Genomic DNA, 141,523 nt, shown 5'->3' with positions numbered 1-141,523 from the left:
TCTGTCAAACTCACCTGCAGCTTCACTATGAATCTCCTGTGTTTATGAAGCACAAACTAATCCAAGCTTCCAGACACATTCAGGAGAACATTTGCCTCAGTCATGGAAAACTTCTGGAGATTTACTGCCAGGATGATCGTCAATGCATTTGTTGTTTGTGTACTGACAATCATAAAGGACACAGTGTGGTGTCTGTGGATTCAAAATGGACTAGTAAAAAGGTACTATCAACAATAATAAAAAATATTTTATTATTATTATTATTACATTGCTTGGATTTATAGGCTGTAATTTTGATTCACCTTATTACGCCCCTGTAGCAGACTGGAAAGGTTTTGTGTCTGTTTTTGCCTATTATTTTATTATTTGTTATGTTAACAAATCCATCCTCAGGAAGAGATAAAGGAGATAAATGTGGCGTGTCAGAAGCTGATCCAGGAGCGAGAGAGAGGTCAGCGGGAACTCGGTGAAGCTGTGAAGCTTCTTAAAGTATGTTTCTTTGTGTTCTTTAGTTTTAAAATTAGTTTGACACACAAAAAGTCGATATTTTAAATTCAATTAAAGTGCACGATGACCAATCTGTTTTGAGCTCCAAAAATGTTTTTAAAAACTGCTATAAGAATTGTAACATACAATTCTCAATGTTCTTTTTGAAAAAAAAAAAAAAAAAAACAGCATTTGGTGTCAATGGGTACTTTCATTTTTAAGTGACGTGGCAAATTGTAGCAAAAATGACAGTGCTTTAACAAATACATTAATAAATAACAATTGACACAGAACATGATATAGAAGTAATGAAGACCAAGTTCCAGTGAAATATCTTCACAATCCTCTGTGATGTGTTTATGTCCTTCATAATGCTCTGAGTGTGTTTCTCTCCGCAGATGATGAGGTTATGGTACTTGACAGCATCTGAAATATACAATTGAGTTTAGAGTTACAGTGTATCTCTTCCAGTTCAATGTAAAAACAATTATGTTTATGAAGGCCAAAATTAGCAAAAAATGTACAGTATGTGATATGTCACTGTAACAATATGAAAAATAAATTCAAAATCTCTGTTACTTACTTTGTGGAGAAGAGATGAGTATCCTTAACTGAACAGAGCTACTCACACTTTAAACTAAAAAGAGATTTTTTTTTAAATGTATTGACTTTAAGAAAGAAATAATTTACCTGAGAGTGTGACCATAAAATCATAATTTTTTGACATTTAGAGATTTGAAAAACAATAAGCTGGGAAAAAGGAACCCTAAACTTTAACACAAAGAACCATTTCAGCATATAAAGGGTTCTTCAGGATGATACAGTTCTAAATAAAACTGTTACGTGTAAATAACCTTTAAAGAACCATCTTTTTTTTAGAGTACCTGCATTATTTTGAGTCATAACAATGATCTTCATGATCTGATCTTTGTGTCTCTGACAGAGTTCAGCGCTAGAGACCATGGAGGACATTGAGAAGGTCTTCACTGAGCTCATCTGCTCTCTTGAGAAGAAACGCTCTGAGATTAAAGAGCAGATCAGAGCTCAGGAGAAGACTCAGATAGATCGAGCAGAGGAACTTCACAAACATCTGGATCAAGAGCTGACAGAACTCAGAAAAAGACAAGCAGAGATTGACAAACTTCTGATCACTGAAGATCAGATCCAGTGTCTGAAGGTAATACAAGTTTTTATTATTGTCGTATCTGTGTGTTAACCTTCCACATCACAGCATATCACCATAGATGCATGCTTTTCTCTCTTATTGAATGGAAAAAAGTGTCTCATGTTTCACAAATAATGCTAGACAAAATACTTGTCTAATTTCAGAGCTGTCAGTCTGTGTGTGTTTTACCCACATTTGAAGACGTTCCCAGCTTCACTCAACACACTCATCTGTCTTTTAAAGACATTTCAATCGCAGCGTTTAAAGAGGTTTTGAAGGACGTCTGTCAACAACAAACTGCCAATATATCTCGAGATGGTCTGAAACTTTTGATATGTTATTTTGTCATTAATACTCTTTAACCAACAAATTAACTAAACACTTTTTTTGTCTCTTCAGTGTCAAATGTCCATGTTGAAAAGACCCCAAATAATTTTTTGCAGTGTAAGTTGAACTGTTTGTTTTTTTTTCAAGGCAAACACTCATTAATTGATAAGTATCAGTGGATATGATCTGTTACAGTGTGACCATTTTGGAACCAAAGTTTACTTTATTCAATAATGTTGTTCATTCCTCCTCAGATTTCTGTGAACTTCATTTGGATCTAAAGACTGCACACAAAAGCCTCAAACTGTCTGAAGAGAACAGAAAAGTTTCATATTCAGATAAAGATCAGCAATATCCTGATCACCCAGAGCGATTTGATAAGTTCCAATACATCTTGTGTCGAGAGGGTTTGTCCGGTCGCTGTTACTGGGAGGTCGAGTGCAGTGGGAACAGTTGGGCTGTAGCCGTTTGTTACAAGAGAATGAGGCGTAAAGGAAACAATAATGACTGTAGACTTGGATTCAACAAAATATCCTGGAGATTGGGCTATTGTCAGAATAATTTCAGTTTCATGCATGCTAAAGACCAAGTCTCAATCCCTGCTGTCCGCTCCTCTAGAATAGGAGTGTATCTGGATCACAGAGCAGGAACTCTGTCCTTCTACAGCATCTCTGACACAATGACTCTCCTTCACAGAGTCCAGACCACTTTCACTGAACCCTTATACCCTGCTTTTTTTGCTGTGGGTTCATCTGTCAGGATCATAGAGCAGGAAAAAGACTAAAAACAGAATTTATTTCACAAATTACCTGAACTATTCACAAATGCAAAAGGTCAGTATATGGTGTGTATACAGTAGGCCTGCAGGGTACATTTCCACCACTTTTTCCTCACTAAATTGGTTATACTCTTATTAATCATAATCTAATAATCTGAAAATCAGCATTTTTGAGGAAAATTATCTATTTTTGTCATTAGAAAACTGATCTGTACATTTACTTTACGTTGGACATTAAAGGTTTTTATGTATTATTTAATAGGGATTTGTAGACAAAGTATTGATTTAGATTTGAATGATGGCTGTTTTTATTTTGAAGTGAAATGTTATTGTGAGACCCTTGAGGTCAGAAGTCCTGATAAGAAATTGTTCAGAAAACTCCCAGTGGCATGATTTTATTTTAAAAGGGACACTGCACATTAATTAACGTGAGAACTCAAGTCCATCATGTAAATGTGCCAGATTTGGCTGTTTTTCATATGTAGTCCCCGTTGCTTTTACAATGCTTTTATGTTGCTTTTATTGTTTCTTTTTAGAATATAATGTCTGGAATCATTATTTTATAATTCCACGAATTAGATGCTCATTCAGACATCTTTATTATTTAGCATAACATATAGGCCAATTATGTTAAGTCATTTTAATTTAAATGAATAGTTTATTGCTATTTGTCATTAGAAAAATACAGGCTTATGTATAATTTAGAGAACTGTATATTGTAATTTAGATGTGTTTCTTTGACTGAAATCCTGTCATTTAATTCATTTCAGTATTAAATAATTTAACTAATTTGTCAAAATATTTATTTATCAGTTTTGTCTAGTGTCTAAAAGCAAGTCTTGTCTGGTATCCAAAACTCTGGTATATAAAGCTCTAATGCCTTCTATCAGCCTGAGAGTTTATTGAATAATCTTGCGTATGTTTTAATGCTCAGACTCAGACCAGTACAAATCCAGTAAGTGTTATTATATCAATGGAATGAAAATGATTGCTTCATAACATCGTCCTGTGATGTTTAAAACCTTGAAAAAGAGACATTCTCTTATCTCTAACAAACATCCCTTCAAACCACAGGACACAACAATATATAAAGGAAACAGTAAGTGATATAATATATTAAAAACAAAATGACATGAATAAAACAACATAGATGAACAGTTGCTTCTTACAGTAACACACACAGATTGCTATTGAGAATCCTTCAGCTGTGATGAGTTAACAGGGCTTTATTTATTTTTTTGTCTACAACTAAAACATTGTAAATGTATAAGTTTAATAATAACAGTTCAATAATGGTAACCGGTCGCTCATATGGGAAAAAAAAAAAAAACATTTTATGTATTTTATTTATCTTTCTCACACAGTTTCTTTATCTCTCTCTTCTTCGAGACAGAACACACGCCTATTTTGTTTACGTGCTGAAAACCATGAAGTATACAATTCAAGAGAAATGAAACGTATTTCTCCACTATACAAGTGATTTAACCTCTGTAATAGATCCACACCGCTGTTCTTTGAGGCAAAGCTGTAACGTTAATAACATTTGAGCTGTATTTCTGTCGAGGTAAGGACTTCATTAGATTTAAAGATTATCATGTTGTCTACTTTAAAAAGAAATCGTGTGCGATCATGTATTTGTGTGTGTATGTGTGTACAGAGCATGTCTACTCCTGTAACTTGTAACAGGCCTGGTGAAACTAAATGTTGCTTTGTACAAAATTGCTAAACTTTTATTTATTTATTTATTTATTAATGTTTTGGTAAAAACACAAAACAAAAAAGCAAAATAAAACTAAATGTAAGTGCTATTCAAACGGAATATGCAATTACATAATGTACACGTGCTACAAAAACGTTTTACACATGATTCTTTAAAAATACAAACTTATTTCAGTGGTGGTCTTGACTAAAAAGACTATTCTATTCTGGGATAAATAGGCTACAAGTTCAAAATACACATTTTACTGACAGCATGTGGCTACAACATTTGAGTGATTAAATGGGTTACGTTACAATTAAGTGTGGAAACTTTTCTCTCAATTAAATTTTGGTTAGATTATCTAATTTATTTTGTTGTTTTTATGTTTATATGTGGCAGTCCAAGTCCAAGTATATCTAACTTAGATACTTGGACTTGGACTGCCACATATAAACATAAAAACAACAACATAAAGTCCAAGAGATAGAAGCTCATTAGCAATCGCTCAGTTCCCACGTCCCGCCACGTTTGTGCTGCAGTTCGGTCTAGGCCAGTGGTTTTCAAACCCTGGGTCGCGAGACTTAAAAAAAATGGAATTACATAAAAAAAAAAAAATGTGTTTAATAAAATCAGTCTATAGGCCTATATAAAAGGAATAAATAAGCGAAATATATTTGACTTAAATAATTAACAGATTAACAAAAAGAAAGAAAAACTGCGACTGTGCTGCTGAGTTTGGTTGATTTTTGTGAGGCGCGGCGCTCCTCGAACAAGTTCACGGAAAGGAAACCAGACGACAGAAAGCACATCTTGTTTTCTTTATTTTATAATAGCCCAATGTAAATAAACATTTTGCAATTTTGAACGATTATCTGTATGACCAAAATGACGGAGTATTTTATGGTTCCTCTGCTCATTCGCATGGGCGCCTCATGCACGCAAACATATTCCAGCATTGCGAACTTGACATCGCAGCCTGTTCATTATCAACATAAAATAGTCAACCTGTCCAGGAGCCCACGGCAGCATGTCTGTTGCACATGGCACCCCAACCCGTGGCGGAGGCATCCGTTGACACAACAACATGCCTGGAAACTCATTCTAAGGGCACACCAGCCCGTAGAAAACTGAGGTTCGACCATGGGGTGAGCGTCTGAAGGCAGGCCGGAGTTACTAGGACCCGGAGCGTGCCAGACCGCCCTGCCCATCTCGGGACTCGATCGCGAAGCCAATGCTGAAGCGGTCTCATATGTAGCAATCCGAGCGGCGTCACCGCGGCTGCAGATGCCATATGCCCCAGGAGCCTCTGAAACAGTTTCAGTGGAACCGCACTCTTGCTCTCGATTTGACGGAGGCAAATCAGCAGAGACTGCGCGCGCTCGCTCGTAAGCTGCGCGCACATGGCGACCGAGTCGATATCCATACCGAGAAAAGAGATCCTCTGCACGGGGCAAAGTTTGCTCTTCTCCCAGTTGACCCGAAGGCCCAGACGGGCTAACTGCTGGAGCACTAGGTCTCTGTGTTCGCAAACCTGCGCTCGAGAGTGACTCATTATGAGCCAGTCGTCGAGGTGGTTCAGGATGCAAACCCTGTGCTGCCGGAGAGGCGCAAGGGCTGCCTCGACAATCTTCGTGAAGACGCGAGGGGACAGAGCTAGCCCGAATGGAAGGATCGCGTACGGATATATCCTCGACCCTCGAAAGCAAACCGTAGGAACGGTCTGTGTCGAGGTAGGATGGAGACATGGAAGTAGGCGTCCTTCAGGTCGATCGCTGCAAACCAATCCGCTGGACGAACGCATTCGAAAAGGCGTTTTGCTGTCAACATCCTGAACGGAAGCCTGTGAAGGTATCGGTTCAGGACGCGCAGGTCCAGGATCGGTCGTAACCCACCGGTTTTCTTGGGTACAATGAAGTAGGTTCTGTAGAAGCCGGACCTCATCTCGGCTGGAGGGACAGGCTCGATCGCACCCTTCGCCAGTAGGGTGGCAATCTCCGCACGCATGACAGGGGGCATTGGCCCCGATCATAGTGCAGCGGACTCCCCGGAAGCGGGGAGGAGCCTGCGCAAACTGAATCGTGTAGCCTGACGGTCTTCGCGACCCAGCGGGACAGTCCCGGAAGCTGAAGCCAGGCTCCCAGGAACTGCACCAGCGGGGTCATTCGGACCACAGACGTACCCAGGGTGGGGCAGCGAGGCAGCGTTACCAGCCCGGACGTGGGAGGCGTAGCATGAGCTCATCAGCTCCACCCTCGTGCATGTCCTTGAGCATCCTGGCCTGGTAGACCTGAAGGATGGCCATGGCATGCAAAGAGGCAGCAGCCTGCCCCGCAGCTCTGTACGTTTTCGCCACTAAGGTTGATGTGAAACGACATGGCTTTGGAGGGGTGCTTAGGATCACCACGCCAGGTCGAAGCGCTCTGAGGACACAGTTGCATCGCAACAGAATGTTCGACTGGGGGGACCCCAGTGTACCCGTTGGCCGTGGCCCCATCAAGAGTGGAGAAGGCGGAAGAAGTCGCCGAACGGCCGCAGGAAGACAACGGGGACTTCCAGGACCGCGCAACCTCGTCATGCTGCTCGGGGAAGAAAGGTATTGGGGGCGGGGACTGACGGGTGCCAGCGCGCGGCGCCCCCAAAAACCAATCATCCAACCGCAAGCGCTCAGGACAGGGCAGAGGGTTCCACTCTATCCCAAGACTTGCGGCTGCCCGAGACAGCATGGCTGTCAGCTCCGGGTCCGACTCGGGCAATGCTGGCGCGCCTGAAGGTGGCAGCACAGCCGAGTCATCATCCTCGGAGGACTCTAGCCCACCTTGTGATGCGGCGACCGACATTGCATCATCCTCCGGAGCGCAAAACGAGATGTGCGGGGGCGCCAGAGCCGGGCCCGCGATCTCCGCCTGAACACTCGCGGGTTGCGGTGCGCTAGAGGGGGGTGTGGCCCGAGGCATGAGCATCTCGGTTTTGTTCCACACCGTCACCCTCAGGTCACCCTGGCCACCAGCCAAAGTACCGCCTCTCGTGGAGACGGTAGATTGGGGTGTGGCAGAGGGGACTCTCACTTCTTTACGAAGATTATCGAGTCTGGACCGCAGCACCGCGATGGTCATGTTCCCGCAGAGGGAACATGACGCATCCACAAACGGTGCCTGAGCATGCTGAATGCCCAAGCATACCAGGCAGTGTTTGTGCCCATCGGAAGATGAAAGCAACCGGCCGCACCCAGAAGTACACGGGCGAGACATCCTGAAAAGGGCATGCCACGTGTAAGCTCTTTTATGAGAGGAAAGCCTCGCAGTGACGCCGAAGCGCCTAGGGAACACACACCAGCTGTCTAGCAGACCACTGCGCAGATCAGCAGGCAGGAAGTATGCGCTCGCTGGAACACGCCGTCAACACCAACGCCACTGGAAAGCTGCTCGTCTCGAAGGCTGACAAAGATTCAGTTAGCAGGCTTGAAGGAGTGAAGAGATACTCTTGGCTCCAAAGCAGAAACATAATGCGATATTGCCAGCGTACTTCCTTATATACCCACGCTGTGGGGCGGAGTTACGCATGCAAATTCCGCATGCCAATGGCATTGGCACTGCCATTGGGCGCTGTTAGACTCCTCGAAGGTAATTGGCTTCTAAGTGAAACCCCCATTCGTTAGTCACTAACATTACGTCGTAGTGACTGAACGAAAGGGAACTATATATAACGTGTGTAAAAGTTACTCATCAGACTCTGTTAAGAGGAGTGAAGACTTGGAGGTGTTCAGAAGTGTTTGGGACAAACTTTATAGCATGCTGGAGGTCTCTTTATAAGTTGCCTGTTGAAAAGCATACTGCAGACTTGCAGTGGAGATTGTTGTCCGGGGCTATAGCTACGAAAAAACACACCTGAATCCAGCAGTGGTGACAGAGTGTTTACTTTATGGTTTAGAAGAAATGGTTAGATGGTTATTTATTGATTGTTTTAGGTTGAAGGGAGTTTTTAATTTTATTTAATTAGTTTTATAAAGTTTGGAGAACATTTTTCTTATCAAAATTTTATAAGTGGACCAAAATATAATTTTCAGGAAAGGAGGAAGAAATGTTTACTGAATTTTTTGTTGGGTCTGCAAAATTGTCTATCTGGAAAACTAGGAAAAATAAAACGTTGGGGATTGGTTCAATAAATGCTGAGATCATGATACAAAAAAGGGATGACAACAGCTAGAATTAAGATAGAGTATACATATTATAAATTGGTAAACGACATTGTAATGTTTTCTGAAATTTGGTCAGTGGGGGGAGTTTTTTGTCAAATTGGAGAAAATGAAATGTTGATTTTAAATTTGTAGAATGTAATTTATGAAATGTGTTTTTTGTAAAATAATTGTATGGTTGGAGGTAGAAAGACAAATGGTCTAATAAAGAGATTGTTAAGCCTCTGTCTCTCTCTCGTTTCTCCCGTATCCACGGGAGAAACGAAACCTATTACCTTATTGCCTTACATAAGCCTCTGCTGAAGGATCCACACCCTTCTAGGTTGGTTAAAGCTGTAAAGGAAGGAATATTTGACTTGTTATTCTGTCAAAGCAGGTAAGAACGTCAAGCCTTAACTAAAGGTTTTATTGTCTCCTTGCTTACATTGAAAAAAAACCTTTTAATTATTGCTGTATATGTTTGATAATAATTATATGTTAATCTATCATGTTTATTCTTTTACACACTCAAAAAAAAAATCCGTAAAAATAGGGCACAGTGTACTTTATTAATTTAATTTAATAAAAATACATTTTGTAATGTAATACATACATTAAATTTTTTTAATGTTTTACTATTTTAAATTTTGAACTTCATTGCGTTGTGTTTTAGGATTGATGGAAATATCTGTAAGATTACTGGATAATGTCCGGGTAATGAGCTGCCAGTACTTTTCTGTTATTTTACTGATTTATTTTTTACAGAGCATGTGAAGCTTTTAGCATTATTTTTATATTAATTCACAAAACTGTAAGCACTTTGTCGACGTGCTCTTTTGTTAATGATTTACATGTGTATTTATGTCCCTTCTTTAATGATTTACTCCTGGCAGAGCAGTTTCTATTATAGGTATAGTCTGTCTGCAAAGAAATGTCTGAATCTGCAGCGAGTCAGTGTGTGGATCAGTTCAGCTGTCTCGTCTGTTTGGATCGGCTGAAGGAGCCGGTGACGATTCCCTGTGGACACAGTTACTGTATGAGCTGTATTACTGACTGCTGGGGCCAGAAGGAGCAGGGGCCGCCGTACCGCTGTCCCCAATGCAGAGAGAGCTTCAGTCAGAGACCTCTACTGAAGAAGAACACTCTGATAGCTGAGATGATGGAGACGCTGCAGAAGACGTCCCTACAAACGGCTGCTGTGGAGTGTGATGTTTGCACTACAGAGAAGAACAGAGCTGTAAAGTCCTGTCTGCAGTGCTTGGCCTCCTTCTGTCAAACTCACCTGCAGCTTCACTATGAATCTCCTGCGTTTATGAAGCACAAACTAATCCAAGCTTCCAGACACATTCAGGAGAACATTTGCCTCAGTCATGGGAAACTTCTGGAGATTTACTGCCAGGATGATCATCAATGCATTTGTTGTTTGTGTACTGATAATCATAAAGGACACAGTGTGGTGTCTGTGGATTCAGAATGCACTAGTAAAAAGGTAATATCAATAACAATAAACATGCATAAACTATTTTTTTGTGATTATTATATTGCATATATTTATTGGCTGTAATTTGGATTAACCTTGTTACACACCTTTACCATATTATATCTATTTTTGCCTATTGTTTTTTTCTTCTTCATGTTAACATCCTCAGGAAGAGTTAAAGGAGATAAATGTGGTGTGTCAGAAACTGATCCAGGAGCGAGAGAGAGGTCAACGGGAACTCAGTGAAGCTGTGAAGCTTCTTAAAGTATGTTTCTTAATGTGTTCTTTAGTTTTAAAGTTTGTTTGAAACACAAAAGTAGATATTTTGAATTTAATAAAGGTAGATGTGACCAATGGGTATTTTTGAACTCCAAAAATGTATTTAAAAAGTGTTTTAAAAGTAGTGACATCCCATTCCTGGTGTTCTTATTGAAACTTTGATCTGTTTTCGAGCTTGACAGCCACTACTTTACTGTCTACCTACATTGTTTGGAAAAGATGCAGCTTAATTTGACTGCTTGGACAATTAGAGAATTTGACAAAAAAAAAAAAAAAAAAAAAAACCTACGAGGAAGAAATTGCATTATTTTGAGTCACAACAATGATCTTCATGATCAGACCTTTGTGTCTCTGACAGAGTTCAGTGCTAGAGACCATGGCGGACATTGAGAAGGTCTTCACTGAGCTCATCTGCTCTCTTGAGAAGAAACGCTCTGAGATTAAAGAGCAGATCAGAGCTCAGGAGAAGACTGAGATAGATCGAGCAGAGGAACTTCACAAACATCTGGATCAAGAGCTGACAGAACTCAGAAAAACACAAGCAGAGATTGACAAACTTCTGATCACTGAAGATCAGATCCAGTGTCTGAAGGTAATGAAAGTTTTTTAATGACCGTGTATATAATGATATACTGTTGGCCTCTCACCATTCATTGTTCTGTGCTTTTAGTATTTCTTTTATTTAGTGGAAACAGTCACTTGTGCTGATGCCAACATTTTGAGGATCTAAACATTATTTTGGTGCTTGTTATATGTTTTGGAAAAGATCAGTTGTGCTTCACAAATTATGTTTGAACTTTGTCTCATGTCAGAGCTGTCAGTCTGTGTGTGTTTTACCCACATTTGAAGACGTTCCCAGCTTCACTCAACACACTCATCTGTCTTTTAAAGACATTTCAATCTCAACATTCAGAAAAGTTTTGGAGGACGTCTGTCAACAGCAAACAGCTAAAATATCACCAGAAGGTAAGAGTATTTTGATGTATGTTATTTTGTCATTTATATTAAACCAACAATTTAACCGTACACTTGTTTTGTATTTTTTCTTTAGTGTCAACTGTTAGTGTTGCAAACCCTCCAGAACCAAAGACTGCGATTGATTTTTTGCAGTGTAAGTTGAACTGTGGTTTCTTCAAGGCAAATCATTAATTGAGATATATATATATATATATATATATATATATATATATATATATATATATATAAGAGGATATGATCTTACAATGTGACCAGTGTACTTTGTTCAATATTTGTTTTTTGTCCATTCATCTTAGATTTCTGTGAAGTTCACCTGGATCTAAACACTGCAAATAAAAACCTCAAACTGTCAGAAGACAACAGAAAAGTTTCATATTCAGATAACGTCCAGCAATATCCTGATCACCCAGAGCGATTTGATTGTTGTATTTATATCTTGTGTCGAGAGGGTTTGTCCGGTCGCTGTTACTGGGAGGTCGAGTGCAGTGGGAACGAAGGTGCTGTAGCCGTTTGTTACAAGAGAATTACACGTAAAGGAAACAGTAATGGTAGTAGACTTGGCTTCAACAAAATATCCTGGAGATTGGGCTATTGTCAGCAGAATTTCAGTTTCATTCATGCTAAAGCACAGGTCCGTATCCCTGCTGTCTGCTCCTCTAGAATAGGAGTGTATCTGGATCACAGAGCAGGAACTCTGTCCTTCTACAGCGTCTCTGACACAATGACTCTCCTTCACAGAGTCCAGACCACTTTCACTGAACCCTTATACCCTGCTTTTGGGGTTGGTACAGGTTCATCTGTCAGGATCATAGAGCAGAGGAGAGTTCAGACGGACAATAAATAAATATAACAGAGTGTCTATTTACACCAAGTGCAAACAGCGCACCTTGTTGGCAAGCACAATTTACACTAGCTCCACCCAACAATGCCAGGTTGGGCCACACAAGATTAAAAAAGACAAGCGTGTATCAATGACTTCAGGATGGTCAGTAGAGTGTAAAACTCATGGAACTTAGTTTTTACACGATCGACCCAGATTTTAATCTGCCTTTTGCAATAAAAATTAAGAAAATGTTCTTAAAGTGCAAATGAAGTGCCCAACGAAATGTTTAATAATAATAAAAGTATTTATCAGGTAGGGTTAGGGGTAGGCGTAGGGATGTCTTTTATTGTCCCATTAAGGTGGCATCCACTTAATACACTTAAATAGCATCTAATTGCTACTTACACATATTGCAAAGAACTGCTACTTTTACATGTAAATAGAATATATCACTATTTTCATTTAGTGCTATTTACACTTGATAGCTTCTATCGCTATTTGCACTTAGAGTAAATAGCCGCTGCCTAAATATAATTGATCAAGTTTCAGATTCAGTTGCTAAACTCCTGAAATGTGTGTTTAAATGAAATTGTAATTTGTATTTTAATTAGGCCTAACAAAAGACATACAAGTCTTAAACACAAATCAATAAATATAAATATTTTGATATAGTAAATACATTTACAGTTCATTATCAGATGTTGCAATGATTTTGATTTTGATTAATCTTTATATGTTATTCTTCTGTTTGATGTATATAATTAATAATGTAATCTGTAATTATGAAAAGAAAAATAAACTAAATTTATGAGGAAAACTGCATTTGTGTTAATAACAGTGATCTTTGGATTAATTTAAAATTGAAATGTCACTGTTTTAAGAAACATTGCCTTAAGAATCTGTGATGTTTTTTTTTTACTATTATGATATTCCTTCTGCAAAAAAAAATACTTGTGTAAAAAAGGCTTATGTATAATTTAGAGAACTTTATAGTGTAACTCGGATGTATTTCTTTGACTGAGATTCTGTCATTTAATTTGTCATTATTCAGTTATTTAACTAAATTGTCAAAACATAGAATTACATGGAATATTTTATTTATTATTTTACATTAAATCATCAAGATTGATATTAGACATATTTTACATATTCTGCAGAAATCAAATGTCAGCTGTGAAAAGTTTAGCCGAGGAGCTTTTTACTCCAGTAGCTAGAGGCTCATTATCTCCAGCAGTGGACAAGATAAACCGCTGTCAAGTCTAGAACTAAACAACTTGTAAGTTTACTAATACGTTAATAATGTTCAGCAGTCGATAACATGGGGAAAATAAACATGTTATTTCTCTTTCTCCGTTTTTGTTTAATTTGTTATCCCTCTCTTATTTGGGACAGAAAACACGCCCATTTTGTTTACGCGCTGAGAACCAGGAAGTATTTTAATTCCACATCTGATCCACACCGCTGTTCTTCGTGTCAAAAGCTGGAAATCAAATCATATTTGATTTGTATGGTTGTCGACCGAGGTAAGGACTTCATAAGATCCAAAGATCACGACTTTATCATGTTGTCTGCTTTTAAAAAGAAATCGCGTGCAATGTATTTGTGTGTACAGAGCGTTTCTACTCATGTAAGTTAACAGGCCTGATGAAACTAAATGTTGCTTTCTACGTTACTTCATTGCTAAACTATTTTTTGGACATTTTGTATTGTCTAATGAAACCGTAAGTAGCCTAATTGAAATACTCGATTACACATACCTCAAAACTATATACTCTTTACGATTTTGATGATTCTTTAAAAATACAAACCTATTTCTGTGGTGATCATGAAGTCTATTCTGGGCTAAAAACAAGTTAAACTCTATTGACATTATTATTAAAACAGCATTTAAAGCCTGCAGTTGATCAGCAGAGATTTTTTTTTCCCCTCATTTAAAAAATGTAAACTTTGTTAGGCTTCTCTCAAACTATTGTTTGTTTAGTGGCGAACTCCGGTCCTGGAGGGCCACTGTCCTGCAGAGTTCAGCTCCAACCCTGATAAAACTCACCTGTCTGTAGCTTTCTAGTAACCCTTCAGACCATGATTAGCTTGTTCAGGTGTGTTTGATTAGGGTTGAAGCAAAACTATGCAGGACAGTGGCCCTCCAGGACCGGAGTTCGCCACCCCAGATACTTTGACTTAGTAAAACCTTGACATTATCCATACTTTCACTGAAGCATTTGACAAATAATGTTGCTTTTCTTGGCTAAACAGCTCTTATTACAGGACAAAGACTGAGAATCTGTTGATCTTTGAACACACTGCAAAGAAATGTCTGAATCTGCAGCGAGTCTGTGTGTGGATCAGTTCTGCTGTCCCGTCTGTTTGGATCGGCTGAAGGAGCCGGTGACGATTCCCTGTGGACACAGTTACTGTATGAGCTGTATTACTGACTGCTGGGGCCAGAAGGAGCAGGGGCCGCCGTACCGCTGTCCCCAATGCAGAGAGAGCTTCAGTCAGAGACCTCTACTGAAGAAGAACACTCTGATAGCTGAGATGATGGAGACGCTGCAGAAGACGTCCCTACAAACGGCTGCTGTGGAGTGTGATGTTTGCACTACAGAGAAGAACAGAGCTGTAAAGTCCTGTCTGCAGTGCTTGGCCTCCTTCTGTCAAACTCACCTGCAGCCTCACTATGAATCTCCTGCGTTTATGAAGCACAAACTAGTCCAAGCTTCCAGACACATTCAGGAGAACATTTGCCTCAGTCATGGGAAACTTCTGGGGATTTACTGCCAGGATGATCATCAATGCATTTGCTACTTGTGTATGATTGACAATCATATCGGTCACCGTGTGGTTTCACTGGAATCTGAAAGGACAAATCAAAAGGTAAATGCTTATATTAATGTTCACCTGTAATTTATAGTTTTATATGGTTAACCTTTTATCCCATCCACTACTTGGACAAGTATACAGATGATTAAATATTAAGTTTTATTATTCATAAACAAAAGTTTAAGTTTTTATGGAACTGGTCCCTCATTGTTGCTGCTTGCAGCTCAATTCTTCTTTCACACATTAACTTTGTATGTTAACATCCTCAGAAAGAGTTAAAGGAGATAAATGTGGCGTGTCAGAAGCTGATCCAGGAGCGAGAGAGAGGTCAGCGGGAACTCAGTGAAGCTGTGAAGTCTTTTAAAGTGAGTATCAGTATGAGGACCAGATGACTGCTCAAATCTCAAATGCAACAGAAATATGTTTTAAATAGGCAACATTTTATAATCACTTTGGATTTGAATAACATCTATGACAATGGTAACATGCTGTTGTTGCTGTCTTCATGATCAGATCTTTGTGTCTCTGGCAGAGTTCAGCGCTAGAGACCATGGAGGACATTGAGAAGGTCTTCACTGAGCTCATCTGCTCTCTTGAGAAGAAACGCTCTGAGATTAAAGAGCAGATCAGAGCTCAGGAGAAGACTGAGATAGATCGAGCAGAGGAACTTCACAAACATCTGGATCAAGAGCTGACAGAACTCAGAAAAAGACAAGCAGAGATTGAGAAACTTCTGATCACTGAAGATCAGATCCAGTGTCTGAAGGTAATGATGCAAAAATGTTGAGAACCATCTGTTAAATGAAGCACTAATGTATCATGCTTGTTTTATGTTCTGTAAAAGATCTGTTCTGGTTCAAAAATTTTAATCTGAATTCGTCTCATTTCAGAGCTGTCAGTCTGTGTGTGATTTTCCCACATTTGAAGACGTTCCCAGCTTCACTCAACACACTCATCTGTCTTTTAAAGACATTTCAATCTCAACATTCAGAGAGGTTTTGGAGGACGTCTGTCAACAGCAAACAGCCAACATATATCGAGAAGGTCTGAATTAATTATTTTCCTTAGAATATAAAATGTGTCATTCATACTATATGCCGGTAGGATTACACCTAAATATTGACTTTATAGTTGAGTTTCTTCTTGTCTTTTTTAGTGTCAAATGTTCACCTTATAAAGACTCCAGAACCAAAGACTCCAAGTACATTGTGGCAATGTAAGTTGAGCTATTTCTTCACAAAAACAAGTACATGTTAATATAAATATCATTAAAAGTGCAAGAATAGAATTTTAGAAAAATAATTATAAAATATTGTGTGTATCCATTCTTTAGATTTCTGTCAGCTGCAACTGGATCCAAACACTGCAAATAATGAACTCCAAATGTCAGAAGATTACAGGAAGGTTTCACATACATATAAAGACCTGCAATATCCTGATCACCCAGAGCGGTTTGATGGGTGTAATTACGTCTTGTGTCGAGAGGGTTTGTACAGTCGCTGTTACTGGGAGGTCGAGGGCAGTGGGAATGAATGGGCTGTTGCAGTTTGTTACAAAGGAATTGGACGTAAAGGAAGATGTGATGACTGTAGACTTGGCTTCAACGATATATCCTGGAGATTGGGCTATTGTATGCTGAATTTCGGTTTTATGCATGATAAAGCAGAGGTCCGTATTCCTGCTGTCTGCTCCTCTAGAATAGGAGTGTATCTGGATCACAGAGCAGGAACTCTGTCCTTCTACAGCGTCTCTGACACAATGACTCTCCTTCACAGAGTCCAGACCACTTTCACTGAACCCTTATACCCTGCTTTTCTAGCTGGAGAAGGTTCATCTGTCAGGATCATAAAAAAGCAGAGCAGAGGAGAGTTCAGACAGACCAGAAATAAATATAATTGATAGAGTTTCAGATTCAGTTGCTAAACTTCTGAAACATTTAGGCCTATACCGTTTATCTAAATTCAAATGTAATTTGTAGTTTGATTAACAAAAAAAACATACAATTTCTTAAACCCCATCAATGAATATACAACACCATTTAAGACGCTCTCAAATTGGATGTAGTAAATGAATATACAAAATCAGATGTTACAACGATTTTGATTGTGTGTATTCTGTAATTTTGTCTAATAATAATAATAATGCATGCTTGAATCCATGATGCAGTTTATTATTAAGCCACAAGGTGTCAGGGTTAGTTTGGAAAATGATCAGCTGTGGTCCTGTGGAATCTAGTAAACTTTACAGTGCAGTGTTGAGCAAATGTTTTACATACATTTCACATGTAACATGTTATATTACATGTATTAAATACATTTTAAATTTGTTCTGTTGTGTTGACTACCTTTCTTTACTCTCTATCTATCTACACACACATATATATATATAGAGAGAGAGAGAGAGAGATTGACTGAGTTGACTTTAGAATTTGATTTTGAATGATTTCTGCTGTTATCATAACTACAGTATCTTATGGTAAGCTGAGAAACCGTGTTTTTGATGCATTTAAAGGCACATATTTTTTTTTAAAAAATATTTTCTGTCAGTAGCCTACACAGAAATGTGTAAGATTGTTGTTCTTCAATTTTATGTATATAATTAATAATGTAATCTGTAATTATTATAAAATAAAGAGAAAATTAAATGAAAATGGTGCATTTGTGTTAATATAACAGTGATATTTTGATTTCCAATTGGAAATGTTGCTGTTTTAGGAAACATTCAATTCACATTTATTTGTATAGCGCTTTTCACAATATCGTTTCAAAGCAGCTTCACAGAAAATGCATGCATCTACATTACAATTTATAGTGATTTGTCCACGTATTTCAGAAATGTACACAGATTAGCTAACAATGTATTATTAATCAATATAAAAATAAATTAAGACAGTGGGCTAAGGGAAATAAGAATACAATTGTTAACAATGATAAGGGCATGCTTTATAGAAAATTGAGCATGCGTGCAAAGTCTGTGAAGAATCTGTGATTGTATTACTATTATGACATTCCATTCACACAGGTTTATGTATAATTTAGAGAACTGTATAGTGTAACTCAGATGTATTTCTTTGACTGATATTTTGTCATTTAATTAGTCAATCAATTATTTAACTAATTGTCAAAAGATTATGGAATATGTAATCTATTGTAAATTTACATTAAATCATCAAGACTGATATCATATTTTACATATTCTGCAAAAATCAAATGTCAGCTGTGATAAATTTAGCCCAAGAGCTTTTTACTCCAGTAGAGGCTCATTATCTCCAGTAGTGGACAAGATAAACCGCTTTCATGATCTTCAATTGCGTGTCTAAGTCTAGAATTAAACAACTGTAATAAATGTGTAAGTTTACTAAAGTTCAATAATGTTCAGCAGTCGATAACATGGAAAATAAACATGTTATTTCTCTTTTCTCTCTCTTTGAGACACAGACAACACGCCCATTTTGTTTACTCGCTGAGAACCAGGAAGTATTTAAATTCACGAGAAATGAAACTTATTTCTCCACTACACAAATAATTCAACCTGTAATAGATCCGCACCACTGTTCGTGTCAAAAGCTGGAAAGGAAATCATATTTGAGTTGTATTTCTGTCGAGGTATTCATAAGATCCAATTCCGTGACTGAATCATGTTGTCTGTTTGTTTTTTTTTTGTTTTTTTCGCGTGCAATAATGTATTTGTGTAGGCTATGTGTACAGAACGTTTCTACTGTAACAGACCTGGTGAAAGTGTTGCTTTGTATTTCATTGCTTAACGGGTATTTTGGAATTTGTTGTCTAATGAAAACCTTGAAATACTTGACATACTTAACGTTACCTCAAAACTATACTTTTTACTCTTTACGATTTCGATGATTCTTTTAAAATACAAACCTATTTCTGTGGTGATCATCATGACTAAAACGACTATTCTGGATAAATACAACTTAAACTCCAACAGCCTGCAGTGATCAGCAGGGAACAGATTTTCATCCCCTCAGTTAAAAAATGTAAACATTTTGATTAAGATTATTATTAGGCTTCTCTCAAATAAATTTTTCGTTTAGATACTTGGACTTTGTAAAATCTTGACAGTATCCATACTTTCAGTTAAGTAGCATTTGACAAATAATGTTGCTTTTCTTGGCTAAACAGCCCTTATTACAGGACAGAGACTGAGAATCTGTTGATCTTTGAACACACTGCAAAGAAATGTCTGAATCTGCAGCGAGTCAGTGTGTGGATCAGTTCAGCTGTCCCGTCTGTTTGGATCGGCTGAAGGAGCCGGTGACGATTCCCTGTGGACACAGTTACTGTATGAGCTGTATTACTGACTGCTGGGGCCAGAAGGAGCAGGGGCCGCCGTACCGCTGTCCCCAATGCAGAGAGAGCTTCAGTCAGAGACCTCTACTGAAGAAGAACACTCTGATAGCTGAGATGATGGAGACGCTGCAGAAGACGTCCCTACAAACGGCTGCTGTGGAGTGTGATGTTTGCACTACAGAGAAGAACAGAGCTGTAAAGTCCTGTCTGCAGTGCTTGGCCTCCTTCTGTCAAACTCACCTGCAGCCTCACTATGAATCTCCTGCGTTTATGAAGCACAAACTAGTGGAAGCTTCCAGACACATTCAGGAGAACATTTGCCTCAGTCATGGGAAACTTCTGGAGATTTACTGCCAGGATGATCATCAATGCATTTGTTGTTTGTGTGTGACTGACAATCATAAAAAACACAACGTGGTGACTGTGGATTCAGAATGGACTAGTAAAAAGGTAATGAATGCTTATAATTTTAGGTAGTAGTATTTTATTTTTTTTTTAATTGAAAATATTAGTCAAAGTTATTTTTTTAAAATCAATTTAAAACACTAAAATGCTAACCTACTTCCTCCTTGTATGTTACCATCCTCAGGAAGAGTTAAAGGAGATAAAGGTGGCGTGTCAGAAGCTGATCCAGGAGCGAGAGAGAGGTCAGCGGGAACTCAGTGAAGCTGTGAAGTCTTTTAAAGTGAGTATCAGAAGATGCCAGTGATGTTTACAGTGCTTCTAAAAGTGACGCATTATTACTGAATCATACAGAGAATCTTAAGCGAAAAATGACGAAAACATACTCACACACACACACACACACACAAAACATGCAAATACAAAACGTTTTACGTTTCAGGTTTCTTATTTTTTGCAACTTAACTTTTAACCCCAAATAATTGGAAAACGAATCAACTATAAACAAGCAACATTTTTATTTTACCAGTTCATTCGACTGATAGTAGGCTACATGATCACTGTTTTGATTTCAATATGAGATTTATGAGTAATTTCATTGAAATTGGTCTCATGAATACATGCTGTTGTTCCTGTCTTCATGATCAGGGCCCGTATTTATCAAGCATCTGAGAATTACTCACAAGAACACTGCAAAAAATGTACTTAAGGGTAAAAAGATTCTTGGCTCAAAGCTGTGCTTAAAAGTTAGTTTTCAAGCATCTCAGTCGTAATTTAAGTGAAGTGTAGGACTAAATCTTAAGTGTCAGTCTTGGAGATTATTAACAACACTTTTTTTTGTGCCACAAACAGGATTTTGGATGATGTCATAGGCATGATCCAATCACTGAATAGATTTCCTTATTTAAGAATATTCTCAGATAAATTCACATTGAATGGTGAAATTCCTAAAATGAGTTTACATTCAACACACATTTGATTATGGATGGAATTTTCAAGAGAATACATTATGATATACGCATTGGAAATGAAAGATAAACACGTTTTCCACCATGTCTTAATTACAAATTTTAAACCGGTGTGCTGTTAACTGACCTGCCTATATATAGCCTAGATTTTATGATATAATCTAAAAGAAAACTGAACTGGCGAGAGGAAGAAGCGCCACTGCTTGCTATATTAGTCGAACAGCAATTACATTTTTTTTTTAAATAAAAGGCAAGTTCAGCCCAACATTAACCAGCGCTGACAAAGATGATGCCTGCTCTGTCTAAACGATACCGTTTGATTAACTGCTCATCGTCAAACATTTCAAAAACATTCTTCCTCTTCTAAAAAGATTTGCGCACGTCTCTGTCTCCTCAGTGCCATCACAAGCCCCTACTGACAACTCCTAACCACTTGAGAGACCTCTCGTGCTGTCTTAAATAACTGGGAGAGTAAGAGTGATTCTTAGCTTTAAGAAATTTGATAACTTGCTTTTATACTTAAGTTTGAAAGTTGGAGTTAATTTCATGAATTCTCAGCACTTAAGACTAAAATGCCACGTTGAGAAGCTTGATAAATGCGGGCCCTGATCTTTGTGTTTCTGACAGAGTTCAGCGCTAGAGACCATGGAGGACATTGAGAAGGTCTTCACTGAGCTCATCTGCTCTCTTGAGAAGAAACGCTCTGAGATTAAAGAGCAGATCAGAGCTCAGGAGAAGACTGAGATAGATCGAGCAGAGGAACTTCACAAACATCTGGATCAAGAGCTGACAGAACTCAGAAAAAGACAAGCAGAGATTGACAAACTTCTGATCACTGATGATCAGATCCAGTGTCTGAAGGTTTGAAAGTCATTTTTATTTTTGTCACATCTGTGGGTGAACCTTTCACATGAGAACATATCACCATGCTTCTGTTGTGCTTCACAACTTATGTTTGAACTGTTATTATTCTAATTTCAGAGCTGTCAGTCTGTGTGTGATTTACCCATATTTGAAGACGTTATCAGCTTCACTCAACACGCTCATCTGTCTTTTAAAGACATTTCAATCTCAGAGTTTAAGGAGGTTTTGGAGGACGTCTGTCAACAGCAAACAGCCAGAATATCTCAAGAAGGTCTGAATCTTTTGAGACGTTATTTTGTCAGTCATGCTCTGTAGGATTAAACCTGCAATTTAACCGTATGCTTGTTTTGTTTTGTCTCTTCAGTGTCAAATGTCCATGTTATGAAGCCTCCAGAACCAAAGACCCAGAATGATTTTTTGCAGTGTAAGTTGAACTGTTGTTTCTTCAAGGGAAATCATTCATTGATAAATATCAGTGGATATGATCTGTTACAGTGTGACCATTTTGGAAACAAAATTTACATCGTTCAGAATTTGTTTTTGTCCATTCTTCCTCAGATTTCTGTGAACTTCACCTGGATCTAAACACTGCAAACAAAAAACTCAAACTGTCAGAAGAGAACAGGAAAATATCAGGTTCAGATAAAGTCCAGCAATATCCTGATCACACAGAGCAGTTTAATGTGTTTCCCTACATCTTGTGTCGAGACGGTTTGTACAGTCGCTGTTACTGGGATGTCGAGTGCAGTGGGAATGAATGGGCTGTAGCAGTTTGTTACAAAGGAATTGAACGTAAAGGAAACGGTGATGACTGTAGACTTGGCTCCAACAAAATATCCTGGAGATTGGGCTATTATCAGAATAATTTCTGTTTCATGCATGCTAATGTCAAAGTCTCAATCCCTTCTGTCCGCTCCTCTAGAATAGGAGTGTATCTGGATCACAGGGCAGGAACTCTGTCCTTCTACAGCATCTCTGAAACAATGACTCTCCTTCACAGAGTCCAGACCACTTTCACTGAACCCTTATACCCTGCTTTTTATACTGCACCAGGTTCATCTGTCAGGATCATAGAGCAGAGCAGAGTTCAGACAGGCAAGAAATAAATATAATTGATCGAGTTTCACATTCAATTGCTCCTAGAATGTGTAGACTTGTATATTTCAATTGAAATCTAATTTGTATTTTGGTTGAACAAAAGGCATAACATTTCTTAAACACCACCAATATATATACAACACCCATTTAAGACACTCTCAAGTTGGATATAAATGAATATACAGTTCATTATAGTATGTTTCAAAATCAGATTACAGTGATTTTGGATTTTGTGTAATCTTGGCATCTGTAAGTGTTTATCTTCAGTAAGGTTTCTTTACTGCAGCTCATAATAATCCATGTCTGAATCCATGATGCAGTTCATCATCGAGCCACAAGGAGTCAGGCTTAGTTTGGTAAATAATCGGCCGTGACACCTAATAAACTTTACAGTGTGTGTTGATAAAATGTTTAAAGTGTCACATGTAACATCATGTTATGTTGCAAATATTAAAGGCATAGTTCACCCAAGAATGTAAATTATCACATAATTTCACCCTCAAGGCATCCTAGGTGTAGTTAATAAAGGCCTTCTGAAGCGAAGCAATGTGTTTTTGTAAGAAAAATATCCATATTTAAATCGTTGCAGCCTAAAATAACCAGCTTCCGGCAGACAGACTTGCACCAAAAGAGTAACCCCTGACGTGATGTATGACGTAGGATGTAGGAGTAGCGTAAGCTTTGACGCCTCTCACGGTTCAAACAAATGGACAACAAACTCAAGCTCCTCTTCCTTATATTGAAATCCTCTGACATTTCTCTTTAAAAATTCTCGTTTTAGACTCGAATTCATGACCAGTGTTTTGTTTTGCTCTATCTGCTGCACTTCTGTGTTCGTCAATGTGTCATGAGCCGGGTCACAGGTTACTCTTTTAGTGCAAGTCGACTTGCATACGGTCATCTGCCAGAAGCTAGTTATTTTAGGCTACAGATTTAAATATGGATATTTTTAGCCGTGTGGATTACTTTTATGATGGATGGATGCACTTTTTTGACCTTCAAAATCTAATTTTCCATTCACTGCCATTATAAAGCTTGGATTAGCCAGGGCATTTTTAAATATAACTCTGATTGTGTTCGTCTGAAAGAATAAAGTTACAGAGGATGGCTTGAGGGTGAGTAAATTATGGGATGAATTACTATCCCTTTAAATGCAGACGCTATTTTGTGTTGTTACCTGCTAGTAGACCTTCTTTCTTTATAAAAAATGTCTTTATAATTTAAATAACCGTTGACTTCATGATGAGGACTGATTGATGATTTTTTTTACTGTTTCATAACTATCTGATGATAAGCTGAGCTGATAACCTTTTAATTATGCATATTTGTTTAAATATCCTCTTGTAGCAACACATAGCAATGTTTCTTCAAAACATTCAGCTTTATGTCTGTTTTCCTTTGGTTTAATGTATAATGAATAATGTAGGTCTAATCTGTATGTTAAAATAAAGAGAAAATAAAATAAAATAGTGAATTTGTGTTAATAGACCCTTTTCACATTTCCAGGTTTTCTCAGAAGCAGAAGTCGTCATAGTTGGGTTAACTTTTATAGCAGTGAATGCGAGTATACATTAAATATATTTCCACAATTTCCAACTCCACAATAGTGATTTCACAACTTTTCAAAAAGAGGGAAAAAATAACGGCAGTAAAGAAGAGAGAAAGATGTTAATTTTACCATCACTCCTATAGACGCTGTAATAGAAACACCCTCACAGCAGCGGCAACTTGTTTTTTGTACTTTGATGCAAAAGTAATATAAAACAAAGTAGTGGTGTTATAAATGTACATAAAAAATGTTTATGAATTGATGACTGTTAAAACGCGTCATCAGTCTGTGAAAAGGGTTTATAACAGTGATCCTTTCAAGAAGGAAATGTTGCTGTTTTAGGAAACATTGTCTTAAGAATCTGTGATTCTATTACTATTATGACATTCCTTCAGATAAAAATAGGCTTATGTATAATTTAGACTAGTGTCATATACATTTCTTTGACTGAGATTTATTTAATTTAATTATTCAATTATTTACCTATATTGTCAACATACATATTTGCATATATTTAATTTAGTTTTTACATTAAATCATCAAAAATTATGTCCGACATGCGTATAAATTTGTTATTACAAATTCTGCAGAAATCAAATGTCAGCTGTGATAGTTTAGCCCAAGAGCTTTTTACTGCAGTAGAGGCTCATTATCGCAGTAGTGGACAAGATAAAACACACTAAACGATTGTAAATGTGTAAGTTTACTAATTAAATAAAGTCCAGCAGTCGATAATTTGTGGAAAATAAACATGTTATTTCTCTTCTCTGTTTCTTTATCTTTCTCTTCTTAGAGACAGAACACACGCCCATTTTGTTGCTCGCTGAGAAGCAGGAAGTATTTGAGAAATGAAACTTATATCTCCACTACACACACAAGTGACTCAGCCTCTGTAATAAATCCACACCGCTGTTCTTCCTGTCAAAAGCTGGAAAGCAAATCATATTTGAGTTGTATTTCTGTCGAGGTAAGGACTTTATAAGATTCAATCATGACTTTATCAAGTTTTCTGCATTTAAAAATAAATCGCGTGCATTATTTGTGTGTACAGAGCGTTTCTACTCCTGTAACAGGCCTGATGAAACTAAAATCCTCAAAACTATACTTTTTACTCTTTACGATTTTGATGATTCTTTAAAAATACAAACTTATTTCTGTGGTGATCATGAATTCTATTCTGGGCAAAAAACAAGTTAAACTCTATTGACATTATTATTATTTCAACAGCATTTAAAGCCTGCAGTTGATCAGCAGAGATTTTTTTTCCTCAGTTAAAAAATTGAAACATTGTGGTTAGGCTTCTCTCAAACTATTTTTTGGTTAGATACTTGACTTTGTAAAATCTTGACAGTATCTATACTTTCAGTTAAGTAGCATTTGACAAATAATGTTGCTTTTCTTGGCTAAACAGCCCTTATTACAGGACAGAGACTGATAATCTGTTGATCTTTGAATACACTACAAAGAAATGTCTGAATCTGCAGCGAGTCAGTGTGTGGATCAGTTCAGCTGTCCCGTCTGTTTGGATCGGCTGAAGGAGCCGGTGACGATTCCCTGTGGACACAGTTACTGTATGAGCTGTATTACTGACTGCTGGGGCCAGAAGGAGCAGGGGCCGCCGTACCGCTGTCCCCAATGCAGAGAGAGCTTCAGTCAGAGACCTCTACTGAAGAAGAACACTCTGATAGCTGAGATGATGGAGACGCTGCAGAAGACGTCCCTACAAACGGCTGCTGTGGAGTGTGATGTTTGCACTACAGAGAAGAACAGAGCTGTAAAGTCCTGTCTGCAGTGCTTGGCCTCCTTCTGTCAAGCTCACCTGCAGCCTCACTATGAATCTCCTGTGTTTATGAAGCACAAACTAGTCCAAGCTTCCAGACACATTCAGGAGAACTTTTGCCTCAGTCATGGGAAACCTCTGGAGATTTACTGCCAGGATGATCGTCAATGCATTTGTTACTTGTGTATGATTGACAATCATAACGGTCACCGTGTGGTTTCACTGGAATCTGAATGGACAAATCAAAAGGTAAATGCTTATATTAATGTTCGCCTGTAATTTATAGTTTTATATTGTTTACTTTTTTTTTTATCCCATCCTCGACTCAGACAAGTAGATATTACATTTTATTTTGCATAAGCAAAAAAAAAAATTGTGCAATTGGTCCCTGATTGTTGCTGCTTGCAGCTCAATCTTACTTTTAGATATTAACTGTTAGAATTAACTGTATCTGTAGCCTCAATATTCTCAGTCATCAGTCGAGTACATGCCAATAATCCAACCCCTGTGATGTGTGGCAGCTGCAGCGCAAGATATTTCAGGAGAATGCTCAAGGAAACAAACACAGTGCAGTACTATAACATTCTCAAATGTATTAAGGAAGAAAGGTCATGTATATAGGTATAAGTAAAACAATATTCTTAAGGATGTCTTGAGCATCCAATCATGCTATTTAAAATCAAACCGTACCATATATGGTATTTCAATATAAAATCAAGTAAGACATGAATGTGTGTATTTTCAACGTCTGGGTGTGTGCGATTATGTCCAAGGACAACTAAAGCCCCGTTTCCACCGAAATTACCCACAGTTTGTCCCAGGAACTCTTTTTCCCTCAGACCTTCCAGAGCCCACTGGATTTCATCCTCCGCAAAAAAATTGAATAAAGCCTGACCCTCGTTGTCAGTCCATCGGTCGTATTTTTTAAACTCCATTGTTGATTTGAATAGCAAACAACTCTTACTGCGCGCACCGCAACAGACTTTTAGGTTGAAATAAAATACTGCGTGAGCTCAACCAGCGCACAAGTCCCACCCCCGAAAGTTCCTGAACTTTGAAAAAGTACTACCTCACGAGCAGGGCCGTTTTGAGCGAGAAATCTTTACCCGGAACTTTATTTAGACCCCGGTTCCTGTGGTCGAAACACACAGAGCACCACCCAAAGTCCCTAGTTCCTGGGGAAAGTTCCTGCGGTGGAAAAGCGGCTAATGTTTTGTCTAAGTGTGCGCACGCACCATGGCAGAAAAGTCAGTATTATACAAGGAAAGTTAAAAGTTGAAGCCCCAAAAAAAAAGAAAATATTAACATTAACTTTGTATGTTACCATCCTCAGGAAGAGTTAAAGGAGATAAAGGTGGTGTGTCAGAAGCTGATCCAGGAGCGAGAGAGAGGTCAGCGGAAACTCGGTGAAGCTGTGAAGCTTCTTAAAGTGAGTATAAGTATGAAGACCAGATGACTGCTCAAATCACGAATACAACAGATATTTGTTTTAATGTTTTAAATAGCCAAAATGTAATCTTGCTAATTTCATTAGACGGAAAACATAATCACTTTGGATTGGAACAACATCTATGACAATGGAAATGGTCACGTATTATTTAAGCTGTTGTTGCTGTGTGTGATCAGATCTTTGTGTCTCTGGCAGAGTTCAGCGCTAGAGTCCATGGAGGACATTGAGAAGGTCTTCACTGAGCTCATCTGCTCTCTTGAGAAGAAACACTCTGAGATTAAAGAGCAGATCAGAGCTCAGGAGAAGACTGAGATAGATCGAGCAGAGGAACTTCACAAACATCTGGATCAAGAGCTGACAGAACTCAGAAAAACACAAGCAGAGATTGACAAACTTCTGATTACTGAAGATCATCTTCATTGTCTGAAGGTAATGATGCAAAGTTGTTTAGAAGCTAAAGAAATTAACTATGGGGCCATGATTGTTTATTTGGAAAAGATCTCACAAACTATGTCTTGAATTATTTGTCTAATTTCAGAGCTGTCAGTCGGTGCGTGTTTTACCCACATTTGAAGATGTTCACAGCTTCACTCAACACACTCATCTGTCTTTTAAAGACATTTCAATCGCAGCATTTAAGGAGGGTTTGGAGGACGCCTGTCAACAGCAAACAGCCAGAATATCAAGAGAAGGTCTGAGGGATTTTCCTTGGAATATAAAATGTGTCATTCATTCTAGGGATGGGCAAGAGTACTCGATTACATTAAAGGGGTCATATGATGCGATTTTATTGTTTTCCTTTCTCTTTAGTGTGTTATGTAACTGTTTGAGCATGTGTAAGATCTGCAGAGTTACAAAGCTCAAATCGTCAAACCCAAAGAGATATTCTTTGTAACAGTTAAGGCTCGGCCACACCTTCTTAAAACACTCAAAACGTTCAAACGCACCCCCTCATCTCTACGTCAGTTTCATAACACCGCCCAAATGTATACGCAAAGAAAGAAGGCGTAACTTTTATTCTTGCCAGCGCTGCCAAAAACGCTGTGTTTTTCATTGCAAAAGCCAAACTACTTTGTTTGGCCTTCCAAAGGAGGGGACAATTAGAAAACAGTGGCTAAACTTTAGTTACAACACGGTCCAGAACAGTACAACCCAAATATTCGACTGTGTCGGAGGACTGTTTCTAGCACCTGGGAGGGTAAAGGCCGTTTCTACGTCTTTGTCATTTGCAAATTTACCAATCTGATACTTTCTGGTCCAGTCACGCTGGCAACATTGATCGATCAGCTTCTTCATCTGTCAATATTGCTTTGCTTTGGGAGCAGACGTTCCAAATATGGTATGGGCCATGCCATTTCCATCACAGGGTTAAGGTATTCGGGCCAATCACAATTAGGGCTGTGCAATTAATCGAATTTCGATTTCGATTTCGCCTCCCAACGATCACCAAAATAGTACAATCGAGAAAAAACGATTATTTTGCCTTGCGTTCTGAATGAAACGCGCACGCGCACATCCCCTCCCGAACCCACAAATCTCTCTCAGGTCGTGAGTCTCGTGTGCATATCATCCGCTGGAATTTAAAAACTCGGCGCGAGTAAAGATGGCAGAAGGAGGGCAGTTACAGCAGCGTTTGGTGAGCAAAAAAGGCAAAACCAACTCCGTTGTCTGGGAACAGTTTGGCTTCGAGGAATCAGACGACGAGCAGAAACATGCTAAGATTTGCTACATGGTAGTGGCTGCAACGCAAGGGAACACCACGAATTTGTTTAACCACTTGAAAATTAAACAGAGTGACCTATGACAATCTAATAAAGAAACAAAAACTGACGAGAGCAGGGGAGCCGTGTAAACGTCCTTTTTTTCCTTCATATTTTTCAAATAATTCTCTCTTTGTAAACTTTGTTCAATGCATGCGAGATTGCGAGTGCTGCCATATTTTCGAATATGACCAGTCGTTTTCACCGTCATCACGCGGGTTTAGTGCTTTAGGGTTTAGGTTTAGAATGAGAAGCCGCGTGCGCTGTGAGAAAATGTGTCTCTGTGCGTTCATCCGAGAGCGCGCACACGTCTCTCAGCGCGCAAATATTGAGTTCTCTTTCAAGTCTTGCTCTTAAACGGACAAACTCACACAAAACGTATGTCAACATGTCCATCTTGATGAGTATCTTAGCAGACATAGTCTGTATATGCCTTAAGTGAACTTTATACAGTCGATAAAGAAGACGCGAGGTCTTAAAGGGGCAGTAGCCTTTACTGCTGTCTGTTTAATGTCAAACAACAAAAGACAAGGACATCACTCACCGCTCTTGATTGAATAGCTTTTGTAAGTTTAATAGGATTAATCTTTAATTTATGCACTCAAATATGCAATGTTATTTTACATTTGATACATTTCTGTACCTGAAAACTAATGTTAGACGTACATGAAAAGCATAGCCAAACCATATTGTTGATCTTATTTATTTGTGGTTATCATTTTTACGTGAATACTTTTATACTTTGATTCGAATATATGTTATATTATTTATTTTAATAGTTCAAAAAGTACAACAAATGTTACAATTTCAATTGAATTGTTGAAAGGTGTATTTTTAATAAATACAACACATTCCCAAAGTCATGTGAAATAATCGTGTTACATAATCGTGATTTCAATATTGACCAAAATAATCGTGATTATGATTTTTTCCATAATCGAGCAGCCCTAATCACAATGCTCTGGATCGCTGTCCAATTAGAGCACACCGCCAAATGCGGGTAAAAATCAGCTGTGGCGGGTAACGCTGTCAAATCACTACCAAATTTGGTGGGTTACTTATGTTCACTCCGACTCACTCACTCTGCTGGGTAAATTTGTATAAGCCAAATCTGTGCAGATTTAGCGCAAATACTCATCATGATAAATTAAATACAGCATATTGTGCAGAATCTGCGCATATCTGGCTTGTTGAACATACATGTCACTACGCAACAAATAACGGTGCGCGTATCATTTGCATTGAAGCAATAGCGAAGATTTAAAAAAACATAAAAATGTGGCGATTCTTCACTTGCCTGGTGTAACTAACACCAATGAAAAAAAAGAAAGACCTGCCAAGCAACGAAGGAAACCAAGAAAAGAACATTAGAAGTTTTAATAGCGTACCATTGGCAAACTGGGCGCGAGTGACAGACCACAGGTTTGTTTTGTGCCACATCGTTTTTGTACCTAAAAACTTTTTAGTTGAAAATGAAGAGGAAGGGAGGAGATGGCTGGATGACAGGATTTTGTTTGAATAAGAAATGAATGAATAAAATCCAAATTTTATAATAAATAAATATATTTATAAATTGCAAACCCAGTTTTTCAGTGCTTAAGAAGAAGATTAAAATGTGCAGTAAAAATCTAGCACTCAAGTTCACATGTGCATTCGCATCCTTTTGTGCAGATGCAAGATGTAATGTAACGTTTATGTTATGTATCTAGGATATCTGATTATTAATCACATAGGATGTATATCATAGAACAAACTTCAGTTTACTGGAGATCATATTCTTCAGCTTTACCTCAAGCAGGTGTATTTCTTTTTCGATAACATTGATGCATTATAATCTTAGCAGTGTTGTTTTTTTCTAGTCATACGTTCATGTTCTCATGTCATATTTTTGTCAACATTAATTTTCGTAACAGTCTTAAAATATTTTCATTTTCATGATGGACACTCCCCCTCCCCGCACATGTCCCGCCCCCAGAGTACTCATTTTTTTGTCAATGATCGAAATGAGGAGTTGACAAAAATGCCTATCCCTAGTTCATACTATGTAGGATTACACCTAAATAGTGACTTTACAATTGTGTTTCTTATTTTCAGTGTCAAATGTTCATGTTGCACAGACTCCTCAACCAAAGACTCCAAATACATTTTGGCGATGTAAGTTGAGCTGTTTTTCACAAACACAAATACTGTACATATTAACTGCTAATATTAGTCACAGTGAAATATTAAGGTTATAATAATAATAAGGTTTGAAACTCCATGTTTGTGTCCATTTCTGCTACTCAGATTTCTGTCAGCTGCAACTGGATCCAAACACTGCAAACAAAAAGCTCATCTTGTCAGAAGAGAACAGAAAAGCAACACATTCAGATGAAGTCCAGCAATATCCTGATCACCCAGAGCGATTTGATTGGTTTATTTATATAATGTGTCGAGAGGGTTTGTCCGGTCGCTGTTACTGGGAGGTCGAGTGCAGTGGGAACGACTGGTCTGTAGCCGTTTGTTACAAAGGAATTGGACGTAAAGGAAAAAGTGAAGACTGTAGACTTGGTGGCAACAAAAAATCCTGGAGATTTTCACTCGATGAGCAGGATGTCTATTTCACACATGATGATAAGCGAGTCTCAATCCCTGCTGTCTGCTCCTCTAGAATAGGAGTGTATCTGGATCACAGAGCAGGAACTCTGTCCTTCTACAGCATCTCTGACACAATGACTCTCCTTCACAGAGTCCAGACCACTTTCACTGAACCCTTATACCCTGCTTTTTATTCTGGTAACGGTTCGTCTGTCAGGATCATAGAAGAGCAGAATTTAAAAATGTAAGTTTTCTTAAAATAATATATTAAAATCTACATGACTGTATTTGTTAAAGTAACACTTTACTTAAAGCCTGTATGTATAATACATTATAAAGGTATTCATAATGTATGCTATAATGCATTATATCTTTTCATAAATAATTGTAACCAAACTTGATATAGATTATAGTATTGTGCATTATTAATCAATAGATAAGTATTATAATGTATTATTATTGTGGTTACAATTATTCATGAGATCATACAATGCATTATAAGGTGCATTACAAGGCATAATTACCGCATTAAAAATGCTTTTATAATGCATTATACATAAAGGCTTTAAGTAAAGTGTTACAAAAAAACAAGGTCAATTTACACATCAAACATTAATTTAAATTCAATAGTAATTCTATATACTTAAAACATATAAAACAGTTTACTTGGAGTGTATTTTCTAGTTTAGTTGATTAATGTCACGTACTCTCAGATGGGATGTCAGTAAATAAATCTGCAGTTCATTAACAGATTTTTCATAATCAGATATTACAGTGAACCTTTATGCATTTCATCATCTTGACATCTGAAAGTGCTCATCTTCATGAAGGTTTATATTAATGCAGTTGATCAACATCAACTACTTTGGACATTATCTGTTAAGGTTATGGACATTTTCTTTAACCCTAAACAAAATGCAGTGTGTAATTCAAAATATAATAAAACACCTGTGAAAATCAATACTGAAAACTCCTTCAGTACATTGGGCCGTTCTTCAAAATTTGGATGACTGAGTTGACTTCAGGATGTTGATTTTGCTTGATTTTTATTGTTACATAACTATAGACGGGGTTGACAAAAGGCTGAGAAACAGCAGTGAAACCTTTTCAAAGAGGGAGTTTTTAAAATAGACCTTCTGTCAGTTTGTTTCAGATTCATCTTTATATTTCTGCTTTCTTCAATTTAGTATGCAACTAATGTTGTAATTTTTTATCAAATAAAGAGAAAAACAAACTAAACAATGTATTTTGAGTCAAGAACATTCTAGTGATCTTTTGATAAACATGGCTGTTTTAGGAAATATTTGGTCTCCAGAATTCATGATCTTTGTAAGATTGTATATCATTTATTGCGTTTCTCCACAGTAGCTGAATGAAAACCTGCTCTTCTTATTATCAAGAAGCATCACATGAACTAAATGATTTCTGAATGGTTTGATGCAAATGACATTGTACAACAAGCATGACCTCATCAGTGATTTATTATTTTATACACAAATTGCTGGAAGTGTGTTAGAAACACACTTTTTTGTATGTTATTACAAACCATTCATGAAACGGAGGGGGTTTGTTGATGTAGCTGATTCAGTGACAATAAAACGTCAATGAATGAAACTTTTCACCCTCTTGTGTGTGCTACTCGTGTCAGCACTGGTGATGTTGCAGCAGCATTGAGCGCTCTGATTGGTCTGAATCATCCAGGACTTCAAAATAACCACCTCTGAATTCAGGAAATTAATTTGCTGATCTAACAAAGGTATATAGGCTATTGTCCTAGTCATCCTCAGGTAGGGCTAGAAGCTGGTTGAGATGAGCCACGACTCGAATGTAAGTCCTTACCCTTGACGTCTACGCTGGCGGTTCGGATTCGGCCATCTGAGCCTGGGAACACCTGGGTGACTCTGACTACTGGCCAGAGGGCACAAGGAAGTTGGGGATTGATGATCTCTAGTGTCTTATTGTCTGTCTTCCACTTCTGGCGGGCTTGGAGACTAGGTAAGAAGTACTTCAGGAAATGTCTCCAGAAGTTGGTTGTGGTGCCAGCGTCGACAACTCTTGGTAGATTACCTGAGGTAAGGAGGCAGACGAACAGGAAGCAGTACAGGATGATCAGGTCAAGGTGGATGCTGTAATTAACTGTTTAGGAAACTTTAAAAAAAAAAAAACATTATGAACTGAAAAATATTCACAACGCTGTTATAAAATAATTTGACAGAGTATTAACACTTAATGACATTTTAATGACCAATTCAACTTGTACCACTGTAGTTTAGGTCAAATTCAAATACAACAAATTCAAAAAAAAAAAAAGATTTATGACAGGTTATGTTGTCTTGGTAATGTCAAGTTGTGATGACAAAGACACTAACAGGTTATGATGTATTGGTTTATGTCAAGTTGTCATAACAAAGACATCTCAAATAATGTCATCTTTGCATTAAAAATGACATAATTGAGCGAATGATACTTAATGACAGTTGTCATAAACATGCATAAAAACTCCTTCATATTCATGACGTGTGTCATGTCATGATTATGAAGGTGTCATGTCAGTCTTATGCACACCCCTTCAAGTAAAGTGTTACCAAAAGGTTTTAATTATTATTACTGTATGTGTTTGATCATAATTATATGCTAATCTGTTAATGTTAAAAAATAAAAAATAGGGCACAATGTACTGTATTAATTCGACCGAATGTTTTTACATTACATTTTTTTTTATGTTTTACTTGTATTTTGAATTTTGAACTTAATTGCGTTGTGTTTTAGGATTGATGGAAATATCTGTAAAATTACTGGATAATGTCCGGTTAATGAGCTGCCAGTACTTTTGTTATTTTACTGATTTATTTTTTACAGTGCATGTGAAGCTTTTAGCATTATTTTTATATTAATAGACAAAACTGTAAGCACTTTGTAGATTTGTAGATGTGCTCTTTTGTTAATGATTTACATGTGTATTTATGTCCCTTCTTTAATGATTTACTTCTGGCAGAGCAGTTTCTATTTAAGGTATAGACTGTCTGCAAAGAAATGTCTGAATCTGCAGCGAGTCTGTGTGTGGATCAGTTCAGCTGTCCCGTCTGTTTGGATCTGCTGAAGGAGCCGGTGACGATTCCCTGTGGACACAGTTACTGTATGAGCTGTATTACTGACTGCTGGGGCCAGAAGGAGCAGGGGCCGCCGTACCGCTGTCCCCAATGCAGAGAGAGCTTCAGTCAGAGACCTCTACTGAAGAAGAACACTCTGATAGCTGAGATGATGGAGACGCTGCAGAAGACGTCCCTACAAACGGCTGCTGTGGAGTGTGATGTTTGCACTACAGAGAAGAACAGAGCTGTAAAGTCCTGTCTGCAGTGCTTGGCCTCCTTCTGTCAAGCTCACCTGCAGCTTCACTATGAATCTCCTGCGTTTATGAAGCACAAACTAGTGGAAGCTTCCAGACACTTTCAGGAGAACTTTTGCCTCAGTCATGGGAAACTTCTGGAGATTTACTGCCAGGATGATCATCAGTGTATTTGTTGTTTGTGTGTGACAGACAATCATAAAAAACATAACGTGGTGCCTGTGGATTCAGAATGGACTAGTAAAAAGGTAACCAATACTTATAATTTCTTGAGCTAAATAATATTAGTCAAAGTTATTTAAATGACCAATTTAAAATACTGAAATACTAACCTACTTCCTTCTTGTATGGTAACATCCTCAGGAAGAGTTAAAGGAGATAAATGTGGTGTGTCAGAAGCTGATCCAGGAGCGAGAGAGAGGTCAGCGGGAACTCAGTGAAGCTGTAAAGTCTTTTAAAGTGAGTATGAGTACAGTAGAATCAGTATGAATCAGTATGCGAACCAGATGACTGCTCAAATCAGGAATACAACAGACATATGTTTTAATGTTTTAAATAGGCAACATTTTAATCTTGCCAATTTCATTAGACTGGAAGCATAATCACTTTGGATTTGAATAACATCTATGACAATGAAAATGGTCACATGCTGTTGTTGCTGTCTTCATGATCAGATCTTTGTGTCTCTGGCAGAGTTCAGCGCTAGAGACCATGGAGGACCTTGAGAAGGTCTTCACTGAGCTCATCTGCTCTCTTGAGAAGAAACGCTCTGAGATTAAAGAGCAGATCAGAGCTCAGGAGAAGACTGAGATAGATCGAGCAGAGGAACTTCACAAACATCTGGATCAAGAGCTGACAGAACTCAGAAAAAGACAAGCAGAGATTGACAAACTTCTGATCACTGAAGATCAGATCCAGTGTCTGAAGGTAATGATGCAAAAATGTTTAGAACTGTCTGTTAAATGAAACATTGTAGCATTTTTGTTATATGTTTAGGAGAGATCTGTTGTGTGTATGTAACATTTTCGGATTAAAATATAAAAAAAACACTAGAATAATGTTAAATATTTTGACTTGTGTACATTATCCTCAAATGTTTTAAACAAAAATCTATTTAAATCAATTTAACCCATCTAATGGCCTGTTTCGTTACTCCGCCTGTAAATGATGTCATATCCACCTTACCTTCGTTCTTACTTCTGTAGAAACCATGGAAAAACCAAAGACACTTTAATATATTATGTTTTGTGAGACAGGTGAGCAAATATTTGGATGCCTTAATTGAATGAAAACTAATTGTTGCATTATAGCTCAGCACAGTTAGTCTTATTGTTTGAAGATCTTGTGTTCTTGATTTGCCGCAAGTTACATGTTTGTACCATTAGAGACAACACTATTTTGTCAAGTGACTAACATGGCATAATCAGAAAGAGCTGTATTTGTAGCAACAGTTATGCAGCATTTTCTCCACCATACAATATATTTAAAAATGAACTATGCCATTTAGCAACACAAGTCATCCAGCTTTTATTAATAATCGATCTAACTTACTGGTGTTACAAACTAGGTGTAGATAAAACTCGCAAATGAGAACTTGGAACAGGAACTTTAATAGATCTGCATCTACTCCGTCCTCGTGCCGTAAAGCGAACAGAGGAGGGAGGGTGGGGGCTCTGGAGGAGGGCGTGGAAACAAACAGAAAACACAAAGTCCAAAGGAAAGAACAGTCCATGGGGGCGTGGAAGGAGGGAGGAGCCAGTGGGGGGCCTGGAGCAGGAGAAGCCAGGTGATATGCCAGAGGCCAGCCAGGACGAGGCCCCAGGGCAGAGTCGGAGGTGGGAGGAGCCGTGGAGTGGCTATGGAGGAAACCATCCTGGGGACGACCGTTGACGAAGCAGCCCCTGATGGACACACTGGAGGAGCTGCTGGGTCAATGAGCCCGCGCAAGTCCAGAGACCGAGGAGGAGCCGCAGCGACGAGCGTCTGAGGTGGAGCCGGATGACCGCAGGACAGAGGCTGAGCTGGTGGGACTGAGGACGAAGCCGGAGCAAAGGGGATGGCGGAGCCAGACGAAGCCGAAGGTGCAGGCAGGTCGACAACTGACCAAGGCAGAACCAGAGAGACGAGGGAGCCCAGAGAAGCCGTATGGCCGGAGGTTTCCGGTGGAGCTGAGGGAGGGTGGAGCCAGGGCGTAGCCGAAGTGTCGACGGGCCGTGGTGGAGTGCAGGGTTTAGAGACTGGCGGCGACAACAGGGGATCCTCTGTGCTGGCTGGAGCTGATGTACTGAGGACACGGGGCGAGTCCACACAGCATGTGGGCAGAGCAGAGGGGCTGAAGGACAGCAGCGGAGGCAGGGCTGAAGAACTGGCTGACTGAGGAGGTGGGTGAGGGAGGCTGGGCGGGAATTCTTGACAAGACGGAGACTCTGGAGAAGTTTGGGACCCTGGAGAGACAGGGGGCGCTGGAGATACAGGGGGACTGGGTATAACCTCTCTGAAAATGTCCATTAAATTAACCTAAAAAAAATGTCCTTCAGTTCCACAAGATGTCTACCAGAGGACCTCCTTTCATCCACCTCGGCTGGGTGGTGGGTGGGACTCCTTTCCCAGCCCTCAAGCTCCACCAGTACTCCCTCCATGACGCATGATGTTGCCGGCTCACGCACCTGGTCAGACCCTCACTGTGCTCCGGGCTCCGGGGGCGATGACTCCTCTCAAACTCTGCCTGGGTTCGGGCTCATCGATCGCTGCAGGCCGGTCTCAACGGTCTGCAGCGGGCATAGGCAACTCCCTCATGCCGGTCGTGATCGGTGATGGATGGCTGGTCTCTGGCGGTGGTGGAGTTGGACTGGTAAAGCTGTCCTCCTCAGTGGGGCCGATGGTAACGGGCGAGTTGTTGGATACCAGTACCCACTCCACGAATATGGCAAAATCCTCCTTGGGACCGCCCGCTGGAAGGCATGCCTTTGACCGCTCACTCAGGCCAGCATTGAAAAACACACAGAGTGAGCGGTCAGGGAAGTGTGTCTGCCAGGCAAGGTCCAGGAAGTCCCGTGAATGGGTTTCCAGCAGACGGTCTCCCTGATCCAGGCATAGCAGCTTCACAGCGGGAAGGGCCATGGGAAACGGGGAAAAACTCAAAAAAAGGGGAAAACGCCAAAAAAAAAAAGTTTTGGTCCGCCAATCTGTTACAAACTAGGTGTATAGTGTTTAATGTTCTATTATTTTTTAATTTAAAAGGGTTTCTACCATTGTGCTGAAAAGTAGAGCCTGTAGTTAGGTTGATGATATTGCTGAATACAATTAAGACAATATTACTATATTTAAATAATAATGGCTGTGCCCGCTTCAGCGCAGTGTGCTTGTGCTATTGTTAAGGCTACACTATGTAACTTTTCCGTCTGCTTGAGGTCCCCTATTCAAAACAAAAGCGTAGTTTGATGATGCCAAGTTTGAGCGCAGAATCTTGGGTCATGTAGTCTTCACCTCACAGCCGGTGGGAAAGAATCAGGATTGGACTCGGGCAGAAATCATGTTCATGGATGTGATTATTAACGTTACTGTAGTATGGAGCAGAGCAGGACTGAGTGGAGCTGAGCAAGGCTGCTGGACCGATTGTTAATAAGACGAACGCAACACACGCCTCGCGAGCAGACTTTTATTATGGCATAGTCGCATGCGCCATTTCCGCTTTTCCGGTCATGAGTATGAGGTAACGCAGCTCTGTTTATAATTTTAGATACATTTGAGTGTGTTGAAAATGATGTTATGACGTTACTCCGCGGCTGATATGACACTTGTTAACACAGCAGTGAGAGTAAAGCGTTTCTGCAAAATTAAACCGGAAACCGAGGGTAATGCAGATATGACGTTATTGACAGGCGACTCCCTCACACGTCCCGGATCCTTGGTTAAAATAGCAATTTCTCACGATTTACAAATAGTTGGAAACATTTGGGATATTGTAAGTACTCAACTGAACAAAATATATATAACATTGGCCTAGTGCCCACATGAAAAAAATACTATAGTATATTATAGTAAAATTACTCTAGTAAATACTATAGTGTTTTTGAACCGTACTATAGTAAATATACTTCAGTTAATTAACAAAGTGTTGTAAAATACAATAATATACTAAAATATACTACAATTTACTGTAGTATCTTTACTATAGTATGGTTCAAAAACACTATAGTATTTACTAGAGTAATTTTACTATAATATACTATAGTATACTATAGTATATTTTCATGTGGGTGGTTGTTAGATATTTTACTGAAAATGTTTTACATAGTGTACCTTTAACTAGATATAAATGAAAATATGAAACATATAATGTAACTAATTATAAATTATATGAAATATTACATTATATATTTCTATATATGTATGTGTATGTGCTGCACTGGTAAATATATATTCAATATATTTATACACATGCAGTACCATATCTTATCACATGTACATCTATATGTTATGATGTGTATTACTGAATATAAAAATTACATACATTATATGATGTATAAGTAAATATATTGTCACATATTTTTCAATATATGAAAAGCGTCAATTCCTTATGTTATTCCTTATATTATTCAATATATTGTAATATAATTTGTCTCATTTCAGAGCTGTCAGTCTGTGTGTGTTTTACCCACATTTGAAGACGTTCCCATCACTCAACACACTCATCTGTCTTTTAAAGACATTTCAATCTCAGAGTTTAAGGAGGTTTTGGAGGACGTCTGTCAACAGCAAACAGTCAAAATATCTCGAGAAGGTCTGAATGCTTCTTTTCTTGAAATATAAAATGTGCCATTCATACTATATATAACTACACCTAAATATTGACTTTACAATTATTTATTTTCTCGTGTTTTTAGTGTCAAATGTTCATGTTGCACAGACTCCAGAACCAAAGACTCCAAATACATTGTGGCAATGTAAGTTGAGCTATTTTTCCACAAACACAAATACTGTACATATTATTTGGTTAATATCAGTTAAAAGTGCCCAGTAAACATAAAGGATATAATAATACATTTCATAATTCTGTGTTTGTGTGTATCATTCCTAAGATTTCTGTCAATTGCAACTGGATCCAAACACTGCACATGAAGAACTCAAACTGTCAGAAGAGAACAGAAAAATATCATATTCAGATAAAGATCAGCAATATCCTGATCATCCAGAGCGATTTGATGAGTTTCATTACATCTTGTGTCGAGAGGGTTTGTACAGTCGCTGTTACTGGGAGGTCGAGTGCAGTGGGAACATTTGGGGTGTAGCCGTTTGTTACAAAGGAATTGGACGTAAAGGAAAGAGTGATGACTGTAGACTTGGCTACAACAAAAAATCCTGGAGATTGTCCCGCTATCAGCAGTATATCCATTTCACACATGCTAAAGCCCAAGTCTTAATCCCTGCTGTCCGCTCCTCTAGAATAGGAGTGTATCTGGATCACAGAGCAGGAACTCTGTCCTTCTACAGCGTCTCTGACACAATGACTCTCCTTCACAGAGTCCAGACCACTTTCACCGAACCCTTATACCCTGCTTTTCTAGCTGGAAAAGGTTCATCTGTCAGGATCATAGAGCAGAGTTTAAAAATATAATTTATCAGAAAACAGTACATTAAAAACTACCTGACTGTATTTGACAGTTACATTTTCACATCAAACATTCATTTAAATTTAATAGTTCTGAATAAAACATGTACTGTAAATGTAAATTGTTTAATTATTGTAAAACCAAAAAAAGTGTATTTTCTAGTTTGGTTGATTAAAGTCATGTTCTTTCAATTTTACTGTTTCATAACTACAGTATCTGATGCAGAGAAACAGCCATGAAACCTTTATAAAGAGGCAGTTTTAACATAGACCTTCTGTCAGTAGTAGAAATGTTTGTTTCAGATTAATCTTTATATTTCTGCTTTCTTCAGTTTAGTATGTAACTAATGTTGTAATTTTGATCAAATAAATAGAAAATAAAATGAAATGAAATTATGCATTTGTGGTGGTGATCTTTTGATGAAAATGTGGCTGTTTTAGGAAATATTTGGTCTACAGAATTCATGATCTGTATAAGATTGTCTGTGATTGTGTTTCTTCACAGCAGCTGAATGAAAACCTGCTCTTCTTATCAAGAAGCATCACATGTTAAAACAAGAAATGATTTCTGAAAGCTTTGATCCCAATAACGTACAACACACATGAAATCATTAGTGATTTAGTTATTTTACACACAGATTGCTGGAAGTGTGTTAGAAGCAGTTAAAAAAAAGAAACATTTTCTTAATTTGATTACAAACCATTGAAGTCTGATTATTGCAGACTGATCTCATGAAATAGCGTATGACACGCCAATTCGCTATGCCATTTTGGCGTGCTATCAAGACGCATAATCGCTTTTTAGCGTGTTTCACGAGTTCACACTTACATCAAATTAAATAGAGTAAAGATTATTTGTATTTGGCGTGCTGTCCGGGGGAGGGCTCCGGGCTCTGAATTTTTTGCCCGAACCCAGAGTATCCCCCCCCGTGATGGAAATAGTCTAGGACTAGATTGCATGTATTTTATGATTGTGCTGATGTCTTATTGGAGTTTAATTAAGAAAGTGAGGAGAAGGGGTGGTGGGGGGAAGCTAAGAAACTGTCAACGACAGGAAGGTAAATCGGCTGTCTATATACACCTCCTATCGTTGATTAACTGATTAGTTTTAATGTGCTCCTCCCGTGTTCAATTAGGTTTAATTATCTGAGGGTACTCCACTTGTGTTTAGTTAGGTTTAATTATCTGAACATGCTTCTCCCGAAATTTGTTTACAAAACATCAATTCACGAGTTCACACTTACATCAAATTAAATAGAGTAAAGATTATGCGTATTTGGCGTGCTGTCCGGGGGAGGGCTCCGGGCTCGGAATTTTTTGCCCGAACCCAGAGTATCCCCCAAAATGCAAGAACAGAAGACAGCCACCAGAAAACCCCCCAAATACGCAGATAATTGGTGGGCTGGCGGTTTGATAAGCCTGGTTACTTGACCAGGAAGGCCCGTGTTGCCTCTGATGGGAGCAGCTCACGGCATCGGGCGGACGAGCCCTACTGGCTGATGGCTGGAAGCAGCCTTAGTTTAGAACAACCGGTCGGGAAGGCTCTTGCGACATCCAATGGGAGGCCAATGCTCACTGTATCAGATGGAAAAACCCTACCGGCCAATAAATGAGAAGCAGCATGGTTTGGAACTACCTGGCCGGGAGGACCCGTGTTGCCTCTGACGGGCGCTCATAGCGCCTGGCGGAACGGGCCCTACTGGCTGATAAGTGTGGAGCAGTCCGAATTTGGGGTAACCGATCGGGAAGGTTTTTACGACATCCAATGGGAGGCCAAGGCTCACTGCATCGGACTGGGAAAAACCCTACCGGTCGAAAGAAAGGGGAGCACATAATTTAACCCGCCCAACCAGAGGGCCCCCTACTGGCTGGTGAACGGGGGGCGCGTTGTTTGGAACGGCCGATCAGGAAGGCTCAGGCCGCATCTGACGGGAGATCAATACTCGTGGCGTCGGACGGGTGAGCCCTACTGACCGATAGACAGGGCGGCGCAATTAAAAAGTAATGACTGACCGAGGGGGCCCACCCAGCCTCCACCAGGAGCAGTTTCTGGTGTCAGGTGAGTGGGTCCTATCGGCCGACGGTACGGTGAAGGAGAAGTGGAACACCCGGCCAGGAAGCTCTCGCCGACATCTGATGGGAGATCAATACTCGCTGTATCAGATGGGTAAGCTTCGCTGGCGGACGGGTGGAAGGTAAAGCATGGATGTTCGCCCAGGAGAGCTCTTGCAGCATCCGAAAGGAGATCAATACTCGCGGTATCGGGTAAGCCTCACTGGACGGAGAAAAGAGAAGGGATAGGCATAGACCTGGGGCACTCTTTGTGTCCGAAGGGAGATCAAGACTCGCGGTATCGGACGAGCAAGCCTCGCTGGATGGAAAAAGAAAAAGATTGATAGCAACCTGGAGGGCCCTCGCGGCATCCAATGGGAGAACAATTCTCAAGGCATCGGAAAGGGAACCCTCGCTGGTCAGAGGAAGAAAGAGATGGATGCTGGGCTAGAGCGCTTTCACGGCATCCGACGGGAAATCAGCTCAAGGTGTTGGATGAGTGAGCCTCGCCAGACGAAAAAAGAGGAAAAAGAATAGGCGCTGTCCAGGAGAGCTCTTGAAGCATCCGACAGGAGATCAAGACTCGCTGTATTGAATGGGTGAGCCTCGCTAGATAGAAAAAAGAGAAAAAATAGGACAGGGTTTTTTAATAAGGGTTATTAATTAATAAGGGTTTGGTGAGCTTTCCTGATGTGGTATCGGTCGGTCCTAATGTAGCTTTGAAAAGCGTGAGAAGACCATCTTCCGAGAGCTTGGATCTGCTGCTGGGAGAGTCCTTTTTGCGCTGCTGTTGTTGCTGCCCCTATGCGGAAGGAGTGGCTTGAAAAGTTTTGCGCTGAGGTGCCTGATTGCTAGAGAACAGATTTGAGCTGTTTTTGGAACCAGAAGCGTGTGATGGGTTTGTTAGAGGCGTCTACGAAAAGGGGTTCAGAAAGAGATTTCGCCTGATATCTCCTCATTTGGAGGTATGCACGAACAGTTTGGAATGGTTGGATTGGGGAGGAGATGTTGAAAATGTAGATCAAATGGCCTTTTTTAGCTTGGTCTGTCTTGCTTTGTTTGATTAAGTATGATATGGTTTCATCATCGAGTACTGATAGGTCTGAGATAGTGGGGTGGACATTATGGTTGAATTTGGAGGTGATCGCGATTTCTGAGCATCTAAGGAAGCCAAAAAAGGCTAAGATAAACATGGTATCGAGTGTACGGGCTGTATGAAGGGGCTGGTAGCCTGTACGAAGGGTATGAATGCATTTTGTGAGTAGCTCTAGTGTTATGGGTTGTCTGCTGTCCGGGCGGGTAGGCTGTGATCGCTGAATTCCTTTGATCAAGAGGGAGGTTTGTGAGTTATTTATCTCCGGAGACGGAGTGCCATAAATTAATTTGTGGAAGAATTGGATACCGCTCAGGTATCCTTTGATGGATCCAACTTGGAAGCTCTTGATGTTGTTGAGATAGGAGATAAAAGACGTAATTGAGAGGAGGGAAAAATCAGGGAACTGCAAGCTATACAAGAAATGGAAAGATTTAAAACATCTCCAAGCTGTCACGTAGGATTGGATTGTTCTGGGAGAAACTGCTTTGAGGATACTGTTGAGCGATGCGTCAAAGAGTGGTTTTAGCGGGTGGTTTATGGAAATATCAGTTCTGAATAATGAGGTACTGGAGTTGGGAAATGGTCCGCCTCTGGAGCCAATGTCCTGAATTTCTGAAACAGAAAACGAGACAGAGAGTCAGCAATTAGGTTTTCGGACCCTGGGACATGTTTTGCAGTAATAATAAATTGATCGCAAGCTGAGATCCAGATTAGATGTCTTAGAAGGGGCATTAGAGTAGGTGAATGAGAGCGGCCTTTATTAATGCACTGGACTGTTGCCTCGTTGTCGCAATGCACTAATATGCTACTAGCCGTCCATTCTTTCCCCCACAGGAAAGCCGCGACTACGAGAGGGTAAAGCTCGAAAAGCGCTGAGGACTGTAGCATGTCCTGAAGCTGCAGTGGCCATGGAGACGCAAACCAGCGTCCTTGATAAAATCCCCCAAAGCCGATTGAAGGAGCTGCGTCTGTGAAAAGTTGGATGTCAACAGGGGAAGAAACGAGATTGTTATAGAAAAAAGACAAGCCGTTCCACTGGTTTAGGAATGTTATCCATAGCCTAAGTTCGTCGCGGCATGCCGTGGTTATTAGAATTAGGTCCTCCAGCGCGTGAACCGAAGATGCAAGTGAGAGAAGATGCGAGATGAAAGGGCGGCCTTGCGGAATGATGCGCATTGCGAAGTTTAGGTGACCTAGCAGTGATAGGAGTTCGCGTTTGGAACGGTGGGAGTTTTCTAAAAAGGTTGATGCGACGAGAATTATCCTATCAATTTTTTCCTTTGGTAGTGAAGCTTGGAATTTTACGGAATCCAAATTAATACCAAGGAACTCGATGGATGTGGCAGGACCCATAGTTTTTTCCTGGGCAATGGGTATTCCGAGTTCGGAAAAACTTTTTTGATGGTGAGAATGTGCGCGTCTGGGATGGAGTCAGGTGGCGAGATAATGAGAAAATCGTCTAGCAGGTGGATGAGGTGAGGGATGGCATAATTGTTCGACAGGATCCAACAAACCGCTTCTGATAGCATGTCAAAAATCTTGGGGCTGCTTTTGCATCCGAACGTTAGGCGTACGGCAAAATAGAATTTCTCGTGCCAACGAACCCCAAATAAGTGCCATGAATCTGGATGGATTGGCATCACTTTGAAAGCAGAAGTGATGTCGATTTTTGCGAGCCAAGCACCCCGTCCTGCGGTTTTAATCATTTCGATTGCATGCTCTATATCATGGTATTTGAGAGAAAATTCGTCGAGATAGATCAAGCTGTTTATGCTAGGAAACGGGGAATTGTGCGGTGCTGAGAGATCAATAATGAGGCGTTTTTTTACCTGAAAATTTTCTCGTGGCCACGCCGATGGGGCTAATGCGAAAAATTTCAAAGGGAGGGTCGTCAATAGGGCCGATCATGAATCCTGACTCGACTTCTTTTTTAATCAGGTTATCTACTACTTCGGCTTCAGCGAGAGCAGATTGGAGATTGTTACAAATCGTGTTCTGGGAAAGCGGGCTTTCGATGCCAGGTATAAAGCCGTGTTCGAGCCCGGTTAGCAAATAATTTGTGAAATCAGCGTCCGGGTGGTGTTCTAATTCGACGGAAAGACGAGAAATGTTCACAGGAGTCGATAAGTAATTTTTTGGGTTTTTATTGATAGATTTTTTCACTGGGCATACATAGCAAGCGTGCGCTCCACCACAGAAATTGCAGATGTGCAGGAATCTGCAACGTTGTCTGTAGCATTTCCCTGTGTTAAAACTGTTGCACGGGTGGTTGTCTGCAAAACGAGGGGGATTTCGTCTGAAATCTTGGGTCGCTGAGGTGGTGGCAGGTCGTGGCACATAACTGGTCGATTTAACTTGTGTTGTATCTGGGCCGGGGGTGTAGGGGTTAATCTGGGGGCATGACGTCTAGGAATGTGCCACTGACCTGCAAACTGCACATGAGATGTTCCTGCTGCCTAGGAACACCCTGCTGTGGAGATCCGAATCGAGAGCGCCCCAGTAAGCGCACTGATTCCACTGGGCGAGTCGTACGGCACACTTTGCTGAAAAGAGTTTGTGATAAAAATGACTTCCTCCAAAGGACAACGCGAGCTCCGCTATGATAGCGAGATAATCATTCAGCTCGCGGCGCCTGTGGGGGAAAACGGAACAAATTATGTCCGTGAAACGGGAAAAAGCGATCGAAAATTCGGGAAAAGAAAGTAAGCGGGAAGAATGTGGGTCGGGGTTTTTTAGAGTGACTGAAAAATCCCCGCAGTCTAACTGACGGTTTGTGTCTGATACAGGGAACATAGAGAGGAGAGATGACAATTCAACATCTACACCTGCCAGGATCTGAGCCCGGATGTTTTGAGCCACTGGAGGTGGCTCCGAGGCGACGGCGTTAGCAGGGACAGGCATCGGTGTTGCTGTGAGGAGAGAAAATGAAGATTTAGTCTGCAGAAGGGGGTTGGAAGACAGAGGAGGCTGGGCTGCTTCTGGAGCTTGGAGGGAAAAGTTGTTGGGAGCATGAGGAAAAGTAGGATACATTTGAGGAATATGTGCTTGTGCTGTCGGTAGGGACGGCATTGAGTTTGCTGGAGCTGCAGGCCACTGGAAAGAAGAAGAAAAGTTAGCGAAAGGTGGCTTGGACTGATGGTAACCTTGTGCTTGGGCTGCTAGCAAGCTCGCGCTAGCCTCTGCGAAGGGAGCTGGAGGCCACTGCAAATGAAAAGGGTTAGTAACTGTGGGAGGAACGGAAGGAGAGGCTGGAGGCAGGTTGGTAGGCCCAGCTGCAAACGCCGCTGCGGCGGGAGAAGCCGCGGTGCGAGGTTGGCCCTCGGTTGAAAGCAGGTGGGGCCTTGGCGCGGTGAAATCAGGGGCGCGTCCCAGGCTTGCTGAAGGCCTGTTGTTGCCCGTTGCTCGAATCGAGCTGGATCTTGTGTGGAGAGGAGAAGGTGTCGATCGAGGCGACTCCTGAGCCCTGCGTGCTCTAGTCTGCCTGCTGGCTGTTTTGGGAGTGGATTTTGGAAAGCGGTTGTCTGGCTGCAAGCTGACATAAAGTTTGTACAGTTCTGCTTTGGTTAATTTCCGTGAGAACTGTACTTCGGAGTTTGCCAGCGCTTGCCTCAGACCTACCACCGTCCACTTCCCGATGGCTGGTATCGTCGGGACGGCCGAGCTGTAAGAGGACGCCGGGGATGGAGTTGGCCGTCTCGCCGGTGGAGGCGAGGGTTGGCCTCGGCGTCTTGGTGAGCGTGAGGCTGAACGAGCAGGCTGGCGGCCGCGCTGAGAAGCCTGGGGCTCGGGTGCGATGTCCAGCGGCGGAGGAGTTGGCTTAGGGCCGGCAGATTGCGGCAGAGGGTCCCGAGGAGTGCTGATTTCATCGTCGGAGGAGGAGGATGATTGGCTTTGCGACATGGTAGCAGACGGTCAGACCAAAAGCTAAGAAACTGTCAACGACAGGAAGGTAAATCGGCTGTCTATATACACCTCCTATCGTTGATTAACTGATTAGTTTTAATGTGCTCCTCCCGTGTTCAATTAGGTTTAATTATCTGAGGGTGCTCCACTTGTGTTTAGTTAGGTTTAATTATCTGAACGTGCTTTTCCCGAAATTTGTTTATAAAACATCAATTATCAACGCCGTTTCATTCTATCCCCCTACACTGCTCCTACCCCTAAACCTACCCATCACACACACAAACACACATACACACACACACTGCCCCTGCCCCTAAACCTACCCATCACAAGAAACATTCTGCACTTTTACATTTTCAAAAAAGCATAATTTAGTATGTTTATAATCCATTAACATTCACGCGGAATCACACGGCGTTGACATACACGCGGAATCACGCGGCATACACATACACTCGGAGATGATGTTCGTTTCGGCGTACACATACACGCGGAATCACACGGCGTAGACATACACGAGGATAGCTCAAAATGCGTACAGACGCCATTTGGCTTTAGAAAGTGGCGTGTACGTTTACGCAAAGTCATGATGTCATGTTGGATTATTGGTGTCGAGAGATAGGCCTACGCTCTGATTTTAAGCAAAGTGCAGAGAGTAGAGCAACTAAACTGCAAAGTCACGGCTTCACATAAACAATCTGTCCAAGCTAGTCCAAGCTTCCAGACACATTCAGGAGAACATTTGCCTCAGTCATGGGAAACTTCTGGAGATTTACTGCCAGGATGATCATCAATGAATTTGTTACTTGTGTTTGATTGACAATGATTGACCGTGTGGTTTCACTGGAATCTGAAAGGACAAATCAAAAGGTAAATGCTTATATTAATGTTCACCTGTAATTTATAGTTTTATATGGTTACCTTTTATCCCATCCACTACTTGGAGTAGTATACAGATGATTAAATATTCAATTTTATTTTTCATAAACAAAAGTGTATATTTTCATAAACAAAAGTGTAAAAGGGAACTGGTCCCTCATTGTTGCTGCTTGCAGCTCAATTCTTCTTTCACACATTAACTTTGTATGTTAACATCCTCAGAAAGAGTTAAAGGAGATAAATGTGGCGTGTCAGAAGCTGATCCAGGAGCGAGAGAGAGGTCAGCGGGAACTCAGTGAAGCTGTGAAGTCTTTTAAAGTGAGTATCATTATGAGAACCAGATGACTGCTCAAATCACGAATACAACAGATATATGTTTTAATGTTTTAAATAGGCAACATTTTATAATAACTTTGGATTTGAATAACATCTATGACAATGAAAATGGTCACATGCTGTTTTTCCTGTCTTCAGGCCCGTCGCAAAGGGGGTGCGAGGCCCTGTGCGAACGTGATGTGCGAGGCCCGGGGGTATAGCCTATTAACTGGGGTCTATTGTTGCTATAGTGACAAACAATTAGTTGTTTATGTGGGTATTTAAGAAGAAAAAAATTTTATATTCAGTTTAACAGCATTAGCTAAGTAACTGAACTGCGCATTGCGCACATTTTGACACTTAAATTATGTTCTACATTATGAATGGGTCAAACGAGTTTGCAAAACGGCCTGAATCCACTTGAATGAGTTTGGACTGCTCTCTTACTGATTCATCTGAAGCCATCTCAGTCAATAAAATAACCAGACAGTATTGAGAGGACCAGCACTGTTTTTCAGTTGTTTTCCTCAGTGAACATGAGCTAAATGGATGTCTTAGAATTTCGTTGCTTTTTGCAGTTTTCAGATTAAAAAACATTTAAAAGAGATAGCTTTACTCGTTCTGCGGTGCCATTGCTCTCACTGATGCTCTGAAAGGTGTGTAATAGTTAGGCTATATTTGCTTATTTAACTTTAATAGTGTTAAATAAAAAACCTTTTGTGCGTACCGTCAGATGAAATGCAGGCGTCCTGCTTTCTCCGTCCATGCAATAAATGCACATCCTTGAATGAGCGTGCATTTCTAGCGTATTTACTTGAACTTCTTATAATATCTATGGTTTGACCCATTTCAGATGCGGCCAAAATCAGAAAATGAATGGACTGAATAAAGCTCAACAAGCCTGACGTGGGATGCCGCGCTGACTGACATGCGCATATGAATCACTGTCACACGCAGTCTCACGCATAGAGAAATAGGCTATTGCAAGTTACTGCATAATACATTTTTAACAAGCAGAATAATAAAGCATCACGATACACATTTTTAGCTATGTCTTTTAACTATTCACTATTTTGAAGGACAAAAACATGAACTTTAACTATTGTCTTTACATCGTCAAGTCAGCTGTCACTTTACTTTTCCGCGAGACCCTGGTGAGGCTCGAGGCCCTGTGCGGTCGCACACTTGGCACAGCCCTTGCGATGGTACTGCCTGTCTTCATGATCTGATCTTTGTGTCTCTGGCAGAGTTCAGCATTAGAGACCATGGAGGACATTGAGAAGGTCTTCACTGAGCTCATCTGCTCTCTTGAGAAGAAACGCTCTGAGATTAAAGAGCAGATCAGAGCTCAGGAGAAGACTGAGATAGATCGAGCAGAGGAACTTCACAAACATCTGGATCAAGAGCTGACAGAACTCAGAAAAAGACAAGCAGAGATTGACAAACTTCTGATCACTGATGATCAGATCCAGAATCCTTGAATATTTTGATGTATGTTATTTTGTCATTCATACTCTTAAACCAACAATTTAACCGACACTTGTTTTGTATTTTCTCTTCAGTGTCAAACGTTAATGTTACAAAGCCTCCAGAACCAAAGACTGATTTTTTACAGTGTAAGTTGAACTGTGGTTACTTCAAGGCAAATCATTCATTGATAAGTATCAGTGGACGATCTGTTACAATGTGACCATTTTGGAACCAAAGTTTACTCAATTACCAAGTTTGTTCAATATTTGTTTTTTGTCCATTCCTCCTCACCTGGATCTAAACACTGCTCATAAAAACCTCAAACTGTCAGAAGACAACAGAAAAGTATCATATTCAGATAAAGTTGATGAATATCCTGATCATCTTGTGTCGAGACGGTTTGTCCGGTCGCTGTTACTGGGAGGTCGAGTGCAGTGGGAGTGACTGTGCTGTTGCAGTTTGTTACAAGAGAATTAGACGTAAAGGAAACCGCAATGACTGTAGACTTGGCTACAACAAAATATCCTGGAGATTGGGCTGTTATCTGCAGAATTTCTCTGAACCCTTATACCCTGCTTTTGGGGTTGGAGAAGGTTCATCTGTCAGGATCATAGAGCAGAGGAGAGTTCAGACAAGCAAGAAATAAATATAATTGATCATTGATATAATATAAGTTTTAAGTTGCTAAATTGCTGAAATGTGTATGGATTTAAATAAAAAATGTAATTTGTAGTTTTGACGAATGAAAGGCATAACATTTATTAAACACCATCAATGAATATACAACACCCATTTAAGACACTGACAAGTTGGATATAGTAAATAAATATACAGTGTATTGTGTAATCTTGCCATCTGTAAGTGTTCATCTTCAGTAAGGTTTCTTTACTGCAGCTCATAGTAATCCATGTCTGAATCCATGATGCAGTCGTTGATCAAATGTTTTATGTGTCTCATGTAACATGTTATATTACATTTATTAAATGCAGCCTCTATTTTGTTCTGTTGTGTTGCTACCTGCTATAGATCTTTCTTTGCAAACAGTTTCTTCAGTTGACTTCAGGATGATTTTTAGCCTGTTTCATTATTACAGTATCTGATGGTAAGAAACAGCGTTTTTGAAAACACTTTAAAGATGCACATTTTAAAAAATATCCTCTTCTCCTGTCAGAAGCAATGTCTCTTTAAAAGACTCATCTTTATATTTGTTTTTCTAAGGTTAAATGCATATTAGTAATGTAATGTGTTAATATGATAATGATAAAATTAAATGAAATTGTGCATTAGTGTTAATAACCTACACAGTGATCTTTTGATTAATTTCAAAATGGAAATTTTGCTGTTTTAGGAAACTTTGTCTTAATCTGTGATTCTGTTACTATTATGAGATTCCTTCAGCTAAAATTACAGGCTAAAAAAATAAAAAGTTTAGTAAGTTGAATGTTCAGCAGTCGATCATATGGGGAAAATAAACATTTTATTTATTTTTCATTTTCTCTCTCTTCTTAGAGACAGAAAACACGCCCATTTTGTTTACGTGCTAAGAACCAGGAAGTATTTAAATTCAAGAGAAATGAAACTTATTTCTCCACTACACACTCTAGTGATCCAGCCTCTGTAATAAATCCACACCGCTGTTCTTCGTGTCAAAAGCTGGAAAGCAAATCATATTTGAGTTGTATTTCTGTCGAGGTAAGGACTTTATAAGATCTACAGTTCATGACTTTATTATGTTTTCTGCTTTTAAAAAGAAAATCGCGTCTAATTATGTATTTGTGTTTCTACTTCTGTAAACTTGTAACAGGCCTGGTGAAACTAAATGTTGCTTTGTACTTCATTGCTAAACAAATTTTTTTTATTTTTATTGTCTAATGAAAAAAAGTACTATTGAATTAAAATACTTGATTACATTCCTCAAAACTATACTTTCTACTCTTTACGATTTCGATGATTCTTTAAAAATGCAAACCTATTTCTGTGGTGATCATGAAGTCTATTCTGGACTAAAAACAAGTTAAACTCTATTGACATTATTATTACAACAGCATTTAAAGCCTGCAGTTTATCAGCATATATTTTGTTCCCCTCAGTTAAAACATTTAAACATTGTTAGGCTTCTCTCAAACTATTTTTTGGTTAGATACTCTGACTTAGTAAAATCTTGACATTATCCATACTTTCACTGAAGCATTTGACAAATAATGTTGCTTTTCTTGGCTAAACAGCCCTTATTACAGGACAGAGACTGAGAATCTGTTGATCTTTGAACACACTGCAAAGAAATGTGTGAATCTGCAGCGAGTCAGTGTGTGGATCAGTTCAGCTGTCCCGTCTGTTTGGATCGGCTGAAGGAGCCGGTGACGATTCCCTGTGGACACAGTTACTGTATGAGCTGTATTACTGACTGCTGGGGCCAGAAGGAGCAGGGGCCGCCGTACCGCTGTCCCCAATGCAGAGAGAGCTTCAGTCAGAGACCTCTACTGAAGAAGAACACTCTGATAGCTGAGATGATGGAGACGCTGCAGAAGACGTCCCTACAAACGGCTGCTGTGGAGTGTGATGTTTGCACTACAGAGAAGAACAGAGCTGTAAAGTCCTGTCTGCAGTGCTTGGCCTCCTTCTGTCAAACTCACCTGCAGCTTCACTATGAATCTCCTGCGTTTATGAAGCACAAACTAGTCCAAGCTTCCAGACACATTCAGGAGAACATTTGCCTCAGTCATGGAAAACTTCTGGAGATTTACTGCCTGGATGATCGTCAATGCATTTGTTGTTTGTGTACTGACAATCATAAAGGACACAGTGTGGTGTCTGTGGATTCAGAATGGACTAGTAAAAAGGTAATATCAACAATAATAAAAATCATGCATAAACTATTTTATTGTGATTTATTATATTGCATATATTTATTGGCTGTAATTTGGATTAACCTTTACCATATTATGTCTATTTTTGCCTATTGTTTTTTTCTTCTTCATGGTAACATCCTCAGAAAGAGTTAAAGGAGATAAATGTGGTGTGTCAGAAGCTGATCCAGGAGCGAGAGAGAGGTCAGCGGGAACTCAGTGAAGCTGTGAAGCTTCTTAAAGTATGTTTCTTAATGTGTTTGTTAGTTTTAAAATTTGTTTGACACACAAAAGTTGATATTTTGAATTTAATAAAGGTAGATGTGACCAATGGGTATTTTTGAGCTCCAAAATAGATTAAAAAAGTGCTATAAAAGTAGTGACATAGATTTCATGGTGTTCTTATTGAAATTTATTGAGCCACTACTTTACTGTCTACCTACATTGTTTGGAACAGATACAGCTTAATTTGACTGCTTGGACAATAAGAGAATTTGACAAAAAAAGAAAAAAAAAGAACTTACATTATTTTGAGTCACAACAATGATCTTCATGATCAGATCTTTGTGTCTCTGACAGAGTTCAGCGCTAGAGACCATGGAGGACATTGAGAAGGTCTTCACTGAGCTCATCTGCTCTCTTGAGAAGAAACGCTCTGAGATTAAAGAGCAGATCAGAGCTCAGGAAAAGACTGAGATAGATCGAGCAGAGGAACTTCACAAACATCTGGATCAAGAGCTGACAGAACTCAGAAAAAGACAAGCAGAGATTGACAAACTTCTGATCACTGAAGATCAGATCCAGTGTCTGAAGGTAATGATGTTAAAATGTTGAAAACCGTCTGTTAAATGAAACACTATTGTGTCATGCTTGTTTTGTGTTCTGGAAAAGATCTGTTCTGGTTCAAAAATGTAATCTGAATTATTATTTGTCTCATTTCAGAGCTGTCAGTCTGTGTATGATTTTCCCACATTTGAAGACGTTCCCATCACTCAACACACTCATCTGTCTTTTAAAGACATTTCAATCTCAGAGTTTAAGGAGGTTTTGGAGGACGTCTGTCAACAGCAAACAGCCAGAATATCTCGAGAGGGTCTGAATGATTTCTTTATTGGAATATAAAATGCGTCATTCATACTATATAGGATTACATATTGACTTTACAATTGTGTTTCTTCTCATGTTTTCAGTGTCAAATGTTCATGTGGCACAGACTCCAGAACCAAAGACTCCAAGTACAGTTTGGCAATGTAAGTTGTTGTTTTTTTTCTTCTTTCTTACAAACACAAGTACATGTTTATCATTTAAAATGCAAAATAAGAATTTTAGAAAAATAATAAAATATTCTATGTGTGTTTGTTTGTGTGCATCCATCCTCAGATTGCTGTCAACTGCAACTGGATCCAAACACTGCACATAAAGAACTCAAACTGTCAGAAGAGAACAGAAAAATATCATATTCAGATAAAGCTCAGCAATATCCTGATCACCCAGAGCGATTTGATGCGTTTTCCAACATCTTGTGTCGAGAGGGTTTGTGCGATCGCTGTTACTGGGATGTCGAGTGCAGTGGGGACAATTGGGCTGTAGCCGTTTGTTACAAAGGAATTGGACGTAAAGGAAACAGTGAAGACTGTAGACTTGGCTACAACAAAAAATCCTGGAGATTGTCCCGCTATCAGCAGAATTTCAGTTTCATACATGATAAAGTCCAAGTCTCAATCCCTGCTGTCCGCTCCTCTAGAATAAGAGTGTATCTGGATCACAGAGCAGGAACTCTGTCTTTCTACAGCGTCTCTCACACAATGACTCCCCTTCACAGAGTCCAGACCACTTTCACTGAACCCTTATACCCTGCTTTTGGGGTTAGTGCAGGTTCATCTGTCAGGATCATAAAAGAGCAGAGTTAAAAATATAATTTATCAGAAAACAGTACAGTTTATTAAAAACTACCTGACTGCATTTGACAGTTAAATTTTCACATCAAACATTCATTTAAATGTAATAGTCCTGAATAAAACATGCATATTTAATACGTAAAAAAATATTTCCTAGTTTGGTTGAGTAAAGTCATGTAGTTTCAATTTTACTGTTTCATAACTACAGTATCTGATGCAGAGAAACAGCCGTGAAACCTTTTCAAAGAGGCAGTTTTAACATAGACCTTCTGTCAGTAGTAGAAATGTTTGTTTCAGATTCATCTTTTTATTTCTTTATATTTCTGCTTTCTTCAGTTTAGTATGTAACTAATGTTGTAATTTTGATTAAAAAAATAGAAAATAAATTGAAGTTGTAGTGCTGTAGTGAAGTTGTTGTAGTGATCTTTTGATGAAAATCTGGCTGTTTTAGAAAATATATTGTCTCCAGAATTCATGATCTGTGTAAGATGGTCTGTGATTGTGTTTCTCCACAGCTGCTGAATGAAAACCTGCTCTTAAGAAACATCACATGTTAAAACAAGAAATGATTTCTGAAAGCTTTGATGCCAATAACGTACAACAAACATGAAATCATCAATGATTTACGTTTAGTTATTTTACACACAGATTGCTGAAAGTGTGTTAGAAGCAGTTCAAACAAAGAAACACATTTCATAAAAATGTCTAATCTTCTAATATTTACACAGTTGGTAGCTCTGTCCTGCTGGAGGCTCTTTTGTCGTGACAGGACCTCACGTACCTGGCAGCCAGGTGTGCGTTAGCTGGGCTTTCTCCTAGCAGGAGTGGGAGTTTGTCCTTATTGGATTTTTGAAGGAAGTCTTTCTGGTGGGTTGTGAAAAGGGGTATAGAAAGTGTCCCTAATGTTTCTATAATTGGGGCAGAATGTCAAGAAGTGTAGCTCTGTTTCCAGCTGATTCTCTGGAAGTGAGGACGCAGTCGCTCTTCCTTCGGCAGCCAGGTCTGTCTGTGTCTGCCTGTCTCTATGCTCAGACTGTGTTCACTGAGTCTGTACATGCTCAGGACTTTCCTCAGTTTAGGGTCACTCATTTTACTCAGGTATCCTGCCAATTCATATTTTCTGTTTAGGGCCAAATAGCATTCAAATTTACTCTGTTTGTCTGTTGCGTCTGTCCAATGTTTGAGGTATTTTTCTTTTTGTGTTTCAATTATTTGGTTTGGTCTGGCTGTGTTTTTATTGTCAGTTTGTGACATCAGCTCTAAGAACAATCGGCCGAGGGCGTTGTTCTCTGGCTTCAGCTCTTGGTAGGTCAGGGCTTTGTGATGGAGGGTCTGTTCATCGCTATTTTTTAAGTGGGCATGGAATTTAATGGCTCTTTTTTTTAATGGTTATCACAAGGGGGTATTGTCCTAATTCTGCTCTACAGGCATTATTTGGGGTTTTGCGCTGAACTCGCAGCAAGATTTTGCACAGCTCTGTCTGCAGAGTCTCCATTGGGTGTTTGTCCCATGTAGAGCCCTTCACTCCCGTACAGCGCGATGGGCTCTATTACTGTTTTCATTCTTTTTAGCCAGATTCTGATTTAGATGTAAATTTCTCTTAATTGCATAAAAAGCTCTCCGTGCCTTTTCTCTCAAGTCGTTAACAGCTTTTTTTTATTATTTCTTCTCTTCACGAGAGGGTTTGTGCGGTCGCTGTTACTAGGAGGTCAAGTGCAGTGGGAACAATTGGGCTGTAACAGTTTGTTATAAAGGAATTGGAAGGAAACATTGATAACTGTAAACTTGGCTTCAACGAAATATCCTGGAGATTGGGCTATTGTATGCTGAATTTCGGTTTTATGCATGATAAAGCAGAGGTCCGTATTCCTGCTGTCTGCTCCTCTAGAATAGGAGTGTATCTGGATCACAGAGCAGGAACTCTGTCCTTCTACAGCGTCTCTGACACAATGACTCTCCTTCACAGAGTCCAGACCACTTTCACTGAACCCTTATACCCTGCTTTTCTAACTGGAGAAGGTTCATCTGTCAGGATCATAAAGCAGAGGAGAGTTCAGACATAATAAACATAAATAAACAGGCCTAGGTATAATTGGTAGCGTTTCAGAATAAATAGCTAAACTTCTGAAACATAAAGGCCTATTTGTTTAAATTTAAATCTAATTTGTAGTTTAATTAACAAATACATAAATTTCTTAAACGCCATCGTAGAATATAAAACACCCATTTAAGATGCTCTCAAATTGGATATAGGAAATAAATAAAGCCTGCATTTCATCATCAGATGCAGTTCATCATCAAGCCACAAAGTGTCAGGGTTCGTTTGGAAAATAATCTGTCGTGGAACCTAGTAAACTGTTTACAGATGTTGATGAGATGTTTTACGCGTCACGTAGGCTATCATTACACCATGCAATAAATGCAGCCTGTATGTATTATTAGCTACATTCCTTCGGATAAAAATACAGACTTATAATTTAGAGAACTGTAACTAACTGAGTTTTTGTCATTTAATTTGTCTATCATTATTCAATTATTTAACTAAATTGTCAAAACATAGCCTACATTTATATGGAATATTTATTATATGGAATTTTATATTAAATCATCAAAAATTATATCAGACATATTTTACATAATCTGCAGGAATCAAATGTCAGCTGTGAAGTTTAGCCCAAGAGCTTTTTACTCCAGTTGAGGCTCATTATCCCAGTGGACAAGTCTGGAACTAAACAATTGTAAATGTGTAAGTTTACTAATATGTTCAATAATATGTAGCAGGCAATCATATGTGTGTAAAATAAACATGTTTCTCTTTCTCTCAGTTTTCTCGTCTCTCTTTTCTTTCGGACAGAACACACGCCCATTTTTTTACGTGCTGAGAACCAGGAAGTATTTAAATTCACGAGAAATGAAACTTATTTCTCAACTACACAAGTGATTTAACCTCTATAATAAATCCACACCGCTGTTCTTCGAGTTAAAAGCTGTAAAGCCAATCATATTTGAGTTGTATTTCTGTCAAGGTAAGGACTTCATAAGATTTAAAGATCGTGACTTTATAATGTTCGTGAAGAAATTGTGTGCGATTATGTATTTGTGTGTACGAGTACTCCTGTAACGTTAAGGCCTGGTGAAACTAAATTTAGCTTGTACTTAATTGCTAAACGAGTGTTTTCGATTTTGTTTAATGAAAACGCAAGTAAGTTGAATTGGAAAGACTCGTCTCGATTATACCTCATACTTTTTACTCTGATTTCAATGATTCTTTTAAAATACAAACCTATTTCTGTGGTGACTAAAAAGACTAGATAGAACTTAAAATCCATTGACTGCGTATTAGAACAGCAGTTGATCAGCAGAGAACAGGGCCCGTATTTATCAAGCATCTGAGAATTACTCACAAGAACACTGCTAAGAATTGACTTAAGAGTAAAACAATTATTGGCTCAAAGCTGTGCTTAAAAGTTAGTTATCGAGCATCTCAGTCGTAATTTAAGAGAAGTGTAGGACTAAATCTTAAGTGTCAGTCTTAGTAGAGTTGATTTAAGACACTGCTGTGCCACAAACGGGGTTTTGGATGATGACATAGTCATGAACCGATCACTGAATAGATTTCCTTATTTAAGAATATTCTCAGATAAATTCACATAGAATGGTGAAATTCCTAAAATGAGTTTACATTCGACACACTTTTGACAATAAATAATTTTCAAGAGAATACATTATAATATACACTTTTGAAATGAAAGATAAACACGTTTTCCACCATGTCTTAATTACATTTTTTTAACTGGTGTGCTGTTAACTGACCTGCCTATATATGGCCTAGATTTTTGGATATAATCAGCCATTATGGATTCTAAAGAAAACCGAACTGGCAGGAGGCGTCAGTTTGGTTTGAAATGTGCTGGGGACAGAAACGCATTCAGAAATGCATTTTCAGAAGTGCTGGGTACAATGATGCATTAATATTTTTCTCTCTTTCGCACAGGTCATGTTTTGAAAGACGATGTCCTGTAGCTTAGGCCTACTAATGTAAATAAATACAAATGTATACAAAAATCATCTGATGATGTCCGACTCGTTTTATGAAGAAGAAAGCCGTAAGTTTTCAAAAAGCATTAGACATATGATATGACCCACTAATCTGCTTCAGTGGGCCTACCATGTTGACAATATGACATGGCCATGACTTGGTTTAATGCACCTAAACAATGATTACCAAATTTCTCTCTCATGTTGCTCCTCATAACCACTGAAAACGGGAAAAAAAATCTAACCCAAGATCAGGCCTCGCTCTTATCCTGCTTATTACATGGCTACCCACCAAATAAATCAATAATTTGACACAAAATATTGATTTAAAAAGGAGTTTTTGATTTAAACACGGTTGTGTTTCCGCTAAAGAAAATAGTCAGTTCTGTCTCTACGGTAAAATAGGCTCTTCCGCTGCCTGTATCAGTGGCAATGCCCATATCACGAAAGTATTGTAATTTATTGATGTAGCCAGCCACGGGTAACAGGTGCCATGGACTGCTCATGTTCGCATCAGTGGCATAACTTTAACCTTGAAATTACGGACCCCGGTGCACAAATATCATAACTATCTATAATAGGCCTACTGTAATATATTGTATGTTATACAGTAATACATATATTCTAGAAATGTATTAAAGAGAAAGACGCTTTCAGCCTTACTCAAAGGCCGCGGAAACGTCTCGGTTACGTATGTAACCCTCGTTCCCTGAGGAGGGAACGGAGACGTAGGTTAGTGACTAACGAATGGGGGTTTCGCTTAGAAGCCAATCATCTTCTTCGTATTCAACAGCGCCCAATGGCAGTGCCAATGCCATGGGCATGCGGAATTTGCATGCGTAACTCCGCCCCACCTCGTGGGTATATCAGGAAGTACGCTGGCAACATCGCATTATGTTACTGCTGCAGGAGCCAAGACTGAACTCCGCGTTCCAGGCAGCACAGCTGACGTGGCAAAGGAAACGTACGTCTCCGTTCCCTCCTCAGGGAACGAGGGTTACATACGTAACCGAGACGTTCCCTTTCGTTCAGTCACTACGACGTACGTTAGTGACTAACGAATGGGGGATCCTATTCAACAACGCCACTCGGCTGTCATCCAGTGCCCTGCGTAAGTGTGAGACCCGCCACTTAAGGCCGTAGGACTCCCACTTAACACAGGATTACCAAGGTACACTGGGAAGCATATCCCAGTGAGGGAATGCCAAGATGCCTACCGTAGGGAGGACTTAGAGAATACACATATGACCCGCTGAGGGTTGCATATGGAAGATCTCTAGGGTACCAGCCGAAGGTGGATTTTTAACCCTAGGGGTGGCAGGGACTTGCCAAGGGAAAGACACCTGCTCACTGAGGAGGCTTACGGTGGGAATACTCGTGTGGGGGTCGCCGGAGGGGAACCATGCACACGGAGCACCTGGCCGGACATGAGGGTCTGGGCTCGAAAGGGCAGACTGAACTGATGTCGGCGTAAGCAGTGCTGGAGGAGCTCAGGGCTCTCGGGGAGCTCACCTGAGGAAAATATCGCACGTATCCAGTCCTTGGAGTGGAATGGCGAGCAAGCGAAGACACCTGAGCCTGGCCCATTACCGGCCACCCGTAGGGGCGAGTACATAGTCGGACACTGGCTCCACTCGGAGATTGTAGAATCTGGCGAATGTGTTGGGTGTCGCCCAGCCTGCAGCTCTGCAGATGTCTGTTAGCGAGGCGCCATGCGCTAGAGCCCAAGAGGAGGCCACACTCCGGGTGGAGTGTGCCCTCACACCAAGGGGACATGGTCGGCCTTGCTGCTGGTATGCCAAAACAATGGTGTCCACTATCCAGTGAGACAACCTCTGCTTTGAGAGAGCGCTTCCCTTCCGCTCTCCACCATAACAGAGAAAGAGCTGGTCTGAGGTCCTGAAACACTGCGTCATGTCTACGTAGGCGCGGAGAGCGCGTACTGGACAGAGCAATGCCAAGGCTGGGTCTGCCTCCTCCAAAGGCAGCGCTTGCAGGTTCACCACCTGATCTCGGAACGGAGTGGTAGGAACCTTGGGCACATATCCGGGCCGGGGTCTCAGGATCACGTGAGAGTTAGCCGGCCCGAACTCAAGGCACGCTTCGTCAACCGAAAATGCTTGCAGGTCCCCGACCCTCTAAAGCGAGGCCAATGCGGTCAGCAGAGCCGTCTTCATAGACAAGAACTTAATCTCGGCCGACCGCAAAGGCTCAAAGGGAGGCCTCTGCAGAGCACTTAAGACTACTGAGAGGTCCCAAGAGGGAACGAGAGGAGAGCGAGGAGGATTCAGTCTCCTCGCCCCCCTCAGGAACCTGATGATCAGGTCGTGCTGACTTACCTTTTTGTCTCCCAGGAGATCGTGGTAGGCAGATATTGCGGCCTTTAAGGGTGGAGGGAGACAGCCTTCGCTCCACCCCCTCCTGGAGAAACGATAGCACGGACCGATCGGGCATTTCCAGGGGTCTTCTGGCGGGAAGAGCACCATGTGACGAAGAGGTTCCACTTCAACGCGTAGAGACGTCGTGTAGACTCAGCTCTAGCGGAAGTGATGGTAGCGACCACCGCAGGTGGAAGGCTACTCAAACCTACCGTGTCCCGTCCAGAAGCCACACGTGGAGCTTCCAGAACGCTGGACGCGGGTGCCAAAAGGTGCCCCGTCTCTGAGTAAGGAGGTCCGGTCTCAGAGGAATAGGCCAGGGAGGGGCTGTCGCAAGGAGTAAGAGTTCTGGTAACCAGGTCTGGCCGTGCCAAAGCGGGGCGACCAAGACGACCTGCTCCTTGTCCTCCCTGATCTTGCACAGTACCCGTGCAAGAAGGCTCACTGGGGGAAACGCATACTTGTGTAGCCCTGACGGCCAGCTGTGCGCCAGTGCATCCGTGCCGAGGGTGCCCTCGGTCAGGGAATAATACAGGGAGCAATGGGAAGAGTCCTGGGAGGCAAACAGATCTACCTGTGCGTCGCCGAACCGTTCCCATATCAGCTGGATCGTCTGGGGGTGGAGTCTCCACTCTCCGGGGAGAGGCTGAAACCGTGAGAGCTCGTCGGCTGCACAGTTCAGGTCTCCAGGGATGTGGACAGCACGAAGGGACCTCAGGCGCTTCTGACTCCACAAAACGAGATGGCGGGCGAGTTGAGACATACGGTGGGAGCGTAGACCGCCCTGGTGGTTGATGTACGCTACTACGGCCGTGTTGTCTGTCCTGACTAGCACATGTTGACCCCTCAGCAACGCTCGGAAGCGGTGCAGGGCGAACCGTACTGCCAGTAACTCGAGGCAATTGACATGCAGAAGGCGCTGGGGTCCTGTCCAGGAGCCCGCGGCTGCTTGTCCATTGCACATGGCACCCCAGCCCATGGATGATGCATCTGTTGTCACAACAACATGCCTGGAAGCTCGTTCTAAGGACACTCCGGTCCGTAGAAAACTGAGGTTCGACCACGGGGTGAGTGTCTGTAAGCAGGCCCGAGTCACTTGTACCCGGAGCGTGCCAGACCGCCATGCCCATCTCGGGACTCGATCGCGTAGCCAGTGCTGAAGCGGTCTCATATGAAGCAATCCGAGCGGCGTTACCGCGGCTGCAGATGCCATATGCCCCAGGAGCCTCTGAAAGTGTTTCAGTGGAACCGCACTCTTGCCCTCGAGTTGTCGAAGGGAAGTCAGCAGAGACTGCGCGCACTCGCTCGAAAGCTGCGCGCACATGGCGACCGAGTCGATATCCATACCGAGAAAAGAGATCCTCTGCGCGGGGCAAAGTTTGCTCTTCTCCCAGTTGACCCGAAGGCCCAGACGGGCTAGGTGATGGAGCACCAAATCTCTGCGTCCGCAAACCTGCTCTCGAGAGTGACCCAGTATGAGCCAGTCGTCGAGGTAGTTCAGGATGCGAACCCCGTGCTGCCGAAGGGGCGCAAGGGCTGCCTCGGCAATCTTCGTAAAGACGCGAGGGGACAGAGATAGCCCGAATGGTAGAACTGCGTACTGATATGCCCGCCCCTCGAAAGCAAACCGTAGGAACGGTCTGTGTCGAGGCAAAATGGAGACATGGAAGTAGGCGTCCTTCAGGTCGATCGCTGCAAACCAATCGTGTGGACGAACGCATTCGAAAAGGCGTTTCGCTGTCAACATCTTGAACGGAAACCGGTGAAGGTAACGGTTCAAGACGCGCAGGTCCAGGATTGGCCGTAGCCCACCGGTCTTTTTGGGTACAATGAAGTACGGGCTGTAAAACCCGCAATTCATCTCGGCTGGAGGGACAGGTTCGATCGCACCCTTCGCCAGTAGGGTGGCAATCTCCGCTCGCATGACGGGGGCGTTGGCCCCGATCATGGTGGAACGGACTCCCCGGAAGCAGGGAGGAACCTGCGCGAACTGAATCGCGTAGCCGCGCCTGACGGTCCGCTCGACCCAGCGGGACAGCCCTGGAAGCTGAAGCCAGACATCCAGAAACTGCACCAGCGGGGTCATACGGTGTACAGACGTACCCCGTGTGGGCTTGCAGCGATGCAGCGTCACCGGCCCGGACATGGGAGGCTGTGGGGCGTCCCGGTGCGGGGGCACGGTTGACAGCTGCGTCCTGACAGAGGAGACCAGGGAAGGACGCACGTTCCACTGGGGTCTGCTCTGCCAGGAGGCTGGCGACAGAGTGGGATGCGAGTGGCGGGACCCGTGGGTGGCGCGCACCGTCATCACCGGACTCTGTGGGCTCAGGGATGGGAGTGTTAATTCTTTCTTTGACCAACATAGGGTGCTGCTGACCCGGGGGCCAGCAGCTGAACAAAGGATTCTCCCCCGGCCCTCCACCGGGGGAAGGAGTGGTCCTGCTACCATCTCCTCGAAAGAATTTCCCATCCCTGAGCCGTCCGTCTCAGGAGCGCCGCTTGGCCTGGCGTTTAGCGGGGCGCGGGGCGGCCTGAGGGGACTTGGACGCCTTCCTACGGCTTCCTCCGCGACCCGGCCCGGGTGAAGGCTGCTGCTTGGACCGGGTGGGAGGGGCGGGAGCCTTAGGAGGGCGTCCTCGGCGTGGAGCAGACTGAGGCGACTGTGCCGGCGGCTGGGTGGAGGCAGCAGCTGGCCGCCGGGGCAGTACATGTTTGATAGCCTCAGTCTGCTTCTGGGCGATTGAGAACTGTTGGGCGAAGTCCTCAACCGCCCCGCCGAAGAGGCCGGCCTGGGATATGGGGGCATCGAGGAACCGGGACCGCTCGGTGTCCCGCATATCGGCCAGGTTCAGCCACAGGTGACGCTCCTGGACCACATTTGTGGACATCACTTGACCCAGGGAGCGTGCGGTCACCTTCGTCGCCCGGAGAGCGAGGTCGGTGGCGGCACGCAGCTCATTTAAGAGCCCCGGATCAACTCCACCCTCGTGCATGTCCTTGAGGATCCTGGCCTGGTAGACCTGGAGGATCGCCATGGCATGCAGCGAAGCGGCAGCCTGCCCCGCGGCTCTGTGCGATTTCGACACCAAGGTTGATGTGAACCGACAGGCTTTGGAGGGGTGCTTAGGATCACCACGCCAGGTTGAAGCGCTCTGAGGACACAGTTGCATCGCAACAGAACGTTCAACTGGAGGGATCCCAGTGTACCCTTTAGCTGCCGCCCCATCGAGGACGGAGAAGGCGGAGGAAGCCACCGAACGGTCGCGGGAAGACAACGGGGACTTCCAGGACCGCGTGAGTTCCTCATGCAGCTCGGGAAAGAAAGGTATTGAGGGCAAGGACTGACGGGTGTCAGCGCGAGCCCCCAAAAACCAATCGTCGAGCCTTGAGCGTTCGGGACAGGGTGGAGGGTTCCACTCGATCCCTAAGCTCGCGGCTGCCCGAGACAACATGGCTGTCAGCTCTGGATCTGACTCGGGCAATGCTGGCACGCCCGAGGGCGGCAGCACAGCCGAGTCATCATCTCCAGAGGACTCGAGCCCACCTTGTGATGCGGTGATCGACATCGCATCCTCCTCCGGAGCGCCAAACGAGATGCGCGGGGGGGCCGGAGCCGGCCCCGCGATCTGCATCTGAACGCTCGCGGGTTGCAATGTGCAAGACGGGGGTGTGGCCCGAGGCATGAGCGTCGGGGCTTTGTTCCACACCGTAACCGTCAAGTCACCCTGACCACCAGCCGAAGTACTGGGCCTCTGGGACTAGGGTTGGGTACCGAAATCCGGTTCCAATATGGCACCGGTACTTATATAACCGGTATGTACCGGACCGAATCAGAACGCAGTTTTCGGTTCCTCATTTCGGTGCCAAAATTCAAACGTGCTTTCGCGCTTTGGCTGAGCCAGAGACAGACGCTCAGCGCTGGTCACATCACAACTCATGACAACTATTCAGTGTTTTCAACGACATCATGTTTATTTCAGGTTTCAGACATTTAAATGTTCATAAGTACTAGCAAAAAACACACACTGATGTCTATGAAAGCGGCAATGACAATCCTTTCAGGCGGTTATAATTTGACTAACGTTACGTGTTTTATTCACATCAGATAAATGCACATTATATAGTAACTCTATAGTTTACTCTATTCTTCTTCCAGTTCACTGGTCACTTACTTTCATGTATTTTGTAAGACGAGAATGAACTCAAGTGTTGTAAATCCGACAGATCCGATTCTGAGGCGCAAACTAACATGGCGCCGCCCATTGCGCTTTATAGATCAACTAACACACATTGACTCACACATTTGAACATCAGATAGTTCGTGACACAGTTAAGAAGTTTGTGAATATTTTGAATAAAAAGAAAAAACGAAATAAACCCGATACAGCTGAGCTGTCAGCGCTATTGCGGCTGCTGTGTCATGTGAGAAACATGACGCGTCGTCATGGAAACATTAAGGCGATGCGTTCTAAAATATTTAGCCAGAGAAAATTATCATATTTCAAAATAAAGCTGAAGCTCGAAGCTGGTTTGTAGCAGAGCAAGAATACAGACGACTGCTGTTATTACTGTAACTGTTTAGAGTTATATTAGGCTTGTTGTAGTTGGGTGGCTTAGGTTTTACTGTGAATTTGTAAATATGTCAATTATAATTTGTAAATAAGTAAATTGTGTTTTGTATTTATTTATATTCATACATTTAAGTATACATTAAACTTTTAATAAATGGTTCAATTTAAATAATAAATAAATAAATAAATAAATAAATAAATAAATAAATAAATAAATAAATAAATAAATAAATAAATAAATAAATAAATAAATAAATAAAAAGCCATTTAATGTCATCCACCTCGTTTGGTGGCCTTTAAAAAAAAAAAAAGTATCGGTTCAGGCACCGTTTAGGCACCGGAACCGTTTTAAAAGTATCGGTTTGGCACCGGAATCGAAAAAAACCCAAACGATACCCAACCCTATCTGGGACTCAGTAGATCGGGGTGTGGTAGAGGGGACTCTCACTTCAGTACGAAGGTCATGGAGTCTTGACCGCAACACTGCGATGGTCATGTTCCCACAGTGAGAACATGACTCATCCACGAACGCTGTCTGAGCATGCTGAAAGCCCAAACATACCAGACAGTGTTCGTGCCCATCAGAGGAGGAAAGCAACCGACCACACCCAGAAGTACACGGACGAGACATCCTGAAAAGGACGCGTCACGTGTAAGCTCTTTTATGAGAGGAAAGCCTCGCAGAGAACGCCGAAGCGCCCAGGGACCACACACCAGCTGTCTAGCGGACCACTGCGCAGATCAGCAGGCAGGCAGTATGATGATCACTGGAACGCGCCGTAACACCAACGCCTCTGGAAAGCTGCTCGTCTCGAAAAGCTGTCGAAGACTCAGATCAGGCTTGTAGGAGTGAAGAGATCCTCTTGGCTCCAAAGCAGAAACATAATGCGATGTTGCCAGCGTACTTCCTGATATACCCACGAGGTGGGGCGGAGTTACGCATGCAAATTCCGCATGCCCATGGCATTGGCACTGCCATTGGGCGCTGTTGAATACGAAGAAGATGATTGGCTTCTAAGCGAAACCCCCATTCGTTAGTCACTAACGTACGTCGTAGTGACTGAACGAAAGGGAACTCTCCAGACATATTGCCCGTCTTAGCCTATCTTACTCATGCCGACGAAAGCGCCCGCAAATTCTTTAATATTTTTCATTTTTGCACTTTGTTATTTTGGCTCTGAATTTCGTTTGTTGGAAATATGAACTGAATTTAGAAATTAAATTTGAAATGAAAAACTTTGCATTTAATAAACAAAATAAATTTTTGAAGCGTTTGGAGTGGAGTAGCCTATATCCATGCAAAACGTAGCCTATTTAGATTCATAGTTAGGCTATATGTTTAAATATTAGCCTATTATATTATTGTTTTAATTTCATATGTTGATGATGAAACGTGAGCAGCATGAGTAAGAGGCTATAAGACGCGCAATATGTCTGGAGACATGGAGTGGGGTCAGACATGATTTTTATTGAGTGTTGTTTTGCAGAAATCATTTCTTTAAAGTGAATTTCGTTTTCTATAAATTGTATTTTAATTTTGATCAAGGTTTCATAAACAAATTGCCTGTATATTTAATACATAAGAAGCAAAATAAGAACGCCGGGAATGGATTGACGTGCGTAACAAACCCACTGACCTGTTTCCGCAGCGTTTGAGTAAGGCTGAAAGCGTCTTTCTTTTTAATACATTTCTTGAATGTCTTAATTACAGTAGGCCTATAGATAGTTATGATATTTGTGGCTGCTCAATACATTACAACAATTTCATGCTATGGGCACTGCCACTGATACAGGCAGCGGAAGAACCTATTTTACGGAGCTTGCTTCTGCTTTTCAAAAAAGTGTGACAAAGGCATGGGCTAAATAAATTATCTAATGTGGATACAGACATATATACATACATCACTATACAACACATGCCCTTATTAGGAGAAAATATAGGCTATGTCTTTTAACGAGAAAAATATTTCGTTTTAACGAGTAAAATATGTCGTTTTAACGACATACGATCTCGTTATTACTAGAAAATTATGTAGTATTTACGACATAAGATCTCGTTATTACGACATAATTGAGTGGAGAAAAAAAATATGTATGCGTCAGTGTAAAATTGAACTGGTTTTCAAAAAAAAAGTGGTGGGTGCAAAATGACTCATGACGAAATCTGGTGGGTACGCAAAGGCAAGTTCAGCCCAACATTAACCAAGGCTGACAAAGATGATGCCTGCTCTGTCCAAACGATACAGTTTGATTAACTGCTGCTCATTGTCAAACATTTCAAAAACATTGTTCCTCTTCTAAAAAGATTTGCGCACGTCTCTGTCCTAACCACATGAGAGACCTCTCGTGCTGTCTTCACCCAAAAATGAAAATTTTGTCATTAACCCTCAGAGCCCGACGGCATCGCCCACGACGTCACACGGCACCTCCGATAAATATCTATATTATTTAATGAAACTTTTATCGATTTTCTTACCGTTTTTTCCAGCAGAAAGCTAACGAGCTAGCCATCACGGGGGTGTCTTTGGTGTCTTTGTAGCCTTTACAGAAGGTTTTCTATCCAGCCTGGAACATGTGCATCTTTTTTGAGTTGTTCAGCAATAAATCAAAACGCTTACATCCAAGATATATCCACTTGATGTCCATAATTTATAAATTTTCCGTCATTTTTGCCGCTAGCGCGATGCTAGCTGCCATTTTGGATGAGGGTTTGACCAATGACAGGCTGATCCGTCATCCACGTTGGTGTGCGTCATTACGCATGAACCACAGCTCTATTATTGTTGATAGAGAGACGCACGGCTAGTGTTGAGGAGAGAGAGAGAGAGAGAGACGCGCTGCAGTTTTTAGTAGTTTTGTGGAGAAAGTTTGAGGAAAAAGTTTGAGGAGAAAGTTTGAGGAGAAGTTCCTGATAGGAACTGTTTTGAGGCTTGGCACCAGTAAATATCCAAAATCCAAAGAGGCCAAAAGCGCCTGGACTTTTTTTGGAAAAATTTAAATAGTTTTGGTTCTGTATAAGTTATCATGTTTATTCCTGAGTTCCAGGACTCCAAAGACTTGAACAAACTGTTTTCCCGAGGAAATATGCTTAGCTTTTATTTATTTGTGTGTGTTTTCAATAAATATTTGAGTGATTCAATTTCCGTTTTATGTTTTCATTTGTCTTTATGGTCCCATAACTTATTTTACATTCAGGTGACATCAATGCAACACAAATATACTGACAGTGCAACTTGTCTTGAAAAAAAAGAGGTGTGTCAATTGTCTGTGCACAACAGGGTTAATGTTTTACAAGCTTTTTTAGTAAATAACACCAGGCGGAAAATTAATTGTAAAAATACCCTTATGTCTTAAAGGGTTAATTACTTATCCTCATGTCGTTCGACACCCGTAAGACCTCCGTTCATCTTCGGAACACAAATGAAGATATTTTAGTTGAAATCCGATCGCTCAGAAAGGCCTCCATTGGCACAATGCACTTTACACTCTCAAGACCCATAAAAGGTACTAAAGACGTCGTTACAAAGTCCATCTCACTACAGTGGTTCTACAATAACTTTATAAAGTGACGAGAATAGTTTTTGTGCGCAAAAAAACCCTAAATAACGACTTATATCATGATGACCGATTTCAAAACAAGGCATCATGAAGCTTCGAAGCGTTATGAATCAGTGAGTCGATTCAGCGGTTTGAATCGCCAAAGTCACGTATTTCAGCAGTTTGACACGGGATCCGAATCATGAATCGACTCGCTGATTCATAACGCTTTGAAGCTTCATGATGCATTATTTTGAAATCAGTCATCACTATATAAGTCGTTATTCAGGTTTTTTTTGCGCACAAAAACTATTCTCGTCGCTTTATAAAGTTATTGTAGAACCACTGTAGTGAGATGGACTTTGTAACGACGTCTTTAGTACCTTTTATGGGTCTCGAGAGTGAACCGTGCCATTGTGCCAATGGAGGCCTTTCTGAGCGATCGGATTTCAACTAAAATATCTTCCTTTGTGTTCCAAAGATGACCGGAGGTCTTACGGGTGTCGAACGACATGAGGGTAAGTAATTAATCACAGAATTTTCATTTTTGGGTGAACTAACCCTTTAAGACTAAAATGGCACTTTGAGAAGCTTGATAAATACGGACCCTGATCTTTAACCCCTCAGTTAAAAAAATTAAACAATGTGATTATAAGATTGTGATTATAGGCTTCTTTCAAATAAATGTTTTGTTTTGAGCTTTGTAAAATCTTGACAATATCTATGCTTTCACTGAAGCATTTGACAAATAATGTTGCTTTTCTTGGCTAAACAGCCCTTATTACAGGACAGAGACTGAGAATCTGTTGATCTTTGAACACACTGCAAAGAAATGTCTGAATCTGCAGCGAGTCAGTGTGTGGATCAGTTCAGCTGTCCCGTCTGTTTGGATCGGCTGAAGGAGCCGGTGACGATTCCCTGTGGACACAGTTACTGTATGAGCTGTATTACTGACTGCTGGGGCCAGAAGGAGCAGGGGCCGCCGTACCGCTGTCCCCAATGCAGAGAGAGCTTCAGTCAGAGACCTCTACTGAAGAAGAACACTCTGATAGCTGAGATGATGGAGACGCTGCAGAAGACGTCCCTACAAACGGCTGCTGTGGAGTGTGATGTTTGCACTACAGAGAAGAACAGAGCTGTAAAGTCCTGTCTGCAGTGCTTGGCCTCCTTCTGTCAAACTCACCTGCAGCCTCACTATGAATCTCCTGCGTTTATGAAGCACAAACTAGTCCAAGCTTCCAGACACATTCAGGAGAACATTTGCCTCAGTCATGGGAAACTTCTGGAGATTTACTGCCAGGATGATCATCAATGCATTTGTTACTTGTGTATGATTGATGGTCATAAAAACCACAACATGGTGACTGTGGATTCAGAATGGACTAGTAAAAAGGTAATCAGTGCTTGTATAATTTCTGGAAGTTGTCATTTTTTCTTCAGTGGCAGTGTCGGCGCTAAAATGCATGTTAAGAAAAAAAAAATTATGCATTTTTAAAAACATGCCACAACATCCTGCCATTTTTTCATTTTCAAATTAAATAAAATACGATACATTCAGGATATTGAAGTTTTTGGATACACTTTTTGATACACAAAAAACACCACCTTTGAACTGTTAAGCTCCCACTTAAGACCCTCAAGAACAAAAATCATGGACCCACCACTGTTGAGTTGATAATATTAGTCAAAAAAATGTATTTAGTTAAAATGTTTTTATTAGTAACTTAAATTACGAAGTAGAAAATACAAGGCTATCTACCATACTTCCTTCTTACTTCATTATGACTGAAAACATTTGTATTTGATATTTAACGAGATGAGATTGGCAATGTGTATTTTTCTACTTTTATTATATAATGATTTTGTATGTTACCATCCTCAGGAAGAGTTAAAGGAGATAAAGGTGGCGTGTCAGAAGCTGATCCAGGAGCGAGAGAGAGGTCAGCGGGAACTCAGTGAAGCTGTGAAGTCTTTTAAAGTGAGTATCAGAAGATGCCAGTGATGTTTACAGCAGGGCCGTAACCACCATAGACATTGAGGGGAACAAGTCTCCCCCCATAATTAGAAATGCAGGGTTCCCACTCGTCCTGGAAAACCTTGAAAACCTGGAAAATTGATGACAAATTTTCCAGTCCTGGAAAATTAGAGGAAATGTAAAATGTCCTGGAAAATCTTGTTGTTGTCTGGGAAAATTCTTTAAAAAAAAAGTGATTTCTTTAGCCGAGTATAAAGAGTTTATCGCTGGCCCAAACAATTAGCACTAGTTGCAGAAAGCACATGTTCAGGAATGCTGAGTTTGATACGGACGAGTAGTATTTTGAATGATGATGTTTAGTCTTGCTAATGCTATAACTGCTCAAATGTATGCAGTGAATGTTAACTCGTAAGCACGAGTTTGTGTGTTGTAAAGTCAGAATTGCAAGATATAGTCAGAATTGCGTGATATAAACTCGCAATTTTGACTTTTTTGCACAGTTGCGAGTTTATATCTTGTAATTCTGACTTCTTTTCTCAGAATTGTGAGATCTAAACTGAGTTATAAAGTCCAATTCTGAGGAAAAAAAGAATTGCGACAATTTTCGCATTTATATCACAAATATGTAAACTCATAATTGCGAGAGAGTCAGAATAGCGAGATAAAGTCACAATTACCCTTTCTTTCTATTCTGTGGTGTAAACAAGCTTCCATAGTCATAATGTATGATTAAGAGCTCATATTGAAAAATGCTGGATTGTTAAGTAATGGCAATAAACTGTACGCTTTTAAAGACTTAGAAAGCAATATTTGGCATGATTCTTGTCTTTTATTCCCGCCGTAGTAAAATTGAAAATGTCCTGGAAAAGTACTGGAAAATGGTTGCTTGAAAAGAGTGGGAACCCTGGAAATGGCCAAATTGTCCCCCCCAATATTTGAAATGCTTGCACTGCTCTGCTGCACTTCATTATACTGCGTTCTGCATGTTGTTGTTAGGATGACAAAAAGGTTTAAAAGTTATATTTTAGTCTGGTTTGCCTCAGTGGTCTAACAGCGCTCGTCAGAGTCAAAATGACTGAGATGGCCAATAAAATCAAAGGGGTTTATGTTCTCTTTTGGCTCGTGCAGAGTCTTCACACACAGATGAGCGCGTCAATCTATTGCTTAATGCCGTTGCGGAGAGAGACTCTATTCTTTCCGGTTAAATCACAAAACTAAATGCACACAAACGTGTCCCTGCTCTTAATATACAATCATTGATGAACATCTTTGATTTTAATGAAGAAGAACAAAAAACTGTATGAAAGTGGATTAGAGCCCGGAACCTTTGACACACTGTTTACAAAAGTTCTACCACCAGACCACTTGGGAATTTGAATGTAACCAGCAGATCTATGCATTTATTCACTCAGAATCTCGGGAATAATAATATATGTGACGCAAACTAAGGCAAATATTGTTTGCAAATGGTCCCAAAAGGATTATTTCCCAACTAGAATTAGACCTAGAATTTCGTTCACTGTTCCGTTTCTTTATGCTTTATAAAAATGAATAAAAAGTTGGTCCCCCACAATGTTCAAGACTAAAAGACTTCAAGGTTACGGCCTTGGTTTACAGTGCTTCTAACAGTGATGGATTATTACTGAATCATACAGAGAATCTGAAACGACATCTGGAGCGGAAAAACAAAGACGGAAAAGATGCTTGTATGTAGTTTTTCTGCATGCAAAAGTTGCTGTTTTTTTCCCAGGATTTCATTGAAATTGTTCACATAAACACAGTATTTAGGCTGGTGATCCTGTCCAACAGAGTTCAGCGCTAGAGACCATGGAGGACCTTGAGAAGGTCTTCACTGAGCTCATCTGCTCTCTTGAGAAGAAACGCTCTGAGATTAAAGAGCAGATCAGAGCTCAGGAGAAGACTGAGATAGATCGAGCAGAGGAACTTCACAAACATCTGGATCAAGAGCTGACAGAACTCAGAAAAAGACAAGCAGAGATTGACAAACTTCTGATTACTGAAGATCAGATCCAGTGTCTGAAGGTAATATAAGTTATTATTTTTTATCAAATCTGTGTGTGAACCTTCCACATTACACATCCCAAAATGTCACCATGGATACTTGCTCTTATTGAGTGGAAAAAGTGTTCCATGCTTCACAAATGAAGTCTGAATTATTATATTTGTCTCATTTCAGAGCTGCCAGTCTGTGTGTGTTTTACCCACATTTGAAGACGTTCCCATCACTCAACACACTCATCTGTATTTTAAAGACATTTCAATCTCAACATTCAGAGAGGTTTTGGAGGACGTCTGTAAACAGCAAACAGCTAAAATATCACAAGAAGGTCTTAAAGTTACTATTTTGTCATTCATACTAGATTAAATTCAAAAAAAGAAAAAAACAGTAAATTGTTTCTTTTCCGATCAATCATATCAAGCATCAATAATGATTGATTGTTTCGTTTTGGTTCCTCAGTGTCAAATGTCTATGTTGCAGAGCCTCCAGAACCTAAAACAGCAAATGAATTTTTGAAATGTAAGTAAACGTATTTTTTTCTGAATCAATAACATTGATAAATTGATAAATACAGACCGTCCCAGAAGAGAGGGAGGACTCCCTATTAATACCCATGGTTTTGAAATACTCAATAAGCACACATTATTCAATATATATTTGTTTCTATCCATCCTCCTCAGATTTCTGTCAACTGCAACTGGATCCAAACACTGCAAATAAAAAACTCAAACTGTTAGAAGACAACAGAAAAGCATTACATTCAGATGAAGTCCAGCAATATCCTGATCACCCAGAACGATTTGAGTTTCCCTACATCTTGTGTCGAGAGGGTTTGTCCGGTCGCTGTTACTGGGAGGTCGAGTGCAGTGGGGACAATTGGGCTGTAGCAGTTTGTTACAAAGGAACTGGACGTAAAGGAAACATTGATGACTGTAGACTTGGCTCCAACAAAAAATCCTGGAGATTCGGCTACTACCAACAGAGTATATTTTTCATGCATGACAACAAGCGAGTCTCAATCCCTGCTGTCTGCTCCTCTAGAATAGGAGTGTATCTGGATCACAGAGCAGGAACTCTGTCCTTCTACAGCGTCTCTGACACAATGACTCTCCTTCACAGAGTCCAGACCACTTTCACTGAACCCTTATACCCTGCTTTTCGAATTGATACTGGTTCATCCGTCAGGATCATAAAGAAGGGGATTAAAAGCTAAATTGACAAATGTGACCCTGGACCACAAAACCAGTCATAAGTCGCACGGGTATATTTGTGGCAATGGCAACAATACATTGTATGGGTCAAAAACATTTTTTATAAAAAAACTTTTATGCCACAAATCATTAGGATATTAAGTAAATATAATGTTCCATTAAGATATTTAGTCAATTTCATACTGTAAATGTATAAAAAAAATTATTAGTAGTAATATTATGCATTGCTCAAGTGATGAAAAAATATATAGCCTGATTCTCTAATATGTTGCTGGCCGGATCTGTATTTGTAGCAGTTAATAATTTAGGCTAATTAAAGAAGAATCCGGATTATCAGTCAACCAAAAGTTTGGAAGCATATATATTGGAGCTTGCCTGGATGTCCTTTTGTTGCAGTTTTCTGTTGACTATATACTTTACATGTAAGAATTGCATAAAAATGGACATGCAAATGTGAATTTTCTGTTTACATGTAACGCATTGCTACGAAAATAAAAGTACCGTGTTACATGCGATTTTTTTTCTGTGAGTATTCTTTTTCTGTGTACTGCAGTATTGAATTTTTCCTAGTAACCTTTTACCTACTGTTGAAATCTGCATATAAAAAACTCAGTGTGATACACAATAACTTTCACCTAGAAGATCATTTTTGTATTATATAGTAATTAGTCAAGTCTATCAATAGTAAAACAAAATTACAATTTATAGATAACTAACATTTCCATGGTTGACTGTCATGGGGAAAAAAACCATCTAAATATTATGACAAGTGTGGCTCACACAATGACAAAAACTTTTCATTTTGGTGGCACTGAAAATTACTATTATGTTTTGAAGCATGAATGAAATGATTCTGACAGTAAAAATAAAAACACTCAGGAGACAGACAGTTGTGCTTACATGTTATATTATTAAATTAATTTTGAAACTAAAAAGAAAGCTAACATAGACATTTAAGCATTTAGCAGACGTTTTTTTCCAAAGTGACTTATAGAGGAACATGAGAAATTCATCACAGAGCCAAAAATTCTAGTGTACAATGTTGTGTTTCTTAACACGATAGATTAGAAAGAGATCCTCTTCTTTTTATAGAGATCCACTCTTTACACAATATGAATGAATATTCAAAAGTGATGAATTAGGCGTTTGTCTTCTTCTGCAGAGGTGGTGTTTCACCACACTCTGACGATCACAGCCTGACACATTCTTAAATCGATCGTTTTCTGGGCCTGGTGTCAATAAAAGCTTTTCTTTGACAAACAAGGAAGTTTTCAGCTCCGAAACTTACAGGATATTCGTATATGATGATGAACTTTTATATATCAAAGGCTGAATGAAAAGTTGATTTCTCAATTCATGACCCCTTTAAGATTACTTTATTTCTCCTTATGGAAATTTGTCTTGGACATACAGGCTGCTGTATAAAAATATGAAAAATTATAGTGCATGAGCAAACACAGAAACAAGTGCAGACATAAGTGCATTCAGTACTTACAATTCCGCCCCTCATTCCACCCCCACCTTATGTACTGAATTAAGAAGATTCACTGATAAAGGAATGAAAGAGTTTTTATATCTATTCAGGTATCTTTTCCTGTATTTAATTGGAACCCTATAGTGTCTATCCGATGGGAGCAGTTCGTACTCTGAGTGCGGGACATGGGAGGGGTCCACTATAATTTTTCTAGCCTGTCTACCATGGTCTTCTCAAAAAGAATTTGGAGGGAGGGAAACTCCATATTATATTAACTAAATAGAAGCTTATCAAGATTAATAACTATAATAATTCCTCTAGAAATGTACTATAGGTCATTTACAGTACAAATAATGTACATTTCCACCACAATCTGGAAGACAATCTTATTACAGGTTTACATCTGGAAGACTTATTTTTTAGAGTGTTTGCTCATCTGCAATACGTCTATTGGATGTTTCCTGTCAGATGTCAAATAGACGTTTAAACAATGTCTTTAAGATGTTTATGATTTAGAATGTATGTAAAACGGACATCTTAAAGACATCTATCAGATGTTTGTAAACAGCAGATGCTTTCCAGATTAAGTGATCTTTAACAGACATCTTGCAGACGTACGTGTGCTATCTGGGTAGGTTCACAGAGGCACGCTCCAAAACAGTAAAGCAGCATCAGAAAAAGTATTATGATCGCTCGACTCGTCCACTGTCACAGCTCCACACTGGACAAGTTGTTCGCATACAAGAGCACGGCCTTTGGAAACCAGCTATTGTTGTTCACCCTGCCGATACACGAAGATCTTACCATGTTTGCTCTTCAGATGATCAGGTGTACCACAGAAAACGTTGCCATCTTCTCATCACAAAAGTGGAGCAGGAAAATAACTTTGTTTCCGCAAACATAGAGGAAGAGCAAAGCAGCAATGCCTCATCAATGCTTCTTCAGGTAAATGCTGAAGTACCAGCAGAACATTCAAAGAAAGAGAGATCCAGCCCATACAATACCATACCAGATCGGGTCGGGCAGTACGACCAAGAGCAATTCTTGATTTGTAATTCATCTGGGGTGTAGGTGGATCGCTGCCCCTATGAGAGAAACAGAATCTAAGATCTGGTATGGGCTGTCTGAGAATAATGGACACATGATAAGTACACTCTAAAAAAAAAAAAGGTTCTATATGGCACCAAAAATAGTTCTTGGCTCGTAATCATAGGGGAACCTTTTTTAGTGCTATATAGCACCATTTTTGGTACTTCAGTGGTTCTTCAGCGGTTCTTCAGAGGTTCTTCACCGGTTCTTCAGAGGTTCTTCACCGGTTCTTTGACTAAGGTGCTATATAGCACCTCTGAAGAACCGCTGAAGAACCACTGAAGCACCAAAATTGGTGCTATATAGCACTAAAAAAGGTTCCCCTATGATTACGAGCCTTTTTTTTAGAGTGTATTTTGCATATTGTGCTACATTAAGTGTCAGAGGTGAAGTTCTGTAAAATGCAGTCGCCTCTGTGTTTATGCTAGAATAATGCTTCAGTTTGAATATATACAGTATATTGCCTTGACTTAATTGGTTTTAAAAAAATATATTATTCTGTAAAAGAAAGGGGATGTAATATTCACGTAAACACTGAATATTTGTGACACTGATTTGCGGCGAGACAGCAGGTTGCTGTGGGTTATTGGGTTGATGCCAGTTGTATGTAACAAGTGCCTGCACATTGTCTAGTAAAGCTACAAGTTTTGTTCGGTACTCGCTGTACGTCTCCTTATTTAAGACTTCACGCCCTGTGCAACATATATTACAAGTATTTTAACTGTTCAAGAGGGAAATGGCCTATGGGAAGAAACTGTTCCTGTGCCTAGATGTTCTAGTGGCCAGTGATCGGAGTCGCCGTCCTGCTGGTAACAGTTCAAACAGTAGGTGTCCAGGGTGAGTGGAGTCTGTGATGATTTTCCCTGCTCTCTTCCTCACTCTGGAAGAGTCCTGGAGGCAGGGGCGCCGCTTGCAATTTTGGGCCCTATGAAAGAATATGATGTTGGGCCCCCTACCGCACCAACGTAGCTATCCAAAATCTTTGTCTGCAATTTAATAATACCGACCAATTAAGCTCCGCGCGCTCAACCCAGAATGTCCCAATTGGCTGATGAAACATTGATTAAAATGAAGATAAAATGTATGCAAAACAAAATTTACTTTAAAGAAAGGCTTTCTACAAAACTTAATGAAGTGGTGACAATCATGTCTGACCCACTCCATGTCTTCTGGCATTGCGCATCTTATGATGTGTCCTTTTTCACTCATGCTGTTCACTTTTCATAATGACAAAATAGATAGACATAAAAAAAACATTATAATATTTAAACATAAATATTAAACTAAATACCATTTCTTAATTGCTAAAAGAAGTATAGTAGCCTCCAGTACAGAGAATTTTCATGTCGGAGTGAATTTGAGCAAATGTCGTTTTACCCGTGAGCTTGAGTGGTTAGTGTGTGGAGCGTTTTGTTGCATTTTGCCGAAAATGCAGAAATAAGCCATAATTTAGTTATATTTGAAACTCTTTGGCAGATTATACATTTATAATTTCTATTACATTACTACTAGTACTGTTACTGCTAATAAAACCAATCTCTGGGGGCCCCTAACGTGCGTGGGCCCTTAGAATGGTCCTAACTTTCCCCCCCTTAGCGGCGCCCCTGCCTGGAGGGTTGGCAGGGGAGGCACCAATAATCCTTTCTGCAGTCCGGATTGTGCGTTGTAGTCTCTTGATGTCAGATTTGGTAGCTGAACCAAACCAGACAGTGATGGAAGTACATAAGACAGACTCAATGACAGCCGAGTAGAACTGAATCAGCAGCTCCTGTGGGAGGTTGAACTTCCTCAGCTGATGAAGGAAGTACAGTCTCTGCTGGGCCTTTTTCACAATGGAGTCAATTTGATTGTCCCACTTCAGGTCCTGAGATGTGGTAGTGCCCAGGAACCTGAATGACTCCACTGCTTCCACAGTGCTGTTCGTGATGGTGAGTGGGGGGAGAGCTGGGCTGTTCCTCCTGAAGTCCACTATCATCTTCACCATATACACCTAGGATGGCTTGAGGGTGAGTATGGGCTAATTTTTGGGTGAACTCCCTTTAAAAACCATGATTCCATTACTGTTAGGCTATGACATTCCTTTAGCTAAAAATACACAAAAAAAAAAAAAAAAAAAAAAAAATATATATATATATATATATATATATATATATATATATATATATATATATATATATATATATATATATATATATATTTTTTTTTTTTTTTTTTTTAAATAATCAAAAACGTTATCAGACATATTTGCATATTCTGCAGAAATCAAATAGCAACTGTGATAAGTCGTGGGCCATATATAAGCCCCTTTCATGATTTTAAATGTTTCGTTTAGAGGTGAATTCAGGGTGATTGGGACACTTTTTGCCATTGAGATGACTTGGAAAAAAAGTGTCCCAATCAACCTGAATTCACCCCTTTTTAGTCTAAACTAAAAAAATAAACCTTTAATTTCTCTTTCATTATCTCTCCATTCTTTGGGACACGCCCATTTGTTTACTTGCTGAACCAGGAAGTATTTAACATTCTAGTGATATTTTGATGAAAATGTGGCTATTTAAGAAAATATAGTTTGTCTCAAGAATCTGTGATGTATGAGAGATTGTGTGATTGTTGTGTTTCTCCACAGCAGCTGAATGAAAACCTGCTCTTCTTATCAAGAAGCATCACATGTTAAAACAGGAAATTATTTCTAAAAGCTTTGATGGCAATTACATTGTACAACAAACATGAACTCATCAATTATTTAATTATTTTACACACAGATTGCTGGAAGTGTGTTAGAAGCAGTTCAAACAAAGAAACACATTTTTATGCTATAAAGAACATATTATGTTAATATTACTAACCATTGAACTAGTCTGATTATTGGTGTCAAGAGCTATCATTTTACGCAAAGTACAGAGAGTAGAGCAACAAAACTGCAAAGTCACGGCTTCACGTAAACAACAATCTCTCTCTCTCTCTCTCTCTCTCTCTCTCTCTCTCTCTCTCTCTCTCTCTCACACACACACACACACACTGAAAACCAGGAAGTTTGTGGAGTTTCAGGAGAAACGAAACCTATTTCCCTGCTACACGAGCCTCTGCTGAAGGATCTACACTCTTCTAGTTTGGTTAAAGTTACTTGTTATTCGGTCTAAGCAGGTAAGAACATCAATCTTTCACTAAAGGTTTTATTGTCTTTTGGAATGCTTTGAAAAAAGAACATTTAATTATTACTGTATGTGTTTGATCATAATTATATGTTAATCTGGATGTAATTGTATGTTTTATTTTGGTTAAAAATTAAGCTATTTTTATTTTCATAAACAAAACTAAGCATTTTATACATGCTCTTTTATTAGCTCAACATGTGGATTTATGTACTTTCTTTAATGATTTACTTCTGGCAGAGCAGTTTCTATTTGAGGTACAGAGACTATCCGCAAAGAAATGTCTGAATCTGCAGCGAGTCAGTGTGTGGATCAGTTCAGCTGTCCCGTCTGTTTGGATCGGCTGAAGGAGCCGGTGACGATTCCCTGTGGACACAGTTACTGTATGAGCTGTATTACTGACTGCTGGGGCCAGAAGGAGCAGGGGCCGCCGTACCGCTGTCCCCAATGCAGAGAGAGCTTCAGTCAGAGACCTCTACTGAAGAAGAACACTCTGATAGCTGAGATGATGGAGACGCTGCAGAAGACGTCCCTACAAACGGCTGCTGTGGAGTGTGATGTTTGCACTACAGAGAAGAACAGAGCTGTAAAGTCCTGTCTGCAGTGCTTGGCCTCCTTCTGTCAAACTCACCTGCAGCTTCACTATGAATCTCCTGCGTTTATGAAGCACAAACTAGTGGAAGCTTCCAGACACATTCAGGAGAACTTTTGCCTCAGTCATGGGAAACTTCTGGAGATTTACTGTCAGGATGATCATCAATGCATGTGTTGCTTTTGTATTGATAATCATAAAGGACACAGTGTGGTGACTGTGGATTCAGAATGGACTAGTAAAAAGGTAATCAATGCTTATAATTTCAAGTAGTTGTCTTTTTTCTTGAGTTGATAATATTAGTCAAAGTTATTTTTTTAAATCAATTTAAAATACTAACCTACTTCCTCCTTGAATGTTAACATCCTCAGGAAGAGTTAAAGGAGATAAATGTGGTGTGTCAGAAGCTGATCCAGGAGCGAGAGAGAGGTCAGCGGGAACTCAGTGAAGCTGTGAAGTCTTTTAAAGTGAGTATCAGAAGATGCCAGTGATGTTTACAGTGCTTCTAACAGTCACGCATTATTACTGAATCACACAGAGAATCTTAAGTGACATTTGCAGGGGAAAAACAAGGCTGAAAGCATACTTGTTTTCCGTTTCAGGTTTGTTATTTTTGCAACTTTTTGCAAAGTTTTTTTCCAGAATTGTCCCTTTTGGTTCCTTGTAGTTGTATATTGTATGTTTGCAAATAATTGAAAAACGAATCCGCTATAAACAAGCAACATTTTTATTTTACTAGTTAATTTGACTGATGGTAGTCTACATGATCGCTGTTTCGATTTCAATATTATATTTATGATAATGGAGTTATTTCATTGAAATTGGTCACATAAACAGTATTTAGGCTGTTGTTCCTGTCTGCATGATCTGATCTTTGTGTGTCTGACAGAGTTCAGCGCTAGAGACCATGGAGGACATTGAGAAGGTCTTCACTGAGCTCATCTGCTCTCTTGAGAAGAAACGCTCTGAGATTAAAGAGCAGATCAGAGCTCAGGAGAAGACTGAGATAGATCGAGCAGAGGAACTTCACAAACATCTGGATCAAGAGCTGACAGAACTCAGAAAAACACAAGCAGAGGTTGACAAACTTCTGATTACTGAAGATCAGATCCAGTGTCTGAAGGTAATGAAAGTTTTTTAATGATCGTGTGTATAATGATATACTGTTGGCTGATCACCATTTATTGATCTGTGCTTTTAATATTTCTTTTATTTTGTGGAAACAGTCACTTGTGCTGATGCCAAAATTTTAAGAATCTAAACATTATTGTAGTGCTTGTTATGTTTTGGTAATATTCAGTTGTGCTTCACAAATTATGTTTGAACTTTTTGTCTAATTTCAGAGCTGTCAGTCTGTGTGTGTTTTACCCACATTTGAAGACGTTCCCAGCTTCACTCAACACACTCATCTGTCTTTTAAAGACATTTCAGTCTCAGAGTTTAAGGAGGTTTTGGAGGACGTCTGTCAACAGCAAACAGCCAGAATATCTCGAGAAGGTCTGAATATATTGATGTTATTTTGTCATGCATACTCTTAAACCAACAATTTAATCGTATTCTTGTTTTGTATTTTCTCTTCAGTGTCAAATGTTAATGCTGTAAAGCCTCCAGAACCAAAGACTCAGAATGATTTTTTGCAGTGTAAGTTGAACTGTGGTTTCTTCAAGGCAAATTAATTGATAAGTATCAGTGGATATGATCTTACAATGTGACCATTTTGGAACCAATGTTTACTCAATTATCAAAGTTTGTTCAATATTTGTTTTTTCCCCCACTCAGATTTCTGTGAAATTCACCTGGAACTAAACACTGCACACAAAAACCTCAAACTGTCTGAGGACAACAGAAAAGTTTCATGTTCAGATAAAATCCAGCAATATCCTGATCACCCAGAGCGATTTAATGTGTTTCCCTACATCTTGTGTCAAGAGGGTTTGTTTGATCGCTGTTACTGGGAGGTTGAGTGCAGTGGGGACAATTGGGCTGTAGCAGTTTGTTACAAAGGAATTGGACGTACAGGAAACATTGATAACTGTAAATATGGCTTCAACAAAATATCCTGGAGATTGGGCTATTGTCAGCAGAATTTCCATTTCACACATGATAAAGCCCAAGTCTCAATCCCTGCTGTCCGCTCCTCTAGAATAGGAGTGTATCTGGATCACAGAGCAGGAACTCTGTCCTTCTACAGCGTCTCTGACACAATGACTCTCCTTCACAGAGTCCAGACCACTTTCACTGAACCCTTATACCCTGCTTTTTTTACTGCACCAGGTTCATCAGTCAGGATCATAGAGCAGAGCAGAGGAGAGTTCAGACAGACCAGAAATAAATACTGATAGAGTTTCAGATTCAGTTGCTAAACTTCTGAAACATTTAGGCCTATAATGATGACGTTGATTTTACCTGAATCTCAGTGCGAGTCCGAATCAATGATGAAACATTGGAAGAACTAATTATTCAACCCAAACCTTGAGCAGGACGTTTCTCAGTGATGCTACTCAGTTTGAGGTACATTTATGAGATGTTTCAACTGTAATTCCTCACTATCAGCATTAGCAAGTAGGCTTCAACAAACCTGTGTGTGTGTGTCTAATGTATTGTGGTTGTAAGGCCCGCTCAATTGTCCCAATGAAGGCTAACAATCCGCGGGTGAAGGTATATTGCGTGTTCGGTCTTTTCAACTGGGCAAAGGGATTTAATTTCAATTCATCTTTTATCTGACTCCATTTATCATAATCTTGAATTCAGGTTAGAATGCCAATTGGTTGTTTGGTAATTTATATTTAATAGTGTAAAAGGAACCTCCAGAATTACTACATAAATGTAATCCAAATATTCCCGATCAATGTATAAAATGCAACCTAGAGATAGGAACCTTATACCATTGCTTATGGAAGTGTCCCAAAGTTCCAAATTTTGGGGAAAAGGTTTTAGACTTTTTATCACTGGTTTTGAAACAAAATGTTCCTATATGTCCTAAACTTTGTATACTAAATATTTTCCCTGTAACTTGCACTTTATCCAGTTCGGGAAAGAAAATGTGGATTTTCTGTTTATTACAAGCAAAACTCACAGTAGCACGCCACTGGAAAAATATAGAAAGCCTTAGTTTTAAACAATGGTTACAGGAATTTTCTAACTGTTTGGCTTTGGAAAAACGTACATATATTGTTAAGGGAAAACCTGAAAAGTTTTTCAAAGTATGGAATTCTTTTACGGAATTTTTGAAGGAGACCAATCCTAATAGTCTGTTCCCTGTGTAACATGGCTTAACATGCTTCAGGTGTAATGATAGTAATGTACCATTGTATTTAATTTTTTTTTTGTGTGTGTTTGTTTGTTTTTTTGTTATTATTATTATAATAATTTGTTTTTATTTTTTATTTTGTGTGTGTTTGTCTCTGTTGGTAATGTTTCAAAATCAATAAAGACAGTGTTAAAAAAAATATATCCCTAAACTCTTAAAACCTTTACTATTTTTTGGTTTACTTCTTTGGGGATGTGATCTTTGTACCAGTCGCACTGAGACATTTCAAACGATATCAGACATGTATAATACTGTATAGTGAGAATTCACATTAAACCATATAGATTTTGGGTGAATTTTAGGTGATCTCAGCATAAGGGGGAGTAGGAGTTTGGGGGAGAGGGGGTCAACAGAGAAAGATGTAGATTAGATGATACTGAGGTGAGATTTGCGTCTCGAATGGTGTGTAAGAGACAATTGTTACAAGAGTAATTGTTCCTGGCATTTGCTAGTTTTCTCCAGTCTTACACGGTTCACATGTGGGAACTGTATCAATAACAGTGCATACGTTAGCCCAGCTGATGTAAACATTAACGGATGCAAAGCAAATCTTGCTCCATCCTTTATCTTTACTCAAAGTAGTAAGAATGAGAGACAGTCTGCATTAATAGACAGTTTTAGGTAAAAGTGAATTAGCCTGTTAGCCGGAGACCTACACAATATGAAGCAATAAACACATTGTAGAGCACAGCATCTTCACGACATGATGCTATCCAGTATCCGTAACAGTGTTTGAGGTTTCCCTGGTGTCTGTGCAGCATGCATGTGCAATAAGTGGACGCATGAATTAAAATTAATTTAATTGACTGAGAGTTGACTCTTACTTTTGAGAGACAATAACTTTATATAAGGTGAACTTTCAAATTTAAAAATTTGCAGGATGTTTTCATTCACTTAGAACTATGTTACACACTATATGAAAGGTCATTTTCAAAAATCCATAATAGGGGCTCTTTAAGACGCTCTCATGTTGATTATCAGTTCATTATCAGATGTTACAAAATCAGTTGTTGAAAATCAAGGATTTAGATTTTTGTGTATTCTGTTGTTTTGTACGGTGGCCGAGAGAGCTCAATGCACTGCAACAGAGAAAATGCATACAAATAGAAAAAACACCAGCAAATAAAGAAAACATGTTGTTAAATAAAATATGTCACGCACAATATTGGATATCACACAAGCAATGTGCAAACTTTGCACTAGTTATGCTGGTGAAGAAGTCTGAAATCCCAGTCAGTAATTCATTGCAGAAAGTGAAACTAAAAACTGAGCGATGAGAGCTGAATATGTTCTGATAACGGTATATAACTTTAATTTATTTTCTTAATCCTTGTGGCCCACACAATAGTGGGAGAAAAAAAATAGAAAAGAGAGTCTATGTTGTGGTTAGTTGTTTTTTAACCTTTGAAAACGATATACCCAAATGAAAATGTCTGCAGCTCTTAAACCTTATGGTCTATATTCATAAACCTGGTCTTATTTTAAACTAGACACTCGAAATGTTGCTACCCAAGAGTCATAATAACTCAAAGTAATATGGGAACAGAGTAATATACATGTATACATAAGTGACTCATGTTTTTTTTTTGTTTTTTTTTCACTTAGGGAAAAAAATATTATAATTTAATGTTAAGAGCTTGAAAATAACTTAAATATAAAAATGAATGTCTAATCATGTCATGATTCAAATATGAGGATGATTCTCTCAGTAATGTAGCTTCTGTGAGCTTTTATGTCAAGAAAAGTCTAGGCGTCCTTTCAAAAAGGCCATTTATTTCAGAACATTTGCTATTGTAAAGAGTAGTTTTTCATTAAAATAAATCTGCAATAAACTGCTAATTATAATGGATAAACAGTTACTGAAAAACTAAAGCAACTATTTACAGAGATAACAAAGTGTAAAAAACTAATTTAGCTGATAAGAACTGTCGGCGCGCTCCACTGCAGTTGCGCCATAGAGAGCGCGCCGACAGCGCACAAACAGTATTCACCAAAGCCTACTTACGTAAACTGCGCAAGATAATGCCTTTTGATTGGTTACTAAGTCCATCAATCAAACCTTTGTTGGAAAGGCATTGGCTGGGCACCGAGTGCCTTTATCCAACGAAAACCATGGGCGCAATGATTGACAGCTCACCAAGCCTGTAAGGCACTTCCTCTATATGATGCATCACAGGAGAGACTCTGGCCGTTTCTTAATATGCGTACTTGTCTGTACTTGTGTTCTCGTGGACTTGTGAAACGTCATCAGTCGCAGCCCAAGTACTGTTCCGATTCAAAGTTCACATCTAGCCATAGACAAGTACAGTTCAAATGCCCGGATGTGTCCTTGATCCGCCCCTTTTATCGAGGATGCATCGAGAAGAGACTTCAGACAGACCGGTATCCCAGAATGCATCTTGCACCAACACCCCCGCATGATAAGCTGAACTTGGTCTTGCGTGAGCCTCTACTACTAAGAACGTTACCGAGAGCAGAGCGACATTATCATATAATAATACTGTTTGCATGTGCTTTATAACAGCCTCAACGGGAACGGCATTGTTTTGTCACATGCAACACATCCAGAATACACATAATTTCTGCTTAAAATAAGCCTAAAATACAAAACAAGACCAATTTAGGATAGTAAGACTATTACTGATACTATTTTATTAATATTAATTTGAAATATTACCAAATAAAGCGCAAAAAAACTTAACTAAGTCCCCCGCATCTTCCCGGTCCGCCTCATCAATCTCCCCCCGCCGATCTTGAAGTGCGTCAGAAATACAACGCGCGATCAGTTTATCGTTAGGGGAATTTGTTGTGTTGCGTCGCCTCTCGCCGCATCCAACGCAGACAGGATTGCTTTCATTTTTTAGGGTGCTTGGCCGCTCGCTCCAGGCGTTGACACGGTGTAAGTTGCCTGATTATTTATGACGGATGGCCGAATTGTAGTGTCAAAAAAGACAGAAGCCCTCTGAAGCAGGGAAGATAAGGGATAGGCTACACTGCTCTTCTTACTTAGTATTTGTGTTTTGTTTATCTAAAAATTCTTAAATCAAGGTGCATTTACTAGATAAGTAAAATGACAGAAGATATTTTTCTTGTTTAGGCTACTTGAAAATAAAATCAAAATGAAGTGAGTTTTTGCTTAAAACAAGCAAAATAATCTGCCAATGGAGTGAGAAAAATAATCTTGTTCCTGATTGAAATCTTGTTTCTGTCCCAAACAGAAATAAGATTATTTTTCTCACCCCATTGGCAGATAATTTTGCTTGTTTTAAGCAAAAACTCACTTCATTTTGATTTTATTTTCAAGTAAACAAGAAAAATGGCTTATGACATTTTACTTATCTAAAATGCACCTTGATTTAAGAATTTTTAGATATTTGGACTGGAAACAAGAAAAAGATTCTTGTTTAAATAAGAAGAGCATTTTTTGCAGTGTAAAGACAGAAGTAAAGTGATGTAGGCAAATTAATGAACAGTTTATTTAATTGCATAGTAGTAAAATGCTAATGTTTGCTAATTAATTCCAGTTATTTTTACCTTAAACTTTATGCAATCAGCTGTTCTGGGTTCTCCAGAGGCCACAGCCAGTGTGATTTTGTAAAAAATAAATAATATAAAAATATTAAACGCATGTAATATCACTTTTTTAATAGCCTAATGTTTTAACTCTGCAGTTGTGCAGTTTTAAGGGAGTTTTAAGGGGGTGTATATCAATTTTAAAATGTATTTGCCCAAATTAGTAATGATACTTATATATAGGTTTATTTAAAATAGCAACATTTTATGTAAAATTCACATTAAATATCTAAATTTCTGTTTAATTCCTGGTGAAAACATGAATACTCATAGTTTAGTGGAATATTGCTGCCATCTACTGGAAAACAAACACTTTTGCTAGTTCTCAATGAATAGTTTGTGCATGAATACTAGATGCACTCTTGCTCTTTGTGTTTAGGCTGTAATGTGGCATAGGTGCAATTTTTGTAGAGTTTTACTATCATCAGCCTTTTTAAAATAAAAAATAATAATAATAATATCATGAACATAATGACGGGGTAGAATGGACTGGACATCATATAAAACAACAAAAATAAAAATAAAACATAAATGCATTACAAAAATAAAACAGTACGAGTGTTTCCAAAGACTGATAACGTGTAGGCTAGTGCTAAACCTTGACACAAGGGGCACCAAGTAAAATCTTGCCTAGGGCACCAAATTGGTCAGGGCCGGCCCTGAGTAAGAGTTATTTTTAAGCACAAGCCTAATAAAACATTTGAAGTAAAAAAAAAAATTGTATGTATTACTTATATAGTAGTATAAACTTGTGAAAATTTAAATATTAAATACAATTATAAAATGTTAAAATATATGTTAAATAGTTTTATTTATCATATTTATGTTTTATTGTTGTAATGTGTTTTTGTTAAGTCATGTTATTGTTTTGAACTGCTTGTTATTTACAATGGCAACTATTAACTGTTTAATTTTTTTTTTCTCGGGTGCGTTGAATTGTATTAAATCCACATAAAAATCCTAATAATCAAACTAAATCATAATAATTATTAATGTTAATATTTTAATAATATAGAGAGCCCACAACAACAACAAATAAACAAACAAAAATATTTAAAAATCCCGTTTTTTAATTAAAAGATAATAACAAATGAGATTTGAGTGATATTTTGACCACTCAAATAGGAAATGTCCCCGTTTTCCATTTCAGAAATCTGGTCACCTTACCTAAACCACATATTAATGTTTAATATAGGCCTTTTTTTATCTAAACGAAAAGAGGCAGGGTTGTGTTTTATACTTCGTTTTGTTATAAATATATTAAAACATGCTCGTTACAATTAACCCCGCGCTCCCCTATCATCAGATGCAGTTCATCATCAAGCCACAAAGTGTCAGGGTTCGTTTGGAAAATAATCTAGTACATTTCTGATTCATAACGCTTCGAAGCTTCATGATGCATTGTTTTGAAATCGTCATCACTATATAAGTCGTTATTCAGGTTTTTTTTGCGCACAAAAACTTTTCTCGTCGCTCTATAAAGTTATTGTAGAACCACTGTAGAACCACTTACTTTGTAACGACGTCTTTAGTACCTTTTAAGGGTCTTGAGAGTGAACCGTGCCATTGTGCCAATGGAGGCCTTTCAGAGCCATCAGATTTCAACTAAAATATCTTCATTTGTGTTCCGAAGACGAACGGAGGTCTTACGGGTGTCGAACGACATGAGGGTAAGTAATTAATGACAGAATTTTCATTTTTGGGTGAACTAACCCTTTAAGACTAAAATGGCACTTTGAGAAGCTTGATAAATACGGACCCTGATCTTTAACCCCTCAGTTAAAAAGATTAAACAATGTGATTATAAGATTGTGATTATAGGCTTCTTTCAAATAAATGTTTTGTTTTGAGCTTTGTAAAATCTTGACAGTATCTATGCTTTCACTGAAGCATTTGACAAATAATGTTGCTTTTCTTGGCTAAACAGCCCTTATTACAGGACAGAGAATGAGAATCTGTTGATCTTTGAACACACTGCAAAGAAATGTCTGAATCTGCAGCGAGTCAGTGTGTGGATCAGTTCAGCTGTCCCGTCTGTTTGGATCGGCTGAAGGAGCCGGTGACGATTCCCTGTGGACACAGTTACTGTATGAGCTGTATTACTGACTGCTGGGGCCAGAAGGAGCAGGGGCCGCCGTACCGCTGTCCCCAATGCAGAGAGAGCTTCAGTCAGAGACCTCTACTGAAGAAGAACACTCTGATAGCTGAGATGATGGAGACGCTGCAGAAGACGTCCCTACAAACGGCTGCTGTGGAGTGTGATGTTTGCACTACAGAGAAGAACAGAGCTGTAAAGTCCTGTCTGCAGTGCTTGGCCTCCTTCTGTCAAACTCACCTGCAGCTTCACTATGAATCTCCTGCGTTTATGAAGCACAAACTAGTGGAAGCTTCCAGACACATTCAGGAGAACATTTGCCTCAGTCATGGGAAACTTCTGGAGATTTACTGTCAGGATGATCATCAATGCATTTGTTGTTTGTGTGTGACTGACAATCATAAAAAACACAACGTGGTGACTGTGGATTCAGAATGGACTAGTAAAAAGGTAATGAATGCTTATAATTTTAGTTAGTTGTATTTTTTCTTGACTTGATAATATTAGTCAAAGTTATTTTATTTATTTAAATTACAATTTAAAACACTGAAATACTAACCTACTTCCTCCTTGTATGTTACCATCCTCAGGAAGAGTTAAAGGAGATAAAGGTGGCGTGTCAGAAGCTGATCCAGGAGCGAGAGAGAGGTCAGCGGGAACTCAGTGAAGCTGTGAAGTCTTTTAAAGTGAGTATCAGAAGATGCCAGTGATGTTTGCAGTGCTTTTTTACAGTGATGCATTATTACTGAATCCAATGGAGAATCTGTGAATCTGCCCCCCCCCCCCCCCCATCCGCTATAAACACGCTGTTGCATAGATACAAAGCATAAGACGAAGGGATAAATCCAAAGACACCTTTATTTAAACAAGCAGCATTTTTATTTTACCAGTTCATTTGACGTATAGTAGGCTATGTATGATCACTGTTTTGATTTCAAGACAAGATTTATGACAATGGAGTTATTTATTTAAAATTATTCTCAGCGCTATAGAGTTCAGCGCTAGAGACCATGGAGGACATTGAGAAGGTCTTCACTGAGCTCATCTGCTCTCTTGAGAAGAAACGCTCTGAGATTAAAGAGCAGATCAGAGCTCAGGAGAAGACTGAGATAGATCGAGCAGAGGAACTTCACAAACATCTGGATCAAGAGCTGACAGAACTCAGAAAAAGACAAGCAGAGATTGAGAAACTTCTGATCACTGAAGATCAGATCCAGTGTCTGAAGGTAATGATGCAAACATGTTGAGAATCTAAAAATGTTTTAACTATTTTGCCATGTTTTTTTTTTTTTTTCCCTTTGGAAAAATCTCCAAAACTACGTCTGCATTATTATTATAATTTCAGAGCTGTCAGTCTGTGTGTGTTTTACCCACATTTGAAGACGTTATCAGCTTCACTCAACACACTCATCTGTCTTTTAAAGACATTTCAATCTCAGAGTTTAAGGAGGTTTTGGAGGACGTCTGTCAACAGCAAACAGCCAGAATATCCAGAGAAGGTCTGAATATTTTAATATGTTGCATTATTTTGTCATTCATACTCTGTAGGATTAAACAAACAAATGAATCATATGTTTGTTTTTTATTTTCTCTTCAGTGTCAAATGTTAATGCTGTAAAGCCTCCAGAACCAAAGACCCAGAATGATTTTTTGCAGTGTAAGTTGAACAGTGGTTTTATCAAGTCAAATCATCTACAGCATTGCCATATGGCAACAATTAATTTCTAGTAATTTCCTTGTTATTCAGAAAAAATACTATAAATTGCACTGTGGGAATTCAAAGGGCAGGCCTTAATGTAGCCAATGATGTGCTGTATTCAAGTCAAATAACATTTGAATGTCCTTCCAAAACTCTCTTTCCTACTGTCACCCTCACACGGAAGAAACCTGTTGAAGTGCTGCATCTTTGATAAGTAAATTAGTTTTATTCATTAATAAACTTTGTCTAACATCGTTATACTGCAAATTGAGAAAATATTAATGTTGCCTTATGGCAGCGCTGTACAACAGTGGAATTGCAGTCCAAATGTATTTCCCCATTGGGATTTTTTTTTTTATACATAGTAGCATCAACAACATTATTTCAGTTATTTATTTATTTATTTATTTATTTATTTAAAGTGTTTATTGTAGTATATTTGTGTTTATGTATAAGTAGCAAAATTATGTCTTCTTTTCAGAAAATGAATACAGCACTATTTTACGGAAATGGCAATAGGAAGAGTGCAGAGTTAGGATGAGTTGGCCAAATTATAGGGAACGATAGGGATTCAATGATAGGGATCTTCCAAAAATAGGTTTCCATGAGTCCGAAGTATATCAATCTATGAATTTTTAAAATAAATGTGCATTTAAATAGAAAAGAAAATCATAATTTTAGCGAAAAACTACTTTTTTGACCATTTTCCATTGTGGTCAAAACGTTGCTATATGGCAACGTTTCCCCCCCAAGATTATTATTATTATTTTTTTTTAAATCTTTTTTGGTTTGTATGATTGAAGCTATTGCATGTAATAAACTTATTTTTTTAAAAAAAATATTTCATGGTTAGAACATAATGTGTATCATAGAGGGATATGTATCAGTGGATATGATCTGTTACAATGTGACTATTTTGGAAACAAAGTTTACTTTGTTCAATATTAGTTTTTCTTCATTTCTCAGATTTTTGTGAACTTCATCTGGATCTAAACACTGCACGCAAAAAACTCAAACTTTCAAAAGACAACCGGAAAATATCAGGTTCAGATAAAGCTCAGCAATATCCTGATCACCCAGAGCGATTTGATTGGTATCCCTACATTTTGTGTCGAGAGGGTTTGTCCGGTCGCTGTTACTGGGAGGTCGAGTGCAGTGGGAACGACTGGACTGTAGCCGTTTGTTACAGAGGAATTGGTCGTAAAGGAAAAAGTGATGACTGTAGACTTGGCTTCAACAATATATCATGGAGACTGGACTATTTTCAGCATGAGTTAGGTTTCATACATGCTAAAGCCCAAGTCTCAATCCCTGCTGTCCGCTCCTCTAGAATAGGAGTGTATCTGGATCACAGAGCAGGAACTCTGTCTTTCTACAGCGTCTCTGACACAATGACTCTCCTTCACAGAGTCCAGACCACTTTCACTGAACCCTTATACCCTGCTTTTCTAGCTGGAGAAGGTTCATCTGTCAGGATCATAGAAGAGTAGAATTTTAAAATATAATTTATCAGAAAACAGTTAAAAACTGACTGTTCAACTTTCACATCAAACATTCATTTAAATTGAATAATTCTTAATAAAACATGTATGTAAAACAGTTGAATTATTGTAAAACAAAAAAAATATATTTTCTTATTTGGTTGATTAAAGTGATGTAGTTTCAATTTTACTGTTTCATAACTACAGTATCTGATGCAGAGAAACAGCCATGAAACCTTTTCAAACAGGCAGTTTTAACATAGACCTTCTGTCAGTAGTAGAAATGTTAGTTTCAGATTCATCTTTATATTTATTTCTTCAGTTTGGTATGTAACTAATGTTGTAATTTTGATTAAAAAATATTGAAAATAAAATGAAATGATGCATTTGTGGTGGTGATCTTTTGATGAAAATGTGGCTGTTTTAGGAAATATTTTCTCTCCAGAATTCATGATCTGTGTAAGATGGTCTGTGATTGTGTTTCTCCACAGCAGCTGAATGAAAACCTGCTCTTAAGAAACATCACATGTTAAAACAAGAAATGATTTCTGAAAGCTTTGATGCCAATAACGTACAACAAACATGAACTCATCAATGATTTAATTATTTTACACACAGATTGCTGGAAGTGTGTTAGAAGCAGTTCGAACACATTTTCTTAATGTTATTACAAACTATTGATCTAGTCTGATTACTGGTGTCGAGAGATATGCTCTGATTTTAAGCAAAGTACAGAGAGTAGAGCAACTAAACTGCAATGTCACAGCTTCACATAAACAATCTCTCTCTCCCGGGACACATGCACACACCTGCACCCTGAAAACCAGGAAGTTTGTGAGTTCGGGAGAAACAAAACCTATTTCCCTGCTACACGAGCCTCTGCTTAAGGATCCACACTCTTCTAGTTTGGTTAAAGCTGTAAAGGAAGACATTTTTGACTTGTTATTCTGTCAAAAAGCAGGTAAGAACGTCAATCCTTAACTAAATGTTTTATTGTCTACTTGCGTGCATTGAAAATTAGCATTATATGTTTAATAATAATTATATGTTAATCTGGGTGTCTTATGTTTATTATTTTGATTATAAGTTTTAGCATTATTCTTATATTAAGCATTTTGTAGATTTGTAGACGTGCTCTTTTGTTAATGATTTACATGTGGATTTATGTACCTTCTTCAATTATTTACTTCTGGCAGAGCAGTTTCTATTTGAGGACAGACTATCCACAAAGAAATGTCTGAATCTGCAGCGAGTCAGTGTGTGGATCAGTTCAGCTGTCCCGTCTGTTTGGATCGGCTGAAGGAGCCGGTGACGATTCCCTGTGGACACAGTTACTGTATGAGCTGTATTACTGACTGCTGGGGCCAGAAAGAACAGGGGCCGCCGTACCGCTGTCCCCAATGCAGAGAGAGCTTCAGTCAGAGACCTCTACTGAAGAAGAACACTCTGATAGCTGAGATGATGGAGACGCTGCAGAAGACGTCCCTACAAACGGCTGCTGTGGAGTGTGATGTTTGCACTACAGAGAAGAACAGAGCTGTAAAGTCCTGTCTGCAGTGCTTGGCCTCCTTCTGTCAAACTCACCTGCAGCTTCACTATGAATCTCCTGCGTTTATGAAGCACAAACTAGTCCAAGCTTCCAGACACATTCAGCAGAACATTTGCCTCAGTCATGGGAAACTTCTGGAGATTTACTGTCAGGATGATCATCAATGCATTTGTTACTTGTGTGTGATTGACGGTCATAAAAACCACAATGTGGTGCCTGTGGATTCAGAATGGACTAGTAAAAAGGTAATCAGTGCTTGTATAATTTCAGGTAGTTGTCATTTGGGGCACCAATGGGGGCACTAACCCCCAATGATTTTACGTAATAAATGTTTTAATGTGCCTTATTATAAACAGTGGGGGAGGAGTCGTCAATTAGGCCACGCTCAGGTACAGCACACATTAGCGATTAGTGATCATATTATGCTCCTCATCAACAGCGATTATGAAGCGATATTAAATATGAAGCAAAAGTCCATAGACTTCAGACACATCTCAGAATAGTTCAGAAGATAGCTACAGACGTATTGTCCTCTTGTAATGCAATTGGTGAGTAGGGACTTTGGTAGTCTTGTGTAGCCAGACCTTCAGACTCACAGCAGAAGGTCTGGACTCCTTCAGCTTCAGCTTTCATTGCTCAAGGACCGCAAAAGACGACATTTAACTGACATGTAACGCAACCAATCACAGTTTGTTTTGTTCCGCATCATGTTTAGGGGCGTGAAAATATAAAGTCGATGTCCCTGCAATAACAGACCGGCATGCATCTATAAATTATTAATTCAAGAACATAGTGCAAGTTTACTGCAACAATGGAGCCGCAAACTTCACATACCGGTACTTTTGAAAATCCAGCATTTTGTTGATCCTGGTAAGCGCTCATTGTCACAGTTGGAAACATGACGGCGTTCTTCTTTCACGAGGGGCTTTGGAGTCGTGGCATTTGATTCCAAGCGGACCATTTAAGAATGCAACACACACGTCTCGCGGGCATCCTGTAGAATTCAACCAATCAGATGACGACTTCGAAACTCCTGAAGTGTTTCCAGAAAAGTGTGCCATATACATCAGACGTTCAGCCAACGGTCCGTGTGCATTATGTCTGAGGTTGAGACTAGGACTTTGGTGACTTAAGCTCTATTGTCAAAAGCTGCTGCATCTTTTTGAAGATTAACTCAGATAATATAAACATCAGATATTATAGATCTTAAAATAAATTCTTGCTCTTTGTTTGCCCTAGTGGTGAAGAAAAAGAGAAAACTGTTTTCGATTTAAACTACGCTAAGTTTGCTGTGATATTTGGTGTTACAAGGTGATTTCATTTATCATGTGACAAGAGTGAGGCGAGATGACTGACAAGACGATAGCAGAAGACTTGGTTTCAAAGCGAAATGTAAAAGTCAACTCACCTTTATTTATAAAGCGCGTTTTACAATGCAGATTGTTCAAAGCAGCTTTACAGTTATAACAGAAAAATAATACAAAGTTTGTTTGGGTTGTACAGCAGCTACAGAAGAAAATATTGTCATTTTCCAGTTTAAGTAAGTTTTATATTAAGAATAATAATAAACCCATCATTCAAGCGATTGCCCCCAGATGCCACTAATTTAAAAGCTAAAGTAAAATGCACAAGGCCACACAGGCATTCATAAGTGATTCATTTAATTTAAAAGCAAGGTGGAAAAGAGGGAAAAACTCCAACGTCCAACTTCCACTGTTGAGTTAAAAAAGTTTTTTTTATTTATTTTTTTTATTTTTACTGGGAAAATTACTTCCTCCTTATTACCTCACTATGACTGACATTTTTAATTTGATATTTAACAAGGTCAGATTGGCAATTTTCTACTTTTGTTTTTTAATATTTATTTTTTTATGTTAACATCCTCAGGAAGAGTTAAAGGAGATAAATGTGGTGTGTCAGAAGCTGATCCAGGAGCGAGAGAGAGGTCAGCGGGAACTCAGTGAAGCTGTGAAGTCTTTTAAAGTGAGTATCAGAAGATGCCAGTGATGTTTACAGTGCTTCTAACAGTGACGCATTATTACTGAATCATACAGAAAAACAGTATTTAGGCTTGCACGATCAGATCTTTGTGTCTCTGACAGAGTTCAGCGCTAGAGACCATGGAGGACATTGAGAAGGTCTTCACTGAGCTCATCTGCTCTCTTGAGAAGAAACGCTCTGAGATTAAAGAGCAGATCAGAGCTCAGGAGAAGACTGAGATAGATCGAGCAGAGGAACTTCACAAACATCTGGATCAAGAGCTGACAGAACTCAGAAAAAGACAAGCAGAGATTGACAAACTTCTGATTACTGAAGATCAGATCCAGTGTCTGAAGGTAATGATGTGAAATTCTTGAAAAGATTTTAGTTTTAGAAAAGATCAGTTGTGCTTCACAACTTATGTTTGAACTATAATCATTCTCATTTCAGAGCTGCCAGTCTGTGTGTGTTTTACCCACATTTGAAGACGTTCCCATCACTCAACACACTCATCTGTCTTTTAAAGACATTTCAATCTCAGAGTTTAAGGAGGTTTTGGAGGACGCCTGTCAACAGCAAACAGCCAGAATATTTCGAGAAGGTCTTTTTTTTATTAAGAAAATATATATTTTTTTAATAATTTTGATTTCATATAAAAAATTAAGCATTTGATTGCGTTTCTTACCCCTTCTTTAGTGTCAAATATCCATGTCTCAGTCTCCAGAACCTGAAACTCCAAATGGATTTTTGCAGTGTAAGTTGAGTTAATAGTAGTTAAGTGTTCCTATTATCTGTTGAAAAATATGAAATAATTGATCTGCTTATTTTGTTATTAATAACTATTAAAATGTAACATTTTTAAGTGGATGGCAGTACTTTATTTGAATATCTATTTGTCCCTCAATCCTCCTCAGATTTCTGTCAGCTGCAACTGGATCCAAACACTGCACACAAAAGCCTCATCCTGTCAGAAGGGAGCAGAAAAGCATCATCTTCAAAGAAAGACCAAAAATATCCCGATCACCCAGAGCGATGTGATGGATATACGAATGTCATGTCTAGAGAGGGTTTGTGCGGTCGCTGTTACTGGGAGGTCGAGTGCAGTGGGGACGATTGGTCTGCAGCAGTTTCTTACAGAGGAATTGGTCGTAAAGGAAAAAGTGAAGACTGCAGACTGGGGTTTAATAACAAGTCCTGGAGACTGACCCACTGTAAACAGATTTTTTATGTCAGACATGATAATAAGCATGTCCATATCCCTGCCTTCCTCTCCTCTAGAATAGGAGTGTATCTGGATCACAGAGCAGGAACTCTGTCCTTCTACAGCGTCTCTGACTCAATGACCCTCATCCACAGATTCCATGCCACTTTCACTGAACCCTTATACCTTGCTTTTGGGGTTGGAGAAGGTTCATCTGTCAGGATCATAGAGCAGAGGAGGATTTAGTTCAGTAATGAAAGACTCACAAGATGTCCAAAACTGTTTACAGTTAAATGTATAGATATAAAGTATTTGTGGATTCCTGCGTCTTAACTGTCAAGTCCTGTCAACATGTTTAGCTGTGTTATTAAATGTACCTAATTTGGCATGAGCTGAGTCATTCTCTGTGTTTTTCTGAAGGCTATTCGATTCTTTGGGAATTTTGATCAATTTTGGGATCAAGTGAGACAAATAAAGTGCACCATGTGTTTAAATGTCTTTCTGCAAAGTCCAAGTGAAAAGCCAAACTCAGCTGTTCTCTTTAATGCCAGGATAACATTATACAATGTGATTGCTATACATATAGATTATATGATATCTTTAAGGGTTGGTTTTTCACTTGCAGTTGAAGGAAGATGTGTTTTGTGTGTGAAAATATCTTTTTAATTCTGTTAAATGGGCAAATGACCTGTCATATAATGAAATAGGAATCACAAACTTACAAATCAACCATATTTAGAAGCATATATTGGAGCTTGCTTGGGTCATTTTATGGAAATTTTCCGTTCACTACATGCATGTGTGAATTTTCTATTTACATTGCTACAAAAATAAAGGTACTATAGAACCTACTACATGAAGATGTGCATATTATTTTTTCTGTTTACAGCAGTAATAACTTTTCCCAGAGAACACAACACTACTGAAATCGAGACAAAGCTGACATTCCAAAAATGTGGCGGTATTGGCACAATACATATTTCCAGTAGATGGCAGCAATGCACTGAAGGGTTTTCGAGTTTGTCATACAAATCCAACAGAACAAGAGGATACGCATGCCCAGAGAGAGACTCGAGAGACGAGGCGAGTGTTGAAGTGTTTACCTACTAATGTAATGAAACGCATTATGTGCACTGTTTATTATTAACGAGAGTGTAATATGTTGGCAGAGAGTTCATCACAGACTCTGAGTGAGTGTTCACTTCTGTGTGATAAAGAAGATTTCATTGCTTAATGTTATCATAAACATTGTTTTTTTTCTAATGGAAGATTGATGTTTGGGTTGTGTTAATGTACATTGTTCGTTCTGTAAATTAGGTCTACTAGAGAATCAAATGTAGTTATTAATCTTGATCAGCCTCTATTCAGTCTGTTTGTGTTGTTTAAAGAGTGGATCTAAAAAGAATAGGTAAGGATATCTAAAAACGTCCTTTTCTTTGCATTTCACCTGTAACTTGTTTTCTAGACTAGTTTTGCAGGTGTGCAAGGCACTAGAATAGGGGAGAGCGGGGCACAACCTAACAATTTTTTACTTTCTCAGTTTGTGTAAATCCACTTGGGGTTCAGAGTATTTATTTTTTCCCAATTTAATTTCACACGTTCAGTACAACGTGGTTTTGTTTCATTAATACAGTGTATACTTTTTTCTTGATTCACCACGAAAGAATGGAAGTGAAATGTGACAACATGCCCCATAGGTGGGTGCATTGTAACATGTGAACGGCACAATGTAACAAGACCAAATGACAGCTTAAAACATTACCTGATATAATAAAAAGAAATATCCAAGACAAACGACAATATTTTGTCAATGAAAAACAATTATCAAATTTTTCATATAAAATAAGGGCATTTTTTAATATCTTTAACTAAACAAATTTTTGAGTTTGACAATAAACACCACAAAACACAGCAGCGTAGTTAAAACAATAATAATAATGAATCATTTCTGAATATTGACTCTCAGTCTTTATTCACCTCTTTCTCATGGTTACTCAAAAGAATTCATAAAAGTATAGAATATATTGTATACATAGTTCTAATAGGGGCTCATTTTAGTGACAACATGCCCCGCCTGCACAACTGGGATTTAACCCCGGCTTGTGTCTTCTGCTGTTAGATCAGCATTAAAGAATGATCTCAACTGTTAAATAACAGCTATAACATTACAATAATATCAGATTTTTTAAATAAATACAAAAAACAGAGATGAAAAATTTACTTAAGCAAGAAATTGACTTTTGCTATGGTTAAAGGGTTAGTTCACCCAAAAAAATCACCCATTAATTACTTACCCTCATGTCGTTCGACACCCGTAAGACCTCCGTTCATCTTCAGAACACAAATAAAGATATTTTAGTTGAAATCTGATGGCTCTGAAAGGCCTCCATTGGCACAATGCACGGTTCACTCTCAAGACCCTTAAAAGGTACTAAAGACGTCGTTACAAAGTCCATCTCACTACAGTGGTTCTACAATAACTTTATGGAGTGACGAGAATAGTTTTTGTGCGCAAAAAAACCCTAAATAACGACTTATATCGTGATGACGATTTCAAAACAAGGCATCATGAAGCTTCGAAGCGTTATGAATCAGTGAGTCGAATCATGATTCGGATCGTGTGTCAAACCGCCAAACTGCTGAAATCACGTCACTTTGGCGATCCAAACTGCCGAATCAGTTATTGTAGAAGTTATTGTAGAACCACTGTAGTGAGATGGACTTTGTAACGACGTCTTTAGTACCTTTTAAGGGTCTTGAGAGTGAACCGTGCCATTGTGCCAATGGAGGACTTTCAGAGCCATCAGATTTCAACTAAAATATCTTCATTTGTGTTCCGAAGATGAATAGAGGTCTTACGGGTGTCGAACGACATGAGGGTAAGTAATTAATGACAGAATTTTCATTTTTGGGTGAACTAACCCTTTAAATAAATGTTCAGTTATATCTTTCCAAAGATTTTTACATTTTGGTGCATTTTTTCTCTATATATTGTTGACATGGCAACTAGTAAATACACTAGGTTTCGTCATCCTGGCATGTGTGGAAAGTTTTAAACCACCATGTGTGTTACAACTAACCCCGTGTTAGGTTGTGCCCCGCTCTCCCCTACTTTTGGCCCTGTGACGAATTTCTTATGTTCCTTTATTGTCGTTTTGGAAAAATGCGTCTGCTAACTGCATAAATGTAATGTCAATGTTAATCTCTGTTATCAATGTTAGGTTGCTAATTAGTTTCTGTACTAATTGAAGAATATAACCTGTGCCATTTCATGCTTATAAAAGCCCTGGTTACATAAAAACAAGCAACTGTATCAACATATTTAATCATTTTTATACTTTATAACAGAATAAATTCAGTAACTTCTCTTTGAATTTTGCAGATCTGGGGCCCCTCACAACACATCACCAATAAATACTGGGAATATTCCCATCATCCTACAAGAGCTGAGCTCTGTGTGACTGGTAAAGATGGCGTTTGTTGAAGTAGTGATTGAAGACGTGAGTGATCCAGAACCATCCAGAATAAATCATGAAGATACTGAGGAACAAACAGGTTGGTGTCCATTCTTGAAGGTAACAAAATACACGTCATGTCAGTGAAATAATAAACAGTATATGAATGATAAATGATAGAGAAAATGCAGCTATCGTTGTATAGCAATTGTCATGGGAGTGAACCTTTGGCACCTTGATACTCATAGACAGATCTCTGTTGATTTCTGCTATTATATCAGGGTTCACTTAAACTTTATATGTTTATTTTAGATTGGATGGAAGAGGAAGAGGAAAGACAAGAACTGAATGAAGCGGAGGGGGAACAAAAGCTGCACACCTGCTCTCGATGTGGAAAGAGTTTCAGACATAAATCAGCTCTCAGGAATCATCTGCCCGTTCACTCTGGAAAAAAGCCGTTCAACTGTGATGAGTGTGGTAAAAACTTTAGCTCATTGTCGCATCTCAACAAACACCTAAAGATCCATTCAGACGAGAGGCCTCACTTGTGCACTGTTTGTGGAAAGAGTTTTTCACGGCTGGACAGTTGTAAACAGCATCAGAAAATACATACTGACGTGAGAGATCATGTGTGCTCGGAGTGTGGGAAGAGCTTTACTACAGTTGGCCAATTGAGGCAGCACCAAATAATTCACACTGGAGAAAGACCTTACAAGTGCTCATATTGTGACAAGAGCTTCACTCAGTCTGGAAACCTGAAATCACACGAGCGAGTTCATACCGGAGAGAAGCCGTACCACTGTACCAAGTGTGAGAAGACTTTCAAAGATGCAACCGGCCTCAAAAATCATCTGCACGTTCACTCTGGAGAAAAGCCATTCAGCTGTGACCACTGTGGGAAAGATTTTAATTCCTCATCAAATCTGAAGAACCATCTGAAAGTCCATACAAATGAGAGGCCTTATGTGTGTTCTTTCTGTGGCAAGAGCTTTTCCCTGCAGGAAAGTTGTAAACTGCATGAGAAAATACACACCGGTGTGAGAGATCAAGTGTGTTGTGAGTGCGGGAAGAGCTTCGTCACACCGGGCCAACTGAAACGGCACCATATAATTCACACTGGAGAAAGACCTTTCAAGTGCTCCTATTGTGGCAAGAGCTTCTCTCTGTCTGCACACCTGAAATCACACGAGCGACTTCATACTGGAGAGAAGCCGTACCGCTGCGCTCAGTGTGGAGAGAGTTTTAGACATTCAAACTCTTTAGCAAATCATATGAAAAAGCATTTTCACAGTGAGCAAAATCTATCCATCCAGTTAGTTAGTGTTTAGTGCTTTATTGGCATGAATAATTAGCCTGACAAGCCAGACCCTCATCAAGATGTTGGGTCTGGGAACTCACCATTGGCAGGGCTCAATCCGAGGGGCGGGATAAACGGTTGTCTTTCAAATTCCCTCTGCACGCAAAAGGATAGCGCTACAACCAACCAGAGCAACGAAGAAGGTGAAGCGGAGCTAGTTGATGGGTTAAACTTTTGCCGTATCCAGTCGGCAAAACTCCGAACACATCTTCCTTTCTTAAGAATGACTTCAGTGCCGTTCTTTTCTCAAAGAAAAGCTTAACTCCAAGTCTTCCAGAGTCGCGGCCAAAGCCGAAACGAAAGACCGCTGTTCGCCAGCTTCTTTGTTTTCAAGTAGCACGCGGAACCATCGCGACTCTGCCGTCATTATTTTAAGCCCGCCCACCGACTCTATACACGATATGATTGGCCTGGCTAGAGTTTGTTTTTTCCAGCTCGCAAGCCAACGGAGAGTTGCTAAACGCCCTGGCTGCAAATTAGATTTGCTGCCGCTAGGGTGAGTCTAGATTTCTAGACTAATGAATAATGACTCTCTGTAGTCATTAAAAATCCCAGTATGTCATCCGAAAAAGAGTAGGGGTGTAACCCCGGCATCCTGGACAAATTTGCCCATTGGCCTCTGTCCATCATGGCCTCCTAATCATCCCCATATACTGATTGGCTTCATCACGCTGTCTCCTCTCCACCAATCAGCTGGTGTGTGGTGGGAGTTCTGGCACAAAATGGGTGTGTGGTGGGAGTTCTGGCACAAAATGGCTGCCGTCGCATCATCCAGGTGGATGATGCACATTGGTGGTGGTTGATGAGACCCCCCCCCCCCCCCCCTTCCGTGTAAAGCGCTTTGAATGCCTAGAAAGTGCTATATAAATGTAACAAATTATTAGTTATTATAATAATATTACACATTTGTATTGCCAAAGTAAAACAGTAGTGCAAAACAATATACAGAAAAACTGATGAATATAAAATAAGTGGCATTAGTCAACATGAAATTAAAATTGACAATTCTTGTTTTTATGGAATATTGCAGTGTTTATTATTAATTATTTATCTGTGCACATCATTATTTTATTTAAAGGTATAGTTCACCCAAAAATGTAAATTATTCATAAGCACCAAACATTTGATGGGCCCCATTGTCTTCCATACTATAGAAGTCAATGGCTATTGTCAGCTGTTTGGTTACCCATATTCATCAAAATATCTTTTGTGTTCAGCTGAAGAATTCATACGGGTTTGCAACAACTTGAGGGTGAGTAAATAATGACAGAATTTAAATGTTTGGGCGAACTATGCCTTTAAATTCATGTCATGTGCCCTTATAATCTTTAGCCAAATAACTTCCCCTCCTTCTTGCAGTGACATCTCTTCCCTGATGACATGTTTAGTGGCGTGAGGGCCGGGCAAACTGTCACTCACATGAGATCGACCAATAGCAAACCACAACCATCCAATCAATTCCCCATGGACAAAGTCAAGTCTCGCCCTACATTTGTTCTTGTTTGAGACGTTTCACTCGGATATACGTCACTATTGGAAAGAAAGGTCATCTTTAGAGAATAAAATAGATTTCTAAGTTAACTAGGGTTTAGTTCACCCAAAAATGAAAATTCTGTCATTAATTTCTCACCCTCATGTCGTTTCAAACCCGTAAGTCCTTCGTTCATCTTCAGAACACAAATTAAGATATTTTTGATGGAAAAAATGACCCCTCCATAGACAGAAAGGTATTAACAACATTGTTAAAATAGTTCATGTGCATCCAGTGGTTCAACCTTAATGTTATGAAGCGACGAGAATACTTTTTGCGTGCAAAAAAACAAACAAAAATAATGACTTTATTCAACAATCTCTTCTCATCTGTGCCAGTCTCCTACGCTGTTGACCAAGGGCGTAGGTTTGATTTTGAAATTGGTGGGGACATCCCCGGAAGCTGAGGCTTCAGGAAATGAATAGGATAATGCATTAAGGTGTTTAGTCTATATTGAGCTTAACAATATGTTAAATAATGAATTATGTAATGTTACAGATAACTAATAAAGCCAAGGAGGCAGTTTAACAGATTTAACTTTACTCCATCGCAATTGCAATGCAATACGCTGCAAAAAATGCTTTTATTACTTAGTATTTTTGTCTTGTTTCCAGCCCAAATATCAAACAATTATTAAATCAAGATGCTTTTACTAGATAAATAAAATAACCAATTATATTTTTTCTTGTTTTCTATATACACCTTCTCTTTGGGACAGAAACAAGAAACAAGATTTCAAACAGAAACAAAATACAAGATTTTTATTACCACATTTTGCAGATAATTTAGCTTGTTTTAAGCAAAAACTCACTTCATTTTGATTAGATTTTTCAGAAAACAAGAAAAAATAATGTAATTTTACTTATTAGCTCTAAATGCATTTATGATTTTGTGTATATATATATATATATATATATATAAGCCTATATATAAAATATTTGGACTGGAAACAAGACAAATATACTAAATAAGAAAAGCACTTTTTTGCAGTGTAGTCAGTGTCAAAGTGTCATCTTGTTCCTTGCTATTTGAAGAAGCCAAACACATGTCTGTGTCTGTCCTTAACAGAAATGAACTGTTGGCATATTTGTTTCACATTAATAGTGTCCAGTTTGACGTTAAATTGTTTTTTTTTTAGCACAAAAAATATTCTTGTCGCTTCATAACATTTAAGGTTGAACCACTGGAGTCACATGGACTATTTTAATAATGTTTTTACTACCTTTCTGGACCTTGAAAGTGGTCGAAAGCTCTAGGATTTCATAAAAAAATATCTTAATTTGTGTTCTGAAGGTGAACGGAGGTCTTACAGGTTTGGAACAACACGAGGGCGAGTAAAGTCAATAAAACTAATTCTAATTAAATGGTGAATTAAGTGTAAACATGAGCATTATTCTGTGGCACAGTAAACAAATGTTTTCTTAGATGATAGTTGTGCGTAGTAAGCTAAAATAAATGAGTGTCTGTAAAATGCCACAAAATGTGTGGAGATATTTTTTCTGTTACATTGTGGAGCAGTATTGAATCACTTTAATCTGACGTTAATGTCTTTTTATTTTTTTGATTGAAAGCCCCCTAAAGAGTATGAGTCCGTTTGATGTAAAGAGTATGTCAGTTTGAGTTATTGACTTTTAGACAGATCTATAGATTTTTCTGTGACATAAAAGTTGTCTATAGTGTATGTATAATGGCAAAAATAAAATGATTGCACTGACAACATCTCTGATTATGTGTTATTTTAAGTCATGTGTTTGTCCATTATGGTATTTTAAGAGTTCCGGCCGTGTAAAGGAGTAGGCTATGTAGGTTATGTTAAGATTTATGAAATGAATGACTCCGAAACATGCTTGTATCAAACTTCGTTACATCGGTTTGGAAACTTTGGTTTCAAATTTTCCATTTCAAAAGCATGATGTTGGTCGGTTTTAACCAAACGAGTGTCATATTGTTTCCGCCACAGAATGAAACATTGAAAAGATATTTGCGACTTTTTATCTCAAAATTTTGAGTTTACATATATAAATTGTGACTTTTTTTTTCTCAGAATTGCGAGATATAAGCGCGCAATTGCGAGTTATAAAGTCAAAATTGCATGATATAAGTCAGAATTTTGGGTTAAAAAGTCCAGACTGAGTTTTTCTCTCAGAATTGCGAGTTTACTATAGCCTATATCTAGCAATTGCATACATGATAACTCGCAATTGCGACTTTATATCACGCAATTCTGACTTTATATCACAGAATAAGAAGTCACACAAAAAAAGTCGCAATTATCTTTTTAATTTTTTATTATGTGGCGGAAAAAAACTTCCGGTTCATAATAAAAGTGCACGTATGATAGTAAAATACGTATATTTAATTGTTTCTAATTGATCTAGTTGACCAAGTCCTGCTCACAATCACTATATTATTCTACATATTAATAAAAGAAACAGTATATAGTCACAGTATACCTTCATATTTAATGGCATTGAATTATTTATGTGTTGAATTTAATAGATTACACTTTCGTGAAAACAATTGGTTTGTAAAAGTTGAGTTTGCGCTGAGCTTTTGTTGCATTTGCAAAGGTTCTGTGGTACAGTGAATCATCAGTGAATCGGTTCAAATGATTCAGAGTCTCGAAAAGCTTCGTTTCTCCAGAACTCTTCACACCGTCGTCGTCATCGCCCTCGCGTCGACGCGGCCAATCAGCTCGCACTGGCCTTGCGTGACGTCACTCACTAACTAGCTCGCGGAACAAAAGCGCAGTCAGCGCGGTCTGTTCCTCCCCGCCGGATGCGACCCGACAGAACGCCGACGCGTTCGTTTAGCGTTAAGAGTTGGTTTTAAAAGCGATTGACACGTTATATACGCATACAGTGCAGAAGTGTTACTCTCGGGAGTCGGGACTGGAGGCGAGTGGGGTTTTTTTTGTCTCCGCTGAAGCTGCGAGGGATTCTCGCGAGAGTAAGTAAACGAGCGCGTGGCTGGTTTGTTTGTGTTTGTGCTTTAGATTGTTTCAAAGCAGCTGAAACCGCAGGACCGTGTTGGGTCGCAGTGGGATCGTGTATTCCAGTTCTGGACAATGTCATACATGTTTTCATGCAGCAAATACACTGCATATTTAATTGCGCCATATGCCTGCAAGATATTTGGCCTTATCCACCTTTAAAACTCGCTGTTTCGCTCTCACAGACATGTCTGTGTGTTCAGTAAACATTAAGTTAAGTGCTTTTTTTTTGGAAAAACTCTCAGACAAAGCACATGAAAGAGGATGTTTTGAAAATGGGTTTGTGTGTCATCTTCCATGAGTGTTTGCAAAGGTCACAGTGGAAAGAGTTTCAGAGATAATCTAATCACGCTTTCGCCTCCCCTGTGTTTTTATCTACCACACAGATCCCGAATATTGTGAAATGCATGAACTATAATCACTGGTGAACAGTTAAACGCGTTTGATATACTTCATATAGTGATCCAGACATGTTATTTCTTAGTGTCACTTCTGCAAAGTTCTTTCTATTCCCTTTGTCTCATCCGTCTTTGTTCTTTAAAACCATGCCCACTTCCCATCACCTATAGAATTTGCATATGTTCGTTATTCATTATGGATACCTTGCTCAACCCTTATGCAAACAAGCACCGAGACAGGCGTGTACATGTGTGTTTGTTTGAGCTTCAAGTTTTGTTTCCTTTTAAAGTTCAAAGGATTCATCAAATGAAGACTTGGCATATGAAAATTGGCATCACGCTTTTAAACTGATTTCAACCGAGATTTAATATTCTGCCAAGAATGGTTTCAGAAGGCAGTTTATAGTGTAGAGAAAGCTGTTTCGTGGCATTTCGTCTTTTGGTTATGCTTTGTATGAACTGTCATTTTACTTGAAGGGATGGTTCACACAAAAATGAAAATTACCCCATTATTTACTCACCCTCAAGCCATCCTGGGTGTATATGACATTCTTCTTTCAGACGAATACAATTGGAGTTATATTTTAAAAAATGTTCTGGTGAATCCAAGCTTTATAGTTGCAGTGCAGTCCATTAAGTTTGCAGCCCAAAAAAGTGCATCCATCCATTGTAAAAGTGCTCCACACGGCTCCGGGGGGGGGTTAATAAAGGCCTTCTGAAGTGAATCGATGGGTTTTTGTAAGAAAAATATCCATATTTAACATAAAGTAAAATATCCAGCGGACCGCCTTCCATATTGAACTTACGAATAAAATGAAACGTCTCTCGCAGTTCAAACGTCGTCACGTCAGTTACGCTTTTTCCGCTGAATACAGAAGGCGGACTGGCGGAAGTTCGATATTTCGCTTTTTAACGTGTTAAATATGGATATTTTTCTTACACAAACCCATCGATTCGATTCAGAAGGCCTTTATTAACCCCCCGGAGCCATGTGGAGTATGTTTATAATGGATGGATGCACTTTTTTGGTCTTCACATTTTGAGCTGCCATTATTATGAAGAGCCAGGACATTGAATGTCATGCACTTAGGATGGCTTGAGGGTGAGTAAATCATGGGCTAATTTTCATATTTGGGTCAACTGTCCCTTTAAGAAAAAAAGTGGTTTGCTGTAGAAAAGCGATTCATTTTCTGCATTGTGACGTTTACATGTTTTTCACGACAAGCACATTCCTTTATTGAAATGTAGTCATAAAAATTATCTGGTTCTGATAATATGTTGTTAAATTATTATGCAAAATATGCATTAATTTGGTTTTTGAGTGAAGTATGACAGATGTTTCAGACAGGCAGTGTAAAAATCATCCATCTTTTAAATTCAAACTTATAAACTTAATTTTTTTTTTTTTAACAGCTTTATGCAATAATTTGAGTGTTGAAAAAGGAACTTTTATTCTGCATTCAAGTTTTGACTGTCCACTCAGCCAAATTTTCATTCTCTATTATGTTGAATGTATATTAACAACGTTGAAAAATAGTATATTCATACATATAACATTAGAATAATCTTAAAATAAAAAATTGAACATCACTGCAAAGTGATATCGCCTATTCTGCACTGTAAACCCTAAGGCTCAAAATAATTAATTGGTTTGAGTAGGACAAACTTAAATTAAACAAATTAGTTTAGTCAAATGAACTTTCATGAGTATTTAGCACTTTGTTTTTTCTTTCAAGTTCACAGAACTGATATATTTTAAGTAAACTGAACTGTTTCATTGCTTTGCGTTTTATGAAATGATTTATTTTAATTTAGATGAACTTAAGTTCATCTGAAACTGGGCTGGGATTTCTATTTCCCAGCATGCTTTGCCCATGGCGCTCGAAAGGGAGAGTGAACGCTTAAATTAAGTGTTTATATAATGTTTTTTATGTGCAAGATGAATGTTAAGTGGGAGATTTAGTAGTGGTTTTGTTATGCTAATGTAGAAGAGTTAATGTGGGTTTTTGGAGAGTTACTGTCATGCTAACGTTTTAACAAATTAGCAAGTTAGCATTTTATGAATTAGCTTGTTATAGTTAGCTAAGTTTATACTAATAAAAAGTTCACTTTGAGGTTACGTTAACATTTTAAGTTAAATGTATGAATTGGTGTATTCAAGCATTTCAAGTTAAGAACAAATAAAATGCGCAAGTACAAAATAAAAATCTGCCAGTTCTGCTTACCTAAACTTTTAATTTCTTAACTTATTTTTGAGGCAACTGGTTGCTTTTTTTAATGATTATTATGACATGAATATTCTCATGAAGAGGTCACATGTTCATTTTCTCCGCTTCTTCCTTCTGTTCTAAAATTACAGCGCTGTCATTTTCTCCTTTCGGCTGAGGTCATGTTGCCCCAGTCATTTTTCGAGCATGCTCAGAACGAGAGAGGTCGAAGCAGGAAGTTCCAGTACTGTTTCCTCTTCCTCTTTCTTTCATCTCATTCTATTTTCTCATTTTTATGGCTCATGCAAAGACGTGTGTGCCCTGTGCCGGGGTCAAACGGAGGCTGAGGTCGTCACGAAGCACAAACGCATGCTTCAGGGGTCTTCAGTGACCTGATGTTGAACTCTGTGGGACCTTTTGAACTTCATTGTGACTGGCTGTGAATGTCACGCTGGTGGAGTCTCTCATGTTGTGCTCTTAGACATGAAATCTTGACATCTAAAGAAGTTATTGGTACTGATAATCTTTTGTTGATCAACACGATAACAAATCACAATATCTTCACTATACAACTTTCTGTAGCTTAAGACACTTTTTATTACTTAAAGCCACAAATGTAATTTTTCGCCGCTAGAGGTCGCTTATTCAAAACAAAGGCGTAGCTTGATGATGCCTTGATTTCGCAGAGCTTTTATTATCCCACAGACGATGCTTCCGCTTCTTCCGCTCATGTGTATGTGGGTTAACGCAGGGCTGTTTATCATGTTAGATACATTTGAGCGTGTTGGAAGTTGTCATAATGTTACTCTGTGCGTTCGCTCGGCGTCCGCAGTGAGCTAGATCGATATTAGGGATGATAAAACATGGTACTTGCGGTAAATCAAGAAAACCAGATTTAAACAATAGGACTAACTGTGTTGAGCTGTATAACAATGATTAGTTTTCTGTCGATGAATGTATCCAAACAGTTGCTCACCTGTCTAATAAAACACATAATATATTAAAGCATCTTTGGTGTTTCCATGGTTTCTACAAATCAAGGGTAACCCAGGTATGATGTCATTTATAGGCGACGCACAGACACGGTCAAATGGTTAAAATGGCTAATTTCTCTGGGATACCGGAAGTACACAAGTCAACAAAATATATAACATTGTTCTAGTGGTTTTTGGATATTTTAATTAAAAAATCTTACATTTTGTGCCTTTAAGACTAAGTATATTATACTGGACTTCCCTGCTTTTCTGTGCTGTTTATTTAATGTTTTTAGTTGCATTTAAGCTCTCTTGTTCATGCCTTTTTGGTGCTGGTATAAATAAAACATGTATTTATTACAATGCAGTTAATATTTATTTAATAATTACTTATTTATGGTTGGAATGGGACCTGGCATAACCCAAGCTCAAGCTGCACTCAAACCCACTCCACACAGCATCACGTCTCTATTGATCAGACAGTTTTCGATACCTTTTTAATGTAGGACACTGCAAGCATGAATAATGCAGGTTTGACCGATTGAGGCTGTCCTGTAGCCAGGCTTGACCAGCTGCTGGTGTGTCCACTAGGCCCTGCACGACTGCTCATTCTTACTTGTTGACTAGTCAGCGGGTCAATGTTTACCGTAATGAGGCACATGCTGTTTTTGGTGAAGGTTATGTGTGCTCTGCTTTCTCAGGACTTATTCAGGACCTATTCTCAGTAACATATTTTATTATATGGGTTGTTGGGTTTATGGTTGTTCAGGGTGTTGATATTAGTTAACACTTCACTTGCTATCGTTACACTTAACAATGAGTAATTCTTTTGCAGCCTTTATGTAGGTTTTTCTGCCTGCACATTATAAGGTATATTATGCAGATCAGAATGTAAATTAACATTAAATAATAGTATATGTATACATTAATACTTCAATACATTAATATTAATTGTCCTTGGAATGTCATTTTAAAATACAGCTTAATTATTTTTATGATTATGATCATAATGGCATGTTTTCTCACATTACTATAATTGAGTTTTTATAAGCTATACAAACTTCAACATATTTTAAGTCAGTTTAATATAATTTAAGTTGGAATCACTTAAATGAGTTGAAATTACGCACAGAAAGCATGATTCATCAGACCAGGCCACCTTCTTCCATTGCTCTGTGGTCCAGTTCTGATGCTCACGTGCCACTGTTGGCACTTTTGGCGGTGGACAAGGGTCAGCATGGGCTCCCTGACTAGGATTCTGCGATTCGCTGTGTATTCTGACACCTCTCTATCAGAACCAGCATTAAATTCTTGAGCAATTTGAGCTTCAGTAGCTCGTCTGTTTGATCGGACCACACAGGCCAGCCTTCGCTCCCCACGTGCATCACTGAGCCTTGGCCGCCCATGACCCTGTCGCCGGTTCTCCACTGTTACTTCCTTGGACCACTTATGATAGATACTGACCACTGCAGAACGGGAACACCCCACAAGAGCTGCAGTTTTGGAGATGCTCTAACCCAGTCGTCTAGCCATCACAATTTGACCCTTGTCAAACTCACTCAAATCCTTATTTTTCCTGCTTCTAACACATCAAATTTGAGGACAAAATGTTCACTTGCTGCCTAATATATCCCACCCACTAACAGGTGCTGTGATGAAGAGATAATCAGTGTTAGTCACTTCACCTGTCAGTGGGCATAATGTTATGAGATATATATTGAGATATATATTATATATGTTTTATAAGAACACTGTTCTATACTTCACCAAATATTAAAATAAAACCTGTTTCTTCACAAACAAACCAAAACAAATCAATATGTGTGCACAACCCCTAGTTTGTGTGTAAATGGTAAAAGATAAGCTTATTTTTCTCTCATGTATGTGTGCTGACTGATGAAATGTTACCTTCCTGGTTCTGGTTGTGCACAGGTAGCATTTTTCCTAACAGAACTCTTCTTTGTCTCTGTGCAGGAGTTCAAGGCCTAATAAAACTGGTCTGGCTGACGTGAATCCTCCTTCAGTCCTGCAGTGATCTGGAAGGTGAGTGTTTGCTCAGTTATTCACACTTACACCAGAACCAGAGTTTATTCCGGTGAATCACCATAGTCATGAGTGAAAGGAGTGTTCTGGATGAACGAGTGTGTGTGTGTTTGAGAGAGCAGAGAGTGTGACAGCAGTGGAAAGGCGGCTCTGCGTTTGGCTGAAGGGAGGAGAGTAGCTCTGGAATGGCTCCACTGTGAACCGCTTTACCCCTTTTCATTTCTCTTTCATTTTCTCCTGCTCTATGCTGACACAGGAGAAGCAATGCATGCAGGGTAAGCTCCGACTCGGTTCTTGTGTGTTTGTTGTCTTGTGTTTGCTGTGTGGAGTAATCTGAGTTGTTTATATGTGCTTAACAAAATCTCATTCTTCAAATCGCTTTCATTCCTATATACTCAGTTAGTGATTTGAACAAACCCGTAGCACTTAGTATTGAACTTCAGTAAGTAACTCGCAATATTTGTGCTTTAGATAAGTGTGATTCCTCAAATTGTGTGTGTTGTTGAGGCGTGTACTGTTACTTTTCTAAGTGATGAGATGTACGATTTTGGCCTACTGGTTGGAAAATAAAAGTGAAGAAGATAAATGAGCAATATCTAGAGAATTATGGGTTGGCTTGGGCCAGTAAGTAACCACCAAGATCACACTAGAAACTGGGGCTGCATGATTTGAGGAAACATCTATTTGTTAGAATTTAAAAATGTTTTTTTTTTTTTTTTCTGGCAAAAATGTAATGTGATTTTTAAATATACTTATTTAAAATGCTCCATGCTGTGCTTGTTTGTAAGGCTGCGCAATTTGGCCAAACATTGTGATTTTTATTAAATCAATACATCTATAAAATACTTTGAATGATACTAATAATTAATGTAGTAATTAATAATTAGTCGTTTAAATTGTTATTAATATAATTGGATAATTTTTTTATAAAAGATGTTATAACAAAATGACCGTTGTAATTTCACTGTAAAATAAAATGTAGTATTTAAGGAAATATATTAATAATATTAACATTATTAAATCTATAACATTTTATTACAAAATAAGAAATGGCACTTGAAATATTCACTTAAAGCTACACTGTGTGATATTTTCCCCCATCTAGTGGTGAAAAGGTATATGACCATCCAGTGAATTTTAGTTTCTGTTCCTCTCAATTCCGATTTCGTTTCAACTCCTACGGTGGCCGATTTAGTCCAAGATTAACATGGCTTCCAGTTCGACCTCGTCCACATTCGACACGGTGCCTGTGGGATATTCTGTGCGCAGTGGGATGGTTGGAACTCAACTGGCCTAATTATTCGGCTAGAAAGAACTGCAGCTAATCCAGAGTGAGCTTTGATGATAGTAATGTTTATTCAGTCATCCAATTGCAAGGCATAAACAGGTTTGCGTGGATATGTACATAAATGTGGTTTCTGTGAGAGAACAAATAAGGATGGTAAATATACATACACAGTTAAGAACTGTATAACTATACTTATAAGTTACATTTGTATAATGTAACCGTAAACCAGAGCTTATTGTACCATATATAGGCGCTAAATGCAGCTGCATTAAAAGGAGCGGCGCTGCCGCTGCTAACAAGCGGTGTCCGGTTACAAAAGTGTGTGCGCAGTTTTAGCACTGCAGTGCGCTCTGTATAACAAGTGTTAATATGCCGATCAGACCTGATACATATTTCCATCAACATACATTACAAGCAAATATTTTCTATAAACGAATAAACATTGTTGATAACAAAATAACTGAATGATTATTCAAATAGGTGAGCATTACGCTATTGTATGTTGACACAAAAATACTTCTGAGGTGACATCAACTGAATTACGCGATGACACACTCTGAAACACATCTACAATGACAATAACTATTATTACTTACGGAGTTATTAACGCACAGAAATACCACACAAAGAAAAACAGACTTTTGAGGAATAAACAAGCCAGGAAAACTCCATATAACTCTGTTACTGGAGCTGCTGAGATGAAAACTCTCTGCGCATGCACCAGACAAGTCAGAACAAGTTGACGCGCACATGCGCGAGGCAGAGAATTTTGTACAGTGCCATCGAGTGCAACCGGTTAAAACACGAAAGGCGAAGCTTGAATTTACGGGTATGTCCCTCTTTGGCTAATGTACTTTCAAGATGGAGGGGCAACATGGCGACCACCGTTAGATCCCATTACCTTATGTATTTTCAATGGCATATTATAAACTTACGAGAATACTTTATTACTTGAAAGAAGTAAATATACATTAATGAGCACATATATTTTTGAAAGAACTAAGTGTTTTTAGCTAAGAATAGACTAAAAAAGTTACACAGTGTAGCTTTAAAAAAATATTTGAGAATATGAATATAATAATAATAATCATCATCATCATAATGATTATTATATCTTACAGGGAGTGCAGAATTATTAGGCACGTTGATTTTCTGATCATATTTTTTTTTCAGGCACATTTGACCAATTCCAAACCACAGTAATCCTAATAACTACTATTAATTTAGTTTTTAATAATGTATAAGTGATATATAATTGTTCATGAAGGCTGGAAATGAAAATCACCTTATATTCAGGTGTGCAGAATTATTAGGCATGTTTTCTTTTACAGATAAATTGAGCCAAAAAAGAGATTTAACTCAGACTGAAAAGTCAAAAATTATTAAATGCCCATGAGAAGGATGCAATACTAATGCAATACTAGACATTGCAGTTAAGGCGTGACCATTGGACAGTGAAATGCTCGTTGGGTCAGCAGGGTCAGACAAAAACATGTGGTGAAGAAAAGACACCTGTTAACTGCAAAAGAATTAAGAATTAAGGTGAAGAATTAAGGGTGAAACCATCAGGAACCCTTTAGTCTCCAGCGCCACCATTTTCCAGAGCTGCAACCTACCTGGAGTCTCCAGAAGTGCAAGGTGTCAGGATCTCAGAGACTTCAGTTAGGTAAAGAATCCTAAAAAATGACCCCCACTAGATAAGAATCATAAGCTGAAGTGTTGTAAAAACATGAAGAAGGTTTTTTTTATAGGCTTTATGGACAGATATCCTCCACATCCTCTAGTACCACTGTTTGAAGAATTCATCTTCCAGAATCTGGCAGTACGTTTTGGGAGTTCATTTTTAGTCCATCTCTGCAAAACGGACTTCAGGATGGACTAAAATGAACTCCCAAAACGTACTGCCAGATTCTGGAAGATGAATTCTTCAAACAGTGGTACTAGAGGATGTGGTGCTGGTCCTTCAAGAGTCATTCTCAACCTATCTGTCCATAAAGCCTATAAAAAAAACCTTCTTCATGTATTTTACAACACTTCAGCTTATGATTCTTATCTAGTGGGGGTCATTTTTTAGGATTCTTTACCTAACTGAAGTCTCTGAGATCCTGACACCTTGCACTTCTGGAGACTCCAGGTAGGTTGCAGCTCTGGAAAATGGTGGCGCTGGAGACTAAAGGGTTCCTGATGGTTTCACCCTTAATTCTTCACCTTAATTCTTAATTCTTTTGCAGTTAACAGGTGTCTTTTCTTCACCACATGTTTTTGTCAGATCCTGCTGACCCAACGAGCATTTCACTGTCCAATGGTCACGCCTTAACTGCAATGTCTAGTATTGCATTAGTATTGCATCCTTCTCATGGGCATTTAATACTTTTTGACTTTTCAGTCTGAGTTAAATCTCTTTTTTGGCTCAATTTATCTGTAAAAGAAAACATGCCTAATAATTCTGCACACCTGAATATAAGGTGACACACAGTACAACTGTAAAATTACAATGCAGATATTTGGCTATCTTCATTTTTGTTTTTAAGTGTTCTAACTCTTATTTCTTTCATGAAATATTGCAGTTTTTGTTATAAATCCTTGCACATTATTTTTTTAAATTCATATGCCCTCATTTTCTTTAATCAAAAACATTCACTGCATCTGAAATCGCATACTTACCTATTATATAGTATGCGAAAAACAGTACGTCATCAGAGTAGTATGTCAGAATACATAGCATTTAAAAAACAGTAGGTGAAAAATTGACCTACTATGAAGTGTGCATTCGGTGGACACTTTACTATCCCATGAGGCCACGGGAGAGGATTTATGAATGACAGTGAAGCCACACAACTGACGCAGTAACAACATGGCGGATGTATTATGTCCAAATATCATTCATACTACCCATATTCATACTATATTATAGAGTATACTTTTTTTAATGGTCGAAAAGTTCAAATTCAAATGTAGTGTCTACATCAGGGGTGTCCAATCCTGCTCCTGGAGGGCCACTGTCCTGCAGAGTTTAGCTCCAACCCCAATTAAACACACCTGACTTTGGACACCCTGGTCTACATAGTATGTGATTTCAGGTGCACTAGTTAACTTGCCCTCACACTCGCAATGACATCTCATCACTTTAGCACTCCATTTATAAACTTGCATGATTAGTAGCTGCATTCTTGCTTTTTTGGGCAAGATTTAGCTCTTGATTATCATAGAAATGCAAGTTTCTTTTCCTAGCACTCTCATTTTCTCTTTTGTTTCTCTTTGCCGTCTTGGTTTATTAAGATGTAGGCGTCTTTGTTTGGCTTAGACCAGTCGAGTTCATTTTTTTTGAGAAGGGTTTTGCTCTTGGGATGCTCCGTTCAGTAACCGAAGCAGCTGGAATGATGAGCCACGCTCTTCATGTGAGGGCGTTTATGGGAAATGCACACACCCCCTTTGGACTTGACAAATGTGGCTCTTTTTCTGGAGAAATTTAGTTGCTGGATTAGGTTTTGGACCGTGCAAGTTTGCTTTTTGGCCCTGACTGCACAGTGATTCTCAAGAAAACAGGCTTTCATTTCTTTCATCCGAAGGGAAGATTCACCTCCGATCCGCACACTCTTGAGAAAGCGCTGCCTTTTCAGTTTCACAACCCATTCTCTGAGTCTCCTGGTGGAGTGTGAGTGTGAGCCCAAGCGGCTCCCTCAGATGGTGTGAAAACTCATCTCACAACCTAGAGAAGTGTCTCTTTAGTGAAGCGTCTACTGCTTTACTTTTACTTTAGCCTTTTCCTGATTTAAGCATGCAGCCATACTGGGCATTCTACTTTTTTAGCTAAATAGAAAAAAAAAAAAAAAAAAAATTATATATATATACACACACACACACACACAGTACAACAGATCTGAAACTAATGTACATTAAATTATTTGCACAAAAAAAAAAAAAAATATATATATATATATATATATATATATATATATATATATATATATATATATATATATATATATATATATATATATATATATATATATATATATATATATATATATATATATATAATTTTTTTTTTTTTTTTTTTTTTTTTTTTTGTGCAAATAATTTAATGTACATTAGTTTCAGATCTGTTGTACTGTGTGTGTATATATATATAATTTAAATGTATTGTCCACTTGTCCAGTCAAGTTTAATGCCATCATACTTATTGAGTTGATTCAGTAAGCCTCATCTTTTCATCATCTCATCAATGTTAAATTTATAAAATTTGTGATTGCATTTCCTTATCTTTTGGCTTTTTTCTTATTCCTGTTCTGTGCAAATCAGTGCAAAAATAAGCCCTTCCTCCATGTTGTTTACTGATGTGTCAGGAATGAGGATGTTGTTGTGAGTATGAGTTCAGGTGACTGACTAGTTGACATACCTAGTCTGCAATTAGTTTGATGCAGACAGTGTCTTTAAATGTCACAACAAGCATCCTAACTCTTTTGTTTTGCTCTACAGAGCCGCCCGCTCCAATCCGGACGACTTCTCGTGCATGGGACAGTGTCGTCGCTTCTGATTGGCTGACGCTCTCTGGTCCACCCTGCTCATGAGGTAACCCCGGCTGTCGTTGTTGATGCCCTTGGCTGGGCCGTGATGGGGCAGAGGGTGTCGGGTGTGGTGAAATCGGCGGATGAGCCGGAGACGGGCGAGCTGGCGTATCCGCCAGTGTGCGCGTCGCTCCGTAGTCGCGGCGTCCCCTTGCCCGCACGTCTGGAGCTGCTGTTGGATATGCCTCCGGCGGGACCGGAAACCCAGCTGCAGCACGCCTGGAACCCGGACGACCGCTCGCTCAACCTCTTCATCAAAGATGACGACCGGCTCACGTTCCACCGCCACCCGGTGGCCCAAAGCACGGACTGTGTGAGAGGGAAAGTCGGCTTCACCCGTGGATTGCACGCATGGACTTTGCGATGGCCTGTGCGGCAGCGCGGGACGCACGCCATTATCGGGGTCGCAACCTCTTTGGCTCCGTTGAGAGCCGTCGGATATTCCGCCCTAGTTGGCAGTGACGCTGAATCCTGGGGTTGGGACTTGGGACGAGGCAGACTGTACCACGACAGGAAGTCCGGCCCAGCGCCGTCGTACCCGGAGTTTATTGAAGAGGAGGATGAGGAAGGGACTTTCTCAGTGCCTGAAGAGGTTCTGGTGGTGCTGGACATGGACGAAGGCACCCTCGGATTCTGCGCCGACGGGAACTACCTGGGCGTGGCGTTTCGTGGACTGAAAGGGAAGAGGCTGTACCCGATTGTCAGCGCCGTGTGGGGTCACTGTGAAGTTAGCATGACCTACATCAACGGATTAGACCGTATGTATCATTTTCAGGTTTTGCTACATCTGTTTTTCCTCCTCTCCCATATTTTCCGTCATCCCGTATCCATCGGCAGCGCATGTTGAGCTCTTTAGATTTAAAGGGGCTATATGTCAGATTTTTCATGTATTAATTGCTATTTTATTGCCAATGTGTGAACGGCTTGTATTGAAACATTAAAAAAAAAGCAAGACCTTCCATGACTTCCTAGGCTGTCTATAGCCCCGTTTCCACCGAAATTACCCAGAACAATTTGTCCCAGGAACTTTTTTTCCCCCAGAACCGTTGCTGTCTGCGTTTCCATCGCGGTCTAAAGTACCGTGAAAATTAGTCCGGTGACATAGAACTGCACGCGACTTTACAGAGCCCATTGGATTTCGTCCTCCGCAAATAAACTTTATAAAGCCTGAACCTCGTCATCAGTCCATTGTCGTATTTTTTTAAACTCTATTGTTGATTCGAATAGCAAACGACTCTTACTGCGCGCACCGTAACAGACTTTTAGGTTGAAGTAAAATGCAGCATGTTACGCGCCCAAGTCCCATAACGTTTCTGAACTTTGAAAAAGTACTACCTTGCGAATAGGGCCGTATTGAGGGGGACATCTTTACCCAGAACTTCATTTAGACCCTGGTTCCTGCGGTGGAAACACAGCGAGTACCACCCCAAAGTCCCTAGTTCCTGGGGAAAGTTCCTGCGGTGGAAACGCGGCTTATGACAGCCTTTAGACCGGTGCTTAATTTATTAATTCCGAGGTCCTGGAACAACGAGAGGGGGCGGATCTGGCAAGTTAGTGGGGTAGGGAAAGGTTACAGAACATAGCCTATATGTGACCCTGGACCACAAAACCAGTCATAAGTCGCACAGGTATATTTGTCTATCTGCAGTTCACTTAACGGCCACCGGTGTTGCTAATCACAAGAGTTTCTGAATTCTACTTATAGCCTCTTTAAGTCTGGAATAAACTACAATACTTTAAAAATCTGAACGTATTTTAAGGGTGCTTTCACACTTGGTTCGATTGCCTGGACCGAACCCTAGTTCGATTGCTCCCCCTGCCCCCGCTGGACTGTGTTCATATTACATTATCTGGGTCCGAACCGGGGTGCGTTCGCGTCATCAAAGCAGCAGCTGTTTATCCGGTTGCTTAGTAACAACAGCGAGCGCGAAGGAGGCCAAATGCATAGTGTTGCTTACCTAACTTTTATATTTTCGTTTTGAACCGTTGGTTTTGTTACCAAAGCTTCAGTACGTAATAGCACTTGTGTCCGCGAATGTACTGTAATGCTCTAAAGCAGTGGTTCTCAACCTTTTTCAGTGATGTACCCCCTGTGAAATATTTTTTTCAGCCAAGTACCCCCTAACCAGCGCAAAGCATTTTTGGTTGAAAAAAAAAGACTTAAAACAGAGCACTGTGCCATCAGTGTCTGATTTATTAAACTTTGGAACAGATAAACGCATACAAAATTCAAACATTTGAAAAAAATAAACTATTTTGAACATTTTAAATTATGATAATCCATGACTAAATTTATTGCAAATATTTCTCATCACTAAAATATAGTGTTTCAAACTAATGTAGTGAAAACAGTGACCATATTTCTGAAATGGAAACTGGGGACATTTCCTATTTGAGTGGTCAAAATATCACTCAAATCTCATTTATTATATTTTAATTAAAAAACAGGGACAATACATTTTTGAATGTTTTTGTTGTTGTTGTGGAGTCCTATTATATTAGTTTATTATTATTATTACCATTAATAATTAAGTATTATGATTTCGTTTGATAATTAGGATTTTTGGTCTGGATTTAATACAATCAAAAAACAAACAAACAATGAAAACAGTTAATGGTAAGCTAACCATTGTAAATAAGCAGTTCAAAACAATATTGTAACATGACTTAACAAAAATAAAACATAAATATGATAAAACTATTCAACAAATATTGTAACATTTTATAATTGTATTTAAGTTTATACTTGGCTATATAAAGTTATTTTATTTTTTTTACTTCAAAAGTTTTGTTACGTTTATGCTTGAAAATAATTCCTATCCTTAATTGGTCTTGTTATTTAGCAGTTTAGGATTATTTTAAGCAGAAACTATATGTATTCTGCACATGTATTAGTTGCAAGTGTAATTGTTTGGGGTTAGGGTTAAGGTTTTTATATTTAAGTTATAGTTCAGATGTGTGGTAATCACTGCGTTGTGACTGGAACTTTTGGGGACAAAACAATCCCGCACCTTGTTGAGGCTCTGTTATAAAGCACATACAATATTACTTTAAATTAAAAATTAATAGTTAGTATGTTACTACCTTGAAAGCGTCCACGAGGGTTCTTTTGATATTTGACGATAATGACGCTCTGTCTGCTCTCGACTCGGTACGTTCTTCATGAAGTAGAAGCGGAGCGCGGTGGTGCATGACCAAGTAGAGTCAGCGTAGCAGCTGTATGGTTGGGCGCTTTTTTCCAATATATCTGCGGGTTGTTTGGAACGAGCTGTAAGACGGGGACAACTCCAGTTGGGGACAGAACATTAAAAACCGGGACTGTCCCTGGCAAACGAGGACGTCTGGTCACCCTATCGTTGAGCCAAGTGATTGACAGGTGATGTCAGGCGGCATATGACAGGTTGGGTCAAACCATCCTGGTGTGGGGGAGACTCTGGGTTTTTAGAATAATGAAATTGAATAGCCTACTGAATATAAAATTCATTTTATCAACTTATTATTTATTAAATAATTATTTTTAAAGGATTTTTGCATGGATGCTACTTTTTAAATATATTTTAAAATCTCACGTACCCCCTGGAGTGCCTTCACGTACCCCCATTTGAGAACCACTGCTCTAAAGAACGCTGAAGAAGAGCAGAAATGAGATCTACAGCTCTCTGCTTGCTTGCTGTGAAACTCACACAAACACACATTTTTATTTTTATCAAATCATACGTCATTAATAGCGGTTCACTTCCGCGATTTAGTACGATTGCATTCACATCAGTAGCGAACCGTACCGGAGTTCATACGAACCGTACTCCAGACCACCCTTTTTAAGCGGACTCTGGTACGGTTTGCAGGTGCGCACCCGAGTTCGGAAGACTGCGTTCACATCATCCAAACGAATGAACTCTGACTTCAATCAAACCCGGGTGCGCACCAAAACGGCTAGTATGAAAGCCCCCTAAAACACTAGGCATCATACACATGGTGACTACATTGTTACAGATTAAAGGCCTGTTCGCACCCAGGATCATAGCTATAACTGTAAAGTTTTAATAATCACTCTAATCCTATGAGAATGAAGAAGTCACAGCTATAACAATTACGACACCGAGGAACAATACCGTTGGAATAACTTAACTATTTCTTTGATCAACAAAAGCTTCTTCCGTCTGCCATTCAGTACTACGCCATTTCTGTCATTGCACATGCGCAGAACTGTCCAGTTTCAGTTTTCAATCCGTTCAAGTGTTTACATGTCCTCTCGAACAGATTAGACAAGGTTTTACCCAGTCCTTACAATCCAAATGAAGTTTAATTCAGATTTGACCAATTCATTCCTATTGACGTGGTTACATGTGACTTTTAAAATCAGTTCAGGCTACTAGCTATTGAAAGCCAATCAGAATTCATTGTGCTTTAAAGAGCTTGAGCATTTAAAGTGGCAGACGACAACAAAACTGCAGCATATGCTTATGATTCAATTCAATTCAAATTTATTTGTATAACGCTTTTCACGATACATATTGTTTCAAAGCAGCTTCACAGAAAATGCATCTACATTACAATTTAAATTGATTTGTACATGTTATGCATTTCAGAAATGCACACAGATTAGCTAACTATCTATTATTAATCAATATAATAACTATGGCACAGAAATAAGAATTCATGTTGTTAGTGAATAGGGTATATAGAGCTGAAGTAGGGTGTATATATGATCTCAAATGTATAACATCAATTAAAAAATATAAGAGTTATATTTTAATAGGTATCGTTCTTGGTGTGAACGGGTATTTAAACTGGGTACCATACACTAAAAATCAAATACTTTCAAGTAGGGCTGTCAAAAGATTAATCGCATCCAAAATAAAAGTTTGTGTTTACATCAGTGTTGTGCGTGAACGAGTTCAAAAGAACGCGTTCATTGAACACGCTCATTTTTTCGTGAACGTTGAACTGAACGCAACACATTTTTTAATAAAGAACTTGAACGTGAATTAGTTCACATTATGTGTCATGAACGGCAGACATCACTGTAAATGAACGTTGGAATTTGTTTTCCATTGAAAACTGAGTGACATCTGTTTTCTCTTTTGAAACGCAACGAGAGAAAGTTCCTCCCTCCTGTATTCTCGCTGGTGCCGCTTAAATCATGTATCACCAGACAGAAATGGTTTTGACATTGTGTGCGCAATGCATTGCGGGCAACGTAGTGTCCGGCTGAGAATAGTTGAATAGCATACTGGCTTCCGCACAACGTTACACGTGATGAAATGCAGCAGAGCGGGGTAGGCATAGCAACGCCACGTAGCAGGCAACGACGAGAGCGCGGAGGGCTAGAGGAGCGAGAGAGAGAGAGAGACAGACCAAAGACGAGAGTGAGAGAAAGCGCTGCAATTTAAAAAAAAAAAGGCTAGTGGAAGTTTTTTGTGCCTTTGAGTTTTGCCTTCATTACCTTCATTCAAGAGTTTTGCTCATTTCATACACACACATATGTAGGCTATATATAATATCATATATATCAAATAATATATACATATTTCATATTATATATTCTTTTTTTAATTAAATGCTGGTAGATTTCATTGCACTAAGTATATAACTGGTCTACCTTGTCTGTACTGCTGCAAGTTTCATCACCTGGTAAGAAACCCACAATTGCAGTGTCATGAGCAAATGTCTACAATGAGCAGCTTCAAGGAACGTATAGTGATTTCTAGCTCGTAGTGTGAAAAAAAGTATTTATTTGAATATCTCACGAAAAAAGTAAAATGAACTGAACTTTGAACTAGTTCAGAATTAAAATTGTGAACTTTGAACGTGAACTGTTCACTTTGAGCATGTATGAACTGAACTTGAACTAGTTCAGAAAAGCTGTGAACTGGCACAACACTGGTTTACATAATATATGTGTGTGTACTCTGTTAATTATTATTTATATATAAATACACACAAGCATGTATATATTTGAGAATTTTTTTTTTTATATATAAAACATTTATATTTATATATATATATTATAGATTATATAAATGTATATACATGCAAATATTTCTTAAATATATACATGACTGTGTGTGTATCAGAGTTTCCGCTAGAAAAAAATGGTGCCGGTCAAAGTGACCGGCAGAGGTTTCGTTTTCCGGACATTTTGATGATATGCCGGTCATATATCGCCTCTTAATTATTCAAGTTGAGGAAAACTGAAAGCAGTTTATGTAACTTAAAAAAATGACATAATCAGGCCGTATATGCAACATGTTTATTAGCCTAACTTTCAAATAGACGGGAAAAAAAACATGAACGTCCGATTGGCGTCAATCAACCAATTTTTTTTACTATGGTTTCACATTTCATAGTTTAACAAACCAACCCCCTTCCCCACATAAAATATCCGAATATAGCATTGTTTTTACTCAAGCAAATTTAATTATAAACTCAGTATGTCTCATTTAGTTGGTAACATTTAAATTGGCCACCGTGTAAATGACTCCTTGTCAAATGAACTTGAACAAACAAATGACTAGGCCTATAACATTGTCTCGCGTCATTTTTGGCTACTTTTTACGCTTTTTTGCAGTGCTGAATTGTGCAGCTGCCGACTTAAAATCAAAAGTTCCCAGTGTCTCTCCACAACTTGCAATGCGCATAAGCCGCGTAACCTTGTTCTCCGCAAGGCGACTTCCGCTGCTTCGTCTTGATCCGATTCTGCAGTGAGAACCCCCTCTCTGCAGGAACACTCGAGACAGGGATTACACAGGATATCTTGGCGAGCTTGGTCCACTCTGGATACATTTCGCTGAAATCACATATGAGGACTTCGCAGGCTGTGGAGAAATGCAATCCTCCATAGCCACGGAGCGCTGTCATGACAGCGAGGGCATCACGTCGCAGGCTTACGGTATCGATAAGAGGAGCGGTGTCCGCAGACTCAAGGCTTGTGAAATGGCAAACAATCCTTCTGATCGCTGGTTCTGCATATTCTTGGAGAGCTATTTGTCAGATTTGGAGAGCTATTTGTCAGATTTTAATCTGAAATTTTAATCTGACAATTTGACCGAAAAGATTTAATTTTTTCGGACATTTAATTTTTTTCCCGGCCAATGTCCGGTAATTACCGGACAACGGAAACCCTGGTGTGTATTTATATATAAATAATAATTAACAGAGTACACACACATATATTATGTAAACACAAACTTTTATTTTGGATGCGATTAATCGCGATTAATCTTTTGACAGCACTACTTTCAAGTCGTTCCGAACACAACAAGCTACATCCGCCCCGCGTGACAAATAAAAACATTGTACTAAAACTAATATATCAAGCTTGTTTGATTTCCTCAGACTGAAAGAAATCAACGACTGAAGCTCAAACATCAGAGACTGTGTCTGTCCATCATGGGCTGTAAATCGGGGCAAAAGGCGTGTAGTGTTTTCCAGCCTCTAGCTGATGTGCAGTTCGAGCTTGGCTGTTGCTCCATGATGTAATTGCGCAACCACTCGCAGTGACTGGGAAAAACATGTTTACGTGCAGCTCATCTAGTGCTTTTATTGTAATCAGATTTTTAAAATGATGTACCTACAAAATGATTCCCATATTGTTGGCGTGACACACACGAGCATGTTTCCTAACATTTTAATGGGTGTTGCAACACCGACCATGAATTTACAGAAGCATTACAGAAATGTTTAAACAGGCCATATCCAACACTTGGTAGCTTTTGTATTTGTTGTAAATACAATTAGATATGCAAGTCACACTTAATGAATAAATAATGCAATCAATTTCATACATTTTAGCAGATGCTTTTACCCCAAGACTTGCTGTGCTGCATGATCTTTTCTCTTCACTAGCATTCATTTTTTAAAACATTTTTGCGTGTCTTAAATCAACTGATATTTTGGGGATTTTTAGTGAACGTACAGTAGCATTCAAAAGTTTGGGGTTGGTAACATGTTTAATGTATTTGAAGAGATCTTTGATGCTCCCCAAGGCTGCATTTATTTGATCAAAAATAGTAATATTCTGAAATATTATTACAATTTAAAGTAACTGTTTTCTATTGTAATATATTTTAAAATGTAATTTATTCCTGTGATCAAAGCTGAATTTTCAGCATAATTACCACAGTGTCACATGATCCTTCAGAAATCATTCTAATATGATGATTTGCTGCTCAAGAAACATTTATGATTATTAGTGTTGAAAACAGTTGTGCTGCTTAATATTTTGGTGCATTTTTCCCCAGAATAAATCTTTTGTAACATTGTAAATGTCTTTACTGTCACTTTCGATCAATTTAATGCAATTACATCAAATAAAAAATCATACTTATCCTAAACTTTTGAATGGTAGTGTGTGAAGTCAGTTTTCAAGTTCCACTATGGTTCCGCAATACTTTAATTTTCAACCGTATATGTCTGTAGTTTAATCATTTGTAAGTGAAATGTGGATCAAATTAACCCTTAAAGACCTAGAACATTTCTGGGGCGCCTGACTTGCCTCTACTTTTCTTTGTTTTTCTCACCCATTCTAGCAGTTAGCATCAAGTACCATATATCATTCTAAACCGGAGAACATGAAGTTTCCATCTAGCTCATTTGAAGTCCCAATTTTACTTCTTTTTTTTTTAGTCTGAGAATGGATTCAATTAATAGAATTTTAAGAAAAACGGCAGCAAAAATGTGGTCTTTTTACTGTGAACTCGAACAGAACTTCATAAAGTTTGGATTTTTTCCTTTATAAAGTTAGACTTGGTTGTTTTAGATTTAAATTTTGTCTACATGTAACAATCCCTCAGTAAGTTATAGCCATTTCTTATAATATTATTCTAGGTGTTTTTGAGTGAAAACAAACAGGTGTATTTTATTTACTGACAATGTAGATTGTCAAAAAAGACAATGCAATTTGGACAAAAAATGTCAAGGAGAAAAAAGTTCAGGGAGTGAAGTAAATAGGAAGATTGTTATTTAATAAGAGAACACTGAAACCGTGTAAAACACAAACTACATACAAATCAACAATCGTTTCTGTTTGGCTCAGGGGAACAACCCACATGCGTTTCCTTAACGAATCAACGCTGCAGATTTTGATGACGCATCCACGCTCACCACGGAGCCTCTGAATAATCAATCTCGAGAATGTTATACTTCTGAAAAGCGGAGATTTTCCTCTTTACGGTGCATTTTACAGCATACAGATTGGATTAGCGGTTTAAAAGTTATTAAACATTTTAGAACGTTAGTTCTTTTTAGCGGCTTTCTAGGTTTTTAGGGGTTAAATTGCAAACATGTTTTATTAACCCCTTTTTCCATTATTCTCGATATAAATTGCATCTCTTTTGAATGGCATGTTTTTTTTTTTTTTCAACGATTCTTTTGCTGTTTGTTGTCACAACCATAAAAGGTTGAGCTTATCTAGAAACGATGTCAGTCTTTTGAAGTCCTGACGAGTGTTTTCGCATGATCGCTTGAGGTATTTGACCCTAACCGACCTCTGCTCTGTCCCGTAGCTGAACCCCTGCCACTGATGGAGCTATGCAGGAGGGCGGCGCGACAGGCTCTGGGTCGCCACCGGATCCATCACATCCAGTCTCTGCCACTGCCACAGACGCTCAAGAACTACCTGCAGTACCAATGAGAGACACGCATACAGCCAAAAACCCCACCTGCGGTCACTGGACACACGCGGGGCTGGTGACTTCAGGACTGTAGAAGCTTTGTGCTGTGCACAGATGTTAATCAAGTGTCGTAGGGACGGACGCTACAGATGACGAGTATCTAGCTTTTATACCTGATTATGAGGTGATTGTAACAATAAGGTGTTTGTGTTTGAGAACGACTCGAGTTCATGTCTTCCATAATTTTATTAAGAGCTGATGATTTTGATTCTTCACTTTTATCTCAAAACTAAGGATTTAGTTTTCTGGAAATAAATCCAGCATGATGTTAATATTGTATTAAGACTAATGCGTTTTATTCCAGATTACAAGTCCTTATTCTTTCAGCAGTCTTCACTAATACGCATCCGCAGTGCCTGAGATATTTTAAAATCTTTTCTGTTCTTGTTTTTGTTTTTTTCCCAAGCTGTAATCATGACGAGGCTGATTAAATCGGTTTTCAGATGTTTTAGCGTATAAACGCGACTATACGATGAAATGTGCCGCGGCGTCTGTGAAGCAGATTTTTACAGATCTGATTTTTATATGAAATTGACGGCTTCCGGGTGGAGGTGGAAAACCCGCAAGACGGCAGGCACGACTTTGTTCTTTCGTGACTTTTGAAATGTGAATAAAAATAAAACTCAAAACCCAAACGCAGTCTGCTCCTTTCATTGCTGTATAGTCTCTTGCTTTTGGATTCATTTTTTTCTTTCCGATTCTGATATTGCAACATTTTTGTTAGTGCATTTTCAACTGATCGTCACGTTGAGTTTTAGGTGAGCCTAAAAAACTTTTTCTACGTATTCGATTTTCAGTTTTCTATTATCCAGTTTGCAGATTAATTGCACCACCTTGTGAGTCTCTGAAGAACAAGCGTTTATAATTTACAGAAAGAGTTTAAATTTTTTTGTTATTGTATATTTTACTTAATTACACTTAGACCTATATTTTCTCATATTGATATTGTGGATGTTATATTGTTTTCATTGCTGTGTGTGTAAAGGTTTAGCTAGCCGCCTTGCGAGATCCATGTCCTCACTTCCATTGTGAAATATTATGACAACCGTCCGGGTAAGACATTTTACTGTTTTAGTTTAAAATCTTTGGCTTAAAAATAGTGTTTAAATCTAGTGTTTTGCACATGATAGAAAATATCATTAATCAATGGAAATCTATGCAGTGTCCTCACTATCATATGGTGAAACAAACGTGTGTACGTAGTGAACTGAAATTGTCCCTTCCCGGTCATTGTACAAGTCTCACACAGTCTCTTTTTGCATGGGATTTGTATAAGCGTTTATTTATCACCTCTTATTCATGTTTAATCATCTTATTTGCATCTTTAACGTGGAAAATTAGAATAAAGAACTTGATGTAGATATTTTATTTCTCAAAATACAGTAAGTGCAGCAAAAACTCAAATGCATAACACATTTTTACAACTGATTTCAAATGTTTTATTGAAGGCATAATCGATTAAATGCAATTAACAAATCATTTCATAATATGAAGTGTCTTTATAATATTATTTTATTGCATTGTAGTTGTTGTATGGGTTAATCAGACACCTGTGACTTTTAACAACACACTTTTTTTTTAATCGTAGTCTACAAATGTATAAAGTGATCCGAGATCAGGTAAAAATCATATCTAGACACTGATTCATGGGTTCACAGAGATCGACCCTATCGGCGAGCCTTGTCAAAACAGTTATGACGTAACGAAGCCCCTGAAATCACGTGACACTTCCCGTTTGATACGAGCTCCGAATCACTGATTCGTAACAAACGATTCGCAAAGGTTTCGAAGCTTCACGAAGCGCCCAGTTACCCTTTAAGGTGAAGGTAAGGCACATCAACATTATTGAGAAACCTTATTATTTTTCGATGTTGTGAATTCGTACAGAAACGTATGCTTTTTTTTTTAGAAGGAAAGGGAAGCAAGAAGATCCACCGCTAATCCATCAGTGGGACAAACAGATTTTTTGTGTGAATTGAGCTCCAGGATTAGCCCACTCTATGGCCCATACATTGCACACTATTTATGAGATTAATAATAAAATGCAACTTGTACACCGATCCTGCTTATCTGTTTTTTTTTCTCTTTCAACATTGCAGAATTGACAAGGACATGGTGCAGGTGATCTCAGACATGACACCAGAATGAATGAGGTGAAGACTGGGAACTATTGTAAGATTTTCAGCAGCTCATTTTTCGAATAATCAGGAGAGATTTGGGGTAAATTAAGTGAACATAAGTGTTTTAATGTTAGAAATAATGTTTCTACTTTGTAATGTTTAATGCTATTATAGCATTTAAAACTTCTGACACCAACAAAGAATAATGTAGTAAGTTTTCCAGATAAACCGCTGGGTATGACAGTGCTTTTAGGATGTGAAAGGCCATTAAAAGACAAACGAACAGGTGGAGGTGACAATGGGAATGATGCTCAGCATTTATACTAACATAGAGTGAGCAAATGTAGTGTGATTGTAGTATCATTAGGAAGCCATCTGTCTGGAAGTTTTACACCATTAAAGGGATAGTTCACCCAAAAATGAAAATTGTAAATTTTTTGGATAAAAGGGTTACTTAAGGGGACAAGACCCACTGACTTTTTACGATCAATGATATTGGACCCACTCACTTTTATTGTCTCTAATTCAGCACGTCTGTTTATCTACCCCTAACCGATAAACACTTATTATTATTAAACACGGTAGATGCTTTATTTCCACTTGTCAAATTTTTTCTTCATTTTCATTGAAAATAAATGCCTTTCCGATCTGATATGTGATGGGAAAAGAGAGTAGAGCGTGTTCGGCAAAAGGCGGATTCGACCTCAGGTCGATTTGCGTCAAAACTTTCGGCCATGCGTCTTACCCCTACACTATTGCCACTCTAAATGACTCAGTGATTTCCGACACCATGGGTAGTAAAGACATTGTTAAAATCGTCCATGTGACTACAGTGGTTCAGTCTTAATTTTATGAAGCGATGAGAACTTTAATGCGCAAAAAAAATAAAAAAATAACGACTTTATTCAACAATTTCTTCAGGTCTGTGTCAGACTCTTACGCTGCTGATGTAACATAAACAGTGCTTCCAGAACGGCGGCTTACCATTGGCCGATGCTGTTAACATGAGCACCACGACGCTTGCGCACGAGTTGCCCTGCTGTAGAATTAGGAAACGCTGCACTGTCTGCACTGCGTCTCGGCATCATCAAGCTACGCCTTTGTTTTGAAAGGGCGACCTCTAGCGGTGAAAAACTACATAGTGTGGCTTTCATTACTCACCCCCATGTCGTTCCAAATCCATAACATTTTATTCGGAATATGAATTAAGATATTTTTGATGAAATCTGAGAGATTTCTGTCCCTCCATTGACAGTCTATGCAAAACACTTTCAAACCCCAGGAAGGTAGTAAAGACATTCAAGTTTAAATAAATACTAATGTAATGAAATGTGTTGTGTGCTGGTTTATTATTAAGTATTATTAACTGTTTCATCAGCCCTACGAAATGTGCTTAATATGCCAATTTACTGGAGATCTCAGACATTACTAAATTGAATGAGGTGAGAACCGGGAACTTTTGGAGACAAAGATGCTTTTCAGCAACTCAGTTAAACATGATGGCCCTGTTGTTTCTGTCAGAGTAGGAACAAGAATGAAACAAAACTTGTTTTAATTACTACTAATATTTAACCATATCAAAATACTCTATATAACTAACATAAAAACAAGTTTAAATGTAATTAAAGTAATTCAGTATAAATTCAGTAACTTCTCTTTGAATTTGGCAGATCTGGTGCCCCTCCCACAACAATTCACCAATAAATAACCTACTGGGAATATTCCCATCATCCTACAAGAGAAGGAAAACCTCCAGGTGTAGCAGCTGAAATCTGTGTAACTGTTAAAGATGGAGTTTGTTAAAGAGGAGATTGAAGACACGAGTGATCCAGAACCATCCAGAATAAAACTTGAAGATACTGAGGAACAAAAAGGTTGGTGTCCATTCTTAATTCCTCATTATTGACTTTTGAGAAATGTTAAAGGGGTGGTAAAACACATTGTTTTGAAGGCTTGATTGTGTTTGTGGGGTGCACTGTAACATGTGTTAATGCTTCGTTTTTTAAAAAAAATCATTATTTTTCATATATTTGACCTTTATTCTACACTGCTCTGTCCCTCCTTGTAAAACGGTCTGATGCTTTCCGGGTTGTATGAAGCCAGTCCCTCAAAAATACGCAATGGGCTCAGATTGGTTAGCTGGCCCAGTGTGTTGTGATTCGCTAACCGCAGTGTATGTTTGTCGGAAACGTCACGCCCCTTACCTTACCGGTAGACTTTGCTTTGGTCAGTATTAGAAACGATGGCGTCAATAAAACCATACCAATCTGAGCCCGAATCAGACCCAGAACATTTGAGTGAAGATGATCGAGCAGAACCTGTTATGTCCTAATGAGTAAAGACTGCGGGTCTATAGTGATCGCTACTGAATGGCACTGTTACTTTTGTATTTTTAGAACGATTATAGCCAAATATCTGTTGCAAGAACTATTAACCCAAAACACTAAACACTGGCTTTACTATAGTAGCCAAATCACACACAGAACCATGTTTAGCATGCCTGTAGATAAATAATACATAAAAGCTCTAATCAAAGAATCATTTACACTAATGCCAAGTTCGCTGTTGAGATTTTAACGTTAGTGTTTGTAACGTTAGGTGTTCGTCGGATAACGTTAAGTATGAATGAGCATTTAACAGACTGGTTTGCAGAACAGTGTTGTCATCTGTTTACTTCCTTGCTACAACCTATTACAGGAAAACACATTGATGAAAAATAAATCAGACTTACAGGTTGTGGCCCGTAAACTGCTTCTGTTTGTAAATCCAGCTTTCAGGTCAAGCCGTTGTGCATATCCTGCATTGAACTCGCGAACATTGTGAAAGTTTTCCTCCGTGAAATGTGCTGCGGGAGCCCCGCACGTGCCTGTTCCCTTCTGTCTCAAACACACGTGCATATAACATGCTGTATGTTAAACGCTCTGCAACGCACCCCCGTCCCCAATGAAGGCTGAACAAAGCAAGTACCCCAGACCTGCAATCCGGATGAATATAACAGCGTTTCCTCGGCATCACGGCAACAACACTCCAGCCTAACTATACCACAACAGCGCAGCGATACAAAATGCCCCCCCCCCCCCCCCCTATTTAATATTCTCGGAGGAGGGGTTTATGTAAATATTGAGCCTGGTGATGTCACCAACCCTGGAGGAATGTGTGTAGTCGCCTACTGGCCGTTTGCTGTAGTTCTTAGAAACTGATTTCTTTAAAAGCAAATATCTCCCTTTGCTTTAAACTTTGAACGTTGTAACTTTGCAGATGTTGTTTATGCTAAAGCAGCAACATTACACGCTAGTTTACCACCTAGTTTAAGGAAATCGTGGTTTACCACCCCTTTAAAGCTTCAGTTCAACATATTTGTGATACAGAAGTTCATCTGAATGATCATAACTTTGTATCTTCTGTCATCCACATTTTCACTGTATTAAAGGGGTTATGAATTGAGAAATCAACTTTTCATTCAGCCTTTGATATAATTGATAAAAAACTTTTATTGACACCAGGCTCAGCAAACGATCGATCTCAGAATGTGCCAGGCTGTGACGTCTGAGTGCCCCGCCCACCGATTTGTGCATGGCATGTTATAGATAAATAACATAGGCCTACGTGGAGCTAAACGGGATCGAACTTCCAAGCAATAAACATGCTGCATAAGCTTTGGATTCCAATATTATGAATGCATGGATGAACTTTATTTTTAATGAATATCCACCTCATGTGGGGGAAGACATTGCATGTCTGTTCCTTCATTTCACCACGGATTTGTTTGTAAACAAGAGACTGGATTTGCAGACAGGATAAGATTACATGAATGAATGAAGCAAGACACTAATGTGAGTAAAATTTTACTAAATTAAAATTATTTTTTAAATATGTGACAGTATTGCATTGTTACAGATCGTTTGATATCTATTGATTATGTGTACGTGTCTAACTGAACATAATTTAGCTCGCTGTCACAGGCTGGAGAGTCCTTTATTTGTGGTGTTGTTGGTTCATTTTGATGTGATTCGTGATCAGACTCGGGCAAGGGCTTGCAAAGTCCAAAGTTCCGGGGCTCTGTGTTTTCCAGACGGGCTACCAAAACGTATCACCGGCCTGCCGACGGGCTTAAATAGTGAAATAACATTCCTTTCTTGGTGTGCATGCGTTGTTCACTCTCTTGACTTGATATTTGAAGGAATAATACAATAGCGGAAGTTTTGATCATGCTTTGATTTGTCTGGCTCTGCAGTAAGGCTTGTGTGTGTGTGTGTATGGTTTGCGGTTATATCCACCGATCGGGTGGGCCAAGTAATATAAAAATAACATTCCAATCAATCGCGGGTGGATGACAGATAAATCATTGTGTTTGTTTAATAAAGACATTTTGCGAGCCCTGTGGAATGAATCATTCCGGTTGCCGTTTTCCCACACACTTTCAAAACAATCCCTCACGTGTACTCACGGGGGAGCAAAAGCTCATTATAATATGCAAAGCTTATCCAATCATAGCAGTGGGCATTTACTTCCAAGTCTTCAGTGCGGCATGCCCTTAAAAACCGGGCTTTCAATGAGAGAGGCTCAAAACCAGGGTAGAAAATAGCCTATTACTTATTCATTATGATGTTTCTGAATGTAAAAACCATGCGAACGTCATAAGTTAACCTCAGACAACCGTATAAAAAAAATTAAAAAGCCAGTTCATGACCCCTTTAAAGGGATAGTTTGCCCAAAAATGAAAATTCTGTCTTTTATTGTCCTGTTCCAAACCTGTATGAATCTCTTTCGAAGAATATTTTGAAGAATATGTGTAACCAAACAGCTGATTGGGCCCCATTGACTTCCATAGTATGGAAAAATAAATACCATGGAAGTCAATGCCAAAAGCCATCAACATTGAGGGTGAGTAAATGACAGAATTTTCATTTTTTGGTGAACCATCCCTTTAATATACCAATGACAGAACTAACCTTTGGCACATCAAAGATCAGATATCTACCTTTCTCTGTTGCTCTTTTACTGTTAAAACTATGAACTGTTCACTGAAACTGATTTTAACCACATTGTATTTTAGATTGGATGGAAGTGAAACAAAGACATAAGCAAGGATGTAAACTGAATGACGTGAAGGAGGAACATCGTGACTGCAAAACTCAAAGAGAAAAGGCCGAAATGATACACACCCGCTCTCAGTGTGGAAAGAGTTTTTCTCGTAGATCAAGTCTCAGTAATCATCTGCTCTGTCACTCTGGAGAAAAGCCATTTAACGATAATCAGTGTGGTAAAAATTTAAATTCGCCATCACATCGAAATAAACACCTGGAAGTTAATTCAGACGAAAGGCTTTACTTGTGTTCTCTTTGTGGAAAGAGTTTTTCAAGGCTGAGCAGTTTTAAACAGCACCAGAAAATACACACCGGTGTGAGAGATCATGTGTGTTTGGAGTGTGGGAAGAGCTTTACTCGAGCTGAGCATCTGAAACGGCACAAAAGAATTCATACGGGAGAAAAACCTTACAAGTGCTCATCATGTGACAAGAGATTCACCCTGTCTGCACACCTGAAAACACATCAGCGAGTTCACACTGGTGAAAAGCCACTCCGCTGCACTCAGTGTGGGAAGAGGTTCAGAAAAGCAACCGTTTTCAAAATTCATTTGCGTGTTCACGCTGGAGAAAAGCCATTTAACTGTGATCAGTGTGGTAAAGAGTTCAATTCGTCGTCAAATCTTAAAGAGCATCTAAAAATTCATACAAATGAGAGACCTTATGCGTGTTCTTTCTGCGGAAAGAGTTTTTCACGGATGTCTCATTATAAACGGCATCAGATGGTACATAGCGGTGTGAGAGATCATGTGTGTTTAGAGTGCGGGAAGAGCTTCGTCACAGATGTCCACTTGAAACGGCACCAGAGAATTCACACTGGAGAACGACCTTTCAAGTGCTCCTATTGTGAAAAGAGTTTCTCACGGTTGGAGCACCTGAAATCGCACGAGCGACTTCATACTGGAGAGAAGCCGTACTACTGCCCTCCATGTGAGAAGAGTTTTAGACATTTACCTAGCCTTCTCACGCATATGAAAAAATGTAAGAAGTCGTCACAGTGAGCAACGTTTTCATGTCAAATGCACTGATGAGCCAAAACATGACCAGTCACAGCTGAAGTAATGCCACATATTAAGGTCTGGGAAGATTAGATGGTATAAGCTAGAAATCAATTCTTGTAATCAACGTGTTGGATGCAAGCGAAATGGGCTGGAATAAAGACTTTGACAAGGGACAAATTGTTATACACTCACCTAAAGGATTATTAGGAACACCTTTTCAATTTCTCATTAATGCAATTATCTAATCAACCAATCGCATGGCAGTTGCTTCAATGCATTTAGGGGTGTGGAACTCCAAACTGAATGTCAGAATGGGAAAGAAAGGTGATTTAAGCAATTTTGAGCGTGGCATGGTTGTTAGTGCCACACGGGCCGGTCTGAGTATTTCACAATCTGCTCAGTTACTGGGATTTTCACTCTCAACCATTTCCAGGGTTTACAAAGAATGGTGTGAAAAGGGAAAAACATCCAGTATGCGGCAGTCCTGTGGGCGAAAATGCCTTGTTAATGCTAGAGGTCAGAGGAGAATGGGCCGACTGATTCAAGCTGATAGAAGAGCAACTTTGACTGAAATAACCACTCGTTACAACCGAGGTATGCAGCAAAGCATTTGTGAAGCCACATCACGCACAACCTTGAGGAGACCCCACCGGGTACCACTCATCTCCACTACAAATAGGAAAAAGAGGCTACAGTTTGCACAAGCTCATCAAAATTGGACAGTTGAAGACTGGAAAAATGTTGCCTGGTCTGATGAGTCTCGATTTCTGTTGAGACATTCAGATGGTAGAGTCAGAATTTGGCGTAAACAGAATGAGAACATGGATCCATTATGCCTTGTTACCACTGTGCAGGCTGGTGGTGGTGGTGGTGTAATGGTGTGGGTGATGTTTTCTTGGCACACTTTAGGCCCCTTAGTGCCAATTGGGCATCGTTTAAATGCCACGGCCTACCTGCGCATTGTTTCTGACCATGTCCATCCCTTTATGACCACCATGTACCCATCCTCTGATGGCTACTTCCAGCAGGATAATGCACCATGTCACAAAGCTTGAATCATTTCAAATTGGTTTCTTGAACATGACAATGAGTTCACTGTACTAAAATGGCCCCCACAGTCACCAGATCTCAACCCAATAGAGCATCTTTGGGATGTGGTGGAACGGGAGCTTCGTGCCCTGGATGTGCATCCCACAAATCTCCATCAACTGCAAGATGCTATCCTATCAATATGGGCCAACATTTCTAAAGAATGCTTTTAGCACCTTGTTGAATCAATGCCACGTAGAATTAAGACAGTTCTGAAGGCAAAAGGGGGTCAAACACAGTATTAGTATGGTGTTTCTAATAATCCTTTAGGTGAGTGTAAGTCGACTGGGTCAGAGTATCTCTGAAAAGGCAGGGCATAGGTTGCTCTCAGTCAGCAGTGGTGAGGATTTACCAACAGTGTCCGAGGAGGAACAAACCACAAACCAGCGACTGGGTGTTGGGCGCCCAAGGCGGATTAATGCACGAGGACAACAAAGGCTACACGTGTACGGCTGTGTACGTGTGTGCTGTTTACCTGGGGAAGTGATGGCACCAGGATGAACTGTGGGACGACGACGACAAGCCGGTGGAGGGAGTGTGATGTTCTGCTGGGGAACCCTAGGTCACCTACTTAAACATTGTTGCAGACCAGGTAGAATCCTTCATGACAATGGTTCTCCCTGGTGGAAGTGGCTGTTTTAGCAGGACAATGCACACCGTACACGTTGTTCAGGAATGGTTTGAGGAACATGATGAAAAGTTCAAGGTTTTGCCCTGGCCTCCAAATTCCCCAGATCTCAATCCAGTTCAGCATCTGTGGGATGTGCTGGACTAACAAGTTTGATCCACGGTGGCTCAGGACTTGACAGGACTTTAAGGATCTGCTGCTAATGTCTTGGTGCCAGACACCACAAGACACCTTCAGGGGTCTTATAGAGTCCATGTCTCAGTGTACATTGAAGTAAATTGTGTGAGATAAGCAAAATATGGAGTTACTCCCAAAAGCACAATCATCTACAGTAGTACTGGGAATTTTTCTAAATGCTTGGAGAGCTAAAAAGACTTAAGACTTAAGTGTTACCTCATAATTACAAAAAAATATGAGGAAATATAACATCAGTGTTGGGAAGGTTTCTTTGGAAATGTAATAGGTTACAGATTACAAGTTACCCTATTTAAAATGTAATAAGTAATGTAACTATTACAATTACTTTATTAAAGTAATGTAACTCATTACATTTGATTACTTTTTGATTATTTTTCGAAATTTCACCAAAAAAAACGAATGTTAATAATTTTCAAACATTTAACCTCTAAAAAACAGAGATGGCAGACATGGTGCGCGACAAATTCAAACGAGAGCCAATCAAAAGCATCAGAATAGCATAGTTCAGATGTAACCCCCTTTGTAATCATTAACATTTTCATAAGTAACTGTAATTTAATTGAAAAAAATTCTCCATAACGGTGCCATTTTACAGTTACATTTATTTTTTAATTAAATTATGTAACTCCGTTACATGTAACTAGTTACTGTATAACAGCTTGTCTTTATTGATCTGTGATTGATTGAGAATTAATTTAGTTTAAATGACACCAGCTAGTTTTAAACATTAATACTGTAGTAAATAAAGTTGAGATGTACTGTATTGTAAAATCAACCCAGACGGAATTATCTTGTCTCATACAAAGTGGTTTATGCCCTGTTTTATTCCTATTATTGAGTGCTGACAAACATTGAGGTTACAGCTTAAGTATACCAAAATAATAGAAGCTGTTTGCTGATTGTTTTCTTTATTTACAGAATGGTTAAAATATTCCAGTAAAACATTTGTACAAATTAGAAGGATTTACAGGACAAAATCTTGATCTTGAGTAATCCCCGGTTTATAATTTGATTTGAGTTTGTTTTAAATGACGGAACATGTATCGTCTGAATCTGCAGATTCTTTTGTTTAATTAGATTTTTTTTAAATCTACTCCAGATGTTCACTTCAACATTAAGAAGCCTTGAAATATCAGACCAAATGTGGAGGGTTGTAACACAACTTTGTCATGTACTTCGACCGGACCCACAAAGATAGACGAGAGTAAGTGCAAAGGCGTGTGCGCTGTGTAAACATGATGTTATTGTAGTTCTAGACTAAATGTGAGCATGCATTTAATCGTCTCACTTGCAACCTCAGCGTTTTACGCAAACCCGCAGTAATTAAATGTTAAATAACACAAATATACTTTATGTATTTAATCTCACTTTATTTGCCAATGTCTTTGCTGCTGAACTTTGATCCAATTAAATCATATGAATAAGCAAAAATTACTTTAGATAATCATAAAAAAAAAAATTCTGTTTTATTGCTGAACTTTCTTCTCCTGCATCCTATTCTTCTGCAGTCCAGAATGGCAGCACAGCTGAAAGGTTTGTTCGAGCTGCGCCCTCATACTGTACAGTTGTACATTTGCATTTTCTTCAGCCTGAGGCTTATCCATTTCACTTTTGGTGTGAAAGGGCCTTTACATTTGCCAAAAATAGATTTTTTTTAATAAAAAAACAAACAAGCAAGCCCAGCCCAGGTGAGAAAAAGTAAATAGTTAATATTGTAATGCATTTCTTTTAAAAGTAACCTTCCCCAACACTGTAAACTAATTGTAATTTATTTGTTAATTTTTTTTATTTCAGGTTTAAAAGTGCACTGATCCCTGTTTCAGGATTCTGTATATTAAAGTATATAATGCACTTCTAAATTAAATCAAAATCAGCAGGCCAGAATAACAGGATCCATGTGCAATGCTCTACACTCCAGTTGGTGGCGCAAATGCCACATAAACAGCCTTAAAACATAAAGAGGTTTGTAGTTTCCATATAAAACAGTGTCTTGATATCGAAAAAGCTTATGCTACCGTGTGGAAAAGTAGTGCTATTAACCCATTTGTGGCCAAAATTTTCTGTGTTAATAGTGTCCTATTTGGACATGTCTGCATTTATTTTGCCCGTTTTTTTTCTTCTTCTTGAAAATCATATTTGAATGTGCGGCAGCTGGGCAAATATGTTGTATGCACCCATTCAATGTCAAATTTGAATAGGAGGAGAACATTTGGCGTCTGGCTCAAAATATGCTTTCAACAGATCTTTATTCTTAAACAAATTTATTATGTATAAGGGTCGAAGAACATTCAATGCAAACTCAAAAAAGCTGCATCTTATAATCTTTTGAATATGAAAACACAACAAACAACACATCTGTCTTAAAGTGGTGGAACATAGTGCAGAACAAAGTGCAGCTATTACGTTGCCCCAACAGTGCATTGTATCAAAAAAGTTTATGTAAATAGAATGACAAAAAATTACCTCTATATAACAAAAATAAATAAATAATAAAATATAGTATTCAATTGCTGACTGTAGTAGGTGATTTCATATAATAATGTTAATGTAAACACATTACTTGTCTGAATTTCCATATTATAATGGAATCATAAGCTACTAAAAAAGAATTGGGATCCTTGACCGACATAATACAAGACATAATATCATAAAATATGATATTTTTCCCTATCGAATTAAGGTCTACTGTACCGTAGAGATGTCAGTTAAAGGGTTAAGTTATGTTTTAGGTGGGATATTATGAAAGCAAAAAGCACTAAACAAGACTTGATTTATTAACACTGTATACCCCATTTCCCCATTATATGTAGGC

The 141,523-nt window shown here is 39.2% G+C and overlaps 12 protein-coding genes and 1 pseudogene across 18 annotated transcripts in view; all 13 read left to right on the top strand.

Annotated features, from left to right (window-relative positions):
* The window catches only part of LOC307130875 (E3 ubiquitin/ISG15 ligase TRIM25-like), a 4,367-nt gene extending 729 nt beyond the window's left edge, over positions 1 to 3,638 (top strand). The window contains exons 2-7 of the mRNA XM_079824140.1: positions 1 to 221; positions 394 to 489; positions 1,430 to 1,663; positions 1,816 to 1,969; positions 2,051 to 2,095; positions 2,233 to 3,638. The exon at positions 1 to 221 is cut by the window's left edge and continues 375 nt beyond it. Coding sequence (XP_079680266.1) covers positions 1 to 221; positions 394 to 489; positions 1,430 to 1,663; positions 1,816 to 1,969; positions 2,051 to 2,095; positions 2,233 to 2,762 — 1,280 coding nt within the window. The 3' untranslated portion in view covers positions 2,763 to 3,638. The remainder of the gene's footprint in view (positions 222 to 393; positions 490 to 1,429; positions 1,664 to 1,815; positions 1,970 to 2,050; positions 2,096 to 2,232) is intronic.
* Positions 3,639 to 9,137: 5,499 nt separating this feature from the next.
* LOC307130391 (uncharacterized protein) lies at positions 9,138 to 33,372 on the top strand. The gene is made up of 12 exons (XM_079823353.1): positions 9,138 to 10,115; positions 10,276 to 10,371; positions 10,744 to 10,977; positions 11,198 to 11,351; positions 11,437 to 11,496; positions 11,660 to 12,202; positions 25,646 to 26,223; positions 27,308 to 27,403; positions 27,620 to 27,853; positions 27,963 to 28,116; positions 31,279 to 31,338; positions 31,471 to 33,372. The coding sequence occupies exons 1-12, from the start codon at positions 9,558 to 9,560 to the stop codon at positions 32,007 to 32,009; spliced, it is 3,306 nt and encodes a 1,101-aa protein (XP_079679479.1). The 5' UTR covers positions 9,138 to 9,557; the 3' UTR covers positions 32,010 to 33,372.
* On the top strand, positions 13,599 to 17,627 carry LOC307130867 (tripartite motif-containing protein 16-like). Of its 2 annotated transcripts, none has more exons than XM_079824127.1 (7): positions 13,599 to 13,709; positions 14,440 to 15,057; positions 15,273 to 15,368; positions 15,536 to 15,769; positions 15,894 to 16,047; positions 16,160 to 16,219; positions 16,337 to 17,627. In XM_079824127.1, the coding sequence occupies exons 2-7, from the start codon at positions 14,497 to 14,499 to the stop codon at positions 16,900 to 16,902; spliced, it is 1,671 nt and encodes a 556-aa protein (XP_079680253.1). In that variant the 5' UTR covers positions 13,599 to 13,709; positions 14,440 to 14,496; the 3' UTR covers positions 16,903 to 17,627. The 2 variants fall into 2 exon arrangements, with proteins under 2 accessions (XP_079680253.1, XP_079680254.1); XM_079824128.1 differs by having other exon boundaries at positions 13,608 to 13,709; positions 14,452 to 15,057.
* LOC307130871 (E3 ubiquitin/ISG15 ligase TRIM25-like) lies at positions 18,468 to 24,087 on the top strand. The gene is made up of 7 exons (XM_079824135.1): positions 18,468 to 18,608; positions 19,146 to 19,763; positions 19,903 to 19,998; positions 21,311 to 21,544; positions 21,665 to 21,818; positions 21,912 to 21,971; positions 22,106 to 24,087. The coding sequence occupies exons 2-7, from the start codon at positions 19,203 to 19,205 to the stop codon at positions 22,651 to 22,653; spliced, it is 1,653 nt and encodes a 550-aa protein (XP_079680261.1). The 5' UTR covers positions 18,468 to 18,608; positions 19,146 to 19,202; the 3' UTR covers positions 22,654 to 24,087.
* A 1,422-nt stretch (positions 33,373 to 34,794) lies between the features above and the next one.
* LOC307130390 (E3 ubiquitin/ISG15 ligase TRIM25-like) lies at positions 34,795 to 40,724 on the top strand (the record flags this gene model as incomplete). The annotated part of the gene is made up of 6 exons (XM_079823352.1): positions 34,795 to 35,355; positions 35,471 to 35,566; positions 35,801 to 36,034; positions 39,740 to 39,890; positions 39,994 to 40,053; positions 40,189 to 40,724. The coding sequence occupies 6 exons, from the start codon at positions 34,795 to 34,797 to the stop codon at positions 40,722 to 40,724; spliced, it is 1,638 nt and encodes a 545-aa protein (XP_079679478.1).
* An 11,279-nt stretch (positions 40,725 to 52,003) lies between these two features.
* LOC307130873 (E3 ubiquitin/ISG15 ligase TRIM25-like) lies at positions 52,004 to 55,653 on the top strand. The gene is made up of 7 exons (XM_079824138.1): positions 52,004 to 52,125; positions 52,659 to 53,273; positions 53,426 to 53,521; positions 53,859 to 54,092; positions 54,222 to 54,372; positions 54,470 to 54,529; positions 54,660 to 55,653. Exons 2-7 carry the CDS (start codon positions 52,716 to 52,718, stop codon positions 55,187 to 55,189), a joined length of 1,629 nt encoding a protein of 542 aa, XP_079680264.1. The 5' UTR covers positions 52,004 to 52,125; positions 52,659 to 52,715; the 3' UTR covers positions 55,190 to 55,653.
* Positions 55,654 to 58,057: 2,404 nt separating this feature from the next.
* Positions 58,058 to 75,421, top strand: LOC307130872 (E3 ubiquitin/ISG15 ligase TRIM25-like). Of its 2 annotated transcripts, XM_079824137.1 has the most exons (8): positions 58,058 to 58,203; positions 69,360 to 69,416; positions 70,477 to 71,094; positions 71,584 to 71,679; positions 73,486 to 73,719; positions 73,874 to 74,024; positions 74,156 to 74,215; positions 74,377 to 75,421. In XM_079824137.1, the coding sequence occupies exons 3-8, from the start codon at positions 70,534 to 70,536 to the stop codon at positions 74,907 to 74,909; spliced, it is 1,635 nt and encodes a 544-aa protein (XP_079680263.1). In that variant the 5' UTR covers positions 58,058 to 58,203; positions 69,360 to 69,416; positions 70,477 to 70,533; the 3' UTR covers positions 74,910 to 75,421. The 2 variants fall into 2 exon arrangements, with proteins under 2 accessions (XP_079680263.1, XP_079680262.1); XM_079824136.1 differs by lacking the exon at positions 69,360 to 69,416.
* A 5,057-nt stretch (positions 75,422 to 80,478) lies between these two features.
* Positions 80,479 to 84,285, top strand: LOC307130869 (E3 ubiquitin/ISG15 ligase TRIM25-like). The gene is made up of 7 exons (XM_079824130.1): positions 80,479 to 80,614; positions 80,863 to 81,460; positions 81,586 to 81,681; positions 82,104 to 82,337; positions 82,558 to 82,711; positions 82,796 to 82,855; positions 82,994 to 84,285. The coding sequence occupies exons 2-7, from the start codon at positions 80,903 to 80,905 to the stop codon at positions 83,551 to 83,553; spliced, it is 1,662 nt and encodes a 553-aa protein (XP_079680256.1). The 5' UTR covers positions 80,479 to 80,614; positions 80,863 to 80,902; the 3' UTR covers positions 83,554 to 84,285.
* Positions 84,286 to 90,081: 5,796 nt separating this feature from the next.
* Positions 90,082 to 93,381, top strand: LOC307130877 (E3 ubiquitin/ISG15 ligase TRIM25-like; the record flags this gene model as incomplete). Its single annotated transcript, XM_079824142.1, has 6 exons — positions 90,082 to 90,642; positions 90,783 to 90,878; positions 91,185 to 91,418; positions 91,538 to 91,691; positions 91,790 to 91,849; positions 92,858 to 93,381. The coding sequence occupies 6 exons, from the start codon at positions 90,082 to 90,084 to the stop codon at positions 93,379 to 93,381; spliced, it is 1,629 nt and encodes a 542-aa protein (XP_079680268.1).
* A 1,224-nt stretch (positions 93,382 to 94,605) lies between these two features.
* Positions 94,606 to 98,348, top strand: LOC307130389 (E3 ubiquitin/ISG15 ligase TRIM25-like; annotated as a pseudogene). Its single transcript has 6 exons — positions 94,606 to 95,166; positions 96,809 to 96,904; positions 97,024 to 97,257; positions 97,352 to 97,502; positions 97,598 to 97,655; positions 97,816 to 98,348. The product of its transcript is annotated as an E3 ubiquitin/ISG15 ligase TRIM25-like (transcript).
* Positions 98,349 to 99,170: 822 nt separating this feature from the next.
* LOC307130530 (uncharacterized protein) lies at positions 99,171 to 106,112 on the top strand. Of its 2 annotated transcripts, XR_013817052.1 has the most exons (4): positions 99,171 to 99,292; positions 101,485 to 101,657; positions 101,870 to 103,057; positions 104,274 to 104,286. XR_013817052.1 is itself a non-coding variant. In XM_079823562.1 (3 exons), exons 2-3 carry the CDS (start codon positions 101,573 to 101,575, stop codon positions 102,883 to 102,885), a joined length of 1,101 nt encoding a protein of 366 aa, XP_079679688.1. In that variant the 5' UTR covers positions 99,171 to 99,292; positions 101,485 to 101,572; the 3' UTR covers positions 102,886 to 106,112. The 2 variants fall into 2 exon arrangements, 1 of the variants encoding a protein (XP_079679688.1); XM_079823562.1 differs by having other exon boundaries at positions 101,870 to 106,112.
* A 1,025-nt stretch (positions 106,113 to 107,137) lies between these two features.
* spsb4b (splA/ryanodine receptor domain and SOCS box containing 4b) lies at positions 107,138 to 129,222 on the top strand. 3 transcript variants are annotated; one of them, XM_079824342.1, is made up of 6 exons: positions 107,195 to 107,394; positions 112,991 to 113,059; positions 113,316 to 113,334; positions 118,650 to 118,709; positions 118,827 to 119,673; positions 128,422 to 129,221. In XM_079824342.1, exons 5-6 carry the CDS (start codon positions 118,962 to 118,964, stop codon positions 128,547 to 128,549), a joined length of 840 nt encoding a protein of 279 aa, XP_079680468.1. In that variant the 5' UTR covers positions 107,195 to 107,394; positions 112,991 to 113,059; positions 113,316 to 113,334; positions 118,650 to 118,709; positions 118,827 to 118,961; the 3' UTR covers positions 128,550 to 129,221. The 3 variants fall into 3 exon arrangements, with proteins under 3 accessions (XP_079680467.1, XP_079680466.1, XP_079680468.1); XM_079824340.1 differs by lacking the exon at positions 118,650 to 118,709 and having other exon boundaries at positions 107,171 to 107,394; positions 128,422 to 129,222; XM_079824341.1 differs by lacking the exons at positions 113,316 to 113,334; positions 118,650 to 118,709 and having other exon boundaries at positions 107,138 to 107,394.
* Positions 129,223 to 130,351: 1,129 nt separating this feature from the next.
* Positions 130,352 to 140,153, top strand: LOC307130981 (uncharacterized protein). The gene is made up of 4 exons (XM_079824339.1): positions 130,352 to 130,415; positions 130,499 to 130,742; positions 132,380 to 132,583; positions 135,766 to 140,153. Exons 3-4 carry the CDS (start codon positions 132,499 to 132,501, stop codon positions 136,794 to 136,796), a joined length of 1,116 nt encoding a protein of 371 aa, XP_079680465.1. The 5' UTR covers positions 130,352 to 130,415; positions 130,499 to 130,742; positions 132,380 to 132,498; the 3' UTR covers positions 136,797 to 140,153.
* Positions 140,154 to 141,523: the final 1,370 nt, after the last annotated feature.

Source organism: Gobio gobio, assembly GCF_949357685.1.
Source record: "Gobio gobio genome assembly, chromosome: 8".
In the NCBI taxonomy this organism is placed as follows: Eukaryota; Metazoa; Chordata; class Actinopteri; order Cypriniformes; family Gobionidae; genus Gobio; species Gobio gobio.
Note: the sequence above shows the minus strand (reverse complement) of the source record. Positions and strands in the feature narration are given on the sequence as shown.

What these genes read in the sequence shown, in the direction of transcription:
- LOC307130530 (XM_079823562.1), top strand. Translation starts at nt 101,573, where the DNA reads ATGGCGTTTGTTGAAGTAGTGATTGAAGACGTGAGTGATCCAGAACCA. An exon ending in AGATACTGAGGAACAAACAG is followed by an intron (nt 101,658 to 101,869) that starts GTTGGTGTCCAT and finishes TGTTTATTTTAG; the next exon opens with ATTGGATGGAAGAGGAAGAG.
- LOC307130871 (XM_079824135.1), top strand. Translation starts at nt 19,203, where the DNA reads ATGTCTGAATCTGCAGCGAGTCAGTGTGTGGATCAGTTCAGCTGTCCC. An exon ending in AAGCTGTGAAGTCTTTTAAA is followed by an intron (nt 19,999 to 21,310) that starts GTGAGTATCAGA and finishes TGTTTCTGACAG; the next exon opens with AGTTCAGCGCTAGAGACCAT. An exon ending in AGCCAGAATATCTCAAGAAG is followed by an intron (nt 21,819 to 21,911) that starts GTCTGAATCTTT and finishes TTGTCTCTTCAG; the next exon opens with TGTCAAATGTCCATGTTATG.
- LOC307130873 (XM_079824138.1), top strand. Translation starts at nt 52,716, where the DNA reads ATGTGTGAATCTGCAGCGAGTCAGTGTGTGGATCAGTTCAGCTGTCCC. An exon ending in AAGCTGTGAAGCTTCTTAAA is followed by an intron (nt 53,522 to 53,858) that starts GTATGTTTCTTA and finishes TGTCTCTGACAG; the next exon opens with AGTTCAGCGCTAGAGACCAT. An exon ending in TCCAAGTACAGTTTGGCAAT is followed by an intron (nt 54,530 to 54,659) that starts GTAAGTTGTTGT and finishes ATCCATCCTCAG; the next exon opens with ATTGCTGTCAACTGCAACTG.
- LOC307130867 (XM_079824127.1), top strand. Translation starts at nt 14,497, where the DNA reads ATGTCTGAATCTGCAGCGAGTCTGTGTGTGGATCAGTTCTGCTGTCCC. An exon ending in ATCAGATCCAGTGTCTGAAG is followed by an intron (nt 15,770 to 15,893) that starts GTAATGATGCAA and finishes GTCTCATTTCAG; the next exon opens with AGCTGTCAGTCTGTGTGTGA. An exon ending in AGCCAACATATATCGAGAAG is followed by an intron (nt 16,048 to 16,159) that starts GTCTGAATTAAT and finishes TGTCTTTTTTAG; the next exon opens with TGTCAAATGTTCACCTTATA.
- LOC307130869 (XM_079824130.1), top strand. Translation starts at nt 80,903, where the DNA reads ATGTCTGAATCTGCAGCGAGTCAGTGTGTGGATCAGTTCAGCTGTCCC. An exon ending in AGCCAGAATATCTCGAGAAG is followed by an intron (nt 82,712 to 82,795) that starts GTCTGAATATAT and finishes TTTTCTCTTCAG; the next exon opens with TGTCAAATGTTAATGCTGTA. An exon ending in TCAGAATGATTTTTTGCAGT is followed by an intron (nt 82,856 to 82,993) that starts GTAAGTTGAACT and finishes TCCCCCACTCAG; the next exon opens with ATTTCTGTGAAATTCACCTG.
- spsb4b (XM_079824340.1), top strand. Translation starts at nt 118,962, where the DNA reads ATGGGGCAGAGGGTGTCGGGTGTGGTGAAATCGGCGGATGAGCCGGAG. An exon ending in CTACATCAACGGATTAGACC is followed by an intron (nt 119,674 to 128,421) that starts GTATGTATCATT and finishes TCTGTCCCGTAG; the next exon opens with CTGAACCCCTGCCACTGATG.
- LOC307130391 (XM_079823353.1), top strand. Translation starts at nt 9,558, where the DNA reads ATGTCTGAATCTGCAGCGAGTCAGTGTGTGGATCAGTTCAGCTGTCTC. An exon ending in CTGAATGGACAAATCAAAAG is followed by an intron (nt 26,224 to 27,307) that starts GTAAATGCTTAT and finishes TACCATCCTCAG; the next exon opens with GAAGAGTTAAAGGAGATAAA. An exon ending in ATCATCTTCATTGTCTGAAG is followed by an intron (nt 27,854 to 27,962) that starts GTAATGATGCAA and finishes GTCTAATTTCAG; the next exon opens with AGCTGTCAGTCGGTGCGTGT.
- LOC307130981 (XM_079824339.1), top strand. Translation starts at nt 132,499, where the DNA reads ATGGAGTTTGTTAAAGAGGAGATTGAAGACACGAGTGATCCAGAACCA. An exon ending in AGATACTGAGGAACAAAAAG is followed by an intron (nt 132,584 to 135,765) that starts GTTGGTGTCCAT and finishes ATTGTATTTTAG; the next exon opens with ATTGGATGGAAGTGAAACAA.
- LOC307130872 (XM_079824136.1), top strand. Translation starts at nt 70,534, where the DNA reads ATGTCTGAATCTGCAGCGAGTCAGTGTGTGGATCAGTTCAGCTGTCCC. An exon ending in ATCAGATCCAGTGTCTGAAG is followed by an intron (nt 73,720 to 73,873) that starts GTAATATAAGTT and finishes GTCTCATTTCAG; the next exon opens with AGCTGCCAGTCTGTGTGTGT. An exon ending in AGCTAAAATATCACAAGAAG is followed by an intron (nt 74,025 to 74,155) that starts GTCTTAAAGTTA and finishes TTGGTTCCTCAG; the next exon opens with TGTCAAATGTCTATGTTGCA.